Genomic DNA, 137971 nt, shown 5'->3' on the forward strand with positions numbered 1-137971 from the left:
AGTGGTGAGCTCACGCAGAAATTCTGACCCCCTGAAAATGGCACAGCCACTGCACCCAAGAACGCAGACGCTCCCCGGCCAGTCAGCCAGCCAAGGACTCGGCAACCCCTTTTCTTGATATTTAACCCAAACAGTTCCCAGCAGGGTGTGTGGACTCACGCTATTAGGAACATTGAACAGTGCTCGCTTCGGCAGCACATAAACTAAAAATAGGAACATTGAACAGCAGCTGCAACGTAGCGGCAACCCACGTGTTCATCAGCCAAGGCTCCCGCAGCAAAGGTTTGCCTGTGTCTGTCATGTGTTCACTCAAGAACAAGGGTTCTTACATGCTGCGACACACTATTGAGAATTATCGACAAGATGAGTGCGTGTCATCTGGCTGTGTGCTTACCAGATGAGCCAAAACACCCTTCCCTCTCTCCCTTTCTGCCTCTCAAATTTAAAAAAGCCAGTATTGCCAACTTTACATGCACGGAAGGCACTCAAATATGGGAAGCAGAACTGGGGTGGACAGGGAGGGGCAGAGGGGAAGAGGCCTGTGACTTGAGTAGCATGTTTACTGTAACCATACTGCGGTTTACCAGTATCGGGAGACAGTGGTGGTGCTTGCACGTGTCAAGTTTCACACCACTCAAGTACACACTTCAAAGTTGTTAAGGCACAAATCTTACAGGCTGAATATCTGACCTCAGTAAGAAGTTCAAAATGCTACATCACCGTGTTTGCACATTTACATCAGTGTGAAGTGTGTATACCCAGGCTATACAGAAACTATATCAGACCAAATTATACTCCACTCACGCACATCCAGGATATCCTACACTTGATCCCATGTTGGGAACAACATGGCACAGAAATAGATCCAGTGTTATGAAGCTGGAATCATGGTCTTGGGGTAGGCCATGGGCCACCATCCCACATTCAGGCGACTCAAGTTCTGGGAGACAGCAATGATGGCTGAAGAGAAGGGGGCCCCCATCACCCAAGGGAGACCTGGGCCGATTTCCTCATTCCCACCCCCAGACCCACAAGAGCCACTGTACGTATCTGGGCAGTGAGCCAGCACAGCTGGGGAGTAAGCCAGCAGGTGCAAAGCGCCGTGCTCACTGAGAACTTTGTGAAAGCATCCATGGTCAGAGAATGCAGGAAATCTATGCCAATTATGCAGTCAAGCCAGAGTTAGGACCAGACATCGAGAGATCAAGGAACTTAGCCGCAACAGAAACGGTCCAGTAAGAGATGGGCCATGGATGCGAACAGTATACTTTGAAGGCTGAACTACAAATCGTCACCAGACCCCTGCAAAGACGCTCAGCATCACCAAACAGGGAGATGCACAGAAAATTACAGCGTTGCGTCACCTCACCCCAGTTAGGCTGGAACTCGAGCAGGGTGCGTGGATGAGAAATGGACCGCTATAATTTCATGATCATAATGGACAATGCGGGAAAGCTGTCCGCTTTATTTATACAGAAACAGTCAAACCCTGGCTCAGACTTCTTACCTCATGGTCAAGTGGGTGTTTCTAAGGATAATTCTGCAATTTGTTTTACCTAAAACCAATGGAAGTTCCTGCTACAATTCTTGTTCTACAACTTAATCTTGTATCACAAAGAAAAGGAGACCCTGAAGGTCGAGGAAGGAATGAAACCCTAAATACAGGTCCCTTGATTAGCATAAGGTCAATGGGGACAGCCAAGACAGTACGAATAACAGAAGGCCCTTTTGCAAGACATTATTATTGACATTAACCTCCAAGCTCACATTGAGTAAAAGGCCAGCTCTACAGTAGCAAACAATGCCCGAGTGGATTAGGATTCTTCCTTAGGGTGGTCCGGTGTCCAGGCAAAGGAAGGTGGAGCTGCATTCCTGTGGCTGTAGGAAGTTCCTGCCTGCAATGGAACAATACTCTTCACACCTTCATGTCCCCCACATCCACTGCACGGACCAACATCCCACACATCCTCACACGTGGCATGAGGAAGCCAACACCAGCTCAAAGTAGTCCGAGCCACTCCAGGAACACCCTCAGGACGTTTCGCCTCCCATCATGGACCCTGGGAGGAAAGCAGGGGACCGTCTGTCCCCGGTGCTGGTGTGGCCAGGCAGCAAGGAGGGGTGCGACACCTCCCTCGTACCCTCAACCCACCTCTCACCCACCTGCCCCATCCACCCAGAGACCCGTATGGACCTGTAATCCCCTCACCTACGCAACAGACATGTTCACAAAGAGCAGACCAACAGACATGTAAAATAAAGTAACACTCCCTCCTTTCATGTTAGAGTCACCACCAATCAGGTCAAATTTTAATAAAGGAGAAATGCCAGGGTCTTGTTCAACAATTATAAACTAAAGGTAAAAACATAAAAGCTCTAGCAAAATTTTAACTGTGCCTTTTAGTGAAACTCACAAGTAACTTTAAAGAGCGCACTTCATGAGCGTCATGTCATCTAGCTGCCAGCCGTACCCCCGAATGTGCCCATCTCAGACGCCAACCAGGATCGGACTTGGTCAGCACTTGAATGGGACAGCGCCTGGCAATACTGGGTGCCATAGCCTTTTGCAACTTGCCAGCACCACAGCACGGTCAGTTAGGCCTCTGCCTGTGGTGCTGGCATCCTATACCTGTGCCAATTTGAATCCTGGCTGCTTCAGCTCAGCTCGCCGCTGAAGCGCCCAGGGAAGCAGAGAGGAAGGCCAAGTCCTTGGTCGCTGCACCCACTGGGAGACCCAGAAGCTCCTGGCTTCACCCCGGCCTGACCCTGGCGTCACAGCCATTTGGGGGATGAGCCAGCACGTGGAGGATCTCTAACAAAGATAAATGTTTAGAAAATTTAACTGGCTTTTACAGGAAAACCTTACGGATTTATTGTTTCCAGGGCATGGGAAAACAGTATTCAGTACGGATTACTGAAGTACATTTCACCAGGTAACCAAATTACAGAACACCTCCAACCCCACAGTCCACTGGCTTCCACTCCCAATGGCACTTGGACCCGTTCTGTATGCACAGTGACCTCCGCGCAGCTCTCAATGCCGCTGTGAAACGCCAAGTCCTGCTAAGGGGAAAGTCCACAGGGCACCTGCACAGCCCATGACTGGACTCATGTAGGCCACCAGCTCAGTGTCTAGCAGGGTCCACTCTCTCCCCGTCTACACCGAGAGGAAGTCCCCGACACCCCAGCAGACAACCGGGCATGGGCCCCAAAGCTTCCAGCAGCAGGAATAGAGGCCTCCCGTGCTGCTGCCGAGCACACACCCACAGCCCCCACGGCCATGGCACCGGCCAGGGCTCATGTCCAGGTGCCCACGCGCACTTTGACCTCAGTCTCCACCCCAGCCCCTGGGTGATGTGCTTGGCGCAATTCACAGAGGGCATCTCATAGCCCCTCTGCCTCCCTGCCCCACCCCAGTCCTATGAGCTGCAGCTGCCCCAGAGACGGCCGCAGCTGGGACAGGCAGAAGAAAACCATTCAGACAAGACTAGGGACACCTGAGGCCGCTTTCAACTGCAGAGAAGTGCGGCGTGCAAAGCGAACCTTCACCATGTTTAACAGTACAGTTCAGTGGCAAAAGCAAGCCACATCGTGTGGGCACAAGCCCCATCCACTTCTGTCCAGAACGGACTCATCACTCCACACGCCAAATGTGATACCCCTGCCACAGCTCCTCAGTCCACCACACCACCTCCCACCTCCGTGCCCCTCGGCTCACCATGCCACCTCACAGCTCTGTACCCCTAGGTCCACCACACCCACCTCCAACTCAGTGCATCCAGCTACTCCAGGTGCCTCGTGAACCGACTCCAACAGGGCCTGCTCTTCGTGTCTGGCTCGCTTGGCTCACATCTGCAGGGGCTCCCCCAGCTGTAGCCCATGCCAGCACTTTGACTCTCCCCAAGCTCGAGGGATTCACCCTTGTTTGAACAGCCCAAACCCGAGGATGTGCACTGGTCCCAGGTGTGGCCCCTGTGGCTGCCGCCGCCTCCTTCCCCAGGGGACAATGACAGGGTGCTTCCCAAACACCTCTGAGGCTCGGCCACAGACCGGCCTGACTCTGCTGGCGCCGGCACAGTTAACCTCCCCACCTGCCCAGGCCCACTCTAACAGCTTCCGTGGCCCAGCGGAACAAACGCTTAACACCTGTTAACCTGAATTCAGCTCGGGCTCCAACTCCTGGTCGGCCAAAGACTATCTCGGACTTGAGTACTGGCTCACACTAACAAGCCTACCTCCACTTTCACCCCTACCTTTGGTAACTTCTCACTCAACACCCACTTCTGTCTTTTCCCTGGTCACAAGGACCTCAACCAGAACCCTCAACCAGAACCCACGGGCTCTGAAGAAGGGTCCTGCCACTTCAGGCTGTCCAATCTTTGTTTTCCTCCAATAATCAAGGCCCCAATTAAGTTTCAGAACAAAACAAAAAGTAGTAGCTTTGGTCCCTTCCAGAAAAACGCCATTCTCCAGCCGTACTTGAGCCCCCAACAGGAACCTGACTCAACCTCCTCGCGAACTGCCTTGACCAAAGCAAGTGGCTAAGGCGACCCTCCCTCTTACCCTCCTTCCTACTGGACTGCGCCAAGAGATGGGACGCGGTGTCTGCTCTGCCGCTGGGCTGGGCACAGTAGTAGAGCCCCAGTACGCCACACTGGGCCTGCTCTTTTATTAGCCATAGAACTCTCTGCCGTCCCATTGGCTGGCCCGGCCCTGACACCGCCCCTCGGCCACGATGGAAAGTGCTGGAGGCTGGCTTTCCACTCTCAGGTGCGAGCCATCTTCCTCCAACGCGGAGCTGAGTATTTCTATGATGTTACCAATATACTGCATGTAGGGCGAGAGGAAGCGAATAGGACGCACTAGCAGACACTGTTCTCGGGCCTCCGCAGAGGGCTGCCTGGTACTCGCCTCCTAAGCCTCCTAAGGCTGCTCTGCAACCCTGCGCCACTTGCACAGCGGCTGTTGAAAATCGGAGCCCCCCCATGAGGAAATCCATGGCATGTTCTGGAATAAAGCAATCCGGGTGTCAACAGCCAGCATTACAAGCAGCAGCCATCCACCAATATGCTCCTTACTGAATCGCAGGTAACCCTCCCACACCTGAGCGCTCATCTCCACCATCAGCATCAGCTGTCATAATTACACGCCTGCTGTTTGCTCTCAGGGTAACAGCCTGACCGCCCGGGGTCCTTTGTGCAAGGCCTGCTTGGCTCTCCACTGCCCTTCAACATAGTGAGTGTTGCCAGTCCCCAGTCTCAGAGAGATGGAAGGCTCTAAGGCTGCTTGCCAGCCCCAGTGGGAACCCTTTCTGGAACCCTGGATTCCCACAGGGGTTCGAGGCGTCTACGCGCCATCTCTGAGCTCCGTCTTTCCCAACAACATTGAGCTGACACTTACGCATCTGGTCTCTCCGCGACCTTGTTCCGCTCCCTGCAGACCTCAGCTGCAAGTGTTAGAACCAGGGCAGGTGCTCGGCACAGCGTGTGAGGTGCTCATGTCCCATAGTAGAGTCCTTGCCCCGGCTCCACTTTCAGCACACATCCTTCCTGACAGACACCCTACCTAGCAAGCAGTAGCCTGGAGCCCAGGAGGAGAGCTGGGCTGGGCTCCAGGCCCCAGGCTCCAGCCCAGCCCGGCCCTAACTGTTGCTGGCACTTGGGAAGTGAACCAGCAGATGGAAGGTCCATCTTCCCACCCTGCTTGAGCAATCTTTGTGTTTCTCCATGCCTCTCTCTGTTAACAACTGATGCTTCTGAAGTTGCGACTCTGACCTGATGTGCCACTGCGACTGTGCAGGCCACAGCCCCGTGGCTCAGTAGCCTGTGTCCTGCTGCTACTCCTGTCTTGCCCTCATGGTGGCCCCCGGATCTGCCGGAGAAGTGCAAAGTGGCTAAGAACGTGAGCTGGACACTCAGTCCTGGTCAGGCCTGGCTAGGAAGCCGGAAGACAGGGCTTGCTCACCCATACCTCCCTGGTCTGCCCTTCTGAGATACCGTTAGGTCATGGAGACCCCCCGTCGCACCCCAAGACCCGAGAGGAGGAGGCTGTGTTAGATTTCTGCCCTTAGCCTGTTAACCCTGGGCCATGCGTTCCACACAGGCACCCTTGAGAGGCGGCCAAGCTCAGGGGCAGACCACAGCAAGGACTTGGCTTAGAGTACTGAGGAAGAGGCTGAGCTCCTGGGACCCCAGTGAGATGGCGTGAGGACGTAGCCACAGAAGCGGAGCACATTGCTTGGCCTGAGTAACGCGGGCTGCCTTCACCTTTAGGTGTCCACTGACTTCTGCTCTGCAGGGTTCTATCAGAGGATGTCCACGTCCGGAATTGAGGCTGGCATCAGGCACGGACACCCATGGTTCTTAATCACCACGCATTGAGTGTGAAGCCCCAAGAATGGATGCTGTGGGTGAACATGAAAATGCAGGACCTAAGACATGCCCAGCTAGGTTCTTGCACCAACTGGTCTGCGTGAGCCACAGACACTGAGCCACAGTGTCTAAGGCAGGGGTTGCAACAAGTGACAGGTTGTGTCAAGCTGAGACAGAGCAACCACTGGTATGCTGAACACTGGCTGGGAACAGGCCCAGTTGTGAAGCTAAGGGGACACCCTAGCTGGTTGGAGGTTACCACTAAGGGGCGCACATGCTGGAATGGGGTTGCATTCTGATCAGGATATAGTTGTAGTCTCCCTTGGCACAAGAGTGGACTGGGACTAGAGGCACCAGGCCGGGCCAGGCTCCAACAACTTCTGGTGCTCTGGAGGACCAGGATAGATGTGGGACGGACTAGGCTAGGTCTCAACCCCAACTGAGCCATGTATGAGCTGTATGTGGGTATGACGAGCCATGGCTGGGCTGAAACATCCAACAGCAAGAACCAGAATGGGTTGAAGGCCAGTCAGGAAAAGCTACTGTTCCTGCTAGGACAGGAGGTGAACTGAGTAGGGCTAGCTCATGGACACCCTGGCATGCATGAAATCTGGCACTCGGACGGGTTCTGATGGAGGAGCTGGGCAACTCCTCTGGCAGGACACAGACCCTGCAGGTAAGCGCAAGAAGCATGGAAGGAAACAGCCCAGAACAGGCCATGGAAAGTTTCCCACTGGCATACATTTGGCATGGGTCGGGGTGGACCAGGCTGAACCAGTTCAGGTCACCCACTGGCAAATCAGACCACCGGAAGAGAGTGTGGGTCCAGCCAGGTTCAGTCGTGACAAAAGCAGTACACAATACAGAGTGCCAAGGTAAGGTTGCCTGTGCCAGATGTGACTGCAGCGCCTGACCAGCACACCTAAGAACCAGGAAGGGAGGGGCAGAGCCGGCAGGGGAATAAGGGGCGGGTCCCTTTCTGGACAGCTACTCCCACTGGAGAGCGTGAGCTGGGATGGGGACAGACCAGATTAGGGAGGGCTACAGCACCTGTGAGCCACAACGGACCGATGCGCACCAAACCTCTTCCGGGTCTCCCACGTGGGTGCAGGGTCCCAATCTTTGGGTCGTCCTCCACTGCTTTCCCAGGCCACAGGCAGGGAGCTGGATGGGAAGTGGAGCTGCCAGGATTAGAACCGGAGCCCATATGGGATCCCGGGGCTTTCAAAGCGAGGACTTTAGCCGCTAGGCCACGCCGCCGGGCCCAATAAATAAATCTTTAAAAAAAATCTTTAAAAATATATAAAAAATTTAAAAAAAGAAGCTCAATGTCCAGAAAGGCAGTAATGTTGTCAGTTGACACATTCTTGTTTAAGATTTATTTGTTTTTATTATAAAGGCAGATGGACAGAGAGGAGAAGAGCCTCTTCCAGGTCTCCCACGCGGGTGCAGGGTCCCAAGGCTTTGGGCCGTCCTCCACTGCTTTCCCAGGCCACAAGCAGGGAGCTGGAAGGGAAGTGGAGCTGCCGAGATTAGAACCAGCATCCAAATATGACCCTGGCGCGTTCAACGCGAGGACCTTCGCTGTAAGGCCAAGGTGCTGGGCCCCGAGCTGGTGTGTTGGGCCACGTGGTCACTCCACTCCCAGAGGTCAATGACGGACAGCCTCAAACAGTCAAGAGATCGTTGAATTGCTCATCACCCTAAAGCTACGTGAGTGAGAACCTCAGTATCAAAACTCCAACCATCTTCTCATGGCTCATTGCTAAGAAGCTGTGTGAGCTTGCAGGCCAAAAGCCTGTGTGGCCTTCAGCGGCCTGTGTGACCTTCAGTGGCCTGTGTGACCTTCAGCACTGCTGGCCCCTTTGCCTTTGAATCAAGGCCCGCCCTATTCTGGTTATCTCACAGGTGGCTGCAGGTAATTAAGTGGGTGCCTCCCTTAGTGGCTGGAGGCGTGGCTGTCCGGCCGAGATAGGCAGGGAGTGTGTGCTATTTGCCCTCACCCTGCAGGCACTTGGGAATTGCCCTTTTTCTTTTTTTCTTTTTTAAGATTTATTTATTTTTATTGCAAAGGTGGATATCCAAAGAGGAGAGACAGAGAGGAAGATCTTCCATCCCTCGGAAGATTCACCTCTGCAAGCGGCTGCAGCGGTTGGTGCTGAGCCAATCCGGGTCTCCCACGCCAGTGCAGGCTCCCAACACTTTGAGCCATCCTTGACTGCTTTCCCAGGCCAGGCAGGGAGCTGGGGGGGAACAGGCACCATTGGGATCCCGGTGCATTCAAGGCAAGCCCCTTAACCGCTACAATATCGCGCCAGGCCAGTGTGAACTGCCCCTTTTCAAGTTCTTGTGGCCTGCCCGTACAAAAACTCTATGAATGTGCTGTGGGCCGCACTCCAGTAAGGAGTGCTGATTCCTTGCAGATGGTTGGCCGGCCGGCCAGGTGCCTGCTCTCAACCAAGAACCCAGGCTCAGATGTGCTGAGCTTGAATAAGCCATCCTTGTGCACTTGGATCGACCTCAGACTCCTGGTGATTTCTGGGGATCTGAAAATCTGGGCACAACATGAGCTAGCACTCACATCACTGGGAATGGCTCTGTCAGCGTGCCAGTCAGAGCCCTTGTGGGAAGAGATTCAAATTGTTCACCACATACATGGTTTAGAGGCCAACTCATCACTTCTACTGAAACCTCACTCATTTTTCTCAGCTCGTTTGAATCTATCATCCCTCTGGGCCCGGCGTGATAGCGTAGTGGTTAAAGTCCTCACCTTGCATGCACCGGGATCCCATATGGGCGCTGGTTCTAATCCCGGTGGCCCCACTTCCCATCCAGCTCCCTGCTTGTGGCCTGGGAAAGCAGTGGAGGACGACCCAAAGCCTCGGAACCCTGCACCCGCGTGGGAGACCCACAAGAGCTCCTGGCTCCCGGCTTCGGATCGGCTGAGCTCAAGTCATTGGGCCGCTAGGGGAGTGAATCATCAGACAGAAGATCTTCCTCACTGTCTGTCTCCTCCTCCTCTCTGTATATTCACCTTTCCAATAAAAACAAATAAATCTTTAAAAAAATCCTTTGTTGTAGTAATTGACACTACCTAACAGTTGTTGCTAGCTTCTTTAAAAAAAATCTATCTGCTCGCAATGAAAGACTCTCAACTGAACTTGAACTGTGGTACTGCAACAAGGTGGAGGAATCCACCATGGGGGAGGGCTGGGGGGAGACCCAGTGCCTATGCAACTGTGTCTCATAATGCAATGTAATCAACAAAAAATTAATTAATTAATTAATTAAAATCTATCATCCCTTAAAAGTTTCTCGGCATCGCTTACCCTACCTGCACGACTAGACAACAGCCCGAATAAGTTCAGAGCCAAGATGAGCCTCCTCTAGGTGTTGGTCGGGACTGGATTGATGGAAATACCCAAGAGGGGCTTCTGGGTGAGGAAAGCTCTGCTTCTGCTTCCAACGTGGAGGGGGCAGCTCAGGATCGGGGGGCTCTGGCCTCTGTGCAAGCTGATCATGCTGGGTGCAGAACAATCACAGGGCCCACCAGGAAGCCCGGGAAAAATTCAATCTGAGCTTGAACTCAGAAGAGCCATCTCCCAATCTCCATGGGCATGACTCCAGCAACCTGACAACCTTCTAGCCATCCAAATTAGGTCAGTCCCGCCCTTAATCCAAGGGCTGTTTGCAACCAGTAAAGACATCAGAGTTTAAACATCCACCCTAGTGTGAGAGCATAATGCTACTTCATCCATAACATAGCCTAGCCATTGTTGGAAACGCTTGGTTACAGGGCATGAGACGTGGCTATTGGAATGTAGAGGGTGCTGGTGCTGTCTGTTGTCCCTGGCACCAACCCCAAGCTCACATCCTGGAGGCCCAAGGCCAGAACCAAGCAGTCAGCAGGAATGTGTTCCATTGTAGTAGTCCTCTGCTTCATGGGCCTGCCCTGTCACCCTGGTTTCTGCCTTCACCATCACTCAGAGGCGTGGCCCTGTGTTCTTGGGTCCAACTCACTCCTTTGGATATGGGGCCCCAGCATATCGGATGAGGGGTACACCTCCCCCAGCACAACGGCATCTTCAACAATTACAAGTTACACCATCCGTGAACCTGTCTGCAAATAGGCCACTGTGGAAGGGCTATGACTATTTTTTAAAGATCTATTTTTATTTTTATCACAAAGTCAAATATACAGAGAGGAGGCGAGACAGAGAGGAAGATCTCCCGTCTGTCCGATGGTTCACTCCCCGGGTGAGCGCAACAGCAGGTGCTGCGCAGATCCGAAGCCAGGAGGCAGGAACTTCTTCCAGGTCTCCCACGCGGGTGCAGGGTGCCAAGACTTTGGGCCGTCCTCGACTGCTTTTCAGGCCACAAGCAGGGAGCTGGAGGGGAAGTGCAGCTGCCGGGATCAGAACCAGTGCCCATATGGGATCCCGGCACGTGCAAGGTGAGGACTTGAGCCGCTAGGCCACCGTGCCGGGCCCTGGGCTGACTTTAACATACACCTTTTCAGGGGGCCACAGGTCAACCCATAAGCAGATCCTTTCTTACAGAGATCAGAAAATAAATTCACCTTGCTCATACACTCCCTCTGAAATCATAGACGTAAACAGCCGATGGCGTGGCAGAGTGGGAATGAGAGAGGCACATGGCTGTGTCTCCCAGGCCGGGGGTCCAGCACAAAGCGCAGGCTCGCTTCCCAGCAGCTGTGTGCGCAGTCCACTGTCCAGGCTGTGCGCATGCGGCATAGCCCTCCTCCAGCCAGGGATGGAACCGAGAGGGAGGGTCAACTGGCCAGCTCCTGGGAAACAGACTCTCCCGGGAGTCGCTGGCTCAGAAATGCCCACAGCCTTGTCGGAGAGCAGCCCTGTAATCCCAACGGTTCTCACCCACGTCCTTCCCCCGTGCTTCCCTCAGGGCCATGTCTAGCCTCCCAGCCCCACATAAACATATCACACACTGCGAGTGTGCCGGCCGCTCCACTCCCGATTCAGCTCCCTGCCTGCGGCCTGGGAGGCAGCAGAGGACGGCTCAGGTTCTACCACCACATGGGAGACCAGATGGAGTTCCCACTGGCAACAACTGGACACAAGACTCACTAACCCATCTGTGCCCAGACAAGGACTTCATGTTAGCAATGTCCCCCCTCAACACTGGCCTTTGTGCAATCAAATTATAACGGATACCTGCAACCATCATTATTTCCCCTGCCAATGGGACCTGGTATTTGCCAAACCAGATGGACCCCTTGCGCCTATGGAAAAGTACTGGATGGTAGCAGCAATGAACTTTGTATTTTAACCATATTACTTCCAGAATTGATATTGAGAAGAGCGACATTCCCTAGCGCCCCCTAACCTACTCCTGAGAGTCCAGTGGGAACCAGTGACTGCCATCACCCTGGGCACCCTAATGGGTCCGAGGCTCATAGGGCAGGTACGGACATCTCCCCTTGGCCCAACAATACCAGAGGCTGCAGAGTAGACCTCAGTCTTCTCTAGCTCCCACGAGGCCAACTTGGCACTGTTCTTGGAGAGGAGTTTTTTATGCTGATACTTGAGCAACAGTTAAGGGTTCTATGGCCAAGATTAGAGATAGTTTCTACTCACCCTTGGTCCCTACATTTATAAACTTGTTCAGTTTATTCAATAGCGCTTCAGGACTGTGTCCCTATTGGCTGAAGTAGTTGAAGACTTGGCTGCCCATCACTGCCCGCCCAATGCCTGGGTTCATGTCACCCTTCCATAAATTGCCCAAACGGCCCAGCACCCCATAAGCCCTTTAAGCCCATCTCCTGGGCTTGGCCAGCTAGTCAGTGACGGGTAAGATTCTAAGCCAGGCACAGCCACTATGGATCCCTGCCCCATTTAACAAAGAATGGGAGAGACGTGGGGCTCAAGGGCCGAAAGGTCACTAAGTCAACAAGATGGCAACACACTCAAGGTCACTGGGTTACCCGTGGTCAGCAAGATGGCAGCCAAGGACAGAGCCGTGGGTGTGAAACAGGGCAGGGGTCAGGCCTTTTCAAAGAAGGACTGACTGGCCAGGGCCATGTCCCTCACCTGGCCATAGTCTATGGGGGTGGCTTCCACTCTGGGAAACACAGCATGTTAAAGCACGCATGCTCCTAGTAATTGGCTCCTAGTTCTTTCCCCCTGGAATTGCTGGCCATTTGTTACCCTATATAAGAAACTGAATTTCCCAAATAAACTGGAGCTGCTTACAGAACCCCGTCCCTGTTTTTCTCAGGCGCCAGGAGACTGTGGAAGGAGTCATTTTATTGTAAAGGCAGATTTACAAAAGGAGAGCTCTTAGGGCTGCTGGTTCACAGTTTCCGTTTCCTGAGCGGGCTGTTGTGGACAGAGGTCGACCCGTCCTGAGCTGGAGGGGCTGGGGTTGGGGCGGGCAGAGTGCCCCCCAGCTGCCACAGCAGGCAGACTCAGGAAGCCCTGCTGGCCGTCCGGTGCTCTCCTAGGAGCGAAAAAGGGCCGCAGTGGGCTGTCGGTGGGGATCTTGGTGAACATGAAGATGCAGACTCCGTCTGTGGTGTTGTAGAAGGAGACGCTCCCCAAATCCACGTTCAGGAAGATGCTCAAACGCTGTATCCACGGCTGGGCCTGGAGCAAGGTCGGGGGCTCGGTGCTGGCGGTGAAGCCGTCACAGTCTCTGCGGCTCACAGTCCAGAAGCCGCACTCTGCGCTCAGCCTCACGGGCCCTTTCCGATTCACGGAGTCGCTGCAGATGCCCACGTCCCACTCCTGGCAGCTCCCCACGTCCACCTCCCAGTAATGGCAGCCGGAGGTGAAGCGTGGGGAGCCCAGCACGCACATGGAGATGTCGAACCTCTCGGCACTCTCCCTCCGTGTCTGAGGGGAAGACACACAGCCCACGCTCCTCAGGTCCTCAGCAATGAACAGGTACTCATTGGCTGTGTCCACGTCCAAGGTCACGTCCACTGTGGAAAGAAAGGAGCAGGTCAGCAGGTGCCTCCTGGACTCCCGTCTCCTCCAGTCCACCTGTCTTCTGTCCCACTCCTAACTGGTCACATTGCACCCAGAGAATGAGTGAGTGTCTCTGCTCAAGACCCTCTCATTCATGGCGGGACTTGTTTTTGCTTTCAGGTGTTGGATTGATAAAGATTTGCCTTTAAGCGTAAAAATTGGAAGGGAAATGCTGCGACTACTTTCAGAAACCGTTTTACCCGGCATCACCAGCAGCCCGGGGGGTTCACGTCAGAAACCCGGATTCTCGGGACACCCCAGGACTGCAACCCCCAAATCTGCCTCCAGGGACGTTCAGCTGGAGAACCACATCACAGACCCCATGGCCCAGCTAACCTGAGTGTCAGCGCCCAGGAAAGGGACAGCAGCCCTGTGCCGTGGTCAGCGTGTCTGACTTCAGCAGTCCTCGTGTGTCCAGGACACTGTTTCCACGTGGACCCACAGTCACAGCGGCCAACGGATCCCACAGGGGATGCCGAGCTCTGGGGCTTGGCCTCGATGGGTCTTCCTGAACCTCCCGTGGGCTTCTCCCAGGTCTCAGGAGCTGAGATGCCCCTTGTCTGTCCAGGAAGCACGAGAACTTCCGGTACCGGGACTGGGCCCCTGGCCGTCTCACTGGCAAAGCTGCTTTTCCGGAGCTGGCTGTGTGTGGGTGGACAGTGGATCCTTACCTTGGAATTTCCGCACGTTGGGGTTCATCTGCAAAACTTCCTCCAGGAGGGGCTCTAGCTTCTCCAAAGCTTCTACCAGGACCCCCATCTGGCGAACCCGCTTGATGTCCTTCGGCCTGGAGACCTTACGGCAGACTGGACACAGGACCCTCCCACCAGGCTTCCTCTTCAGGGTGCCCACACAGCTCCTGCAGCACACATAGCTGCACTTGAGGGTCACCGGGTCCTGCAGGTAGTTATAACAGGCGCGGCAGCTCGCTGCTGTTCGTAAGCGATCGGCCATGGCGGCGATCTAGGGCAAGAGGCACGTTAGTGGACAACCAGAAGGGTCGGGCACTGTGCCCCCTCACAGGGCAGACACAGGCCTTGTGCTTGCAAAGCATAAACTATGCACAAAAACCCACGACACAGGGCCCCCACGTTCTCATGTTTCTTAAAGCTCATGCAGCGTGAGCTCCTCACAGAAGGCTCTCCAGGGTGGTTCCCACGCAGTGGCCCATGTCCAACCCCCTAGCCCTGGAGCCCGGGCTGTTGGTGAGGCAGAAGCCGCTTGGGGCGCCCCACTCCAACCCCAAGCTCCCTGCCTGCCTTCCGACCCGGGCCCTGAGCTTCCATGCAGCGTCTGGGAGCGGGCCCTCGGGAGGAAAACCAGCTATTGAGATCCCTGGCAGCTCCAAGGCAACACCAGGTGCAGATGCCTGGATGTTGGGGTCTTTGGGGAGTGCACCCAGGAATGCAAGATCCGCCCGCCTCTGTCTCCGCATCTGCCTTGAGTTCCAGCTTGAGAAAGAAACATAAATGTTCCCGGGTGACACTTACCTCCTCCCAGTTCGGTCTCTGCCTCCAGCTGCTTCCCAGGAGAGCTCAGTTCTGTGAGGAGCTTGGGTTAAGCAAGCTGCTTTTAAGGACGAGCCTGGCCCCTCCCAACATCTACGCCCAGGGGCCCCTCCCTATGTCTACACCCAGGGTGCCCCCCCTATGTCTACTACGCTCAGGGCCCCCCCTACGTCTACGCCCAGGGGCTCCCCCTATGTCTACGCCCAGGGGCTCCCCCTACAACAACGCCCAGGCGCCCCTCCCTAGTCCAGTCACACATGATGGGCTTCTGTATAGATCCAGCATTTTGCAGTTGGCCTGAGACTTTTTTCTTTTTAGATTTGTTCATTTTTATTGGGAAAGTGGATCAGATTTACAGAGAGAAAGAGATACAAAAGATCTTCCATCTGTTGGTTTTCTTCCCATGTGGCACCAACGGCCTGAGCTGAGGCACTCTGAAGCCAGGAGCCAGGTGCCGCCTCTGGATCTCTCCCACACGGGTGCAGGGTCCCAAGGCTTTGGGCCATCCTCTACTGCTTTCCCAGGCCACAAGCAGGGAGCCTGGATGGAATTTGGAGCAGCCAGGGCTTGAACCGGTGTCCATGTGGCTTGCCAGCACTGCAGGTAGAGGATTCGGCTACCGTGCCAAGAGGCTGGGCACTATTTGGGCCGTGCCCAGGACTTCCCCTGCCTGGCTGTGGTTCAGCATGGAAAATCTTATCAAGCATTCGGTCACCTTCCACCTGGCACCCTTAGGATTCGTTGCCTTCCCTACTGCCAAGGAGGCCACGGGAAAATGGAGTGCCTTTGGAGACCAAGAACTCTGAGGTCACCCACCCCCAATTGGATCTACCACATGGGATGGAAGAAGCCCAAATCCTGCCTAGCAGGATCCAAGGTCATAGGAACAACAACCAGGACCCCTGAGCGGTCCGCAGAAACAGAAGAACAGTAAACTTCCTTCGGGACTAGGGAGAGGAGCTTTCTCTGGTCCTTGCCTGCTTCCAACTTTGGGTCCCCACCCCCTCTCGTAACAACCATCAGGAGCGCTCCAGAAACCCCTCAAAACAAACAAACAAACAAAACTAGAATAGATAGACAGAGAACAACAAGGAAAGCTTAGAACCAGACAGGAAACGGTCAGCGGGGATGCACTTATACCTCACTGGGTGGGACAGAAAGATTAGTTACTCCTCACTGGGGGATGGAAGATTTCTCTGCACACCCCTCCTGAACATGCTCACCTAAACTGTTGACATATATCCTGTTAGAATTATAGAGTTAGACCACCCGAAAAACAACCAGGTTCAGCGAAATCATGCTTCAATGCTATAAACTGCTAAAGACTAAAATTAAAATAGGCATGAGATAGCTGAATAGCAATCTAAGCCATTTTAAGGTGTATAGAACACGGTTGAATGTAAACCAAAATTGAAATGTCTATGAAGAAGTCACAGGCTGTGGTTGAGAACCTGCATTTTCCTATTAACATATTGGTTAATCAATACCATGTCAATTAATGCCACAATGTTGTAAATGGTTGGAAATATTATGTTGGGGCTTTTAATTGATTGGGATGATACTCTGCCGGCTCTACCTTTAGACCAGAGATGGTCTCACCAAGAGACCATTGAACTTACCAGGACAATAAGACGCTGGACTTTACGCTTGGTAAATGCCTCCAATGAAAGAATGTCAACTGAATTTGAACTATGGAAAGGCAACAAGGTGGAGCAATCCACCGTGGGGGGAGGGAGGGGGAGGGGTGGGGGGAATCCCAGTGCATAAAAAATGTATCACATAATGCAATGTAATTAATTTACAAAAATGAAATGCAATAAAAATATGTTAAAAAAAATAAAAACAGGAGAAAAAAAAGGATTCGTTGCCTGCGACCCGGGTGCACACCCCATTCTCCCACCCAGGCTGGTGGGATACTGTGAGAGCCGATGGAGCCAGTCACCATGGGTTGGGGGGCTGACCCCACAGAGAATTCTGACATTAAATAACAGCAGTGTCTAGAGCATCATGATATTGGCCTAAGGTACAATGTGGAATGATTTGGACGCCATCTAATCAAACCGATCACACCATTCAAACCTGATAAGGTTAGCTTTGACTTTGATGTCCTTAGGCTAGCCTTGTAACTCACTTGGCATTCTCCCACTTTGTGTTTTTTTCTTTTTTTTTTGAAGAGGATTCCGGGGCCTCGAGTGAGGAGCCCCCCACCCCGTGTGAGGGATCCCACGCTGCGTGTGTAGAGCCCTGCCATGCACTTGAGGAACCCAGCGCCTCGTGTGAGGAACCACTCCACGCGTGTGAGAAGCTCTGTCCTGTGTGTATACAACCCCCATGCGACTGAGGACCCTGCCACGCGAGTGAGGAGCTCACTGCCTGTGGGAGCCCTGCCACGCGTGTGAGGAGCCCTGTGCCCTGTGTGAGGAACTCCACCACGCGTGCAAAGAACCTCGCGGTACGTGAGAAAGGCCGTCACGCGTGTGAGGAGCTCTGTCCGGTGTGTAAGAACCCAGCGGCGCCGTGAGGAACCCCGCCACGCCGCGGTTCAGGACCCGCTGCGCTGAGCTCGGCTCTGGCTGGTGTCACCAAGAGGAGAGTGCGGAGCAGCACATGGAAGATCCGTCTCCTTCCCTCTCTGTAAATCTTTCTTTCTGATAAAAAAAAAATAAAATCTTTAAAAATTTTTTTAATAATTCTAAAAAATCTTTACAGAGATATCATGTTTCCAACTCTCTCTGTGTGGGTGGTGAGGTCTGTGTCACAAACATCCGTGTGTACCGGGACCTGCTGTGGGTGGCCCAGGGCGGGGTGCGTGGTCCTCTCCCAGGAAAGGTGCTCCTGCCAGTGCCAGCTGCTGTCCTGTCCGCGCGTGCGCTGCACAGCCAATGTTTCCACGCGTCAAACTTCATAGCTTAGTGCTCAGGAGCTCTGGGGTGCAGGAAATATGGTCCTGCCAAATGTAGAAGCGATGAGATTTTGGACACATGGCGTTAAATAGAAAATCTGACTATAGTTACTCAGTAAATCTCACCTAGTCTTTCTACTTTTCTTTTTTATTTTGTAGAATTTAGTGGAAAGGGAGAGTGACAGAGAGAAAAGCAGAGAGAGACTTGGCATCCGCTGGTTCACTCCCCAAATGGCTGCAACATCTGGGACTGTGTCAGGCCAAATCCAGGAACTCCATCTGGTCGCCCATGTGGCTCAAGTACCTGAGCCGTCCTCTGCTGCCTCCCAGGCCACAGGCAGGAAGCTGAATGGGGAGTGGAGCAGCCGGCACACCAGCCGTGCTCCCGTAGCAGACACTGGCCATGGAGGAGGAGGCTCAACGTGCTGTGGCGCAACATCGATTGTATCTTTTCACTTCAAAGTTGTGCCAAGGGCCTGGCGTGGTAGCATAGCAGCTAATTCCTCGCCTTGCAAGTGCTGGGATCCCATGGGAGACTTGGTTCCTGTCCAGATACAGGCAGTCCGCTTCCCATCCAGCTCCCCACTTGTGTCCTGAAAAGCAGTCCAAGATGACCCAAAGCCTTGGAGCCCTACACACCTGTGTAAGAGATCGGAAGAGGCTCCTGGCTCCTTGCTTTGGATCGGCGCAGTTCTGGCTGGTGCGATCATTTGGGGAGTGAATCAAAAGCTGGAAGATCTTCCTCTGTCTCTCCTCTGATATGTATATGTCACTTTCCAATGAAAATAAATCTTAAAAAACAAAAAGATGTGCCCTGCTTCTTGTTCCTATTCTACAGTGATGTAGATTTGGGTCATTCCTGAGTCTGGACTTCCGCCGAATCTCCCTCTCTCTGCTCTCTGGCTCCTTCCTGTAACACCTGCTGTGCGTGTCGGTGGGGCTGGGAGGCTAGACATGGCCCTGAGGGAAGCACGGGGGAAGGACGTGGGTGAGAACCGTTGGGATTACAGGGCTGCTCTCCGACAAGGCTGTGGGCATTTCTGAGCCAGCGACTCCCGGGAGAGTCTGTTTCCCAGGAGCTGGCCAGTTGACCCTCCCTCTCGGTTCCATCCCTGGCTGGAGGAGGGCTATGCCGCATGCGCACAGCCTGGACAGTGGACTGCGCACACAGCTGCTGGGAAGCGAGCCTGCGCTTTGTGCTGGACCCCCGGCCTGGGAGACACAGCCATGTGCCTCTCTCATTCCCACTCTGCCACGCCATCGGCTGTTTACGTCTATGATTTCAGAGGGAGTGTATGAGCAAGGTGAATTTATTTTCTGATCTCTGTAAGAAAGGATCTGCTTATGGGTTGACCTGTGGCCCCCTGAAAAGGTGTATGTTAAAGTCATAGCCCAGGGCCCGGCACGGTGGCCTAGCGGCTCAAGTCCTCACCTTGCACGTCCCGGGATCCCATATGGGCACTGGTTCTGATCCCGGCAGCTCCACTTCCCCTCCAGCTCCCTGCCTGTGGCCTGAAAAGCAGTCGAGGACAGCCCAAAGTCTTGGCACCCTGCACCCGCGTGGGAGACCTGGAAGAGGTTCCTGCCTCCTGGCTTCGGATCTGCGCAGCACCTGCTGTTGCGCTCACCCGGGGAGTGAACCATCGGACGGACGGGAGATCTTCCTCTCTGTCTCGCCTCCTCTCTGTATATTTGACTTTGTGATAAAAATAAAAATAGATCTTTAAAAAATAGTCATAGCCCTTCCACAGTGGCCTATTTGCAGACAGGTTCACGGATGGTGTAACTTGTAATTGTTGAAGATGCCGTTGTGCTGGGGGAGGTGTACCCCTCATCCGATGTGCTGGGGCCCCATATCCAAAGGAGTGAGTTGGACCCAAGAACACAGGGCCACGCCTCTGAGTGATGGTGAAGGCAGAAACCAGGGTGACAGGGCAGGCCCATGAAGCAGAGGACTACTACAATGGAACACATTCCTGCTGACTGCTTGGTTCTGGCCTTGGGCCTCCAGGATGTGAGCTTGGGGTTGGTGCCAGGGACAACAGACAGCACCAGCACCCTCTACATTCCGATAGCCACGTCTCATGCCCTGTAACCAAGCGTTTCCAACAATGGCTAGGCTATGTTATGGATGAAGTAGCATTATGCTCTCACACTAGGGTGGATGTTTAAACGCTGATGTCTTTACTGGTTGCAAATAGCCCTTGGATTAAGGGCGGACACTGACCTAATTTTGATGGCCAGAAGGTTGTTAGGTCGCTGGAGTCACGCCCATGGAGACTGGGAGATGGCTCTTCTGAGTTCAAGCTCAGATTGAATTTTTCCCGGGCTTCCTGGTGGGCCCTGTGATTGTTCTGCACCCAGCATGACCAGCTTGCACAGAGGCCAGAGCCCCCGATCCTGAGCTGCCCCCTCCACGTTGGAAGCAGAAGCAGAGCTTTCCTCTCCCGAGAAGCCCCTCTTGGGTATTTCCATCAATCCAGTCCCGACCAACACCTAGAGGAGGCTCATCTTGGCTCTGAACTTATTCGGGCTGTTGTCTAGTCGTGCAGGTAGGGTAAGCGATGCCGAGAAACTTTTAAGGGATGATAGATTTTAATTAATTAATTAATTAATTTTTTGTTGATTACATTGCATTATGAGACACAGTTGCATAGGCACTGGGTCTCCCCCCAGCCCTCCCCCATGGTGGATTCCTCCACCTTGTTGCAGTACCACAGTTCAAGTTCAGTTGAGAGTCTTTCATTGCGAGCAGATAGATTTTTTTTAAAGAAGCTAGCAACAACTGTTAGGTAGTGTCAATTACTACAACAAAGGATTTTTTTAAAGATTTATTTGTTTTTATTGGAAAGGTGAATATACAGAGAGGAGGAGGAGACAGAGAGGAAGATCTTCTGTCTGATGATTCACTCCCCTAGTGGCCCAATGACTTGAGCTCAGCCGATCCGAAGCCAGGAGCCAGGAGGTCTTCCAGGTCTCCCATGCGGGTAAAGGGTTCCGAGGCTTTGGGTCGTCCTCCACTGCTTTCCCAGGCCACAAGCAGGGAGCTGGATGGGAAGTGGGGCCACCGGGATTAGAACCAGCGCCCATATGGGATCCCAGTGCATGCAAGGTGAGGACTTTAACCACTACGCTATCACGCCGGGCCCAGAGGGATGATAGATTCAAACGAGCTGAGAAAAATGAGTGAGGTTTTAGTAGAAGTGATGAGTTGGCCTCTAAACCATGTGTCTGATGAATAGTTTGTATCTCTTCCCACAAGGGCTCTAACTGGCACGCTGACAGAGCCATTCCCATTGATCTGAGTGCTAGCTCATGTTGTGCCCAGATTTTCAGATCCCCAGAAACCACCAGGAGTCTGAGGTCGATCCAAGTGCACAAGGTTGGCTTATTCAAGCTCAGCACATCTGAGCCTGGGTTCTTGGTTGACAGCAGGCAGCTGCCTGAGCCACCTGCCAGCCGGGCCCAACACCCCTTACCGGGAGTGTAGCCCCAAGAGCACATTCATAGGGTCTTTAGAGGGACAGTCCAGAATAGCTTGGAAACGGGCAATTTCCAAGTGCCTGCAGGGTGAGCGCAAATAGCACACACTCCCTGCCTATCTCAGCCGGACAGCCACGCCTCCAGCCACTAAGGGAGGCACCCACTTAATTACCTGCAGCCACCTGTGAGATAACCAGAATAGGGCGGGCCTTGATTCAAAGGCAAAGGGGCCAGCCGTGCTGAAGGTCACACAGGCCACTGAAGGTCACACAGGCTGCTGAAGGCCACACGGGCTTTTGGCCTGCAAGCTCACACAGCTTCTTAGCAATGAGCCATGAGAAGATGGTTGGAGTTTTGATACTGAGGTTCTCACTCACGTAGCTTTAGGGTGATGAGCAATTCAACGATCTCTTGACTGTTTGAGGCTGTCCGTCATTGACCTCTGGGAGTGGAGTGACCACGTGGCCCAACACACCAGCTCGGGGCCCAGCACCTTGGCCTTACAGCGAAGGTCCTCGCGTTGAACGCGCCAGGGTCATATTTGGATGCTGGTTCTAGTCCCGGCAGCTCCACTTCCCATCCAGCTCCCTGCTTGTGGCCTGGGAAAGCAGTGGAGGACGGCCCAAGGCCTTGGGACCCTGCACCTGCGTGGGAGACCTGGAAGAGGTTCCTAGCTTCTGACTTTGGATCTGCGCAGCACCGGCTGGTGCGGTCACCTGGGAAGTGAATCATCGGATGGAAGATCTTCCTCTCTGTCTCTCCTCCTCTGTGTATCTGACTTTGTAATAAAAAATAAATAAATCTTTTAAAAAGTGTCAACTGACAACAGCACTGCCTTTCTGGATGTTGAACCTCTTCCAGGTCTCCCACGCGGGTGCAGGGTCCCAAGGCCTTGGGCCGTCCTCCACTGCTTTCCCAGGCCACAAGCAGGGAGCTGGATGGGAAGTGGAGCTGCCGGGACTAGAACCGGCTCCGGGCCTTTCTGGATGCTGAGTTTCAGCCAGCAAAGGTCTGCTGCCAGCCCCCAGGCGCTGACCAGCTCCGGGCTGAGCCCCACTCTCCCACAATTAAGGAGTGTTCCTGGATACCGGTGTCAGCAATAATTGTTTTAATTTTTATTGGGAAGACAAACTTACAGAGAGAAGGAGAGATGAAGATCTTTCATTTGCTGCTTTGCTTCCCAATGGTTACAGAAGCTGGAGCAGATCTGTGGGAAGCCAGTAGTCAGAGGTTTCTTCCAGGCCTCTCACGTGGACACAGGGTTTTGAGTCTTCAGGCTTTGCCAGGCCGCAGGCAGGGAGCTGGGTAGGAAGTGGAGCAGCCCGGACACAAACCGATGCCCCATGGGATGCCTGTGGTTGCAAGGGGAAGACAGCTGACTGAGCTGGCACACCAGGCCTGGAAACATGTTTGTCCCTGCCAGTAGAGCCTGTATTTTCATGTTCACCCACAGCATCCATTCTTGGGGCTTCACACTCAATGCGTGGTGATTAAGAACCATGGGTGTCCGTGCCTGATGCCAGCCTCAAGTCCGGACGTGGACATCCTTCGATAGAACCCTGCAGAGCAGAAGTCAGTGGACACCTAAAGGTGAAGGCAGCCCGCGTTACTCAGGCCAAGCACTGTGCTCCGCTTCTGTGGCTACGTCCTCACGCCATCTCACTGGGGTCCCAGGAGCTCAGCCTCTTCCTCAGTACTCTAAGCCAAGTCCTTGCTGTGGTCTGCCCCTGAGCTTGGCCGCCTCTCAAGGGTGCCTGTGTGGAACGCATGGCCCAGGGTTAACAGGCTAAGGGCAGAAATCTAACACAGCCTCCTCCTCTCGGGTCTTGGGGTGTGACGGGATGGAAGGAGGCTGCTCGGGGGGTCTCCATGACCTAACGGTATCTCAGAAGGGCAGACCAGGGAGGTATGGGTGAGCAAGCCCTGTCTTCCGGCTTCCTAGCCAGGCCTGACCAGGACTGAGTGTCCAGCTCACGTTCTTAGCCACTTTGCACTTCTCCGGCAGATCCGGGGGCCACCATGAGGGCAAGGCAGGAAAAGCAGCAGGCCACAGATGCGGAGAGCTGCCAGCCAGCCCTTGAACACAGACGCATCTGTCAGCTCTCCTGAGGGCACAGGCTCCCCCTCCACCTCTGGAGCCATCGGAGAAATGTTCTCTCTTGAACGGAACAACCCAAGTTGCCACAGTTTGTTTCATGTGGGCTTGAACGCCTGCTCCATGGCAGCGTGGATTCAGGAAGCCCCTTCCCACTGGGCCCACAGAAATGGGGCAGGGGTGAGTGTTGCCACGACGTGGGTGTCCTTTTTTTGCCGTGAAGAGCTGCTGCCCGCGCTGCACTGTGGCTGGCCTCTAGGGGACGTCATGTTTCCATACTGCTTGAGTTTCCGTCACACCTGCGACACATCCTAGTGTAAACCACGCTGCCTCGGCTCAGTGTGCGAGGACCTCCCCGCCAAGGGTTCTCTCCTCCCCTCTGGCTGCTCTCTGCTGCCGTTGGCCGTGTCTTTCCACCCTGCCCGTGTCATCGATGGGGGCATTCGGTCCTCCTGAGCCAGTCTCTCCAACAGTTAGCCAATGCAAAGGTACGGTTGGCATTTGCCACCTCACTGTCCCCCCAGTGCCCATTGCCTCATGCATCTGTCCTGGGTCCTCTCTTGTAAGCGTCTAGACCAGCACTGGAAGCGATTGTAACAACACCAGGGGCTTTTATTCCCTCTGATCACTGTTGGTTTCAAATAAAATGGAGATGACTAATATCACTTGTGTTTTCGCATTAATTCAAAATACCAACATGCTAGCAATGCATTGTTGGGTGCTGCTCATTAGCCGATGATGCAAATTTATTTAGGGAAAGCCAAGGATAAAGATCTACGTATCAATTTATAATGTTTGGAATCGGCATTTGGGCTGGCCCCCATGTTGCTTCTCGCTCACACCCTAGTCCAGCTGCCCTGGGAGACAGCTGAGGTGACCCACGAGGGCCAGCTCCTGCCACCCACAGGGGAGACCCAGACACAACACCTACATCCTTGTTTCGGCCCTCCCCCAGTCCTGGCTGTTGTAGGCGTTTGACGAGTGTGAACTAACTGATGGGAGTGCTCCAATAATGAAATAAAAAATTAAAATGTAAGAAATAAACATCGCCCAAATGCTAAAGAGAGCAGTCAGGAATTCAACCCAGTCCCCCGCTCCTGGGGGACACCAACACAGTTACCAGAGCCATTAGCACAGCCTCCCGAGCTCTGTGATGGCAGAACATTCCAGTCCAGAGCTGGACTCTCCAGGACGGGCTGTGGCACCTTAACGGAAGTCTAAGCTGCTAGGCCAAACGCTATAGCAATAAATTCCTGTCTAGTTTAATTATACTGACATATCCTCAAACATGTGGACACACAAGGGTGCTTCAGAAATCTCATGGACTATCAGCTCAGAAGGCAAATTCATTTTGGTAAAAATTATAAAATCATGTGTAATTCACTCTGAGCCTTGCATTTTAAACCCCCAATCAGCTCAGGCTTGAATTCCGTTTGCCATGGACATTCAGAAGCACCGCCACATGGGGAGACCAGAAGAGAGGAGCGCACGTCCTCCAACATGACCACCGTCACCGCAAGCGTGTCACACCCACCTCGCCACCATCTTGGTGTGCGGCAGGCCGTTGGCAATGGCCACACATGGCAGGTGTCAGGCCTTGCCAGCTACAGTGCTGGCTGAGGGAACTTGGCTCCGCGATCACAGCAACCACAGACGATGCCAACCTATGTATGTGGCTGCGTTCTAGAAAATGTCAGATCCAGACACAGCGAGGGGACAGAGTGGAGCTGGGGAGCTGTAGGTTCCAGCTCTGGGCAAGTGGGGGAATGGCACAGGAGACGGGGACTTCAACAGCTCATGGAAATTTCCAAATGAAAGGCAAGCTCGTGGGGCTGGTGCCTGACGTATGGGCATCCCATGTGGGCATCCCATGTGGGCACAGCTCATGTCCCGGCTGCTCCACTTCCCAGCCAGCTCCGTTTGTAGCTTGGGAAAGCAGTGGACGATGGCCCAGAGCCTTGGGACCCTGCACCCACGTGGCAGACTCCCAGATTCAGATCATCTCAGCGCTGGGCTATTCCTGGGGAGGGAATCAGCCACGGAAGATCCTACTGTCTCCTCTATTTTTATTGGAGATACACATTTAAATAAACCTCTAGAGACATAGGAGAGGATTTTGCCTTTTGCCACAGCACTTGCAGACCTTCCAAGGCCCTGGATCTGTTGGGGATCGACACACTCCATGGGATGTTCCCACAAATTTGTGAGCAGAGTAGACTACATAGAATGTATCAGTTAGGGGCACATGTAGTTCAGGGGTTCATTGTGTGCAGGTGGAAACGGAGGAACGAGGGAGTGGCAATTCCTTCCATGGGATTCTTACAGCCTTTTTGACCACACTAAACAAAAACTTCCGGGAAAACAAATCATGTTCTTAATCCCATTGTTAGGCTGAAAAGCCCTTAAATAAAACTGTTACACACCACGTATTCTCCGCTGCGTCTCAACATTTTATTGCTTCACATAGTCCTTGAACACCATTGTGGGAAAATACAGGAATTTCACCAAGTGGGCTATTGACTCATCCAAGTCTCAATACAAGTAAAGATGGGACACCACACCCTAACATCCCGCATCCCAGTCCTGGCCAACATCCCTTCACACTCGCCCTCAGGTTACCCAGGGCATGACCAGGAGGGCTGCCCAGCAGGCTCAGCAGCCCCACCCGAGGCCCTGAACGTCCTGGGCAGTTGGGAAGCCATCAGATGCCAACTTTGATTCTGCTTTGCAGAACCAGGCTCCCAGAAATTGCAACCAAGACCCCCGGCGAGGCCTTTTCTCTTGGCCCAGGACTGAGAGGTGAACTTGAGGTTGGGGTTCTTTCGTTTCACAGCCTGCAGCATATCCTGTGTTCCTGCGCTCACATTAGTCATGCCAAGCCTGAGGAAACAGAGGAGAACCGTGTCACTTCCTCTGTCATGGAGGGCCACGCCAGAGAATTTTGGAAAGAATTAAAAGAAATTTTTTGGATGCGGAGAGCTTTAAATGCATACGTCTTTACAATAGGCACTGCTTATCAACTTTCTGGAGATCCCACACAAGCGTGGATTTGAAGAAGTTGAGCCCCACAATGTTCTTTAGCTCCATTCTGAAGGGAACTTCTTAAACTAGTCCGTTTCAACTGCTGGATTAGCAACCTCCCCCCCTTACCACGGGGCATCCTTCAGGGACGGACAATCTGCTCTGGCCTTGAAACCGGAAGTTAGTGGTCTCTTTGCTAAGCCTTAGAGCAGGACGCACGAGTGTCCACGTGCAGCGACTGCGAAGCTGGCAGCAGCAGGCAATGCTGTTGCTGTGCACTCAGAATTCGCAAACATCTGGGATCACTGCCTCGTGACAGGTGCCACCAACATGTGGCTTTTGTAGAATCCAGCACTCAGGGTCCAGGTCTCCCACGGAAATACATTTAGACTCGGGAGAACACAGCACACCTGTCTGGAGCCATGTGTGTTCATGTGCTCAACTCAAGGACAGAGACTGCTGGTCACCCTGCTGAGTTTCCCCTCTGTATGTGAACATCCTGGTGGAACACTGCCATGAAATACCAGGCTAGGAACCGGTGCAGTGGCATAGCATCTAAAGCTACTGCCTGCAGTACTTGCATCCCACATGGGCACTGGAGAGCAGTGGAGGGTGTGCTGAGCCTTGGGAACCCGCACCATGTGCAAGACCCAGAAGAAGCCCCTGGTTTCAGACTGGCCCAGCTCCAGTTGCTGCGGACATTTAGGGAGCGACTGGGCGGATAGATGATCTTTCTCTCTGTACTTCTATTGCAAATAAGTCAATCTTTAGATTTTGTATTTTTTATTCTAACCGCAAATGTGTTCCTTTCTCGTTAGTGTTAATGAGCATGTAGCTGTTGGGACACCAAATCAAGAAAGGAGGAACTGCATTCTAGATTTTTCCAGTCCTTTCTTGGACATGTATACAGCCTACAGATGAAACCTCTGGTGGGCAGCTTCTGAGATGTCTTCCAGCAGCCAGTGTTGTGGTGCCACTCCCTGCAGTGCTGGATTCATGCCCACGTGGGTGCCGGTCTGAGCCCCACTGCTCTGCTTCTGATCTAGCCCCTTACCAACACGCTTGGGAAGTGGTGGAAGATGGTCCAAGTACTTGGGCTCTGCACCCGCGTGGGGGCCTGGATGGAGTCCCCGGCTTCCGGCTTCAGTCCGGCCCAGACCTGTCTGCTGGCCAGCCATTTAGGGAATGAGCCGGCAGATGGAAGAACTTCCTGCCTCTGCCGTTCTCTGACTCCCCTTTCCAATCGAGAAGTCTCCAAAAACTCACAGGGCCGCGAATGATCCTCCCGCTGGGGCAGCCCTGCCCTTGCTAAAGCCCCTCCCTTGCATGTTGGTGGCACCTGTAGTTTGCATCAAACCAATGGGCAACATGATGACATGTCACTGCCTTGATGAGTGTATGTAAAATTGCTCTCAGGTGGCAAGAGCCTAGGGCCCCTTCAGTGCCTCCTGAGTCGTCTCTACACAGAGATACTCAATCCAACAGCCCAAGGGAGGCCATGCTCACCACGACCTTCAGAGAGCCAGAAGCCACTGAGCTGCTGCTGCACTCCCGCCTCCCACACTGCGAGACCCCGGTTTGCACAGCTGTGCCGCACAGCACCTGTTGACTCACCCAGCAAGGAAGGGCGTCGTTTTGCAGCTTAAGAAAATGTAAGGGCCAGAGAATTGGAATCCATGACCCAGTCAGAGCATACAGCAAAACGTAACAGCTTTTCTTGCTTAGATCAAGGCTGACAAGCAGCAGCAACTGTCACCTTTTGCTCACCATGAACTAGACACTGTGCCCCCCGGAGGGGAGCAGCCTCTGCGCAGCAATGCCAGAGTCACGGGGCTTGGAGGAATCGGAAGCCGACCACAGCGCATGTTCCCACCTCACACGCCCTCACCCATGTCAGCACAGTGCTGTCCCCAGCCACACGGACAGTGACATCCAGCTTACCCGAGGGTCTCAAGAACACAATTTGGTGGGCCCAACATCAAGACCACGAGAAGCTGTGTAATTCCTGCCTCACCCAACTTGTTGCCAAGCAGGTTGAGTTTTTTCAATTTTTTGTTAGTGACCAGCATAGAGGCCAAAAACTCGCAGCAGGCACCTGTTATCTTACACTCTTCCAACCTGTAACAAGGAAACACAACGGCTAAGACAGGATCCAGCCCTGGTGTAGAAACGACACGCAGAGAGGGAGGGTGTGAGCTAGACAGTGGCCAGAGGACATGGCACATGGCAGAGCCGTGGCTCCCACGCCAGATCGCTCCACTCACGGCTGTCCTTTCTGGCCAGTGTCGTACACTCACGCCCTCTTCAGGCTCCGCGAGCTGCACGCAGCAGAGTGGTCGAGCGGGTACCCACCCGAGGTTCTCCAGGTTGCAGCTGGGTAACTCCAGCGCCTGGCACAGCAGCACCACGCCCTCGTTGCCTAGGTTGTTGCTCCCAAGCTCCAGGCTCCGCAGGTTTGGGTTTCGGAGGATGGCTGTGCTGATGTTACAACACACATCGCTGTTGAAGAAGCAACCGGACAGCCTGCAGAGGGGAAGTGTGTGTGTGAGCTTTATACCATGAAGGGCTGGGAGCTTGGTATGCCATGAGGCAGGAACCCACGAATGGTACCAGGCATCTGTATCAGTAGGTCACAGGTTACGCTGGACAAGCTCCTAACTCAGATTAACATATGAATGACCCCACAGCTTCCATCACCCAAATGTTATCAACAAGGAAACAAGAGGCAAAACACCTCGGGCATTTTTCATTGAAAGGTATAGATGACTGGGTATAAGCCAAAGTTCTTATAACTGCCCGTGGTCTGTTACAGCGTTTCCTGCTACGGCCCTCACTGCCCAGCTGCTGTTCACCGACCAATACAGGTGTTCACACATCAACGCTCTGTGCTGGGCTCGCTCTCAGTCCTTAACGTCCAACCCTAGTGGCCTGGGCCATCCAACCCTTACTCTCCTCTGAGTTTTTGCTCAAGGGTCCCCTCGTCAATGCAGCTCACATTCCCCAATCCGGCTCAGAAACAGCCGCTGTCCTAGGTTTGCACGACATCTTTGACGTCTGGTGGAGCAAGCAACATTTTCTGTGAGGACCATGTAACAAGCATCTTCGGGTCCGTGGGGCCTGGGGCATCTGTTCACACCTTTGTCCGAGTAAGTCAAGGGCACCTGTAGGCGCAGTCAACACTGACTGTGTTTCAAACACCGTATCTACAAAGACAAGCCAACGACTGCACTTGGCCCTGGCTGGTACAGCTTGCTGAGCCCCAGCCTAACTCATCATCACCCCTCTAGGTCCTATGTAGCATCCAGCTTCCACAGTGTCACAGCAACAGCCATCCATTGAAGTCCTAACTACATCCAAGATACATTTGCAATACAAAGACACCACAATGCTATTGGAATCTTCCCATCCTCTGCGACAAATGTCAGAGGCTCACGAACCACAGCTGCTGTTTTATCAAAATTGGATGGGCTGACTAGGCCGGTGTCTCGCATTTCTGAGCCAGGGAAATCCTTGGTGTGTTTTCAAAAGAGGACCTCAAAGTAACTCCAGGACTAAACAAGACCACGATGCTGTTCGGAGAGGGGACGCTTCCTGGCAGCTGGGAATTCAAGCAAGCTTGTTGTACGGCACTGGGGAGAGGCTCTGTGCCTTGGCGTGCAGGAACGCCCGGAGGCCACGGCCTTGTGACCAGGGCAAGTCTCCCGGGGCATCACAGCACGTGCCCATGAAGGGTCTGCAGGCACTCGTAACACGCGGGAAACCGCAGATTTCAGTTCTGTCCCTGAGACCGGTGCATTTGAACGGCGAGTTGTCACCTGTGTGAAGCGCCCCTCGTCTCCCGTGCGGGTCCAGCTTGGCCATCTCCCCGCTGCAACAGAGCGCTGCCAAACACAACCTGCGTACTGCCACCCACCCTGCGAGACCTTCCCTCCTGTACCACCAAGTGAGCCTGGTCAGGGCTGAATTCGAGGCGCCCTTCTCCTGCAGGCTGGGCCTGGACCAGGACCAGGCACCCCTCCTGCTGCTACCAGGATTGACATCGGACTTCGTGCCCTCCGCCCTTCCGGTCTTCCCAACACAGCTTGCTCCGTTTATACCCAGCCTGACCCGCTGACACCCACGAGCCCCGTCTGTTGCCCGTGCCCCAGGCGGGAGGGAAGTGGACGTCCGTGGAAGGCCCAGGTGGACTTACTCCAGCTCCTGTATCGTGCAGATCGGAAACACTAGAGGCATCAACAAGATCAACACACCACTGTTCTGCAGGAAGTTCACGCTCAGGTCTAGGTGTTTCAGAGTTTTGTTGAGCAACATGACGGTCGCCAGGGGATTGCAGCACGCTTCCGTCAGACAGCAGAAGAGCAACCTGCGTGGGGACACCACCCGGCCAGTCAGCAGCAGGGGCCCGGGCCAAGGCCGCTTCCCCGGGCCACCCATCCAGGACGCACAGAGGCCTCCACGCCTCCTGCAGCCACAGCCCCGCCTCTCCCCACACCCCTCCCTCACAGGCAACAAGTGGTCAAAGCGCCCATGACAGTGCGGAGTGAAACATAACGTGTGTGTCCGTGACCATGGTGGGAGAAGAACCAAGTTCCCACGGTCACTCATTCTGTAAACGTGGCCTTTTTGTTTTTTGAAGCTACAGCATGTCTACTTTGATTTAATCCTAAGATTCCTTTCAGGGTAAAAATTCTACTGTCTTAGAAGTTACTTTGCTGCTTTCAAGAACAAAGGGGAACCACCATCAGTTCCCGTAGTGAGGTGGTGGCCACGAGTGCATGTGGGAACTCGTGAAGAATTTTAAAACAGCAAAGACAGTTTGCTGGGCCCCTCTGGTGTGAGGCTGCAAGCCCGCCCTGTGCCACCCAAGTGGCCATTTCTATCGTCTGAATCTATTGCTTGAAAGCTTAACTCACTTCTCTTTCATCTCCAGCTCCTCTTTTCCACATCCATCTATATGGAAATCACCCCAGCGGGTTCCATTGCCACACGCGAGTTAGGCCAGAGCAGGGACCGGCCAAGGGCGGCTAGCAGACACACCCAGATCCCTGGCCTGTATAAACTGCCAACGATACGTTCCACCTTCAGGATGACTGAAGAATATCCAAAGACTGTGACTTGTAGAAGTGACAAAGTGCAAGTTTTACCACACACGGCACTCTATGTCCATGGATTCAACCAACCATGCAACAGGAACGCTAGCATAAAAACCTACGCAGACCCCTTCCTTGTCCAGCAGGACTGCCTCACTGCCCTCACTTTGTAAGAGTAACCCAGAGATCAGGACGCATGTAGGCCACACAGAAACACTAGACCACCACTGGAAATCAGAGAGCAGGGCCTCTGGGGTGCTGGCACCCCAACCTTCAGATATGACTATACTCACACAGCTGCCTTCCTCACGGCCACACGTGGTCACCGGCGACATCTGCAGCCATTTTCTTACTCCATCAGCAGAGTGGAGGTGTTACTGCAGAGAACACGGCGTGTAGCCAGCCACACCTGCCGTGCCTGCTGGCCAGCCCTCCAGCGCAGAACAGCCGCTGCTGGGCCGCCACGTGAGCACGGCTTGTCCTTCCCACGCCGTCTGTTCTACCTCACTGGCCGCAAGCACCTCTTATGTGGTAGCTTCACCCACCTGCCCCTGGACAGTCTGCCTTTGCAGGACTCCAGGTCCTACAAACATCACCACTGTCACTGTGGACATGGATTTTCTCCCCTGGCCTACATATACGCAAGGCAGGATCCTGTCATTCGGTGGCCAGACATGATCAGGAGTTCTATGTCTTATTTTAAATTATAGTAACAGTCTTAGAACATTATAAAGTTATTCAACAACCTGTTGAATACAGTAGCTAGCATTTACAACAATGCATCATGTTGACTACTTCATGTATATTTGTGATCTCTATTATTTCATCAGGGTATTAGAGTACCTGGGTGGTTTACAGTATTCTTAAAACGATGTGCCAATCACACAAAATAACGCAACTCTAGATTGCTGGCAGGGAGGGAGGTGGCCACGGTCACTTCATGCACTTCTTGCTTAATTCATCAACATGTGTTTGACACACTGTCAACAGGTTCGCTCACTTGGGACCTTAGTGATATGAGCTAGTATCCTTTGTAGAGGAGCTTATGTTTGATTTTTTGAAGTTACATAAAAAGGCAAAAAAAAAAAAAGCTAAAGAAATTCCCTATTTTTATAAAAAGCTATTTCAGATCCACAGCTATGAACTGATAGGACAATAATATTTTTCTACCTATCAGATTTAGCCAAAAATCTGAATCTTTTACAGATATTTTTCTGGGCTTATTGCAGTTTCTTTCACTGATGTCAGATCTGGAGATTCCTTGCCTATTTCAACATGGAGAAAAATCTGTCACTTTGCTATGTCTGAATTACTGGATACACAGGTGTGAATTATAAAGTCTGCATGCTATAGAATCAAGATGGCAGAATAGGTTAAGGACACGTTTAAAAAAGAGAAATAGTAGACAGTGTGAAGCAGAGAGGGCACATTCCAAGAAACAGGAGAGGACAGAATACCAGCAAAGGGGCACCTGGAGACTGACAGACACAGGAAAGCAGCGGACACAGCGGTGTGGTGCTGCAGTGACTAATACCCCAGCAGCGTTCAGTGAGTGGCGATCCGAATTGAACCTGCAGATGGAACTCCACCAGCAACCAGGTGGGAAGGGACATTCGCTGGGAGCTCAGGAGGTGAACCCAGAAAAAGACCTGCTCATCCTGCTGGTCTGTTTGATTTGACCAGGAGCAGAGACAGAGCAGCAGGTCCCAGACAGGCAGTGTGGGAACAGGGTAGATTTCACAATCCAGTCCACCGCGTAGAGCCAAATCAGGCACCATTTTGTTTAAGGAGGCAAAGGCAAGGGAAAGGACTGAGCATATGCTGAGCTGGGAGTGAACTCATTTCTGGCTCAGTAGACTGCAACAACATGGCATCCTACAGGTTCCACCCAAGATAGGTCCGGGTAGCCCTCAGATTGATGGCCAGCAGATCAAGAACGCTAGCAGTGGCACATCAAGTGCCATTTTGTACAGTGTGGTGAAGGCTTTAAGACTGCAGGGACAACAGTGAGCTGTGCATTGCACTGGTCCCACAGGGAAATACTAACTATGGCACCATATGGGTCAAAATAGGCCCATGTGGCACTCAGACCTAATGGCCAACAGGTTCTGGCAAGTCCAGCACCACCAACACCCTAGCTATATAGGACATCTGGTTTCTCCCTAATCCTGGGACTTGCTCCAACCCTAAGTGGGAGAAAGGTTATACAGACAACAGTGCAGCCTCAGCATGACTTCATAGGAGGTGGAGAGTGATGAGCCAGGAGCTGGGGCTACAGAGACCATGGTGGGAATCTGACATAAGAACCCAGACCTGGAACTCGCTGGAGGGAGCGGCACAAGTGACTGTAAAGAAAGAACCGTGTACCAACTGCGATAAGTAAAATCGAACTGTAGACCCGAGAGCGACAGAGCTTGGAAACCCACCCCAAGGAGAAGACTCTGCTAACCAGAAGTATCAACAACGAGAAGCAGGTAAAGCAGGCGTCCAAGGAGTTTCAGGAACATGTCACACTGGAGATGAATCACATGAAAGCTGACATATCAGAAATGAAGAATACAGTGGAGCAAATTAAAAGTACAGTGGAGAGTCTCCAAAATAGAATAAAAGAAGCAGAAGAAAGAATCTCAAAATTCAAAGATATTTTCCTCACCAGGGGGAAACAAACAAAAGCTGGAAGCAGAGCTGGGTCAAGCTCAAAAAAGCATTCAAGAATGGAAAGACACTGTTAAGAGGCCAAATGTAAGAGTTATGGGAGTCCCAGAAAAGAGAAACTTAGATTAAAGGTGTATTCCATGAAATAAGGGAAAATATCCCTAATCTAGAGAAAGAATTGGGAAACAACATCCAGGAGGGGCACAGAACTCCCAACAGGCTTGACCAAAAGCGATCTTCACCACGACACATGACCATCAAGCTCTCTTCAATTGAACATAAGGAAAAGATCCTGAAATGTGCACGTGAAAAAAAATCAATTGATATATAAAGGCATGCCAATCAGACTCACAGGAGATCTCTCACAGGAGACTCTACAGGCCAGAAGAGAATGGAGTGACACATTCCAGATTTTAAAAGCTAAAAATTGTCGGCCCAGCATAACGTACCCAGCAAAGTTTTGTCTTTGAAAATGAAATAAAATTCTTCCAGGGTAAAGAAAAGTGAAAAGAATATGTCTCTTCCAAACCTGCCATACAAATGATAAAGATGTCCTCTTGACAGAGAAAAGGAATAGGGCCCACTAAAACCAAAGGCAAATATGAAGAACAACCCAATAAAATACAGACGACTAAATCAATGAACAACCCATTGCTAAAAGGACAGTATGAAATTACTGCCCATTCATATTAACCCTGGATGGAAATGGCTTAAACTCAAATGTCATAGATTAGTAGACTGGACTAAAAAACAAAACCCATCTGTGTGATGCCTACAGGAGACACATTTCACCAACAAAGATCAACGGAAACTATCTCATGGATTTTGATTTTTTGTTAGTTCCATCTTTCCACACTTTCTTCTCATTAAATTCTTCACTGACTCATAGATCACACAGAAGCATCATTTTCTTCAGGAAGGTGCTTGATTTCCTTTTTAATTTCTTCAGCGACACATTAATCTTTTAGTAGCATGCTGTTTAACTTTATGGTGTTGTTAATTTTTTCCTTCCTGTTGTTGATTTTGTATTGTGGCTTTTCATTTAAGGGATGTACAGTAACTGTAACGGAGGCTATCCTATCCAGATGTGAGGATACAATGCAGGCTGCCTCTCTACTTCCAGACAAAGATGGACTCCCTGTGAAACTGCTTACTGTATCTGGACAGTAGGATGCTGGACTCTGCCATTGTCCATGCCCGCAATGATGGACATATGACTGTGTGTGAAGATCTATACTATAGTAGTGATACAGGGGAACCCAGTGAGAGGGGAGAGAATTGGGGAGGGGATAAGGGAAATTCCAGGGCCTATGCAACTGTATCATAAAATGATACTATAAAAGTATAATTTTAAAAGTTTACATGCCAAAACTTCTAGGATGATAGTAAGTGTGCCAAAATCAATCCATGGTGATGCTCACCTAACTGCATTCCAGAGAGCTACGAAACACACACTTATAATGGGCGAGTTTCATGGGGCATGCCCGGGTCTTACACCTGGGGGGACATCAGCTGGATGTGCGCACGACAGGAGACGTGCCGATCTGCAGTTCTAACACTTCACCACCGGCACTGTTCTATCACCTGCTTTGCTAACAGGAATTCAGCCCATACTGCCAGTCTCTTAAGAGATCCCCATAGGGTCAGAACATCCTAGAACTTGAGATTCTGTCTACCATTATGTAACACAGTATTGCGATATCCTCGTGGTGTTTAGCCGCTTGCTCTGCCTTGCTGACCACTCTTTCTGTCCAGGCCTTCCTTGTTGCCCTAATTTTGCTGTCTTTGTGTTTTTCACTCCCTGACCTGGGCAAACACCTGCTTTCCTAGAAACTTCCCTAGAGTAGTTTCTCTTTCACAAGACGAGCAACTAGTGAGGCTAGGCACAGGAAGACTAAAAGCATGAAGTTCCCTTCTGTCGTCGAGCCTGTTGCTGTAGCCTAGGAGGCCTACAGCTACTCCAACTCCCTCATGGACACCACTCCAACTCCCTCTCCAAAGCGGTGACCCCACACTCTACGCTCTGCAAAGCAGGCTGACCACCCCTCCGTCCAGGCTTGCTGCCGTGTTGCTGTGTGTTCGTTAGCAATGTTTGACCCTCACCCTATCTGCCCAATCCCAAACACTTCGTGGTTCTTTCAGCCAGCAGGCTGTCTGCTTGGCCAAGCCACTTACACCAGTGACTCGAGGGAACAACCTGGTTGGCGCAAGACATCGCACAGTGTTTTCATGCCGTCATCCTTCAGCGGGTTGTTGGACAGGGTCAGCTTTTTCAGGTTCCTGCTGTTGACCAGGAGCGAGGCAACTTCACCACACACGTTGGCCTTGACATCGCATCTCATGAGGCTGTGAGCAGAACAGGGACGGATGAAGCGGGGCCTCGGGACTGCGCTACGCCAGCTCCACGAGGCGAGAGCGCCACCAGTGCTGGGCTTCCTACACCGAAACCACGAAGCAGCCAGATCCCTCCGCTTCTAGCTTGGCCCTAAGCCAGGGCCCCAAACCCATTCCCCAGGGAGTGGACAGTCCCCAACCCTTCCATCTTCACTTCAGCATGACGTGTCAGAGCTGCCAGTCACGTGCCAAGCAGCTCACCGGACCCTGGCACACACGTGTACCAGCCTCACCGAGACATTCAACCGTCGCCGGCACAGTAGCTCCTGCTCTCCCACACGGAGTCCCTGAGGCTCTGCCTGTGCTGGCTTCCATCCATCCTGCTGCCCAACCCCCTTACGTTCCTCATTGTCCCCACCCCCCCCCGGGCCATACTCCCCCTCTCCTCTCCGCACCCTGCCGCCTTCAAGTCTTCATCCTCACCTCTGCTCAACGGTCCTGCCATTTCAAATTCATTCCCATAAGGGGAACTCTGTCAAGGGTGACTCAACTACCACGCGGTGCATTCTGGTAGGTGCCTTAGGAAACGGCCAACTCAGACAATGGGATGTAATTCTACCGGGCGCCGGTAAGTCAGACTGCACCTGCTCCTGGCAGCTCACCAGCAGTGCAAACGAGATCAAAGAAAGCTACGTAATGGAAAGCTGTTCTCTGCACTGTCATGGAATCTCTGGTTAGAGAAATTCTTTCTAGTAAGGTGGCATTTGAGCAAAATCCCACAAGACATTGTGAATTTGAATGCCTATTTATCTGTAAATTTGTTTTTAAAAAAGATTTACTCTTTTTTTAATTGGGAAGGCAGGTTTACAAAGAGGGAGAGAAGAAAATACCTTCCATCCTCTAGTTCACTTTCCAAGCGGCCGCAACAGCCAGAGCTGAGCCAATCTGAAGCCAGGAGCTTCTTCTGGGTCTCCCACGTGGGTGCAGGCTCCCAAGGCTTTGGGCCGTCCTCCACTGCTTTCTTGGGCCACAGGCAGGGAGCTGGATGGGAAGTGGGGCCGCAGAAGGAACTTGCCCTCATGTGGGATCCCAGAGATTGCAAGACAAGGATTTAGCCACTAGGCTACCCCACTGGGTCCTATTTATCTGTAAATTTCATGAAATCTATTCAATTAACAAAAGTTATTGTTAAAATGTAGGGACTGATGTGATAGTTTAACTAGCTAATCCTCTGTTGCTAGCACCAGCATCCCATCTGGGCAGCAGTTCAAGTCCCAGCTGCTCCACTTCCCATCCAGTTCCCTGCTGATGACCCAAGAAAGCAGTGGAGGACGGCCCAAGGTCTTGAGATCCTACAGCCACATGGGAGACCCAGAAGAGGCTCCTGGTTTCAGATCGGCTCAAGTCCAACTGCTGTGTTCATTTGGGGAGTGAACCAGTGGAGGAAGATCCGTCTCTCCTCTCCAGAAATCTCATATGCATTCCAATAAGAATAAATCTTTAAAAAAAAAAAAAAAAGAACCCCTGGAGTGTGTGGCTCCATTTTTTTCAAAAATTTTTAAACATTTCTTTGCAGTGTCCTCACCCAGTGCCCTCGGTACCCTAGCTCCCCTGTGAGCATGCGTGGCTTCAGACAGCGCCCTAAATGTCTCTGTGCACACTAAGCTGCCCCTGGCTGCTTTCTGCATTTTTTAATCACACACCAACGGTGTTTCTTCAGGTTGGACCAAGGGAGCTTGGACTTGCAGCTTACAGAAGGATCCAGCCATTTAAGCAATAGGAGTCATGAGCGTGAGAAGCCAGGACAGAAGGGCCAACACAGAGGCGGATGGCAGCGTCACCCCAAACATACCCACAGTCCTCCCCAGGCGTCCAGCCCAGCCCGACTCACCGCAGGTGCCGCACGGTGCACGTGGGACTCGCCAGCGCCTCCCGCAGAACGGCATATATCCGGGAAGTCAGCCGCATCCCGTTGAGGCTCAGAAACGTCAGGTTCCTGAGACCGACAATGACCTTGAGCAAGTCGTCCAAATCAGAACCCACCGTGACATGGGACAACCTGCAGCAGGCCAAGCTTCCCGTCAGGGTCTCTCACAGGTGCAAGCAGGAAGACTGGATTTGGTCAGCTTACTGCATTCTAAAACACTCTGCACTTCCCTTAGCAGCCTGTGAACGCGCAAGTCATATGAAAGTATTTCTGTTCAAAATCCCTCACACCCTACTCCATGAAAACCCGTCCTTGACTCTGGCTTCCGACGCCCCCCATCCTGCCACAGACACCTCGGAACTATTTCCCTAGCTGCCTCCGTCCCTCCCTCCACAAGCACACCAGGCCTTCCCATAGGCCGCTATCTCAGGAGAGCCTGTGCCCAGCCACAAAGTGACCTCATCTCTTCACCAGATCCAGAAGGAAGTCCAATCTTACCTATTCCTGGAGCACACCCCCCATCACTTTGATCACTGGGACTCGTCAGCATGCATACTGATCGCCCGCACCAGCAGAGCGAGGAGACCGCCGCGGTCTCTGGCGGGAAGAGGGCAGCAGCCTACCTGACGGTCTGCAGCCGACAGTGGCGGTGCATCAGGGCCTTACACAGGATCCGCCCAGAGGTAGTGTCGAACTCACTGTTACTGATCTCCAGGTCCCGAAAGTTCTCGTTGGTGTGGAGCAAAGAGCAGATATCTCTCCAGTAGGCAAGGCTCTTCACCTGGCTGCGCAAACAAGGAATCTGGCAGTAGCATCTGTCCAACGCCCAGTTACACCTGCTCAGAGCCCCCGCCAGCGTATTCACACCTCAGGCCAGGCAGTCACACCTGCTTAGAGCCCCCGCCAGTGTGCTCACACCCAAGGCCAGGTAGTTACACCTGCTCAGAGCCACCGCCAGTCTGCTCACACCCAAGGCCAGGCAGTTACACCTGCTCAGAGCCCCCGCCAGTCTGCTCACACCCAAGGCCAGGTAGTTACACCTGCTCAGAGCCCCCGCCAGTGTGCTCACACCCAAGGCCAGGTAGTTACACCTGCTCAGAGCCCCCGCCAGTGTGTTCACACCTAAGGCCAGGCAGGAAAAACTGAAGTGTAACTAACCACAAAGATCAACACCCAGACCGTGAAAACAGGGGATCCCTCCGAGATCACCAGGACATGACGGATGGGAGGCAGTGCCTTGGAACGTGAACAAGAAACGAAGACACAGAACAGTTCCTGGGGCCCGGCACGGTGGCCTAGCGGCTAAAGTCCTCGCCTTGAACACGCCGAGATCCCATATTGTCGCCGGTTCTAATCCCGGCAGCTCCACTTCCCATCCAGCTCCCTGCTTGTGGCCTGGGAAAGCAGTCGAGGACAGCCCAAAGCCTTGGGACCCTGCACCCACGTGGGAGACCCGGAAGGAGGTTCCTGGTTCCCGGCTTTGGATTGGCACAGCACCGGCCATTGTGGCTCACTTGGGGAGTGAATCATCGGACGGAAGATCTTCCTCTCTCTCTCTCTCCTCCTCTCTGTATATCTGACTTTGTAATAAAAATAAATCTTTTTAAAAAATAAAAATAAATAAATAAATCTTTAAAAAAAAGAAAGAAAGAACGGTTCCTGCTGTGGGGGTGCTACCGTAAGCACCTGGAAAGGACACCGTCAGGGTTACTGCCGTTGATCCACACAACAGAAAGTCGGTTCTCAGCCAGGGGCAACTTAGTCACAAGTGATCACGGGGGAGCTAGTGTGCCAGGGACACTGTCAAAACCCTCCCGCACCCAAGACAGCCCCCGTTCCCAATGTCCACAACGCCGAGGCAGACCCGGGAAACCCGGGATCCCACGCAAGCATTGAGACTGCCCAGCCACCGGGTCCACAGGAGCCCAGCGGGATGTCCGACAGCCCCTCCTGGGAACCTAAGCAAGGTAGGGTGTTTTTGCTGAGACTCACCACGTGGAGAGCCTCAAGTGGGGGTCCTGAGGTTTGAAGAGATCCAGAAGGCTCAGCTTGAGCTTGTGCAGGGCCTGGCTGCGCTGGAGGCAGTAGGCTGACACCATGAGGTCCCTGCTGGACTGCATGTAGGCGTTGACTGTTGGGAAGAAGTCCATGAGCTGCCTCACAAACGCCTCCTCCTGGTTCTCAAAGAGGCAGTAAAACAGCGGCATGTGGAAATCAATGGCTTGGCCCTGGCTCCCCCAGACCTGCAGGCACTGCACAAAGTGGTGCCGCAGGGGCGCGTCCAGCAGCCGGCAGCCCACGCACGCCTCAAGGATCCGTCTCCTCTTCTCGTTGAGCAGCCCGAAGATCCACGCGACCACCGGGCTGAAGTCCGAGTACACCTCTCTCTTGTCTTCCGGCTTGTTCCTGAGCCGGGGGAGCTGGTGGTGGACCAGGACCATCATGTACGCCATGGCCGCACAGAACTCCTGCATCTTGGGGTGGATGAAGGTGTAGTGACCCGGCAGGCTGTTGCTGGGCAGGAGAAGCCTGAAGGTCTCCAGAGTGGACACGTCCTCCTGGCTCAGACCCACGCTCCGGAGGTCCTCGTCTTGGAAGTTCAGGGTGTTGTGAAGCAGCCCTTCCACGGCCAGTGCGCAGAGACGCTCCAGAAGTGCCAGGCGGCGTGGGCGGTCAGCGCGGCTCACATTTGAACTCAATACGGCGGCCAGGAAGCGGGTAAACACGTCGGCACGCGTCTGGTAGGAAGAGCTGAGGTCGTCCGCCCGGTCGATGTGGCTGCCCAGGGCGATGCAGAGGATCCAGCAGAGCACAGGGGCCCGGCACAGGCTCCTCAGTACCTCATTGTCATTCACGAGTTTGCAGGCTGTGCTCGCCCTCTGCTGGTCCTTGTAGAACAAGGTGAAGTACCGCTCCCTCTTGTCATCGCCAAACTGCATGGTCAGGAAGCAATCGGAATCCTTCATCAGGGCCCTCATGGTGCCTCTGCCACTGCACCTCAAGGTGATCAGGAACCAGCAGCCTGGTAACAGCGTCCGCTGCAGCAAACTGGCCAGCAGGACGGACATGGACACCTGCTCTCTGATGTCGCTGCACAAGGCGGATTCCTCCACATCCAAGGGCCAATTTATGTTGTCCAAGTCCTCCAGGATAAAAACGAGCCTGTTGGGTTCCGACAGGATGTCAGCGATGGGCGCTGTGCCCCCGGGCCAGTCTTTAGAGATGAGATCCACCAGGCTGCAGTGGGGGGTCTGGTTGACCTCTTGGGATGTGAGGTAGACCACATGGGAGATGTCCTGCCAAAGTTCTTCGCTGACCCACGAGGCCAGCACGGCCCTCACCACCATGGTCTTCCCGACCGCGTTGTCTCCCAACATGAAGGTGTTCAGATTCTCTTCATAATAGCCATCTTCAAGAGTGAAAGTTCTACCCAGGATGTACAAATGCTGGAATGCCACTTCCTCGGCAAAATTATCATGCGATGACCCGAAGTAATCTTTCTCCCACTGGCACAGGACTTTTGTCTCTATGAGGGCTTTGTTGATCTCTTTGTGACCTAAGCCAATGAAGAGAGGAGAGACACAGAAGGCAAGTAAGTAAAACTTCAAAATGTAAACACAGCCTCGCTCAACATTTCCACTGAGGCTGCTCATCGTAAGCACATAGGAACAAGGACAGAGCTGGGCTGGTATTGTGGCCTAATGGGCTAAGCCACCGTCGGCAGACCGGATCAGGCACTAGTTTGTGTCCTGACTGATCTGTTTCCAAACCAGGTCCCCGCTGATGGCCTGGAAAAGCAGTGGAGGATGGTTCAAGTGTTGTGGCCCTGCCACCCACGTGGGAGACCTGGACGAAGCTCTGGGCTTTGGCGCGGGTCCCAGCCGGGCAACCATCTGGAGAGCGAATCAGTAGGTAAATCAACTCTCTGTGTAACTCTGACTTTCAAATAGATCTTCAAAAATCCTTTAAAAAAAACAAACAAGGAGAGTGTATCTCACCGCCTTACATAAAAAAGGGTTCAAATCACCCATCCATCCATCCAACAGGCTCTGAAGTTATCCTGTTCAGATTTGCTCATCCCAACACCAAGAAGGGTTTTTCCTTTGGTGACTTCATAGCACTTATTTCAAACTAGATTCAAACATCAGTTACAGGAGGGACACAGAGCTTGTATCTGCTGCTTCACTCCTCAGATAACTGATGCCCAGCTCCGGACCAGGCCAAAGCCAAGCATGTCTTCAGGTTTCTCACGTGGAGGGCAGGCGCCTGGGCACTTGGGCCATCTTCTGTTGCTTTCTTCAGACCATGGGCAGGGAGCTGCATCTGAAGTGGGACGGCCAAGACACCAACCAGTGCCCATATGGGTTGCTGGCATCACTGATGGTCCATGACACCACAGCACCCTCCTCACTGGTAACATGTCATACAGCCATCAGTTGTAACACTACATCCTGTGTGTATATATGTGTTACATATATAATATATATGTATATATGTTGTATAAATCATGTATATGTAACACACACATATTAGTTTGGGGTAACGCTCGGGTTCAGGGACTGTTCCTGATACACATTAACTTAAACAATATGTTCAACTTAATATTTTTGAAGTAATGCTTTAATAGGATCTGGGTCTGCTAAAAAGCTAAATAAAAAGTAACAGGAAATAGGGAAGTACTGTGAACAATCCAACAAAAGGTTGTCAACAACGGAGTACATTTCCCAGCACGCCTGTGTGTTCCGCCGCAGTACATTTCCCAGCACGCCTGTGTTCCACCGCAGCCTGTGAGGGACACACTTTCCCTCCTGCTTTCTCACTTCCGCGTGGCATGTCTTCATTCCTGGCCACTTGGCGAGTTACCTAGGGTCAGTGTGGTCAGTGCAGGTCAGTGAGCTGACTCAGCTTTTTTTTTTAATTGTAGTGGGGTTTACATCTGAGATTATGTAAGGCTTCACTCCCACTGCAATGTGAAAACATGACAGGAAAACACGTGGATAAAACACTTGTGTCTGTCACAGAACTGCAGGTAGAAAAGTTTAGCTGCAGAACTGGGTGTGGAGGGTGGGCTTCCCTGGATGAGCAGGCCCTCGGGGCCACGGGCAACAGAGGGAGGCTGCTTGCTCAGGAGAGCAAGTCGGAACACAGCCCCTGGACAGGTGCTCCAGGGACGGGAGGCAGGTGGAAGGTGGCCTTTGAAGAAGGGCCTGATTCAGACTGGTCAGATGCCACGCCACACTGCTCCCAGCGCTGCAGCCCCGGCCGAGCCCACCGCCGTAGCCTCACAAGCCCGACAGAGGGAAGCACGACTTGTAGGGAGAAGCATCAAGGATTTCTCTACCTTTGTAGATCCAACACCTGGCACACAGGAACCATGATGCTTCAAGAAGTACACAGCCAAGATTCATAATTGAGGAAACCACCCAGACTCCCATATCGCCCCTACCTCAGAGAAGGGTTTAGGAATAATTACATCTTACATGGGAACTCTAGAGCTAAGATATACAGTATTAGAAATAAATAATCCACAGCACAGGGCAAAAGAAAGGATCAGGATGTGCCAGCGTGGTGGGCACACTCTTCAACAGGAACAAGGACCAACCAGGAGACTGACCGGACCCATGCAACAGGGACAGAAAGTACAAAGTACAAAACTACAGGAGCCCAGGGGGAAAGGCCAGCCTAACAGCTAGCAGAGAAAGGCCAAGCAAGCCACCAGGACGCGTGACTGGGAGAAGACACAGGTGCTGGGAGGTGACCCCACGCCTCCTGCCCGTCACCGGGAGAGGAGCCTCGAGTGCTGGGAGGTGACCCCACGCCTCTTGCCCGTCACAGGCGCCGTGGAGGCTGTGGAGCAGGACGATAGTTTATGCTACTGTTGGGAAAGCAATCTGCTTCAGCCAGTGTGGAAAACAGTGCAAAGGTTTGTTAAAAACAAAAAATTAGAATCAACACTATCGTAAGATTCCACAACCAAGGATCCGTATTGACCCAAAATGCATTCTACGATCACCTGAAGAGATGGCCTTGCTCCCCAAAGTTCATTATTGGCAGCAGCCAAGGTGTGAACCAATGTCCATGAATAAACAGCACAGAAAGTGTGGCATTACACACACACGTCAACAGATGGATTCACAGCCCAACCCAGCCCAGCCTCGGACAGGAGACCCTGGGGGCCCACACTGTGGCATATCAAACTAAGCCCCCACCTGCAGTATTCCGTACAGGCTCTGGTTCTAATCCCGGCTGCTCCACTTCCCTTCCAGCCCCCTGCTTATGACCTGGGAAAGCACCAGAGGATGGCCTAAGGCCTTGGGACTCTACCCACATGGGAGACCTGGAAGAGCTCTCGCCTTCAGAGCAGCCTAGCCCCAGCCATTGTAGCCATTTCGGGAGTGAACCAGTTGATTAAGATCTATATAATTCTGCCTTTCCAATAATAAATAAATCTTTTTTAAAAAAATAGAAAGGCAGGGCCCGGAGCCACGGCCTAGTGGCTGAAGTCCTTGCCTTGAATGCACTGGGATCCCATATGGGCGCCGGTTTTAATCCCGGCAGCTCCACTTCCCATCCAGCTCCCTGCTTGTGGCCTGGGAAAACAGTCGAGGACGGCCCAAAGCTTGGGACCCTGAGCCCATGTGGGAGACCTGGAGGAAAGTTCCTGGCTCCTGGCTTCTGATCGGCTCAGCTCCAGCTGTTGTGCTCACTTGGGGAGTGAATCATCGGACGGAAGATCTTCCTCTCTGTCTCTCCTCCTCTCTGTATATCTGACTTTCCAATAAAAAATAAATTAAAAAGAATGTATTGTTGCATTCTTAGAATTCTGTGCACATTAAATGCAATGCACTACTTTGAATCTATATTCTTTGTATTAACATAAAAAGGCCTCGGACTGTCTCCGCACTGCAGCCAGCCTGTGGCCTCGTGTACCGGGCAGCTGGGGGAGGCACATTGGAAGCTGTTGCCTAGTGTCAGCTAGTGAGACAAGCACCATGCCCCCCGCATCACATAGGGAGGGCCAAGACAGACACCACGCACCCCGTGCCATTCAGGGAACCGAACACCATGTTTCCCATGCCTTGCAGGGAGAGCCAAGATAGACACCATGTCCCCCACTTCACTCAGGGAGCCGAGGTGGACACCACGCCCCCACTCCACACAGGGAGCCGAGATGGACACCACGCCCCCCGTGCCTTGCAGGGAGAGCCAAGTCCTCTACCAGGAATCTTTTTAACCAGAAGCTTCTTATGCAGGACAGACCCATTTAGCCCATTACAGTTGTTCTAATGAACTGGTTGACATAAATGTTTTGGAAAGCTGTGTATGGGAGCAGGGTGTGACCTCTTGGGAGGGAGCCCCAGCATGGGAACGGAAGGATGTCTTCCGCCTTATTTTTAATCATTTTCACATTCAGTGATTAAGAACAGGTTCACCAATGGGAATCCTGCTCTTACATTTGCCTGTCTTGTGCCTAAGAATCCCCACAGGTCCCCGCGGGGCGACTGGACGTGGAGGCATTTCAGATCACGGCCTCCAGTTACATGTTTGTCCTGCTGAACTCTAAATGAATCCTCAGAGAGCCAAAGTCGAAGCAGTGCTCAGCTTTTAAACCAGGCCCACAGCTCGGCAGCACCCCGTCCCTGGCCACACGGTTGCTCCCTGCCAGGGTTAGAACCGCCACCACGCCACCGGTTACAAACCGTCATCTTTGACAAGGAAATGGCTCTGCTCAATTACAGAGCACCAGAGGCAAACTTGCCCCATCTCTGATGTTTGTCACCCCAGGACGCTGGGCTGCACTGAGCTCGCGTGGCTGTGACCAAATCAACAGCCACGGGATCATGATCTGGGGCTCTGAGCGGAGAACCTAGGCTCTCAGCAGGGGACGGTGCAGGCCGAGCTGCCTTAATCCAAGATGTGAAACCTGAACTGCTCCAGAAGACGAGACTGAGAGTACCTTGTGATGTCCCAGGTAGACAATTCTACACTTGACCTCGTGTGACAGGTCACATTCACACACAGCCGTAACCTACACTTGGCTTCCAGTTGGAGCACACAATCACACCTGCTTCAGAGCCCCGGGCTGGAGACTCAACACAGGGACAAAAACGCCTGGACACGGCCCACTCTGCAGAGCACCCGGCTGGCACGAGCCCCGCACTGTGGGACCTGGCTCAGCATTCCCCTGGGATCTCGGGGGATGGCTCTTTTCCACCAAGGCACGTAGCATGAAAGTCGAAAGCAGGAGTAGGACCACAAAGTCCCGAGCAGGCCACGGCCCACTCCTCGGGCCTTTCAGCTCTGGACACTGGCCCGCTGTGGATAGTCCTATGACTGTATGACAATCACGCACTGAGCAACGCGTGTCAACCATCAAACCGAAAATAAATAAGCTTCCTGGAAACCTCCTCTGCACCCCCCGCCCCGTCAAGGGCTCCCACTCACGTTTTTTTCTCCTCGTGATCTTATCGCAGAGATCTTGGCGTGAGACCTTCGCAAACAAGTTGAAGGCCAAGTTCCACGTGTACTGAACCTCGTAAGCGGCCATCAGTGCTTCGACCACATCCTCCCGTCCGGCCTGCTGGAGGTCGGACAGCGGAGCCTGTGGGAGCTCCAGCCACATGGGCTCCTGCTGCAGGCACTGCTTAAACTTCTTGAACTCCTGCTCGTTGAGTTCTCTGAGAAAACACAGCAGGTCCAATTCTAGGTCAGGCACCGTCATCTTGCTTCTCTGGTGAGGTCAGATGTCAGAGTACGGCTCTTCGGGTGCAAGGCACATGGACCTGGAAAAGGCATTACCAGGTCAGAGACTCAAACTGCACGGCCGCAGCAAGGCGCTCGAAGCTGGCAGCACAGCGAGTCTACCACCCCCGCTCACATCCCTTGCCATGACCGCCCTCCTCGCAGTGTCTAGAGATCTGGCTTACTCCTTTCCCTGGACCAACACCTGTTCACTCTCTCAAGACCCATGAGGTCCCTCAGCGCCACTCGCGTTGCACTGTCCATGGTGCTGAATAAAACCCTGATAAACAGATTGTTTCAGCCCTTTCGATCCTGTTGGGCTTCTGTACCTCACACCAGACTTCAACATCTGTTAGCAACAGATATGTCCCAGCCCTGCACCCAAAAAAGAAAGCGTCAAGACACACCTTGCTCCCCAGCCAAGAGCTCCCTTGTGGCTGCGTGCTGCCACGCAGACATGCTAGGTCACTCTTCACCCTCTCCTTCACGAATTTGCGTGTCGTCCTTGCGCAGCGGCCATGCTAATCTCTGTACCTTCCCAGTTTTAGTGTATGTGCTGCCGAAGCGAGCACACCCCCTTCTTCTAAGCAATGAGGGGGTTTGTAACCTCCGGACAGACTCCAGCCCCAACATGTGTACCTGTCACAGAACTACTGTCAAGTGCATGTGACCACCAATGCATTCCGTCATTCCCCAAGAACTGCCTAGGACCCAGGGAGCTCCTACAGCTGTGCTTTTAATACCAGCCTGTCCTGTTATTTCCTGTGGTCATCACAGAGCCAGCCCTTGTGCCTGAACGTTTCCTTCTGGAGGAACCTTGATGCCCTGAACAGACATGGCCAAGGCGATAGCAACTGTTCTTCAGCCAAGATGGAGAGAGAAGAGCTGACAAGACAGGGTGGGAAGAGGGCAGCCAGCGACCTGACCGACTCATGATAACGCTTTGGTGTGTAAAGAACAGGTAGCAGGACATGAGTGTGGATGAAGGCAGGGAAGGGCTTCAAGTTGAACTTTCCCGTCTCCAACCACAAAATACACCCACCTGGCCGAGGACTTTGTGCATAAAGAAACCTTTAGTGGGGCCAGCATGTTGACTCAACTGGCTAATCCTCCCCCTTCGAGTGCTGGGATCCCATAGGGACACTGATTCAAGTCCCAGCTGCTCTATTTCCCATCCTGCTCCCCGTTTGTGGCCTGGAAAAGCAGTCGAGGACGGCCCAAACCCTTGGGACCCTGCACCCACATGGCGAACTCTGAAGAAGCTTGTGCTGAGCCTGCTGGCAAGCCTGGCCCCAGTTGGCTCCTGGGATTGCAGGCTGGGGGAGGGTCCTGCCATGCCCAGAGCTGGCCAGGAAGGCTCATGGGTCCTGGATGGACTGTACCAGCCACACCTGTGTTCTGGCACCTGCCTTCTATCTTGGAGTCTAGAGTCTGACACAGCCCACCACCAGGGGCCATGCGCACAGTCCCACCACCATTCAGGGGTAGGACACAGCCCACCACCAGGGGCCATGCGCACAGTCCCACCACCATTCAGGGGTAGGACACAGCCCACCACCAGGGGCCATGCGCACAGTCCCACCACCATTCAGGGGTTGGACACAATCATCAATTGGAAAGTTAGCCTGCTACGATCAACTGCATTTCTAGTCCTGTTTGCGGTCATCAACAGGACCAATCCAAATGACCTCTGAGGCCTTGGGTGGCCTGCAGGCTAGACACTGCCCCCTGCCTGCCTGAAGAGATGGTGGGGGCTTCATGAGTGACCTGGATTTTTTATTTTGCTGTAATAAATCAAGGCTTTCAGAATGTGTGAGCACTCCATTAATGTTAAATTTAACCATGAGAACAGCAAAATCATATACTCAAGAAGTAGGAGCCATGAAGGACTCCTCTAACTGGCAGCCAAACAAGAGGGGGCTTTGTCATCCCTAAGATGCAGGGGGGTGTAAAGCCACCTCACCACTTGAATCAGACTTCTCACAGATGAAGGCTCTTCAAGCCTGGAATGACAAGACATCACCGGCTGGCCTTGTGGCATAGTGTGTGAAGCTGTTGCCTGCAATGCCAGCTTCCCACGTGAGCTGCCTGCCGCCCATGTGGGATACTGATGAAGTTCCTGGCTCCTGGCTTTGCTCTGGCCCAGCCCTGGCCACTGCTGCCACTTGGGAGAGTGAATCAGCAAATGGAAGATATCTGACTTTTTTTAAAAGATCTGATTTTATTTTCATTTTTATTGCAAAGTCAGGTATATGCAGAGAGGAGGAGAGAGAGAGAGAGGAAGATTTTCTGTCTGATAATTTACTCCAAGTGAGCGCAATGGCCAGTGCTGTGCCGATCTGGAGCCAGAAGGTAGGAGGCAGGAACCTCCTCCAGGTCTCCCACACAGGTGCAGGATCCCAAGGCTTTGGGCCGTCCTCAACTGCCTTCCCAGGTCACAAGCAGGGAGCTGGATGGCAAGTGGAGCTGCTGGGATTAGAACTGGTGCCCATATGAGATCCGGGCGCACTCAAGGTGAGGACTTTAGCCGCTAGGCCACAGCGCTGGGCCCTCTCTGACTTTCAAATAAGTAAATCTAAAATAAAAACTTAGGTGCAAAACACTTTATACCCATGGATATTTTAAGATTTCTTATTAATTAAAAGGCAGAGTTAGAAAAGATCTTGTATCCACTGGTTCACTCTCCAAATAGCTACAATGGTGGCAGCTGTGCCAGTTCAAAGCCAGGAGGCAGGATCTCTTCCAAGTCTCTCAAGTGGCTGCAGGAGTCCAAGCCATCCCCTCTGCTTTCCCAGGCCTAAGTAGGGAGCTGGATGGGAAGTGAAGCAGCCAGAACTCAAGCTGGCACCGTAAGAGGGGGCTTAGCTTCCTATGCCATGGTGCCAGTCCCCGCTACACAGGTTTAACAGTAGGTCCACATTTAAGTCCATGCTGAAACAGGAAAGTGACTCAGAAAATGCCATTTCCCACCATCACACACAGAATCCAGGACATGGAAGCATTCAGCGTGCGCCCAGGGCCAGCTCGGCCATAGTGGCCAGGTCGCCACTTAGGAATCCGCCTCCCGTCCTCAGAAGGCCTGCGTTCACACTCGGCTCCCAGCTCTCCACCCCAGCTTCTTGCCATCACAGACCCTGGGCGGGGTGCAATAGTGACAGCTCAGGTGCTTGGCTCCCTGATACCCACAGGAGACCCGGGCTGAATTCCGAGCTCCTGGTTTTGGCCCGACCTGGCCCGGTGCCCACTGTGCCCGGCATCTGAGGAGCCAACCACAGGGTGCAGGGAGTGCTCCCTCCCTCCCTCCCTCCCTCCGACTCAAATTTTGAAAAATGAGTCTGTTGAGAGTAAATATGGCGAAATATGGTGTCCTGAAGACACATGGAGAAAACAGTAAGAAAGAGGCTTTAAAAAGAATCCCTGCCACTTGCATTCATAACAGAAGTACCAGTGGAGATCAGAACATACAAAGACAAGTTATGAATGGTTAAGGCGGCAGGAACAGAGCCGTTAATTCACACCGAGCTCAAGAGACAAACTCAGGGTATCGACTCACAACACTGACACGTGACTGGATTACTGAGGTGAACCATCGCTTGGCTTCACTCCTCCTTCAGCGGGAACGCGTGAGGCAGAAATCAGCTCAAGGCTCGCAGAACGCCCTTCCAATCGCCCCGCAAATGCAAACAGCAGAAAGAGCTGCAGCTGACGGGAAGGGCTTGATTGGCTACCCCTGTTACCTCACTGGGACGGGTTTTAAACCTACTTTAAAACCAAAAATTAAAACCACACTTCAGAGAAACTGAGGCGCTCCCACCACAGTGTTTTGGGGAGAAGCAGGACTTCCATGTCTGTCCACGTAATTCAATTTGCTGGAAAAGAATCCGTGTGCTCATCGCTCGGATCCGTTTTCCAACAAACCCGAGTCAGTTTTGCGCAACCGACTGCAAAGCCTGCCAGGCTCTCCAGTGTGCCCCCCTTCCGACCTCTCCATCTCCTCTCCTGAGCTTCCTGGAGACTGACTGGGGGTCTTCACAGCCCAGACGCCCCGAAGTCCGACATGACACGTGGGCAGCGTGCTGTAGGCACAAGCCAATGAGACGTGCTGGGCACCCCGAGTGACAGAGCAGTGGGTCTGAGTGGCGGATACCAGGCTGCTGGCATCATGGCTCAAAGATGCTGCCCTGCGGCAGCTGCCCTGGAAGGTCACTTGGAAGTTTTGACATCCCAGGGCTCAGAAGTACACCCACCAAAGCTACCCACCAGGGCCTAGACACCAGTGACCTGCCACAATTGCCCGGCTGTCACCGGTTGGGGCAGCCAGAGTCCAGCAGAAGCCCCCAAGGGCGTGTCTGGGCCTTTCCAACAGCAGGAAGGCCCTTTAAATATCCCACCAACAAAGTGCAGGAGATGAGGTTGTCATGTTAGGATCAACAGCATGAAAAAAAAAAAAAGGAAAGAAAGAAAAGGCAGGAAAATTGGAGAAAAGGGTGCGGCTGCACTCGAAGGCCACGTGAAACGCATAGGTGTGAGGGTACGTGGGTTGCAAGGCCAAGACGGAACCCGCCCAAGCGTTCAAGTGACCACGGAGACACGCGGTTGAGCAGCGCCCAGCTATGGAACGGGGACGCTGCCATTGGAGGCCAAGTGAGGGAGGCAGGGCATGGGATAGAAGACCAAGAAGTGGCAGACGTGGACAGGGGTCACCTCAAGCAAAAGGGGAGCCGCGGGCAGCAGGGTTGGAGGGAAGGACGGACAGCAGGCAGCCAAGCCGGCGGGAGCGGCCAGGGCTCAAGGATGACAAACCAGCCCGAAGGCTTCTCAACATATTTGGCACACACACACAAAAATCTCAGAAGATCCATTTTTTAAAAACCTTTTTGAAGCCCAATGGGATGACGACAGTCTACAACAATGGTACATTTCAATGTGAGATTCCCAAAGAAGCCCTATTTGCCATGAAAATGTTAATGAGGTGGGTATCACCCTCGCAGGAGCCAAGACTAGGTCCACATATCCTACATCAAGTAGGAATAAATCGCGAAGCCCAAAGAGGGTAACTCACCGTGCTGGACACCGGCTCTCCCTGCGCAGGTCCAGGAAAGCCGAGCCGGGAAGCGCACTCCACACCAACGAGCCACTTCTCCGTCTCCTCTTATGGGCTCAGGTGGGTGCTCCGTGGGAGGAAGGCGAGGCTACACCTGTTTCTGTCTGCCTGGCCTCGCAGGAGCTGCGGATTAGAAGCCGGCCCAGGCCCAGCTGAGAGCCAACGGGCTGGATGGGGCCGTCCCAGCGGGCAGGAACTCTGCCCATCCGGGGCAGCTTGGCAGCCGGCTTAGGTGTGCACAGCGCCAAGCAAGCCTAGGGAACCCCACGGGACACGTGCGTTGACCACAGCCGGCATGCCCTTCAGGTGGTAGAAGCTGTGGCAGCAAGTCCCAGAGCCTTCACTGGGTGGTGACCCAAGTGGAAACCCCTGGGGACTATCGAGGCTCGCAGCTGATCTGCCCCCCCACACAGGCGTGTTCCTGAGGGACTGGTGCCGTGGCATGGCAAGCTGAGCCTCTGCCTGAAAAGTATGGGTGCCGGTTCGATTCCTGGCTGTTCCACTTCCAATCCCGCTCCCTGCTTGTGGCCTGGGAAAATGGTAAAAGATGGCCTAAAGCTCTGGCATCTTTCACCCACATGGGAGACCCAGAAGAGGCTCTGGGCTCCTGGTTTCAGATCGGCACAGTTCCAGCCATTGCTGCTTCTTGGGGAGTGAATCAATGAACAAAAGATCTTCCTCTCTGTCTCTCCTCTGTATATCTGACTTTCCAATTAAAAATAATAATAGTAATAAATCTTTTTTAAGATTTTGTTTATAATGATATACTTTCAGTTCACTTCTTAATCATGGACTTAAGACTCCTTTAGATAAAGAATTCAACAACTAGGGGCCAGTGTGGTGGTGTAGCCGGTTAATCCTCCATCTGCAATACTGGTATCCAATAAGAGCACCAGTTTGAATTCTGGCTACTCCGCTTCTCATCCAGCTCCCTGCTGTGGCCTAGGAAAGCAGTAGAGGATGGCCCAGAACCTTGGGACCCTGCACCCATGTAGGAAACCTGGAAGAAGACACATTAATGGCAACTATTTTTGCAGCAAGCCTGCACAGGCAATGATAGGGACATTCGCAATAACCCGAGGCTGATGGGATTCAGCAACACTACTTATGAATAGGGCATTTGTGAACAACAGGTCCCCGTGTGACCAGCAGTTGTGCAAGAGTGTGCAAGAGTGTGGGTATTCAAGCTAGCAAACCCCGAGAACCCGGCCAGCCACCTGCCACTGGGCCGCAGCGAGCCACACACTCAAACCCTGTGAGCAGTGAAGAGCAGTGGGCTGGCGAAAAGTCAGAGTGAAGTCACAGAATTCTACTGTGCAAGTAAGCAGAAGGGCGCGTTGTCGGGGCTGGGCAGGCGAGGACTATGCCAGCCCGCATCGTGTGTGCTCCTCGCTCGGCGTTGGACCGGAGCTCGGCATGGCAGCATGACAGCTGCCTCTCCAACATCCCACTGCGTTTTCCCGGAGACACGCAATGTGCTCACAGCCAACTTCATAACAATGAAGTTCGTTAGACTCCTGCAAAGAGGAGGTGCCGCCTGGCTGAGGGGATAGTCCCTAAGGGAGCTGTCTCCAGGGAGCGTTGGGGATGACTGTGACAATTGGAAGGCAGCTGGGGCTGAGCGAAAGCCATGCACGCTACCAAAACATGGACATCAGTCCTGGAAAACAGCAGGGTTCTCCACACTCCTGCGCTTGGGGCAGCCAGTGCTTCGTGCTCGCCCGGTGGCTGCAGAGACGCCACAGCACACACCCCGGCGCCCTTCGGGGGTGCGGGAGGCCGGGAGGCACCAGCACTGCGCCATGTAAGGAGAGCCCCCAAACCAGCCGCTTTGGAAGGCTGGGGTGAGCCTCCCCAGTCCGAGCCCCTGGGGCTCCTGAAGCAGAACCTCACGCCCAAAGACTCCCCATCCTGTAGGGTGCCAGGAGCAAGGGCCCAGACGAGCACCCAAGGGTGGGAAGATGGAAAGTTCTGGTTCACACATCCCTGGGGGGTGGGCAATGAGTCAAAAGTCCCCTGGGCCAATGGGAAGGGAGGAACTTGCTGGCCAATGAGAAGGCACCAAAGTGCTTTTGCTCTGGGCTCAGCTGCCTCGCCTTAAGGACCAGGCCAGGGAAGGCTGGGGTGAGCCGGGTTCAGAGGGTTCAGAGGGGAGCGGGTGGGAGCAGCCGGGAGGGCTTGTCACTTGGTCTCTCTTCTTTCCTGTGCTCCTGCAGGTCTTCCTTGTGCCTCTCTTTATCCTGCTTCTTTCTGAGCCGGGATCAGTATGTTCTTACCCTGGGTTGTGTACTCTTCCACAGCCCATCAGCCGCTGGCTTGCAACGGTGGCGCTTTGCTTCCTTGTGTCGGGGAACTTGACTGCCGGGTGGTCCAACGTGTGTGCTCACTGCCCCGGCCCCAGACTGCCCGCTTGGTTGCCTGGCTCTTCCTGACGCTAGAGATGGCAGAATAGATAAACCACACGTGTTGATAAATTCCCCCTGGGGTAGATCTCAGGACCAGAAGCGGGGCGTTTCAGAGACACAGCACAAGGAAGGACTCACCAGGGGAGAGAGCTTGGGGCACGGGGGGGGGGGGGGGTGATGCTTTTATGGGAGCCCAGAGAGCCCATGCCTAATTATTTCTAGAACAGCCAGTTTTCTATTACCCTTTCGAAAGTCATTCATTTTTTATTGGAAAGGCAGAATTGCAGAGAGGAAGGTCTTCCATCTGCTGGTTCACTCCCCAAATGGCTGCAACAGCCAGAGCTGATTTAATCCGAAGTCAGGAACTTTTTCTGTGTCTCCCATGCGGATGCAGGATCCCAAGGCTTTGGGCCGTCCTCGACTGCTTTCCCAGGCCACAGGCAGGGAGCTGGATGGGAAGTGGAGCTGCCGGGACTTGAACCGGCGCCCACAGGGGATGCCAGTACTTGCAGGTAGAAGATTAGCCAGTTTATCTATCACTCCGGCCCATCTGTTCTTGAATGTGTGGATTTCAAATGTTTTTCAATGAAAGAAATTGGCCTCATCATTGCATTTGTCCATGAAGGTTTTTCAGAGTCCTTTGTCCCTCACTCGAAGTGGCTGACCAGTTCTTTCTCCCCGTTCCAAAGCCCACAGTGACTCTGACCTTGGCCGTTCCCAGCCCTCCCCTTCCCTCCCCATGTGCTGTTGCTTTGCGTCTCGCCGGAAGCTCCAGTGGCCAGTGTTTCCACTCTGACCCTTGCAGCAGTGCGGAACGGCGTCGTATCCCTGTTTAAATCCTCCTCGTGCCTGCGGCAGTGATGGGAATCACCTGTCTTGGTCACTCGCCACCTGTTTCTTTGACGAAGGCGTTCGGGCCTTTCGCCTCCGCTTTCCCTCTGGTTGTTTCGAGTTGAGTTGTAAGAGCCCTGTGTGTATTTTGGAGACAAATCATCAGATATGTAATTTCAATAACATTTTCCCCATCTACATTTTGTATTCAGTGTCCTTCTCGGATGTTTGTCATTTCTTTCTGATGAGAACATTCCGAATCCAGTCTTCCAGCTTTTTGAATTACACGACATGTGAGTGTTAACTATACTCACCCTCTGTCAGAGACACCAGAGCGTCCTCCTCCCTGGCCATGAGTTGGCACTTACTAACCGTGCCCTCCCCGTGTCCTCCCCTCTCCTGCTGCCCAGCTGGTGACCCCACCATTCTGTTCTCTGTTGCTATGAGCTCAGCTTTCAAGCATACATATTTGAAATGTAGAATCGCAGAGAGGGAGAGACAGATCTTACATCCACTGGCTCACTCCCCAAGGGGCTGCAATGGCCAGGGCTGAGCCAGCCCAAAGCTAGGAGCCTGGAGCTCTATCTAGGCCTCCCCGCGGGCGGGCTGGCACCTGAGCTGTCTTCCGGCGTGTTCCCAGGCACACTGGCAGGGCGCTGGATTGGAGGTGGAGCTCTATATGGGACGCTGATGTCCCAGAGTGCAACCTAGCCTCCTGTACCATGACACTGGTTCTAAACTCTGTTGTTGTTTTTTTTTCTGCATTTGGAGGTCGCGTGCTGTCTCTGTCACCTCCTGGGAGAGCCGGTGATTCCTCTGCCCTACGTGTTGGTTGCATTGGCTTCTACCTTGCAGATGCACCATGTGGAGACAGGCTCAGCGCCTCACGCCTCCTGGGTTCCCCCCCTGGCAACCCCCTGGCCCACTCTCCTGTCCATCACCATGCATTTGCCTTCTAGCTGGACCCATTAACTACCATGACTGGAGCCCCTGGCTGCACAGCGGGCTTATACGCTGTACTTTGCAGTTGGTGCAGACAACACTGGTGTCCCCTCACTCCAGCAAGGGGCCCCACGCGGCTCCTGATGGCGTGGAATAGCTGGAAACTGCCCTGCGTTTGCTACAGGTAGCCTCTCTCCAGATCAGCACCTCCGGGGCAAGATGGCGGCCTCTTTCTTCACGGACTTTGGCCTTCTGTGGTACCTGGAAGAACTCAAGCGGAAGGAGTTCGTGCAGTTCAAGGAGCACCTCAAGCAGGAGACGTTGCAGCTAGGGCTGGAGCCGATCCCCTGGGCCAAGGTGAAGAAGGCCTCGCGGGCAGACCTCGCAGACCTGATGATGAAGAGCTACGAGCGGCGGGTCTGGGAGGTCACGTTCGCCGTGTTTCACAGGCTGGGCAGGAAGGACCTGTGCGACAGGGCCAGGAGCGAGAGCACAGGTGTGTGGACTTCTTTTAAATTAAAGCATTTTTATATTGATGCAGCTGCTTCTGACAAGGCTCCTGTCATCACTTGGGTGGCCTCTGTGTCACCATGGGGACGGTGGGGGCGTGGTCTCTGTGTCACCATGGGGACGGTGGGGGCGTGGCCTCTGTGTCACCATGGGGATGGTGGGGGCGTAGCCTCTGTGTCACCATGGGGACGGTGGGGGCGTGGTCTCGGTGTCACCATGGGGATGGTGGGGGCGTGGTCTCTGTCACCATGGGGATGGTGGGGGCGTGGCCTCTGTGTCACCATGGGGATGGTGGGGGTGTAGCCTCTGTGTCACCATGGGGACGGTGGGGGTGTGGTCTCTGTGTCACCATGGAGACGGGGAGGGAGACTGCTTCCAGCAGACCAGATGAGCACGGCAGTGACGTGCTGGTGTGTGTCCTAACCCGGACCGGACCACTGGGTCATTGGTCACGTCATCCTCCACTGAAAGCTTATATCCAAGTGGGAAACTCCGTAAGGTGGGGCTGTAAGCAGAGACCGTGGGCCTGGCCCAGCAGCAGCAGCAGCAGCCGACACCTGCTGTGGGTTGTACAGGACCAGAGGCTAGCTGATGCCATTGTGTGCATGAATGACTTCAAACAACCTTCCTAAGGTATCTGACTCATTCTGAATGCATGCATTTTTAAAATATTCAGTTTTATTGATGAGGCAGATTTACAGAGAGAAAGATCTTCCATCCACTGATTCAGTTCCCAAATGGCTCTATCAGCTGAAGCTGAGCCAGTCTGAAGCCACGAGTCAGGGACTTCCTCTGGGTCTCCTACACGGGGTGCAGGGTCCCAAGGCTTTGGGCCGTCCTCTGCTGCTTTCCCAGGCCACAGGCAGGGAGCTGGATGGGAAGTGGAATAGCTGGGGCGTGAACCGGCGCCCATGTGGGATGCCTGCACTTGGAAGTAGAGGATTAGCCAGTTGAGCCGTCATGCCAGGCCCATTTTGCCACATTCTCTGCAGATGTCCTAGGCACACACGTGTGTGCTGTTTTCCGCTAAAGGTAGAGACGAGTGTCAGAGTGAGTGACTCTTGAGAATGACAGTATCGTGGGAGCAGAAAGACCGGATTGTGTGCCCTGCACAGGACACCTGCACTTGCTACTGCGGAATGGGACACTGGGCAGGTGGCCTTTCCCAGCCCACGTGGCTGCAGACAGTGGGCGGCAGGACACACTGTAGGTGTTGGGGCCTGGTGCTCAGAGCTCTTCCCACGAAAACCCATTGGCTGTTGTAATCTGAGCTTCATCGCTATTCCTTACATTCTTACACATTTGTTTTTATTTATTCAGTTTGCACATTTGTCTGTAGTAGGGCTTGTCAAACTCTCCACGGAGTACCTGTAATTCAGATTCCAGATTCTCCCCTCCGCCCCAGCTGCAGCAGACGCGTATAAAGGGACGGTGTGAGTGGGTCCTGGTGACTACTTGCAGATGCAGGCAGTGGGCAGCAGGGTGCAGCCCCTGGGAAGGGTAAACTCAGGCCGGAGATCTGTCTGCAAGTGTGAGTGCCTCGCTTTAATCTGGGTGCTTGCTCGTCTCTCGTCCTCGCCGGCCAGGGCACGCAACGCTGTATCAAGACCACATCAGGAAGAAGTTTTCTGAGTGGGAGCCCCTTGCTGCAGCCCGTGAAGTCTGCAACCTGATGCCCAGCCAGGCGGAATGGGAGTTCATGTCTCCCCTTTTTGCTCCTGGGGACGCAGGAGAGCAGGCACACACGGTGGTCTTCCAGGGGTCACCGGGCATGGGTAAGACAGCACTGATGTGGAAGCTGCTGCTGGCCTGGGCTGAGGGCAGCCTCTACCAAGATCGCTTCACCTACATCTTCTACCTGTGCTGTCACAAGCTGAAGCCGCTGGCGCCCATGAGCCTGGCTGAGCTGCTGGCCCGCGACTGGCCCGATGCCGCAGCCTCCGCGGCGGAGATCCTGGCCCTGCCAGAGAGACTCCTGTTCATGGTGGACAGCTTGGAGGAGCTGGGCTGTGACCTGCTCGAGCCCGAGTCGCCTCTGTGCAGCAGCTGGGCGGAGATACAGCCGATCCATGTGCTGCTGAACAGTCTGCTGGGGAAGACGCTGCTGCCCGAGGCCTCGCTGCTCATCGCCACCACCCCTGAGTGTGCCGAGAGACTTGCTACCAGGCTGCAAAACCCCAAAATCATAACCCTGAGGGGATTCAGTGAAAACCACCGCAAGCTGTATTTCTGCAACTGGTTCCAAAGCAACAGTAGAGCCATGGAGGCTTTCCGGTGCGTGAGAGAAAACCAATACATCTTCTCCATGTGCCAAAACCCGCAGCTGTGCTGGCTCACCTGTGCGTCCATGAAAGAAGAGATGGACCGTGGCAAAGACCCAGCCCTGAGCTGCAGGTGCGTAACCTCCCTGTTTGTCTCCTTCATTTTGAACTCATTCACACCCAAGGGGGCCAGAGGGCCACCACAGCAGAGCCGGGGTCAGTTGAAGGGCCTGTGTTCTCTGGCTGCCGAGGGTGTGTGGACCAACATGTCCACGTTCAGTCGGGAGGCCCTCCGCAGAAACGGGATCATGGACAGTGACGTGGCCACCCTGCTGGACGCCAGGGTCCTGCGGCGCAGGGCGGCCGAGGATTCTTATGCGTTGCTGCACGTGGTGGTGCAGGAGTTCTGTGCGGTGCTGTTCCACCTGCTGCAGCGTGGGGACCACCCGCACCCCGCAGTGCAGGATGTGGAGACGCTGCTGCTGAGGTTCCTGAGCAAAAGCAAGTCGCCCTGGATCTTCCTGGGGTGTTTCGTCTTTGGCCTGTTGAATGAGAGGGAGCAGGAAAGGCTGGACGCGTTGTTTGGCTGCCACCGGTCCCAGGAGAGAAAGCAGCAGCTGCTCGGGCTCCTGCAGAGCCTGGATGAGCAGCAGGTGAACTTCGCCCTGCTCTTTTCCTGCCTCGCCGAGATCCAGGACGAAGCCTTCGTGCAGCAGACCATGGAGTCCTTCCAAGAGGTCGAAGTGGCCGTTGTCCACCCCTTCCAGCTGGCTGCTTCCGCCTACTGCCTAGGACACTGCTCCGGCCTGAGGAAGCTCTGCCTTTCTATCCAGAATGTGTTTCCAGAAGAAGATGGAGGCGGACAGAGGTGAGTCCCTCCTGAGCCCCTCGTGGCCGCTGTGCCTGAAGCCCCAGGTACACAAATGGATGTAGTGATGCGATACCGGAGACCTTTTGGGGTCGTGGCTACAGTCGACTTTGCCATCCAAAAGGCACCAATTCAAGTCCCAAGCTGACTCTTTCTAGATTTTGTAAGAAGCATGTATTTAGTTATTTGAAAAGCAGAGTGATGGCAGGAGAGGAAAAGAGAGAATTTTTCAACTGTTGATTCACTTTTCAGATAGCCTCAACAACTGGGGCTGGACCAGGCCACAGCCAGGCCCGGGGACTCCATCTGAGTCTCCCTTGTGGGTGGCAGGGCCGTTTGCTAGGATAGATGAGGCAGCCCAGCAGGAAAGTAGAGTAAACTGGCCCAGGCTGCACGGTCAGGGTACTGGGCAGGCTGCTTGCGCTGGCCGGTACAGCTCCTGCGTCTGACTTAGCTCTCCTGTCCTGACCCATCTTTTACCCACCTTGGCACAAATGGCCCCTCTCCTGGGGAGGGGAGCCTGTCCTGCTTAGAAGCACACGCTGGGTACCCGAAACACCTCTCCAACCAAGCTCACCCGAGGTGTTGCCCACTGTCCCGGTGGGCAGGCTTCGTGCAAGGTGACCCTGGCTGATTCACCGCCCCCCCGACTCCAGCAGGGGCTGAGGTGGACGTGCCCTGTTCAGGAAGCCAGGTGGCCTGGCTCGTCACTCAGCCAGAGATACCTTCCCTTTTCACCACATGCAGGTCACAGCCAAACCTCGTCCTCTGGCGTCAGATCTGCACCGTGCTCACCACCAACCGGCACCTCTATGCATTCCAAGTGAAGGACAGCAGCCTCCCCATGTCTGTCGTGGTGGCCCTCTGTCATCAGTTGAAGCAGCCCAAGTGTCGTCTCCAAAAGCTCCAGTGAGTGGCAAGGCAGCCCTGACCTGAGCCGCCTCTGGCTTGCGGCCCAGACTGGCCACACGAACATGAGGTGACCATCCAGGCAGAGCCCAGTGTGCCCTGCTGGGTACAGGAGGCAAAGTCAAGGGGGTGTGGCCTCAACCCATGACTCCTCTGGTTCCGAGCATCACAGCTTCCCTGGCAGGAGGCAAGGGAGCAATGGTGGGCAAAACCGCTGGGTTAAGAACCGCTGGGCCACCTGATGATGTTGTGAAATTCAAGTTTGAGCTCATGACCCAGCGCCCGTGGAAAGTGGTGAGACAGACCGACAGGTTCTCAGCCTGTGCTCACCTGGAGCTGGCATTGTTTTATTTTGGTTTGGTTTTGCAGGATGAATAATGTGTCCCTTCACTGTGAGATGTGGGCTTTCTTCGAGGTGCTAATTCACAACCCACACTTGACGTGCCTGGACCTCAGCTGCACCGGCCTCTCCCAGCACAGCGTGAAGTTGCTCAGCAAGGCCTTGAAGCACCCAGCGTGCAACGTGCGGGAGCTCCTGTAAGTGTCACGCTGCCCCCCGTGGGGCTCCGACCTCAGGCCAGCAAGGACTGGGCAGTGTTTAGTATGTCCACTCAGTCTGCTTTCCCAGTGGTCACAGGCGTACCGCGCCTGCTGGGAAGCTGAGACGAGCGTACAAACGTTAGTTCTGCAGTCGAGACGAGTACTGTGGAGGGATGATTCAGCGTAGCGTGTAAACCAAAAAGTCCACATCAAGTGAGCACTGGACGGAGCTGCCTGCTCCGTTTGTAGAGAGATGGGTGTGAAACAGTCCCATCAGTTACCTGAATCACCTGAAAAATGAAAACATCCACCAAGTTTTATAACAAAGCATGGTTGTCTTGGAATGTCCCATGAGGATGCGTGATCTGCAGCACGGGAAAACACGTAGCTAAAGCACACGGGGGCATTGGGAGACTGTCCAGCTGATGGGTGGGTCACACGGGGGCGTTGGGAGAGTGTCCAGCTGATGGGTGGGTCACACGGGGGCGTTGGGAGAGTGTCCAGCTGATGGGTGGGTCACACGGGGGCGTTGGGAGAGTGTCCAGCTGATGGGTGGGTCACACGGGGGCATTGGGAGAGTGTCCAGCTGATGGGTGGGTCACACAGCGCTCCTAGGGGCAAGACGGAGACCGCTCGGGTTCAGACAGAGGCTGCCTTCGCTGGGGTGGGGGTGGGCGGTGACAGGTGGGGAGCCCAGGAGGAGAGGATCTGCCCACCTGGGTGTCACCTGGCCTGAATGCTGGCCACACAGGTGTGTTGATTTCATGACGGTATCCACAATGATGCCTTTCCCCGTGTGTGACATATTTGCATCAGGCATTTTTCTTAAATCAAGTAGGAATTCCCTCCCATGTGTGTTCTCCACCGCACCCCGTTGCAGCAGCAAATTCAGGCACTTCTTAGGGCACCTGACTCTGAGCTCCAGTCAACTGAACTACAGGGTCGGATCTCGAGCTCTGGTCCACAGCCACAAGAGCTGTGCTTTCGAGATATTCATGATTGTCTGATGCGAGAACACCCTGTGCCTGGTGAGAAGCCCCTTGTCCTTCTGGTCTGTGGGACTTTCCTCTCCTGGGAGGCTCAGCTAAATTGGATTACACTATCATGGGAAGTGTGCCGGTTGGCTCCCTCTTGCTCAGCAGCATAGCTCCAAGGTTCATCAGAACGCTACCCTGTGTCAACGGTTCATTGCTTTTTAAAGCCACATGACGTCCTATCATATCCCTGGACGTTATTCTCTTCATCCGTCCATTGGTGAACATTTGGATTGCTTCTGATTGTTGGCTATCCCAGGTAGGGCTTTGTGAATTTTCAGGTTTCGGTTCTTTGGGGGCTTGTACCTGGAACTGCAGAAGGTGGGTGATTCCCTCTGGAGAAGGCGCCAGATCGCCTGCCACAGCGGCAGGGTGGTCTTACTTTCTCTGACAGCCTGTGTTTTAGACTCTGAGCTGTTCCCCGCGTGCAGGGAGACACGTCCCTACTGGAGGTTGTGCCAAGAACAGATACAGCTGAGCCCGGGCGTGTCTCGGGCGGCTCACACGAGAGCCTCGGCAGGGGCTTGGGGGTGCAAGCTGGAGTTAGGATCCACAGGACTTGCACAGAGCCCTCACGGCTGTGGGAGGGTTAGGAGAAGTGCAGCCGGACACCGGGTGACATCTCTCCCTCCCCGCAGGCTGGTGACCTGTGGCCTCAGCCCCGAGGACCGTGAGGTCCTGGCCTGGGTCCTCACCTGCAGCAGGAAGTTCAAGCGCCTAAACTTGGCTGGCAACTCCTTGGGTCAGGGGCTGCAGGCTCTGAGCCAGGGCTTGTGCCCCCCAGCCTGCACACTGGAGTTCTTGGTGTAAGTGGGCATTGGAGGACAAAGCAACACCACGACATGCCTTATGAAGCTGCAGTCACTGACATAGAGCATCCACAGACTCTGCAGAGAAGTATGAATATGGAATGAGCTTCAGACACGCAGCCAGGGCAGGAGCAGCCAGGGGCAGAGCCTCCCTTGCAACACAGGCACTTCATCGTATAATAGTCAGGCTTCAGTAGAAAGTGAGCATCAGAATCACACACACACACACACACACACACACACACAATGGTGCCTGAAAATGTTTGTAAAAATTTTTAATTGGAAATAAGTTTATTTTGGTGCAAAAGAATTTGGAATCCATTTGTAAGTTGTTCATGACACACATTTTCCAAGAAGCTTTTAAAGACCAGTCATTTACAGAGGTGTGTACACACACATAATTATCAAATAAAGCTTGCGAAGTCTAAAAAAAAAAAAACTGTAGAGATCACTGAATTGCAGTAAACATTTAGATCCAAGTAACACCATAAGAACCTTGTACGTGAGAAGTAGGACGCCTCCGGGGTGAGTGGGAGCTTACCAACACTGCCCTAAAAGTAAATTCACAAAATCCAAATCCACGCAACGTGGTATTAACTAATAAGTATTCATTTACTTAATTCCTGGCTAGTAAAAGGCATGGCAACTTAGCACAATGAGCAAATTCCAATTCTCAACAATTGCCAAGATCAGGTGAAATAAAGCGTTGTTTTTAAACAAAATATTTAAGTTATGGGAAATTTTAGAGTAAGTGTTAAAGCATGATTTTTTCATCGTAGTTTAAGACTATATTTACTAAGGAATGCAATAGGGGCTTTTATTCCAAATTGAGTTTCACTTTGTGATTATAAACACTGCCAAGTGTTTAGACATTTTTTTTAAACCATACACTCATCAATACACTTGACCAATCTTAGAGGTATCGAAAATCTATCAGCTGTGTTTTTGTCTCCTGCATTGCTTTGTCAGTGCTTTCTTGTTCTCTCCATTGTCTCTCTCTCTCCCTCTTTCTCTCTCTCTCTCCCCCTCCTCTCTCTCCCCCTCTTTCTGTCTCCCCCCGTCTCTCTCTCTCTCTCTCTCTTCCTCTCTCCACCCTCCCCCCTCCCTTCCCCCCCCCTCTCCCTCTCTCTCTCTCTCTGTGTCACCTGAATAAGACATAAAGGGAGAGGTTTTCAGATGAGCCACAGGTTCACGACCTCCCTTGGTGATGTTGGAGGTTAAGGTCATGGACCCATTACCTGTACTGGGAGCTGGCGTGAAGGGCCAAGGTTCCGAGCCCTGCAGCCGCCATGATGCTGATGCCCAAGAAGAACTGGAATGCCATCTACGAACTCCTCTTCAAGGAGGGAGTGATGGTGGCCAAGAAGGATGTCCACATGCCCAAGCAGCCGGAGCTGGCGTTCAAGAACGTGCCCAGCTGCACGCCATGAAGGCTATGTGGTCCCCCAAGTCCCGAGGCTACGTGAAGGACCAGTTCGCCTGGAGACACTGCTGCTGGTACCTCACCAACGAGGGCATCCGGTACCTCCGTGATTACCTGCACCTGCCGCCCGAGATCGTGCCCGCCACCCCGTGCCGCAGCCACCCTGGACCAGCAGGCCTCGACCCAAAGGCCTGGAGGGGGAGCGACCTGCAAGGCTCGGCAAGGAGAGGCCAACAGAGACGCTTACAGATGGAGTCCTGCGCCCCCTGGTGCTGACAAAGCCGACCTAGGGCTGGGTCAGCAACTGAATTCCAGTGTAGAGGTGGATTTGGTCGTGGACGTGGACTGCCACCTCAGTGAAGTTGGAGGAGGAGATTATTTTGTGTTAAATAAATGTGTATATGCAAAAAAAAAAATCAAGGTGCTGTTGTCCCCTGCGCCCCCTCTCATCTCACCATGCTCTGTCCTGCAGACTGGCCAGCTGCCACTTGGGCGAGCCCTGCTGGGAGGTCCTCTCAGAAGCGCTCCAGTGCAGCCGCAAGCTGACCTACCTGGACCTCAGTGCCAACGTGCTGCAGGACGAGGGGCTGCGGGCGCTCAGTGCCGCGCTGGGCCGCCCAAGCTGCCCTTTACAGTCGCTGTGGTAGGTTCCTGTTGCATGCCAAGCTGCCGCCCCGGGGTGTGCGCTTTTCAGGGAGGCTCTCAGGGTGGGGAAAGGGTGGGGAAGCCCGTCGGGGCTGTGCCGAGGGTGTGAGCACGCCATGGCACTTGACCGAGGTCCTGCGGAGATGTCTCTGTGGGCAGGTGGACAGCCACAGATGTAACTGAGATTGGCCGTTCTCCGTGGCAAGTGCAGAAACTCCTGCGAGATGGTGGGCAGGCTGGGGGATGGTCTCGGGGCTCAATGGTGTCTGGCAGTGGGAAGGCCGGGATGGCTTGGCCGGATCACGGCCTCCTTCCCCGGGAATCCCCAGCGGCTAGTGGGATGGCGGAGAAAGATTTTGCTCAACTCACTGGGAAATGTCAGAGTTTGGAACTTGGTGCCCTAGCTGGGTATTTGTGGGCTGGGCTTCTCTTGTTTGCTTGAGCGGCAGACGCGCAGCAGACAGTCCCCGTCTGCTGGGTCACTCCCTCGTGCCTGTGACGCCCAGGGCTGGACAAGACCTTTCCAAGAAGCCAAAGGCCCAGTGCATGTCTCTCACCTGGGATGCAGTGCCCACTGCTCCACTTCCCACCCAACACCCTGCTGAGCACTGGGAAAGCAGCAGAGATGGCCCCTGGACCCACATGGGAGATGCGGATGGAGCTCCAGGCTCCTGGCTTCAGTCTGGACAGCCCTGGCCATGGCACCAGTGGATAGAAAATTTCTCTCTGTAACTGTACCTTTCCAATAAACATAAATAAAAAGGTTTAAGATCTTCCATCCACCAGTTCACTCCCCAAGTGGCCACAACGGTTGGAGCTGAGCCAATCCAAAGCCAGGAACTTCCTTCAGGTCTCCCACGCAGGTGCAGGGTCCCAAGGCTTTGGGCCGTCCTCCACTGCTTTCCCAGGGCACAAGCACGGAGCTGGAAGGGAAGTGGAGCTGCTGGGGTTAGAATCTGTACCCATGATATGGGATCCCAGTGTGTTCAAGGTGAGGACTTTAGCCGCTAGGCTACTGTGCCAGGCCCCCCAAATAAATCTTTATTTTAAACAAATGATATTGAACATGTATAAGTTATTAATGTGGTTAATATTGAGAACATAATAGAAGCACAGACAGTGCACAATGTCCAGTTCACAATGGCCGGAGTTGAACAGATTCTAAGCCAGGAGCCAGGAACTTCTTCTGGCTCTCCTACATGGGTGCAGGGTCCCAAGGCCTTGGGCCGTCCTTGCCTGCTTTCCCAGGCCACAGGCAGGAAACTGGATGGGAAGCGGAGCTGCCAGGACACAAGTCACCAGTCTCCATATGGGATCCCCTTACACACAACAGAAGGATTGGCCAGTAAGCCATAACTGGTCTTATTTGCATACCCAATGGATGTTTGTGGCTTTGGCACTGCTGAGGTTGTGTAGTGAGTGTTTGGAGGTTATCCGTGTGTAAGGGGGGGGTCAGCAGGGACGAATGGAGACAGTAACTGGACACTTGTCTTGCAGGCTCTTCTACTGCGGCATCACGGCTGCCGGCTGTGAGGCCCTGGCCTCCATCCTCCCCGGCTGCCAGGGCCTGAAGAACCTGCAGGTGGGGGGCAACAGCCTAGGGGACGCCAGCATGAAGCCGCTGTGCGAAGCTTTGGCACACCCCAGCTGCCGCCTGGAGATCCTTGGGTGGGTCCCACACGGCTCCCCGAGACTTGAGGGCTGAGCATGTGGCTCTGCCTGAGGCCCACTGCCTCGGAGGGCGGGCGGTCTCAGCACACAGACCGGACGTCTGAGGCTCGGGGCCTTCTGGAGGACCTGCCTGCCCGGGGCACCCCTGTGCCGGGAGATGCTGGAGTGTTCATGTCCAGCCTGCTTCTGCTCGCCCACTCCGCATCACCCACTCCGCAGCATGGCCCGCCCGCCCCAGGGACCTCATTCTAATTGCATTGCTGGGTAAAGAGCCCGTCTCTAACTACAGCCCCCTCCTCAAGTGCCGGGAGGCTGCCATGTGAGATCTGAGGGCATGCAAGGCAGCCCTTGGCACTGTCCCGGCAGCTGAAGGGCAGGCTCAGGACCCACGTGACCTCACTCCCACCCCGTCATCCAAAGCTAGGCGCAGGCCGTACTGGGTCCAAGTGGGGAGATACACCCAGTGTCAAGGGTGCAGGGTGCTGTCCATGGTGGCTGGCCAGGGAGCCCTAGCTGGCTGCCTGGCCCCTCTGTCTCCCCTCCCCCATCCCCAGGGGCTGAACCACTTCTCCCGGGTTTCTGTGTGGCAGGTTGCAACTGTGTGGGCTCACCAGCGCCTGCTGCTTGGCCCTCTCGTCAGCTCTCACCAGCAGCAAGACCCTGCGCAGTCTGGACCTGAGCGGGAATGCCTTGGACCTCAGCGGGCTGGCTGTGCTGGCGTCTGCCCTGAGACAGCCCACGTGTGCCCTGGAGGTGCTGGGGTGAGCTGCTGTCCCTCTTCGCCGCCCCCAGGACTCACCCTTGGGCTAAGAAGGGGCAGGGTAGAACCCCAGTGCGTGTCAAATGTATGCCCTGGGTGCTCCGTGGGGGCTGTTGCAGCTGTCCCCAGGAAGCCTGCAAAGCTGTCGTGTGCTAGGCATGAGCGGAAACGCGCACACACAGGCAGGGCTGGTTTGCAGGCTCAGGGGTCAGACACACGCAGAGTCCTAGGCATAGGGTAGTGGGGCTGCCCCCATGGATGGCACCACGGGCATCTCCTGGCAAGAATGATGGGGAATAACCTGAACAGAGCCTCTGTGTCCGGGCAGGCTGAAAGGCATGGAACTTGGTGAGGACGCTCGTGCCCTGCTGATGGAGGACAGAGAGTCCCGGCTGACGATCGTGGACTGTTGATGAAGACGGGCACAAGCTTGCCAGCGCAGATGCCATTGGAGCGTCGGACCAGGGAGCCCCAGGAGGACAGAGCAGGGCCCCTGGCAGACCCTGCTCTGCCCCGGAAGTCGTGAACTCCCTGCACGCTGGTGTGCTGGGATGTGGGGGCCTCGTCAATGAGTTTATACATAATAGCTGTGGTTTTAAATTTGCTCTGTGGCTATGGACAATCCACGGAAAAGCTCCCTGTAGGTTTTCTATCCCATCTCATGAAGATATTTTAGCCACTCAATAAAGTATTGTTTTTTTAAAAGATTCATTTATTTTTATTAGAAAGGCAGATATACAGAGAGGAGGAGAGACAGAGAGGAAGATCTTCTGTCCGATGGTTCACTCCCCAAGTGAGCACAACAGCAGGTGCTGCGCCAATCTGAAGCCAGGAACCAGGAACCTCTTCCGGGTCTCTCACACGGGTGCAGGGTTCCAAAGCCTAGGGCTGTCCTCAACTGCTTTCCCAGGCCACAAGCAGGGAGCTGGATGGTAAATGGAGCTGCTGGGATTAGAACCGGCGCCCATATGGGTTCCCGGCGCGTTCAAGGCGAGGACTTGAGCCGCTAGGCCACGCCGCCGGGCCCACTTTTTATAATCTTACATAGTTGATTAGGGTACAAAGGATCGAGGGCTACAGGAAAGTGGGTAAGACCATTGTTTCCACACTAACATCTTTTTTCTCCCCCTGTATCTGGGGTCAGGGGAGAAACAAAGGGAGAAGCCCCACCCAGCCTCCCACCATCCCAGGCCCCCGACATGGGGCACGCTCCGAGGGTCCTGCTCAAGCAGTTTTAATAGTTCAAAAGTTCTGAATTGCCGCCAATCTCGCCACTCCAAGCACAATGAAATCTCTTCAGAATCCACTGTTTGACATAATCTCTTCATGGTTGGGGTTCTGAGAGCAGCAGTTCAGTTGGAGGGATCTCCAAAGAAACTTTGTCTGAGGTGATCCCAGACCTGATTCTTGTGTGAATTTGCCAGTACAGGGTCCGGCACAGTCTGTCGCCCCAATCAGCTTATGCACATGCTGGTGGTTGCAATTGCTGGGTCAGTTCTGTTTCCAGCCCTGTCTTCCACGCGAACCAATGATTGTTGCAGTCCAGCCCAATCCTGCCCACTTCATACTCGGCCCTCACGCAAACCAGTGGGAGCTGCAGCCTAGCTGGGATGACTCCCCATCACCCCCACCAGGCCTGCCCCCTCCCTGGTTCCCATGCTTGCCAATATGTACCGCAGGCTTGTTCAGTCTGTCCCACATCCCATTCAGCTCTCGTACGTGTCAATGGGCATTGAAGCCTAGTTCAACCCAACCAACCTACTATCCAGCCCACATACATGCTAGTGGGTGCTGTTCTGTCTAGCTACCCCTGCCCCAGTCCTGGTTTTTGTGCTCTCCAGTGGGAGTGGTAACCAAGAGGGAGGTGCCCACTATCTCCCTACTAGGCCATGCCCACTCCCGGATTATGCACTCTCCAGGTGGTTCTGGAGGATAACTTGACAGATTCAGCCTCCAGTGCCAGCCTCTGCCATCTGATGATATGGCAAAGCCCAACCAACCCTCACCCACTCTAACTTTTGCTTGTACCAGTTGGAACGGTCAGCCCAACCTGACCCTTCTCTGATCTAGCTCACATGAGGCCCATGGGTGTTGTAGCCCTGCCTGGTCTGGTCTGCCCCATCCCAACTCCTGCTCTCCAGTGGGAGTGGTTGTCCAGCAGGGGAGCCCACATTCCCCTGCTGGCTTTGACCCCTATCTCCCAGGTTCTCACGTGTGCTGTTTGGGTGCTGCGGCCACACCTGGTACGACTCACCTCACCTTGGCATTCCATAACGTGCACTGGTTCACCAAATCTGGCCTGACCCACACTCTATGCTGGCGCTTGGATTCACCAGCAGGTGATGTAAACTGGTTCAGCCTGGTCTGCCCCCGACCTATGCCAAATGTATGCCGGTGGGTATCTTTCTCTGGCCTGGTCTGGGTTGCTCCCTATCGTGATTCTTGCACTCACCTGCAGGGACTGTGTCCTGCCAGAGGAGTTTTCCAAGCTCCTCCATCAGAACCTCTCCCTGTGCCAGGTCTTGCGCATACTGGTGGTTCCACGGGCCAGCCCTCCTTGCTGGCCTTCAATCCATTCCAGTTCTTGCTGTTGGATGTTTCAGCCCAGCCAAGGCTCGTCCATACCCAGACACTGCTCACACATGGCTCAGTAGGGGCAGAGACCCAGCCTAGTCTGTCCTACGTCTATCCAGGTTCTCCAGAGCACCAGATGGTGCTGGCATCTAGCCCGGCTAGGTGTACCCAGCCCTAGTCCACACTTGTGCCAAGGGAGATTGCAGCCATATCCAGAACAGAACACAGTCCCAGTCCGGCCCCCACACCCTCCCGTGGGAACCCCAACCCAGCAAGTGTGTACTCTCATTGCTCCCCAACGGAGGTGTGAAAGCTACGGAAATGGGGGAGGGGGGCTCCTGTTACACAACTCCTAGTAGGCACAGGATTGAGGGAACATACGCTAGCCAGGGCCAGCTGTGGGTCATTACCACAGTGGGCAGGGGTCTCTGACAAAGGTGTTGCTGCTGGACGCTAGAGCAGCCACCACGTCCCGACCTGGTGCCATGGCAGGCCAGCTCTCAGCTCAGCGCCCTTGCTGGGAGGCAGGTGGCACCCTGGACCTTGGGCAGGGTCCTGCAAGCCACAGGCTGTACACTCAGGGCTCACATCCACACGGCACTCTCCCAGGGTCACTCGGACTCCTGCGAGCGGCAAGCTGATGCTGAGGACAGCAAGTCCCCGTGCACGGGGCCCCGGGGAGACTGGGTGATGCGAAATGTGTTGTTCTGTCTCTCTTGCGTGCTCTTTCTTTCCCTTTTATATGAATGATTAAATCCTTAAAGCACAAAACTGAGCCCATCCTGAGCTCCCATTCGGTTAATTGGCTTGACTGAGTGATTCCACGTGGTCTGTGTGTCCCACCACATTCTACCCTACACACAGTTACAACTCAGCTACACACAGTTACAACTCACCTACACACAGTTACAACTCATCTACTCACAGTTACAACTCACCTACTCACAGTTACAACTCACCTACTCACAGTTACAACTCACCTACACACAGTTACAACTCATCTACTCAGTTACAACTCACCTACTCACAGTTACAACTCACCTACTCACAGTTACAACTCACCTACACACAGTTACAACTCATCTACTCAGTTACAACTCACCTACTCACAGTTACAACTCACCTACTCAGTTACAACTCACCTACTCACAGTTACAACTCACCTACTCACAGTTACAACTCACCTACACACAGTTACAACTCATCTACTCACAGTTACAACTCACCTACTCACAGTTACAACTCACCTACTCACAGTTACAACTCACCTACACACAGTTACAACTCATCTACACACAGTTACAACTCAGCTACTCACAGTTACAACTCACCTACACACAGTTACAACTCATCTACTCACAGTTACAACTCATCTACTCACAGTTACAACTCACCTACTCACAGCATAAGACAAAGGGTTTTTTTGTTTTTTTGCTTTGTTCTGTTGTTTTTTAAACACTGAGCACAACTTGCAGTTGGGAACGGTAAGTCCCAGTGGGGATGGTACGGGCAGGCAGCCTAGGCCCACAGTGATGGCCTTGAAGCTGGTGGCGAGGCTGTGCCTGGCCACCACTCCCAGCACAGGTGGGAGCAGGCCCCTCATGAGCAGCCAAACCTGTGTGCTCACAGGTGCAGCCGTGGTAGCCACTGAGGAGGCGCCTCCTTCCCAGAGCCCTCAAAGGCGTTACTGAGCAAGCGCTGGCGGGTGTTGCTGTGCTCGCCTGACTCCCAGCCGTGGGCCCACGCGTGCCGTGCGACCATGGAGGAGGCCCAAGGCGGTGAGTGCTCTTTGTGCTTGGTCCCTATGCCCGTGGCTCTGCCTTCTCTGGGGGCCCCCAGCTGCAGGCCTCCCACTTCTCTGCCTTCATGCTAGTCGGAGCTCAGAACCCTAAGAACCCAGGCTTGCTGACCAATTCTGCTCCCAGAACATAATTAGCTGGGGTAGTCCGGTAAGCCCCTCACCCTTTTGAGTCTAAAGTAGACCAGTTACAGTATGCCCACGTTTAGGTGGGAGTTGGAGGAGGTAGGGGGTTGTTACTGTATCCATTGTGTCTACGAAACACAGCTATGATTTGTGGCTATTGGACTGTCTGGAGGTCCTGGGGTGGTGCGGAGCCGGAGTCCCAGGTGGGTGCCATGGTCTCCCTGGAGGGCAGCAGGCCATGAGCCGTCTCTGGCTGGCTCCCGTGGACTCCAAGACCTCAGGCACCTGTGCAGAGGCTTTAGCAGCCTAGGAGAACAGATGAGAGAGCTGTGGGGAGCCAGCCCGTCTCCGAGGACCCGCACCTGGTCACCTGTCTGTGCCATGTGGCTTCCCTGGTATGTTACGAATGGTGCAGGGCTTCATAACCCTGGTGTGTAACAAGTTAGCTTTCATCCTTCGTTTGAAAGGCAGAGAGCAAGATGGAGACACAGTTGGTTCCCATATGCTGGTTAGCTCCCCAGAGCCAGGAGCCAGGAACTCAATCCAGCTCTCCCGGCCGTCACCTGCCGGTCCTCATGGTGCATATCGGCAGGAAGCTGGAATGGAGCACAGAACAAGAGCGCCAGTCTAGGCATCCCTGGGGCCGGCACTGGTTCGAGTCCCGGCTGCTCCACTCCCAATTCAGCTTCCTGTTCACGCACTGGGAAAGCGGCAGAGAATGGCCCAAGCAGTGGAGCCCCTGAGCCCACGTGGGAGAGCCAGAGAAAGCTTCCAGCTTCAAGCCAGCCCGGCCATGGCCCTTGCAGCCATTTGGGGAGTGAACCAGCCAGTGGAAGATTTTTTTCTTCCGTCTCTCCCTGTCTGTAACTCTGCCTTTCAAACTAAAGCTGCAAGAGTGACATCCGAACCACATCGAATCCCTGCTGCCCCAGGACGGCACCGTAAGAGGTTAGGAGTGAATGTCTTCCACCTGTGTGGTCCGTGTTTCCCTAAATACGTGCAGGGATGTGCAGGCAAGCCTCGTCTTGAGTAACACCAGCGCTCTACCAGGAACGTGTCCCTGGGTGGTGTGGGCCCTTACACCAGCACTCTACCAGGAACGTGTCCCTGGGTGGTGTGGGCCCTTACACCAGCACTCCGCCAGGAACGTGTCCCTGGGTGGTGTGGGCCCTTACACCAGCACTCTATCAGGAACGTGTCCCTGGGTGGTGTGGGCCCTTACACCAGCGCTCTGCCAGGAACGTGTCCCTGGGTGGTGTGGGCCCTTACACCAGCACTCTACCAGGAACGTGTCCCTGGGTGGTGTGGGCCCTTACACCAGCGCTCTGCCAGGAACGTGTCCCTGGGTGGTGTGGGCCCTTCTGTGAGCAGATAAGGCAAGACTCCCAACTGTGGGCAGTGAAATGCATTTCTTTCTAGTAGCTCCTCCTAATGGCTTTTCAAGGGGGCGTTTGTTGGAAGCACTGGGTACATGGAGCAGGCCCTCTCCTGGTTGCCACGTGTCCCCTTCCCTTGGCTGTTTTCTGCTCATCCCCCAGGGGTCCTCTGCCTGCCTGGGTGGGAGTGGAGCACCCATGTGCTTTGCCTGCCGGGCGTGCACACCCACGCAGTACCGGTCGGCCCCTCGGTGTCTGCACTTCATAAGGCCATGCCCAGGGATTCCGGGCCTTGAGAGATGGGTGGACAGGGTGGGCTTCCGGCGGCGGAGCTGAGCTGCTCCCTGGGATGCTGCTTCCGTTAGCAGGCGGCCCGAGGTCCAGGCCTTGTATTGTTCTGATCCTTTGTATTGACCTGTACCCTGGCAGGCAGGGACATGGGTAAGGAGGCTGCTGTGTTTCAGCTTAAGGCCTGGGCAAAGCTGCGGCCATCAAAGAGGTAGGTAGTTGGGCAGTGAGCTGGCATTCCCACGTCTCCCTCAATAGAATAAAGCATCTTTATGGATGGGGCTTAATTGCCCTGGCAGATGGCGCCTGTCTGCACCCTCTAACATGGGATGCCTCTTTCCTGTGCTGTGAGAAGGTGGCATGTGGTCAGTGCTATGGGTGACACAGCTTGTGCCACTTAGTACATCACGGTGATTCTCACTGCCAATCAGAGCAGCCACGTTGGTCTCGGGTTCGTTTAAAAGCCACCCACAGGTGCCGGCTCAGGCCCTTTGCTTTTTTTTCCAGATTTACTTATTTTATTACAAAGTCAGATACAGAGAGGAGGAGAAACAGAGGAAGATCTTCTATCCGATGATTCACTCCCCACGTGAGCAACAGCAGGTGCTGCGCCGATCCGAAGCCAGGAGCTCTTCCTGGTCTCCCACGCGGATGCAGGGTCCCAAGGCTTTGGGCCGTCCTCGACTGCTTTCCCAGGCCACAGGCAGGGAGCTGGATGGGAAGCGGAGCTGCTGGGATATGAACCGGTGCCCACAGGGATCTCGGCTCTGGCCCTCTACCCAGGACTTTTCAGAGTATTAATGAACTTCTGTACTCAGGAAAACCTCAGCAGGACTCAGAGGCTGCTGACCTTAAAGTGAACCCGAGTTCACTTTAAAACAGACCTTCTATGTTAATGCACAGATGTTCCTCAGAAGTTGTCTAAGTTCTACCCTTCTATAGTTTCATGTTTTCTGACTGGCTGCTCGTGCCAAGGTGGAATGTTCATGTCCCCTCTTCACGCAGCCCAGTCCATGATTTCCTGTGATAACTTTCCTACTCCATTTGGTGCCCATCCCCCCACGCACGTTAACTGTAACATCTCCTTCCCGCCCCATCAGATGGCTTCACTACCAAGGACAGCACGCATGCGGGGAGCAGGCACTGACACGCTCACCTGCTCTGAGTCCTCACAGTGAGCAATCTGCTGAGGGGAGCACGGGGCTCGTTGGCGGCGTCTTGTCCTGCTCTGCCAGTCCAAGGCCAGAAGCTTCTTCGGAATCCCCCACACAGCTATGGGGGACCGAGGGCTTGGGTCATCTTCTGCCCTTCGCAGGTCAGGAGTGGACCAGCTTGGACTTCAACGGGTGCCCATGTGGAATGCCAGTGCTACAGGTGGCAGCTTAACGAGGCCAACGTGGCCAGCCCTATTTTTGAGGCCCTTTTAAACTTGCCTTACCCAGAGGGTCTCCTACCAGGGAACACGCATGCTCAATCTTACCTGCAGGCAGCAGAAAACGGGCGCATTCGGGGTGATGTGGCCCCAGGTAAAACTAGTCGTGGTCATCTGGGAGTGAAGCAGTGGCTGCAAGCTCTCTCCTTCAGGACCTCAGCCTTTCAAATAAAAACACCAACAACCAAGATAACCCTTTGCCTAGCTGGAGTTGCCTGTCCTTCCAGAATGTTCATCTAGATAGAAGTCCTTCATCTTCCTACCACAGCGTCACTGTCGATGCTCGTTCCCGTGTGATGAGGGGACCAGCTGATCTAAGACGCCGCGTGAATGTTGGTAACGGCCAGAGCTGTACCTGCCTGTGTCCTTGAGACCAGCACATCAGCTGAAGGCTCTGAGTGTTTCAGGCCCTCTGAATGTGCTCTGTGCTGCTTGGGGCATGGACAGAACATCCCAGACCTCCTAGCAACAGGCAGGTGGGAGGGCAGGCTGTATTGTGTCTACGGAGACTTGTTTCTGGGTCGAAGGAGGTGAGGTACTTGCATGTCAGAAGTCTGTCACCAACTTCAGTCTTGTCCCTCTTCTCACAGATCCAATATCTTCCGAATCCTCCAAAAGTCTGCTCCTGGACCAGACCCCACGCCTTCCGCCCTGGGTCTCCACAGAAAAGGACAACCTCATCTCCTTTTCCAACTATGGATTGCAGCTGTGCCTCAAGGAGCTGGACAAAGCAGAATTCCAGAAATTCAAGCAGCTGCTGCAGAAGCACGGCAAGTCGACGCTGGATGCCCTACCTTGGGCGCAGGTGGACGAGGCCAGCACAGACGGCCTGGCCGCCCTACTGCATGAGTACTGCGACCGCGAGCGTGCCTGGACCATCTGCGTCGACATCTTCCAGGAGATGGAGCTGGTGGTGCTCTCTGAGAAAGCCAGGGAGGAGATGAAAAGTAAGACTTGAGCGAGTCTGGGGCTTGGAGGTGGGGACGTGGGGGAGCATCTGTCTAGCTGGACCCATCCCCACATCCAGGGTCTGGCATGCTCTTCCCTGACTGGAAGCAGGTGCTGCCTCAGTGCGCAGCTGCTCAGCTCGGACTCAGCGCAGCCAAGTCGAGAGATGGGTCCGGTATGCTCCTGCCAGGACCACTCGAGAGAGCTGGGCCAGCCTCTCCTTGTCCCAAGCCTCGGGTGCCATACCTCTGAACAGGTGCCGTAGTGCTACCCGAGCCGTTGCCAAACTTCTGTGAGCTAACTGTCTCCAGAACACACTGTCATGGCTGGGCAGTGGGTGTCTCTCCCTGTCCACTCCAGACGAGGGACTGGAATTCCAGGGGCTGCTGTGGAAACTGGTCTAACTTAGGGTCCTTGTCACAGTCATGGCGTGGGCTGGATGTAGAGCATGGGGCAACGGGGGCAAGAGGATTAAAGTCTTTATCAAGACAATTCTCCTTCGGTCAGACTGAAAAGTTTGCACAGTTCCTTGACTGGGCAGCCAGGCTGGCCTGGAAGATGACTCTCCGTGCATGCCATCTGGGCACAGCTGGGTGCCCATCGGCCACCTGGGCACAGCTGGGGCTGGCCTTTACAGGGCCCCAAGCAGAGGAGGTGTTGGTCTGCAGACGGGAGGGGGAGCAGATGAGCAGGGGTGCTGCTGTTCCCTGGGTGAGGCCTCACGCTGAAGTTCAAGCACCTGCAGAGTCTCCAATTGGGCAAAGCGCTCTGGTGAACCAGAGCCAGTCCATGAATTACCAAGTAGCAAAGTGTGGCATGAACGTTGACCCCAGGGGGTACATGATAGTTTTCACCATGGTAGGAGATGACACGGGCTAGCTCTTCAATGAATGATGTCAAAATGCAAGTCGTTCCTTTTGCATGTTGCCAAAAGGGAAAGGATAGTGTCACTTGGTAGGAGAAATGAACTTCAGACTAGGGGACAAAAATGAGGAAACCTATTGCCTTGAGGTCACTGGTTTGACAGAGGCACATGCCGACAGTGGGGGCCACAGCATGAGGCCCGGGCCCGGGGAGGCCACGGGGAATGAGGAGCGACAGGGTGGCCTGGAGGGCAGAAGCTCGGCGTGGTGGCAGTTCATCCAACAGCAATCCTAAAGGGCTGGGACTGAAGCTGGGGTCTCGGCTGCATGGCTGATGTGCCGGGTGAGGGAGCTGCCAGCAGGCATGGGGAGTCTGATGAGGTCGCTGCAGTGCCATAGGAGGCAAAGGTGGCGTAGGTGGCGTGGGCTGCAGTGTGGCAGCTGTCAGGACAGGGCGCGGGACTGGGAGGGATCTCGGACACGGGCAAAGCCAATTTTAAGTGGTAACTGCAGGGATGGAGTGTCGGGTCAAAGTTGTCAGGCATGAGGAGCTGGGGCTGGGCATCCCGTCTTACCCCCAGGAGACGCCGGAAGTGAGGTCTCCCCAGCAAGTGGCCTGGGGCAGTGGTGTCCGGGCTGGCCCTCCAACGTGGACAACTCACGGGCATCGGGTTAACAGTTGGCCTGGGTCAGACACAGGTGATGTCAAGCTGTGAACCTCCTGGAGTGTGGTGTCCTCTCCATTGGCTGCTCTGGACAGAGGCCCTGAAGCCACCTGGGCTCCCCAAGGACGTGCAGGGGCAGAGCTGTTGTCGCCCTGCCTCCGACCATTGTTCTGACTGTGTGTTGCAGGACAGTTACCGGATAAGATGCTGGAAGAAGCTACCCCAATCAAGACTGACCAAGGACCAAGCAATGAAGAGCCAGGTTTGTAGGGGACAGGAGTGGCAGAAAGCCAGACATGGCTAAAGCTGTGTGGTAAATAGCTGCCCGTGGCAACTGGACTCGACTTCTGATGAGGGTGGCTATCCTGGAGGGCCCTGGGCTGTTGGGAACTGACCAGATGGGTCCTGGGCACCTGGCAACTCTTACTGCAAGAGCTCTGTGGTCCCAACCTTGGTTGCAATCGGGAGGCTCCTGTCAAATGTAGATAACTTTATGACCTCCTGAAAACTCCTCTCGAAGGCTTTCTGGAAAAGATGAGATGCAGTCCTCTTTGCCAATATTGGAGCACTGACTCACCTCTCAAGTCAGGGTGCATCCGGACTGGCGAGCCTGTGACACCCTGCTTTGGGCAGACCCCCTTGGGAGGGACAAAGCAGCACCTCGCCCATCACACCCTGCTCACCGTGTACTGCACAGCAAGGCTTGAGGCTTCAGAAGCCTGTTGATCCTTACAGAATTGTAGCTTGCTGTTTTCTAAGTTACCCAAAGGGCTGAGCAACGCTGTGAGATGGACTCACTTGGAGAGTAATCTTGGCAGTAGAACTAAAGCAAAACTGGGGCTGTGCTCCTCCAGCACCTGCCCACTGGAGCAGGCCCACCTCCTCTTGGGACGTGATGGGTCAGGTGCTTTGGTTTCAATGCTCAGCAAAGTCCTAGATAGAACGTGTCTGGAGGATTTTGCCTAGTCGCTAACAGGAGCTCCAATCTACTTGCTTGGGTACACGGAGGCCAGCTGAGCTCATGTGGAAAGCTGAAGGCTCGGCCACCAAGCAGTGCCGTGTCATCCATAAGGCTTGACATAAACCATGAGCAAACAGGTGTTAGCGTCTTGGTCATAGCGTCAGACGGCCCAGCCCACTTTTGTGTCCCCTAAGTGGCACTGTGAAGCCCAGGCCTGCAACAGCCATGCTGTGCCAATACTCTGGCTTTTGGATTTTCATCAGATCTGCTTGAAGCAGGAAAGGTTTTCATTTGTGTGAAGATGAATTTGTCTCTTTGCACGCTTGCTTCTTGGTGTTTTTGAGAAAATCGTTGAGTATTGGGGGTGGGGGTTACATCAGTATTTTAGGGGTTTTATAGTCGGATCTTCTCGCCATTCAAGCTTTGGGTCTGTTTTAAGTTCGTTGTGTCTGGGATGCCGGGGTGATGAGGGCATCCAGTCTGACGCTTTCTGTATGAATAACTGCCTGTTCCACCAGCAAGTGATGGCATCTGTTCCCCTTCAAACTGCCCAGACACCTGTAGTACCAGTTGACTGTGGAGCGTGGGTTTCCCTTTAGGCTCTGGAAGCTCTCGTGTGTGTGTCTGTCTGTCTGTCTGCTACCAGCTGGCTGAAGATCTTGGGTAGATTGTGGATTTACCTTTAGACTCCGGAAGTTGTTTCTCTGGGGGTGGTGGCAGTGTGTATCCTTGAACCAGGGCCACCCTGACATTTCTGCTGTTGGCTCAGTGGAAAGTCTGAAATCAGAATGAGTTTCCAACTTGGCTACTCTGTACCCTCTGGATTTCCACATCACTTTGGGGATCAGCCTCAAGATTTTTGCTGCACAGTTGGTACTTTGACATGGATCACGCTTAACTATGTAGACTCGAGTCAAACGCTGCCACATGAAGGACGTAAGTTGGGATGGTTGTTCACATCATTAAGATCCTTACCTCCATCTAATTGTGCTTTTCAAATCTTAACACCTCGAATCTATTCCTAAAATATTTTCTCATGCTAAAATAAAGGAAACATTTTTATTGCCAGTCTACAGAAACCTGTAATTTTTGAGTATACCTAGTGCCCATGGTTCTAGCACATTCTACTCACCCAGCCATGCCATGTTGCTAGCTGGCCATAAGGTGAAATTTGGAGTAGCAAGTGGTGGTGGTTTGAGGGTGTCTGTGTTGGATTTCATTATCTCCCTTCTTTTGCAGAAAGCTCTCAGACTGCGGGACACGATGGTGGTGCAGAAGGGACCCAGGAACAAGGTAGAGAAATGGCTTGTTTGTAGAGCTGCCCTGAGAGGAAGGTGGGCAGAGGGAGCGAGGGCAGGCTCGCAGGCCTGGGTGTCTTCCCCTGTCCACCCTCACCCAGCTGTTGCGTCCGTTCCTTGGCTCAGGCTCTCGGGATCAGCGGGTCAGATGCCACGGGTGCCCACACCCCAAGAAAAATCCCAAAGACAACTGTGGTGGGCGAGCTGGCACGCCCCGCACATGCCCGGTGCAGTCGAGGGCAGCCCTGTGCTCTACATGGCTCCACGCAGCCGTGGCTTCATTCCTGCTGTCAACTGACACAAAGGGAGTACCCACCGTTGAGGCGCGTGGTGGGACTATCATGGGGACCCCCCCTGCTGCCTTCGTTGGGTTTGTATTTTACTGCACAACTACTAACCAAGGCAGAAAGGGAGTGAGGGTGGATCCGAGGCTCCTGGACTGCGGAGAGGGAGTGGAGTGGCCGAGAGCAGCTTCCAGGAGGAGTGGTTGCTTGAGTCTTTGTTGTTGGTTTAGATGTGACCCACTCTTCTGAGTATCTACTTCAGGGAGGTTTGGTGTATTCCAAGTTGTCCAGCTGCCACTAACTCCAAGGCTCTCTGTCCTCCCCCAAGGAAAGCCCGTACTCTGGACACCACTCATCCTGTGTTGTCAATTCTGGCTCTTTCCTGTGTGTGGGTCATATGACGTAACAGGCCACGTGATGCTCTTCGCTTAGCACGGTGATTTTGAGGGTCGTATCGTAGCATCAGCTCTCTTTAGGTCTCTTGGTGGGAGCCCTCGTGTGTGATACTCTGTAGTACATGCATCCGACATCTTCATTTCTTAAGTTTTTTGTTGGATGGTTCGGCAAATGCAGACATGCGTTCAGGAGGCCAGGTGTTATAAACATCCATGAGCCAAGCTCGGCAAGCAAGGAGGTCCACGCTTGGACTGTTGGGACAGATGGGGGTGCGTCATGTCTCAAGTGACGGCAGTCGAGTAAGGGGAACCAGCAGAGCTTGAAGCTTTTGCAAAGTCCTCTTTGAAGAAGGGAATGGACTGGCTCGGGGTTCACTCAGCTGACACTTAGGGAGTACCCACCATTTGAGGTCACGTGGTGGGACTATCATGGGGACCCCTCTCTGCTGCCTTTGTTGGGTTTGTAGTTGAGAACTGCACACAGTGTTAGCACGCTGTCCTCACACGTCCCCAGAGGGCAGGTTTATGGTCTCGTATGTTGGCTAAGCATCCTGGCGTTCTGATGTGCTGCCTCTCTCCTGTGCAGGTTCCGACAGCGAGGTGGACATGGCAAACTACAGGACGCACGTGGCCAGCCAATTTGCCATGAAGTCTGACTCTGGAGGCCACCCTGAAAGCACCACTTCTGCCACCTGGCCCGAGATGCAGCTGCTGGCGGATGTCTTCAACCCAGACAAGGCAGAGGCCCGGCCGCACACAGTCGTCTTGCACGGGAAGCCTGGCATCGGGAAGTCGGCCTTGGCTCACCGGCTCATGCTGAGCTGGGCAGAGGGGCAGATCTACCAGGGCCTGTTCTCCTATGCCTTCTTCCTCGACGCTGATGACACATCCTGGAGCGAGGAGAGCAGCTTCGGGGAGCTGATTGCCAGAGAGTGGCCGACCCCAGAGGCGCCAGTGTCTGAGATCTTGTCCCGCCCTGAGAAGCTCCTGTTCATCCTGGACGGCTTTGAGCTGAGCCCTGGCCTCGGGCCGAACGAGGAAAAGCAGTGCAGAAACTGGACGGAGAGGCAGCCCGGGATGGTCTTGGTGCACAGCCTGCTCCGGCAAGTCCTGCTCCCGGGATGCTTCCTGGTGGTCACCATACGGAACGCAGACCTAGCCAAGCTGCAGCCGCTGGCCACGGCGCCACTCTACCTGGCCATGAGCGGCCTCTCGGTGCAGAGGCGGATCCAGCTGCTCCAGGAGCACGTCCCCAACGAGCAGGGCAAGATGCAGGTCCTGCACTCCGTGATGGACAACCACCAGCTCTTCGACCAGTGCCAGGTCTCCACCGTGTGCCTGCTGGTCTGCAGGGCACTGGAGCTGCAGGAGGCGACCGGCAACAGTGCAGGGGCACCTGGGTGCCAGACCCTTACGGCCTTGTACGCAGCCTTCGTGTTCCACCAGCTGGCCCCGGAAGGCGTCCTGCAGCACTGCCTGGGCCGCCCGGAGCGGGCCATGCTGCTAGGCCTGTGCCGCCTGGCCGCCGAGAGCGTGTGGGCAAAGAGGTCGGTGTTCCATGCAGAGGAGCTGCGGGCTCTGGGGCTGAGCGATGAGGAGCTCTCGGCACCTCCCCTCATGAGCGTCCTCCTCCCGGCCAACCGCAACCATGCGGAGGAGCGCTATGCCTTCCTGCACCTCAGCCTCCGGGACTTCTTTGCCGCCCTGTACTACGTGCTGGAGGCGCTGGCGCCTCGGAAGTCTTCCTGCTCCCTGCTCCCTGCAATCCCCTGGCACTGGAAGGAGCTCCGGCAGACCGTCGTCCCCACCCACTTGGGAGGCATGAAGCGCTTCCTGTTCGGCCTCATGAGCCAGGAGGTGCTGAGGGCCCTGGAGGTTCTGCTGGGGTGTGCGGTCCCCCAAGGGACGGCAAGACAAGAACTGACAAGCTGGATCTCCCTCCTGGGGCTGCAGGCCGGCACCCTGGCCCCCGAGAGCGCCATGGAGTCCTTCTACTGTCTGTTTGAGACCCAAGATAAAGAATTTGTGCTCCTGGCCTTGGACAGTTTCCAGGACCTGTGGCTGCGGGTCAGCCAGAAGATGGACCTGATCGTGTCGTCCTTCTGTCTGCAGTGCTGCCGCCACCTGCGGAAAATCCGGGTGGATGTCAGAGACCTCTTCCTGAAGGAGGAGATCCCCACGTGGCCCCGGATTCCCCAGTGGTGAGTTCGCCGGGTCCCTCGATGCACGGCTTGCCTGTCCAGGGTCCGCCGATGGCGTCTTCTGTGATAGCATGAATGTTCCAAGAGGTTTTGCCCGATGTGGGGAAGTTAGCTCTGCCCTGCGTAAGCGGGCAGATCGCCTCCCGATGCTGAGACGGACAGCGCTCATGTCCGATCTGTGACATGGAAGGGTGTCTTATTTTTCCCAACACAGGATGCAATGCAAGACCATCGTTGATGAGTGGTGGGAGAATTTCTGCTCTGTGCTGGCTACCCACCCTCAGCTGCAGCAGCTGGACCTGGGCCACAGTATCCTGAACGAATGGGCCATGAAGATGCTCTGTGCCAAGCTGAGGCACCCAACCTGTAAAATACAACGTCTGATGTAAGGCAGCCTGGCCCCAGCCCCTACCCCCCAGCCCCAGCTAGGTCCCAGCTCTCCTCTACACCTGCCGAGCGGCTGCCCCTCTGAGACTCCTCCAGTGTGTTCCGAGTGCGTGGGGAGGGCTGGGAACCAAGTTGGAGGGGGGCTTTGCGGACCCCTTTGTGGTCTCACGCAGTTCCCGCTCAGAACCATACCCAGCCACCGCTTCCAGCCACTGCGCATTGACGCACGTGACTGGGGCCTCACTGTGCGTTCACAGCACTGCAGGACGAGAGGACCCTGGTGCCCCTAACCAACCTGCTGGAGGACCCCTCAAACACCCACACCCTCTAGGAAACATCAACAGGTGCTTCGCAAGTTAGAAGCATGTATCTATTGGCGCATGCGTGCCTCTTGTTCAAATAGTGCCATGTCGTAAAAGGCGCCTGGACGCTGTTTCTTCTCTGGCATGGCACACTTGGGGTCCTGTGTTTCATGACAACTGGCCATCCAGCTCCTCGTTGAGCGTGTCCTCTCCAAGATGACGCCCCACAGGAGCAGAGCCAGAACACCAGCACCCCATGTCGAGCACCGACTGGAGTCCCAGCTGCTCTTTCCAATCCAGCCTGTGTGCCTGGAGAGAGGAAATAGTTGAACTGCTTGGGTCTCTGCTCACCACACAGGGAGAGATCTTAGTAAAATTCAGGCTCCTGGCTTTTTGGCACAGCCCTAGTCACTTGGGAGGCAGCTGGCAGGTAGAAGATGTCTCCGTCTTTCAAATCTTGGACTCCTATGTGCTCAAGTATTTGCTTCCAAATGAACTGAACAAGGAAGCAATTTCTAATCGTTTCCTTTTGGAAGGGACATGGCTGACTTGGGCCTTCCTCTGCTCCCACAGATTGAAGGGCGCCCAGGTATCGGCTGGTCTCCATCACCTCTGGGCGACTCTGGTCACAAACCATAACCTAAAGCACCTCGACCTGGGAGGCACACACCTGCAGGAGCAAGATGTGAAGATGGCCTGCGAGGCGCTGAAGCACCCAAACAGCGTCCTGGAGTCGCTAAGGTGGGCTGCTGACCACTGGGCGACAGTCACGGCCACGGCAGCTAGAGACACCACTGGCGTGCAAGGCAGCGTGGCCGTTCCAGGTGGAGAGATCGGGAAAGGACGCACCGGGGGGTGCTGGCTGGTGGTCACTGCCAGCACCAGGATAATGCTGGGAGGATGGCAGACGGGAGAGCCCGAGAGGCTGCCTGTCCATGCCCAGATGGAAGCAGTTGCTGTGTGGGTGTGCCAGGCCACCTCTTAGTCTCCCTCACCTGCTCCACAGGCTGGACTTCTGCGGGCTGAACCAGTCCTGCTACCTGATGATCTCCCAGGTCCTTCACAAGTCCACCAGCCTGAAAATTTTGGGCATGGCCGGAAACAAGGTGACTGACTGGGGCCTGAAAGTGCTGTGTGACGCCCTGCGGCCCTCCTGGTGCGCACTGCGAAGACTAACGTGAGTGTTGTGGGCTGGGATGCCATGGGTGTGGCGGGGAGGGGAATCCGTGGCCACTCAGCCTTGGGTGAGGACCAGGTCAGCGACCGTGGAAGAAAAGACAATAGAGAATGAGGCTGCGCTCCTAAATGCTCAACTGATGTGACAGGCAGAGCAGGATGTGGCCAGATGCCAGCTGTTCCAGAGCCCTCTGAGCACCGGGCGGCCCAGTGGCTTCACAGCTGGACTCCACAGCTGGAGAGCGCCACCTGGCGGTGCTGGAATGGGGTGGTATCGGGCACGATGCAGACCAGAGCATGCGTTTTCTTGGTACCCAAAATCTCAAAGGTGAATCCCATCCCAGCATCAACCAAGCCCAGTCAGGGTAGAGGCACCTGCTGCCCACCCAGGGTAGGGGCAAGTCCCGGCATTACTGCAGCATGAGTGCTTCCGTGTGGAGACAGGAGGAGGCAGCAAAGCTGTACCTGCAGCACCAGGGGGTTCAAAAGGGTGTTGCTTTCTTACTGGCCATGTCGTGGAGGAAAAGGGTAACAGTATACTCCCACAGCTCTGTGGTGCGCCAGCCCACTGCTGAGTGCTCGAATTCCATTGACTCGGTTCTCACATACAACCTGAGAGGTGATTTGCAGTCCGTTTACAGACAAGTGCAGAGGAATGGGCCATCTAAGATCACCCTGGACTCAAAGACCCACCCCAAGTGGAGTTGTCTTGGTACCCAAGAGCTGAGCCCTCACCTGGGACTTCTTAGGTCCTAGAAGTCCTCTGTCCTCACAGCTTTGGAAGGGTGCAGCAGCAGCCACTCGCCCATGTCCCAAGCAAAAGTTACAGCCCAAACAGGGCCAAGGTCGGGGGGCAGGGAGGGAAGGGGCGGAAGGATCGCCCTGGGAGCCGGCAGCTTTGAGGCCAATTTCCCAGCTTTGTGTGAGAACATGAGCAGATGCCCAGGGTGTGAAGGTACAAGTCACATTGCGCATACAGGTGATTCCCTGCTCCCCTTGGGCTCATAGTGCTTAAAGAGAAGGGGGTACCCTTACTAGACCAGGAATCCCAGCCCTCCAGCAGGGACACCCCAGCTGACTAGACAGACACAGGGCTTTTCTGAGTCCATGAGTGCAGGGCTGGGGTCACGCTCCGTGCATCTGCCCAGCTCTCCGGCTCCATCTGAAGTCCGGTAGCCAGGATGCAGTACAGCACACAGGCTCTGTGTGGCATTACGTCACCCTCTTGAGGGAAGGAAGGACGCTCCGTGTTGTCACAGGAGTGTCGCCTATGTAGCAGGTTCGGTCAATGGGATTCATTTCAGAGTTCATTTTCAACTGTGATAGTGCTTAGAGCATGAACTGTATATTGTAATGCATGCAGCTTAGGATCAAATTTGAATAATGAACAAATCCATGCCTTAAAGATTTATCATGTTGAGACATTGTGGGGCCCCCATTACAGGACACACAGAGTACTGGCTACCGTAACCTTGAGGGGCAGGCGGGACGTGGGGAGAGTTTGAACAATGGGCACAACATCCTAGGTCCCAACAGGACCTCGTACCATGATGCCTGGCCCATTTCCGTCACGGCTAGAACAGACCTCGTATTTGGGACATGTGGAGCTCAAGGGGGCGTGACACGTTTCCCAGGCCATGTCTCTTCCTGGCCAAGGAAGAGGAGGGAGGTTAGACTGCACCTCACTGCACCCTGAGTCTCTCCTTGCAGGCTGGAGGACTGTGGCCTCATGGCCACCAGCTGCCATATCCTGGCCTTGGCCCTCACCAACAACCGGAGCTTGACACACCTGTGCCTGTCACGAAACCCCCTGGACCCTGAGGGCCTGAGTCCACTGTGCCGTGCCATCCCAGATTCAAGTCTGCAGAGGCTGGTGTAAGTTGGGCTGGCCTCCTTGAAGGCCTTCTTAGCTTGCTTACATTGGTTAAAAATTTACTTCTATTTGAAAGGTGGGTTTCCAGAGAGGAGAGACGGATCTTCCATCTGCTTGTTCATTCCTGAACATTCACAGTAACCAGAGCTGAGCCGATCTGAAGCCAGGAACCAGGAGCTTCTTCCGGGACTCCCGTGTGGGTGCAGGGTACCAAGGCTTTGGGCCATCCTCGACTGCTTTCCCAGGCCACAAGCAGGGAGCTGGAGGGGAAGTAGAGCAGCCGGGACATGAGCCAGCGCCCATATAGGCTGCTGGCGCTTGCAGGCTTAGGACTAATAAGTTGAGCCATTGTGCCAGCCTCAAAGCTTCTTAGCTTTCTTACGTGTCACATGATACAGCTCCAAGGCACAAGGCCATGGTGCTCCATGTTGGTGCTCCTACCTCACTGGCAGTCTACAAGGGGGATCGTCGGTGGGTGCTCCAGCCCCTTTTGGAGACCATGCGTTTGTATTTTCTCATTCGATGACATTGTGTCTGGATGACGTTCCACACAATGTGAATGCTGTGTTGGTGGTCACCGTAGTGTGTCATTTAGGGATCAGCAGCAAGAATAAAACTTGCATGCTCAGAACACTGTCGTAACGACGGGTGCAGACCTGTGGGTGCGCAGCATCAGGACCCTGGGCCTCGGCTCTTCGATGCAGTCTGTCCCAGGGAAGATGAGCTGAGCCTCGGCTCGCCTGCAGAGTGAACCTGCAGTTCTCACAGCTGCTGGCTCAGCTGGCCGTGCCCCTTGGACCACGGATGGGCAGGGATGGGCTCCTGGGAACCTCTGACCATGTTTCCATCAACGGCCCTGTGTTTTACCTCACTCTCTGTTGAATGATGCTGTGTTGAATTGCATTGGAAACCATTTCAAATCATGGAAGCACCCTGCTTCCCACATTTCCCCAGTACGTGATGGGGAGCTACTGAGTATGTAGCAGGCTAATAACCTCCCCACCACCACCAAGGAAAGGACCACGTGCCTGGAATCGGCAGGCATGTGATGAAAGGGTCCTACAAGTGGGACTGGGGATTCAAGATGAGGGCCTCTTGGGTGGGTCACATGGTCTCTGTAACTGCAGGGATCCTCAGAAACGAAGGTAGGAAGATCAGGGGTCTGGGTGGTGCCGGCTCTGAAGCCGCGGTAACAGGGCAGGAACTAAGCAAGGTGGATGCCTCCCAGCTGGGAGACACCAGGAAGAAGCCTGCAGCAGCTCGGCTAACCCCTTGCCTTGAGACCTGAAGTGGGCTGCGGACTTTTAGAGTTAGATGCGAAGACTCTTATGAGCAGAGCAGTGTGAAGTTCTGTCACACAGCAGTCGTGGGAGACTCGCGTTGGAAGGGAAGACCAAGAACATTGAGCAGCCAGTGTACCCCAGTGCCCATCACGGCACCAGGATGGTGTACAGCCCCGACCAGTCTCAAGTGTGCGTGGACAAAGGGGACGAGGCTCCCACGTCTGCAACCAATGACGTGACCTTTGCCCTCCCCTCGCGTGCTTCCCACAGGCTGAACCATTGTGGCCTGGATATTGCTGGCTGTGGCTACCTTGTGTTCGCGCTCAGGGACAACAAGCAGCTGACGCACCTGAGCCTCAGCCAGAACCCCTTGGGAGACAGTGGAATTAAGCTGTTGTATGAGGCCATGCGCGAGCTGTCTTGCCACCTGCAGGACCTGGAGTAAGTTGCCCGTTGACCATGGGGCTGGTGAGCTGGGGTGGGGTGTCACCTCCCAGAGGGTCAAGAGGGATGAACAGGGAAACCAAACCCAAAAACTAACTAGGTCCCCGGGGTCAGCTGCCACTCACTTTCGCAGCGGACACTCCAAGCTCTATTCTGAATAAGAGCTCCAGGGAAAAAAATAGTTTTGGGCACCCCCACCCCTCTAATCCCTCAAACTGGTTGATGCCTAGGCAATCTTCAGCCATAGCCAGGGAAGGGGTGTGTGTCTGTCTGGCCTCCGAGTTTCTTGGCCCTTGGTTGTACTGTTTTTGGTCCACAGGAACGGGCCTCTATCCCCCTCCGGACAATGGAACAGATCGGAACAGGCCAGACCCCGCAGCCTAGCAAAAATGCATTGCTATTAGCAGTTAGGCAAATGCCCTCCTGAGGTGGTTCTTCCTTGAGCCATAAACGGTGTGGTATAGCACACTGTCTGCTGTTCTTAGCAGCAAACGGCCCGGGCTGGGCGTGTTCTGAATACCAGACTCGCAGGCCCACCAGTTCCTACTGCAAGCAGGGATCCAGAGCCTGCTGTGGTCTCCTGTCCATCTTGATGCGCAGGGTACAGTAAAGGCAGAATGGGATTCCTTAGCTGTTGCATCGCAGCCAAAAGCCGCGTAGACACTGAGTTTGTGTGCAGTGTGGGAGTCATGAGTACCTTACAGATCCTTGTATGTGCAGTAGTCTTTTCAATAACAAAGACGAAATTGACCAAAAGTAGAATCGTGCTAAAATCTCTCCCTGCCCAGTAATGACCAAGAGGAACTGAACACAGGCCGTGTGCATGACAGAAACTGGTCTTTCCTGGAGAGAATCACTTACAGCATTAAACCAAAGTGCAGGGAGGTTGGGCCTCGTCATTTATCCACTGTGGCAGCTAGGACTCGGTTGTTCCCATGTGACCTTAGGCTGTGCGCCCTCCCAGCTTTGGCCCCCACCCTCCTCCATGACCTACATGCCTCCCGAGAAGGCCTGTCACCCCCTAGGCCTAAGCTGCTGCTGACGGCTGAGTACCTCCCAGCCAAGGCGCCACAGTTGCTCTGTGTTTGGGAATATTCACTCCTGTGTCCCCAGATGCCCAGGCCATGGGCTCCAAGTTTCAATAGGGAATGTTTTTCATACACAGAGCCCTTGATAGAATGTCTTTGGTGTGCCTGCATTTAACCTGCCATAAAGTCAGATGGAGAATTTTCTACCTGTGGCATTGTACTGTCAACCCAGAAACGCAAGTTTTGGATTTTTACCATGTGGATGCTCGAGCCGTGTGGGACTCTGAGGCTGTGCATCAGGGTCTCTTCTGCCCCCACATGTTGACCTCCCCCTTTGGGGTGCTCTATTGCCGTATCGGTAACTGCTATCACCACTTTCTTCCCTAGGACTTGCCTATTTCTCCCACCTCTCCATGGAGCATGGCGACTCCAACCCCGCCTCCCCATCTCTGGGTGGGAGGGCAAGTCTCCAGTTTTTCTGACACTCCAAGTTCTACTCAATGCTTCCCAATCTCCCAGCTGCCGTCTCTCAAGTTGGGTTGTTTTTTGTTAATGTGAAAGGTAGATGTTTTCTCTACTGGTCAATTCCCATTACCCACAACAGCCAGATTGACTCAAGCTTGAGCCAGGAGCCCAGGGATGCCCTCCTGCCCTCCGTGAGTTGCCAGGGGTTCAAGGATTTGGGACTTCAGCTGTCTTCGAAGGTGTACTCCGGATCGGAGCCAAGCAGCCATTGTTGAACCTGCTACTGTACAACACTGCTCCCAGCCTCCAGGCTCGGAGCCGGCACGCTGTCTGGGCTGTTCAGGGTCGATAGAAGGGCGTTTACAAGCAAAGGGAAGGGCTCTTTGAGCTCTGGTCATCTCACTGCTGTCCTGCCTCTCACTGCTGTCCTGCCGCTCACTGACGCGGGCATGCACTCGCATTTCCTCACAGGGTGGCAGGCTGCCAGCTCACCGCGGCTTGCTGCGAGAGCCTGTCCCACATGATCATGAGGAGCAAACACCTGAAGAGCCTGGATCTCGGCAGCAACGCCCTGGGGGACAGTGGGGTGGCAGCGCTGTGCGAGGGGCTGAAGCAACGGAGCAGCGCCCTGCAGAGACTCGGGTGAGTTCCTGGGGCTCGGGCGGGACGCGGTGGGGTCACCCAAAGATGGCTGACCACCTGATGGCTCACGACGGTCAAGTTGATCAGCCAACACCCAGGGCAGGATCACGGGTGCCGGTGGCGTACATCCCGGCTCAGCTCCTGGGCATGAGAGGAACCATGTGGAAGTGCCTGAGGGGCAGGCAGACGGGCAGACGGACTTGAAAGAGCCCCAGGTCACCCCAGTGTGCCAGGCCTGACGCTACACGGGCAGTGCTGGACGCAGGTGGGTTGGACCTTGGTGTTGAGACACAAGGACTGGCGAAGGATGGGACATAGGATGAAAAGACAAGTTTGCTTTGATCTAAAACTAAGAACTCACGCTTAAAACGGATCTTGAAAACGGATAGCATGTAAAAGACTGTACGTGAACAAATATTTGCTTGAGAATTGGCGCTCCATTGCGTGTTCTTCCAGTTTTTGAAGTGACCTCCTAGCTGTGGTTCTGAAAACCCCAGCGAGCACCCGAATCCCCCAGGGTGCGCCCCCACCCCGCAGCGGAGTGGAGTTTAGCCACGCAAAGCGGTCGAGCACGGGTGCCAGCCCCGCAGGAACCTCGGAGAAACATTACCTGCACGGAGCAAGTCGAACCTGCAGAACACGTGCGCTGGCTTCACTGGCATGAAGCATCCGGAACAGGTGAATCCAGAGAGCCCGCGTGCCCCCAGGGACGGGGAGAGGCGTGAGCCAATTCCTCGGCCAGGATGCTGACACTGGAGCCAGCTGAGGGGTGGCAGGACTCGCGAGGCACCCAGAATGTTTGCTACTCTTGTGGACTCCACACGTATCCCACTTGTAACTGCCGAGAGCCCAGGTTAGAGCGTCTTCCTGCACTGCGCCTGGGGCTCGAGCCAAGCCTCATCTCCTTCCCCGAGGCATCCTGTTCTCCTACTCCTTCTCTTGCCTTGTCTCTGAGATCATGTTCTGTCTCATCAAGTACTTTCTGGAAGTCTCCCCATCGCCTTCACCTGCTCCACCTTTCCAGCACTTTCCCTCAGGTAGCCGAAAGCTGTTGGCGCTGCAAAGGGCAGCTGGATGGCATGTACGCCCATCTGCCTATATGCCATCAAGTGCCTGTTACAGACTTTCTTGTATTACAAGAATTTCAGGGGTGTAGCAGGTTGGGCTACCATCTGCAACCCTGGCATCCCACATGGGTACCGGTTCCAGTCATGACTGTTCCGTCTTTGATCAAGCTCCCCACTAATGTTCCTGGGAAAGCCACGGACGATGGTCCAAGTGCCGGGGCCTCTGCGCTCATGTGGAAGACCCAGATGAAGTTGTAGCTTCAAACTTTTCCAGCCCTGGCCACTGTGGCCATTTGGGGAGTGAACCAGTTGCTGAAAAATCAAATTTCTTTCCCTCTTCTCTGCTTCTGTAATGTTTAAAAAACAAAGCGGCCAAGCCCAATGCCCAGCACTCATCCCCAGTGTCGTTTCTGCAGCTTGGAGGCCTGCGAGCTGACTTCGGACTGCTGCAAGACCCTGGTGCTGGCCCTGTCGCACAACCAGCAGCTGATGAGCCTCAATCTGGCGCAGAACCACTTCTGCCCCCAGGGAGTGAAGAAACTCTGCTCGGCCTTCACCTGCCCCACGTCCAAGCTGCGGGTCATCGGGTGAGTGCCTGGAGCTCCTCTTGGGCAGGCCGGCCGGCAGCACCGCTGCTGATGGTGTCGGTCTCCATCCAACACATGCCAACCTTGGTCCTGGCACCAAGCTGCATGTGGGGAAATGAGAATAAGCGAGGTGCCCAATACAATGGAGCCAGCTTTGGGGCAGGTGGGCGTGGGAGACAGTAACATACAAGCATCGATGCTCAAAAACCAAACTGCTGTGTGACTTGGCGACGGGTATCGAGGACCCCAGAGGCAGGGCATGGCCTCTGACAGGACTGGGTGGTGAGGAACAGGGGCGCAAGTGTCAGACCTGGACTTCCCTTGGGGGCCTCCTGTGACTGTCCCCCAAGGTGTGAAATGGGAAGCTCGTTCAGCTACCTGACCCCCCATGTCTTAGTGGGGGACCCCTGGCACGCTGCCTTAGAAACTTGAGAAGCCAGCAGCCTCTTCAGGCCTCAGTCCATTTCCCACCTACACAGGTAAACAGCAGATGTCAACTCAAACATGGGGGTCCCTGCCACCTACATGGGACAGTTGGGTTGCACTTCTAGCTCCTGGCCCAGCCCCTGCTGAGGCCACTGAGGGAGTGAACCAGCAGGTGGAACAGAGTCCTATCTCCCGTCTCCACAGCTTTCCCTGCCCCCACCCATATGAAGTGGGGCAGCTGAATGTTAAAGCACTAGCTAGACAGTGGCCTGTGTGCGCAAGAGGGGCCGGGGCTTGGGAGTTGGTGCAGGCACAGAAGGTTAGCACTGGGGCAGCATGCCACACCTGAGCTGTCCGTCCGATGACCTTGGTCAACGGGTCTTGGGAGTCAATGACAGAAGGCATGTAAAAGCAAACCAGCCTGTCAAACAATTACAAATGCGCGTTTCCCTGGCTTCCATTAGAGTCTAAACTTGATGGGCGCAGGGAGTCACCCTCCATCTCTGTTCCTCACTTCCTGTAATCGGGGCTTCACACGGGGCTGAGTGGCAGGTGCCGCTTCGGATGGTGTGAGGGAGGTGCCTGAGGGAACCTGCGCTGCTCCCAGTCGGGGAAGGGGCCCATACTCCTGTGTGCCAAAGGTTTGCAGGTAATTGCTGGGTCACCCGGAACCCTTGGAGAAGGGCTTCCCAGGAGACAAAGGCAGAACCTGCCTCAGGAGCCCCTTTCACTTTCCCCCCAGGCTGTGCAAGGAGCAATACCCTGAGGAGACGCGAAAGCTGCTGGAGGGGGTCCAGCTTGCCAAGCCCCACGTAGTCATAGATGGGGACTGGTACTCCCATGACGAGGAAGACCAGCACTGGTGGAGAAGCTGAAGCCCTTAGCATGCATGTGCACACACTCCCGCCCCCAGCCCGCCCCTTCCTCCCCAGCACCCTGAAACGGTCTCCTCCCGGCGAGTCATGCTGGAAGTGGAAATGGAGCCAAGGCCTGTGCCATGCTCAGTGGCGGAAGCAGAACTTGGGAGCCGCCATTGAAGGCCACAGGCTTCAAGTCACACAGCCTTGTCTACATCCTGCCCCAGGGTGTCTGGAGGAAATTGGAATAAACACTTGGAGCATCTGGAAAGGTACCAAGTGGTTTTGTCCAGGGTGTAGTTCCAGAGCAGAGGCTTGGCATGTGGGTCTCCCCCAAATTCGGGTAACACGAGTGTTGCCAACTTTGAAGTACCAGTTTCCCGGGGGGAGAGAGGCACGGTGGGGGCAGTACAGGGTGAACACAAAGCTGGATTCCAAAAGGAAAAGATGGCCCAGCACAGCATGAGCACAGCAGGTGGACGGCTGGTCAGTGGCCCAGCACAGCCTGAGCACAGCAGGTGGACGGCTGGTCAGTGGCCCAGCACAGCCTGAGCACAGCAGGTGGACAGCTCAGTGGCCCAGCAGTCTGAGCACAGCAGGCAGATAGCTGATCTCTGTAGGTGGTGTTGGGGTAGCCTGGGTTACACAGACTGGCACTCGAGGAGTGCTCATTGGCGTTTAGCTCCTTCCCAGCTGGCTACACGTCCGATGGAAGGCGGCATACGTGCAGAGGCTAACCTTGCTGAGGCTTCGGAGTAGTAACTGGTCGGCTGCTCCAAGAGTGGGAATGTCACCTGTTCTCATATCATGGGTCCTTTCTTCTGTGCCATTAGCCCACGATGCTTGACAACAGGTCTGACAGACTTGTGTGCCTAACTTGGTCCTCAGCCCTGTTGGCAGGGTAACTTGGCTGAGCTCCAAAGCAGTTACTCAGGTGGGGCCCAGCTCCCACTGCCCCTCGGGTAGGGAAACCGAGGCAGAGGTAGCATGAGCACACCCAGCAGTCAGCAGGAGCTGCGCAAACCCAGGTTCCATGTCTGCCCGAGCCAGTCATACATTGCCTACAAATCAAATGGCTGGCTCGGCGAGCCTGGGCACTGCCCAGCTCCGTCCCCTACGACTGGTTGTCCTCCCTGCCCCCCGCACTGCCCTTCTGATGTGGCCAGTGGCAAACTTCCCTTGGGTTTCAGAAATGTCTGCCCTCCTGCCTCTCACATTAGCCTGGTCTCTCACAGCTTCTTTCTAGAAAACTTCCTTAGGTACATGTTGGGGGAGGGTTTCAGTTGCCTCCTGATAAAACGTAGCTGGTTTTGTCATTTTAAAGGTATAAGGCAGGGTCAGCATTGGAATGCAGTGGGTTAAGCCGCTGCCTGTAGCACCAATGTTCCCTATGGGAGCCAGATCTAGTCCCAGCTGCTCCACTTCTGAGTCAGCTCCCTGATAAACGCAGCCAAGGATTGACCAAGGGCCTGGGTTCCTGCCGCCCACATGGGCAGGAGTCCTGCGTGGAGTTTGAACTCCTGGCTTCGGCATGGCTTAGCACTGGCTGCAGCAACCATGTGGGAAGTGAACCAGAGGCTGAAGGGTTGATCACTGCAGGTCCAGCGGTGAGCACTAGCACTAGACACAGTGGCAGCTCTGCCCCCACCCCGCAGGAGCAGGGGAGGGGTCCCGAGAGGAGAGCCCAGCATCTTGGCCAGCTCTACTCGGCTCACCTGTCTGAAGGCAGGCCTCTGGGCCTCTTGGAGGTTCCCAGGGCGGGGAGGGAGAGCCTGGGCCTGGCTTCTCCCACAGGCCCGGCGTGCCTCCTGGGCCGCGCTGCGAGCTCCCAGCGGCTACAGGCTTGTGACCCGAGGCCACAGATGGCAGACAGCGGCTCCTGAGCAGCTCTAGGTAACGGAGGTACACCCAACCCCTCACTAGACTGACTATTCCGTAGTCTCCAGCCCCAGGTACCAGGTCCGAAATGCTGGCACAGGATGGGTGAGGGTCCTCGTTCCTCCAGGATGGGGAGGGGAAACCGAGTACACAAACGAGCTACAACTGTTCATACTGTAGAAAAGCAAGCGAGGGGCCAGCGCCATGGTGTAGCATGCTGATCCTCCACCTGCAGTGCCAGCATCCCATGTGGGTGCTGGTTCAAGTCCCGGCTGCTCCACTTTCGTCCAGCTCCCTGCTTGTGGCCTGGGAAAGCAGTGGAGGACGGCCCAAAGCCATCACTCACAGGAAGCTCCTGGATCCCACCTTTGCAGCAGCCCCGCTCTGGCCATGGCAGTGAGCCAGCAGGTGGGAGATCTCTCAGGTCACGTGAGAACACAGGCTCCCGGGGAGTGGAGCATGGCAGGAAGTGATGCTGAGAGCCAGTGTCAGGTGGAGTGGGGAGCTGGGGCAGCAGGCAGGTGATAGTACGGCGTGGGAGCTGGATGAGGGGTGAGCAGCACCGGCGGTGGCTGACCGGTTCAGGCCCCAGCAGCTCCCCCTCCATCCAGCTCCCTGTTCGTGGCCTGGGAAGGCAGTGGGGTCAAGGCCCAGGTGTCTGGGCCCTGCACCCACACGGGAAACCTGGCTGGTAACCTTGGCTCCTGGTTTCTGCTGTTGTGTGCTTCTGGGGAGTGAGCCAACAGAAGGAAGACAGTCTCTCTCTCTCAAATGAAACATATTTTCCAAACAGGTATAACTGTGACAGCCGGGCAGCTGTGGTTCCCTCCCTCCCAGGGAGGCCCTCAGCCCAGGGCCTCTGCCCACCCGCCTGCTCCTCCACACTGGAGCTGCAGTGCACCCGCAGGAGCAGGGCATGTGGGCCAGCCCTGCGTTCCTCAACTTCTCTGAAAACTGTTCCCTAGGAGTAACCTGGGAAGGCCCCTCAAGGAAGCCCCCAGGCGGTCTTCCCTGGCAGCCCCCCCAGGTGTTACATTTAAGGGAGGAGGTGTGGAAAGAAAATCTGGGGCACTTCATGCAAAAACATGTGGACTTTCCAGATAACTCGCTGAACTGCCTATGGTATGGGGCTCGGGGTGGTCGCTGGCTGGACCAGGAGTGACCCTCGCTCAAGGACAGCCTGGTGACCTGCAGGGTGGCCGGGCTAGGGAGATACAGCAGCCAACAGGTGTGAGCAACCCAGATGCCCATCAGCATACCCTAGCAGGTGACAGAGGAGATACCACCTACCCAGTGCCAGGCACAGCCCTGAGCGCCACCCCTGCCACCGTGCCAGCCGAGACCACTTGCAGGTGAACAAACCTTGCCCAGCTGGGCTAAGGAGAAAGCCTCCGAGAATATTTCTTTCTAAAGAATTATCTTTATTAGAAAGGCAGATTCAGAGAAGAAGAGTCAGGAAGACTTTCCATTTTGTGGTTCGCTCAATAGCCAGAGCTGAGCTGATCCAAAGCCAGGAGCCAGGAGCTTCTCCCTGATTTCCCACACGGGTGCAGGGTCCCCAGGCTCTGGGCCATTCTCTGCTTTCCCAGGCAGGGAGCTGGATGGGAAGTGGAGCAGCAGGGACACACGCCTGCACTCAAATGGGATCCGGCACGGCAGCAGAGGCTCAGCCTAGCACACCGTGACGCCGTCTGCCTTCCCCGAGGAGGTCTGAGGGAGGACCTTGCCCAGCAGACGGGAACGCTTCCCCAGGCAAAGTCCCCTTCAGTATGGAGAGCATTGGTTGTCACAAAGGGAGGGTGGGTGCTACCGGAAAAACCAGGGGTGCTTCGCAGCGCCCAGGATGGCCCACAGCCAGGGCCTGAGGGCAGGGAGGACAGCTTGCTGGCCGGAGGCACACAGCCTGTGAGGCATCCCCACCCTCCCCCCAACCTCAGAGGGCGCCCAAGATCCACGCAGGACATAAGGGGTCTCCGGGCATTAAGCCAAGTTTCGCTAATTCTTTGTTTACCTGTGCCCCCAGAGAGCCAAAATTTCCAAATAAAAGCAACCAGAGTTCCAATGATTCCAGCCAAGCTGTGGCCACTTGGAAATCCATCCGCTGACACACTCCCAAGGCTCCGGCCCTGCACGCCAAGGCCCAGCTCCTGAGCCCTGCCTGAGGCTCCAACCGGAGGCCTAACCTCCTGGGGCCGCTGGGTTCTCGGTCATCACAGGGTCCACCCTGAGACGCCGTGGTTCCCAGGACAGAGAAGGCCTCAGACGCCTCCCTCGGTTGCACCTGGCAGCCATCTGGCACCCACTGCAGCATGACCAGTCACTATGAGGGGCAGCACCCAGGGCTGCTGGCTCCAGGCTCCGTGCCCCTTCCTGGCCAGCCCAGCAGAACCCCGACCTGTGGGCTCTCCCAGACTGAAGAACACGCAGGCAGGGACGAATGAACAGTGCCATTTATTGTCCCCGCCAGGCCCGACCCCTGTCCCCAAGCGTCCACTACCGCACATCCGCTGAGTCGGAGGAACCACTGGGGCCGGAACACCTGCAGAGAGTAGCCGCAAAGAACATTCTGGAGGCAGGGGTGGGGCACTCTCGCTGCAGCAGGCCGCTCCTCGCCACCTCTGCCCAGTCCACCGGGATTCATCCAGGTCCCGGGCAGCAGGGTCTGCAGAGCGCCAGGTGCGGTCTCGGTGGACAGGCGTCCTTGCCTAACTTGGGGAGGCGAGGCGGAGCGACGAGGACACCGTGTCCTGGGCCTTGTGCCCGTCCGCACCCCCCTGGCCTCTGGGTCTTGCTCCCTGCCAAGCCCGAGGGGCCCTACCCGCCACCCCGGGCTCTCCAGCCCTACCGGCCCTCCCCACCACGGCACTCGCCGCACCGCCCGCCGGGCCCCTCGGCCGCCGCCTCCTCCCCGCCGGCGCGGTAGTAGCTCTGCCCGCAGTCGCTGCAGACCGAGGGCGCGCCCACGGCGTGGACCCTCTTGTGTCTGCGCAGCGCGGCACCCTGCACGAAGCCCTCGCCGCATTCCACACAGATGTGCGCCGGCTCTTCGCCACCCACCGCCCCGAGCCCGTCGCCATGCTGCGCCCGCTGGTGGGCCAGCAGCCCGGCTCCGTGCCCGAAGCCCTTCCCGCACTCCACGCACACGTAGGGCTTGGGGGCTGGAGCGCGGCGTGACCGCGGCCCGGCCGCCTTGGCCCCCACGCTGGCCACCGCTGCAGCCGCGGCTGCGCCCTCGCCCGGCGCGCCCACCACGAGGACACCCTCGCCGTCGCCCACCGGGATGGCGATCTCGCCGTCCGCTGCCGCGGCCTCGTCGGGCGCCTTGGCCCGGCGCACGCTGGCCGCCAGGACCTTGGCTGCCACGCCAGGCCCGGAGAGCTCCGGGTGCAGGCGCAGGTGGCGCGCGAGGCTCTTGGGCTGGCTGAAGCCGCGGCCACAGCGCGGGCACACGAAGGGCTTGAGGCCGCTGTGCGAACGCCGGTGCTTGGCCAGGCTCTTGCTCTGCGTGAAGCTGCGGCCGCAGTCGGGGCACGCGTAGGGCTTCTCGCCCGTGTGGATGCGCTGGTGCTGCATGAGGTTGGAGCTCCAGCTGAAGCGCTTGCCGCACTCGGAGCACGCGTAGGGCTTCTCGCCCGTGTGGATGCGCCGGTGCTGCACCAGGTGCGAGCTCTGCGAGAAGGTCTTGCCGCAGTCGCTGCAGGCGTTGGGCCGCTCGCCCGTGTGAGTGCGCTGGTGCCGCGTCAGCTTGGACCAGTGGCTGAAGCTCTTGCCGCACTCGTTGCAGATGTAGGGGGCGGGCGGCCGCGGCCGGGGCGGGGGTCCCGCAGGCGGCGCGGACTGGGGCGGGGACAGCTTGGCGGGCGGCCAGCTGGGCACATCATCGTCATCCATGATGAGGATGTCCACTGGAAGGCAAGGCAGGGGTAGGGGACGTGAGCGAGGCAGGGCTCCAGGGGCCTCCAGGCAGCCCGGCAGCCCCTTCCTCCCTCACTGGTGCAAGCCCCCTCAGCCCACCTCTTGGCCTGCTGCCTGCCACCCTTGCCGGGCCCCAGGAGGTAGTCGCCTCGAGGTAGTCGCCTCCTGGCACTTGCCTGCGGCACCCCCCTGCTCACCACCCTCCCCTCCGCTGGCCTTTCTCTGACCCCACACAAAGACCTCCCCAAAGGCCAGCACAGCCATCGCGGCAGGCTCGGCCAATCAGCCAGGATCAGGGACATGGAAACAGCCTTGAGCACTGTGGGGACCCAGGAGGCTGGCAAGTGGGCGTGGGAGCCACAGCCTGGGCTTCGCCCCCACAGGAGAAACCCCAGGAGGCGGAGCTGAGCACTGGGCACTGCCTCAGCAGGTGCAGCTCTCCTGCCGCACACGGAGCTGAGAGTAGCAGCCCAGACACCAGCCCCGAGGGGAACCACGGCCAACTCCGGCCCGCTGCGAGCATCCACTGAGGCCGCAGGCTTCCCGACCCAGCGGGTAAATCAAGCCCCACTCTCTGGTCCCATGTTCCCACTGCCCACTTTCTGGACAGCCCCCAGGGCTATCACCTGGCCCCTGCTGCCCCTGGGGTCACCAAGGACTCCATTCTTCCTCGGAGACAGTTCCTGCCCGCTGCAGCACCTGACCTGGCGGGTCCCAGCCGCTCTACCTGCACCCTTGCTGATTTGGCCCAAACACCTGCCTTTGCAGCTATGCTGCTGGCGTTCAGGGCACACCTGGAGGCACCTGCCTCCCCAGCCAGGAGGCCCTGGGAGCCAGGGCTGCTGTGCTTACATGGGGACCTGGGGGGACCCACAGGCCAGCCAAGGAGGCTCTGGCTGTGGGTGGCTTGTTTCTGACTATCCTGCAACAGAGGCCCCAGGCCCCAGCAGGAAGACCGGAGGAGGCCGGCAGGCAGGCAGGCAGGCAGGTACTGTACAGGCACCAGGCAGAATCTTCAGAGCCCCGGGGTGAGGCTGCTGGGCAGTGCCGCATCCCCTGCCCTGAGATGCCCACACAGAGGGCTGTGGGTAAGGTGGCACTGTGGCATGGACTCACCCACGTACAGGCTGGCAGCAGCCCTGGAGGGCAGGGAAAGGCTGCACCCCCCAAGGTTCCCTGCACAGTGGGACCAGCTCTGTGGTGTTAGCACAGCAGGGCACAAGCTGTCAGGTGTGACAGTGGAGTCAGATCAGAGCAGAGGGGCTGGAGGCCCCCGTGTGCTGTCACTGAGCCATGTCACCTCAACACAGGGGCCTCCCGTGGTCCACAACTGCATCTCGTACAGCCCAAACACCGCTTTATCATCAAGTGAAAAGGAAGAGCCCCCGTAAAGCCCCACCTTCAGCCCACCCCGACATGCGAGCACATGCCTCCAGCCTGCCCAGGGCTCATCCCCCTGGGCCTCGGCTCAGCCACGGCCCCCAGCCCCGCCGCTGGCACTTCCTGCCGGGACCATCCGGGATGTCTGGAGCAAACCAGACGAGGTCCAGCTGGTGGACACAAGCCCATGCCCACAGACAGTGCAGGACTGGGTCAGGGAAGGGCAAGGGACAAGAGGGCAGCAGACCCCTCACCTGGGTTCTCGTGGCTAGCCATCTGCTGGTCCTCAGAGTCCAGCGGCCCCGGAGACCAGGCCTCTTCCCGCAGCTCCATGTCTGGGTCCCTGCTAGAGGCAGATGAAGACAGAGCTGACAGGACGCGGGGGGGGGGGGGGGGGCAGCGCTCGGCAGGGCAGCTGGCAGGCAGGCCTCGTGCCGACAGGGGGAGGGTAAACCTTGGGTGTCGGGGACTCCTGCCCAAGCTCCATCTCCAAGTCCCAGTGTCCTCCCTGGCTTGTGTGCAGGGTGGGGCTGCTGAATGGCTCACAGTGCCCACCAGGCCCGTCAGTGCTCCACATGCCACGTCCACCCTGAGCCTCTGTCCCATCCCTCCTCCACCTCCCCAACCTGCGGGACCTGGGTGCCTCCCACAGCTGGCCAACTGGCCTGGTGTGTGGGAACACTGGGCAAGCCGGAGCAGACACGCGGCGTGGGCACTCTGCAAGGGTCTGGGGCAATTAGGGCAGCCAACTCATCTACCCAAAATGCGACACACGGTTCCCATTTCAGGGATGGCAGGTCCCGAGTCGCGTTGGAGGCCACAGCCAAGGGCCTCTTCCAGGCTGGCTGTGAGGTGAGGCCTCCCCATACACAGCCCAGCCAGCAGTGGTCCCCGGCACGGTGCTGGGGGTGACCCCACGGCCACCAGCAGCTGTGTGTGGTCATGCCTGCCGCAATCACGTCCTGCCCTGCCATCTGCCTCCTCGCTCCGCACACACCAGAGTTCACCAAGCTCGCCACTCGCCGGCTGGGTGGCGTCTCGCTGCTCCTGCCCTCTGGCTCGGGTCGGAGATCCTGCTCCCCGCACCAATGCAGAGCCTCATCTCTGTGCAAGGGTGTGCCCAGGCCCTGGTGCCCCTCTCCCAGCAGGGCCCGCCCCGCGTCACCTCCTCGGACAACTGTTCCTAAAACCCTGGCTCTGTCACCACTGTGGGGAACCCGCCCCACCGACTGTCCTCTCCCTCCACCCCCAGGCACAGGGCCTCCCCAGGGACAGGGGCTGCTCCCAAGGCTGGAGACACCAAGGCAAACGAGCCCCGGGGGAGGGCAAGGATGGAAAACCCACTGCGACATCAGAAGTGCTTCAAGCAACAGGCAGCACTGGGGACAGCGTGGGCCTCTGCCTGAGCCCCAGCATCCTCTGAGACAGTGGCCACAGGGCCTGGACCCTCAGACCCAGAGCTGCAGGGCTGGGACACGAGACCACCATGGTCAGAACGGGAAGGACTAGAACCAAGGCCCACTGACCACCGATGCGGAAGCGCCAGCGGGGCCCAGGCCTGCAAGGCCCTGCCCCTGTGTGAGCCCACTGGTCCCTTTTTCTTTTTTTTTTTTAAGATTTATTTATTTGGAAAGGCAGATATACAGAGAGGAAGAGAGACAGAGAGGAAGATCTTCTATCCGATGGTTCACTCCCCAAGTGGCCCCAATGGCTGCAGCTGAGCCAATCCAAAGCCAGGAGCTTCTTCCAGGTCTCCCACGCACGTGCAGGGTCCCAAGGCTTTGGGCCATCCTTGACTGCTTTCCCAGGCCACAGGAAGGGAGACGGATGGGAAGCGGGGCTGCCGGGATTAGAACCAGCGCCCATATGGGATCCTGGTGCATGCAAGGTGAGGACTGTGACCACTATGCTATGCACCAGGCCCCCCTTTCTATCCCGACCCCCTGATGTTTCAGCAACAGGAAGGCTGAAGGCGGCTGTGCTGGCCGCAGTGAGGTCTACCCATCAGTCACTGGGCATCGCAGGGGAGGCAGAGCCTACCACGCACACACGCTCCCCCAGACACGGGGAGCCCTCGCCCTGCCGCACCTGCACGTAGCCAAGAGCAGGCACTGCCCTCGTCAAGCACTGGCCCCCACCTCCGACCCTCATCAGATCCAGCTGTCCTGCCGGCCTCCAGGTCCTCCCGTGCGGGGCCACCGCTGCAGCACACTTGCCGCCCTCCAGCCTGCCTCCCGTGCCTTGGCTCTCAGGACGACAGAGCCACCAGATGACAGGTGGCAAGCCCGCAGGGCTTCGCGTGCAGCATAGGCCTGCAGCTTCATGCAGCCGGCTGGATGGCACAGCTGGGCTGGCTGACAGTGGCCCGGAGGGAGGGGCCCCAGAGCACCAGGCACGTGGCCCAGACACTCCTGATGGCCAGCAGTGACACCCACACTCTCCCAACACTCAGGCAACCCTGTGAGCGCATGGAACACCACCACGTGTTGGTATGTGCGTACTTTTATTAAAAAGCAAACATGCTTTCAGAAATTGTGCCAAAGTTGGTTACAACCATAAACACTAAAGACACAACATTAGAACGCAAGGAGCCGCCTGGGCTGCCGGGAGGGAGAAGCGACCTGGGGCCGCCTCCTCACCGCAGCAAACTGTAACCCTGCCAGCCTCCCCCCACCTCCCCATGCCACTCCCTGCCATCCATCAGGCCGGGCCTCCCCCTGCCACCCCCAGGGCCAGGCCTCCCCATGCCACTCCCTGCCACCCCCCAGGCCAGGCCACCCCTGCCACCCCCCACCTTCCCCTAACTCCCCTACTTCCTCCCAGGCTGGGCTTCCTCCCACTATCCCCCAGGCCAGACCTCCCCACCAATCCCACTGCCTCCCCCCACCGCGGCCTGGCCAACCCAACCCTTCCAGCCAAGTCTCCACTTGACCCTCCTTGGCCCAGTTTCCTGTGAGCACAGAGCCTGGCCAGAGTGGGCACACAGGGTGATGACCAGAGCTGGTCCCAACCCTGACGGCCCTCCTGCCAGCCTGCAGGTGCAGCTGTGGCTCCTGCGGGGGCCGAGGGCCGGACGCCGGCCAGTAGCCTCTTGAGGCCAGTCCATTGCTCCCGGGGTAAGAATGACTGTTTGAAGGGCCACACTTGGGCATGCACGCTGGAAGGCCTGGCTGAGTCAGGCTCCTCTGTCCTGACCCAGCTCCCTGTGCGGTGGCAGCAGCAGGGGACAGCTCAGACGTGTGGGAGACTCCGGCCGAGTCCCAGGATCCCAGCCTCGGCCTGGCCAGCCCCCGCTGCTGCAGACACCTGGAGGAGTGGACAGTGGACAGATCTACCTCTGCCTCTCAGAGTGAGAACACCAGGTAGAGGGCCGGCAGCCTGCGACAGAACCCCGCGGCCCCAGTGCGCCTCTCCCCCACGACCCCCGGCCTCCCACACCTCTCCCCCACGACCCCCGGCCTCCCGCGCCTCTCCCCCAGGATCCCCGGCCTCCTGCGCCTCTCCCCCACGATCCCCCCGGCCTCCCGCGCCTCTCCCCCACACCCCACGGCCCAAGCGCACCCCTCCCCCACGAACCCCCGGCCTCCTGCGCCTCTCCCCCACACCCCACAGCCCCAGTGCACCTCTCCCCCACGAACCGCCCCCCCCCCCCGCCCTGGTGCGCCTCTCCCCCACGACCCGCCCCCCCCCCCCCACCCCGGCGCACCTCGCCCCCACAAAGCCCAGCCACTGCAGTGGGGCCCATGGCAGGAAAATTGGCTGGGAACTGAGAGCCAGGCCCAGATGGGAAGCCCCAGTTGGAGGGGCAAGGCTGTGGGCTGCCCCGCGATTCCTACCATTTCCTCTTGAGACGCCCGGTTTGGGAGGGCCTGTGGCACAAGGGGCTGGGGCTAGGAAAGTACCGTGGCCCAGGAAGGGTCCACCCCCCACCCTGCTGGCCCAGGGAAAAGGTCAAATGAAGAGCACTGACAGGTGGACAGAGGCCACGGGGCAGCAGGGCTGGGGCCGCCACAGAGGTGTGCCTGGCTGCAGCCTCCCCCCGCCCACCTCGGCCTGGCTCGAGCAATCCAGCTAGCGCTCGGCGCTGAGAGTGCTATTAACCTCGAGACAAATTATTGTTATTATTGTTGTTATTAGGCCCACCCACCCCTCTGGATGCCTGCCCGCCAATTACCACTGCCTTTCTAGTGCTGCCAGCCTTGGCGCCCAGCCGGAGGAGACCTGCGTGCGCCCCACCTCCCCACACTCAACACACCGACTCTCACTCCTCAGCCTCACGTCCCTCCCCTTCCTGGAGGGCCCCACCTCACTGTCCACTCCAGCGGTTTCCTCCTACAGCCCTCACCTCCATCCTGATTCTCTCAAGTCTCCTTCCCTCACCAAAGACCAACTGGTCTTTATAGTCACCCAAGGGGCAGAGCTGTGGTGTAGCAAGTTCAGCCACTGCCTGTGGTGCTGCCTTCCATATGGTTCATGTCCCAGCTGCCCCACTTCCCATCAGCTCCCAGCTAATGGCCTGCAAAGCACCAGAGGGTGGCTCAAATGCCTGGGCCCCTGCACCCGTGTGGGAGACCCAGGAGAAGCTCCTGGCTTAGGCTTGGCTCAATTTTACCATGTGGCTGGTCATCTGGACAGTGAACCATGAGATGGAAGATCTCTCTCTTTCTCTTTCAAATAAATAACCGAGTTAAAAAAAAAAAAAAGGCACCCACCCCAGACCCAGTCACACAGTGTGGGCAGATCCTGGGCGGTATTCCTGCAGAGCAGACACAGCCGACAAGACTCTGCCAACACTCACCTCCAAGGACACAAGCCAGGCTAAGGAGCGATGGCGCAGCACCATGGGGTCCCACTGCGCCTAACAGGTCCTGGGAAAAAGGACGTAGAGGGACAGGCGCCCATGACGCCACCAGGCCTGTGCCGAGGGGACAGGCACCCACAGCGCCACCAGGCCTGTGCCGAGGGGACAGGCACCCACGACGCCACCAGGCCTGTGCCGAGGGGACAGGCACCCACGACGCCACCAGGCCTGTGCCGAGGGGACAGGCACCCACAGCGCCACCAGGCCTGTGCCGAGGGGACAGGCACCCACAGCGCCACCAGGCCTGTGCCGAGGGGACAGGCACCCACGACGCCACCAGGCCTGTGCCGAGCGGACCTGCACCCACAGCGCCACCAGGTGTGTGCCCAAGAGGACATGCAAACCTGTGCGGCATACACTCAGAGGCAACACGCCTGAGCAGCCGTGGAGCAAAACAAACCAGCAGATCCATTGCACGGCAGTGCCTGGGCCATAACAGGGAAAGGTCTGACGCCAGCTCGTGGGCCAGACCCCAAGCTCCGTGCTTCGTGAAACCCACAATGTACCCAGTATATGAAGCCACTGGCAGAGTGGACTCGGGGCTCCCCAGAAAGCAGAAGGACCGCTACGGACAGAAGGGGTTGAGGACAGTGTCCCACAGTCAATGGGGCCAAGATGAGCAAGTTCAAATCACAGGCAGGTGCCCTGCACCCCACAGGGCTCAAGTTCAGCACCCCGGCCTCCCGCTGCACCTGCTGCTGCTGCCTGCAGCCGGGAGCAGATCCCTCCATGGCCCTGCAGCCCAGCTGGCCTGCAGGCTCCGCCCACTCCACTGGCCAGCCAGGCCAACCTGCTCCTCCTGCCCCACTCCCCGACCATGGCTCACCTGCCCCTCTGGCCATCTCTGGTCGCCCCAACACCCCAGGGCACACACTCAGGAGTCAGGACCCAGACACCACCCACGCTCAGCTCAAACCCCCAGACGTCCCACAAGACACGCTTCCTCCACCTCCCAAGGGCGGCCCCTCCGGGGGGCTCACCCCTCCAGGCTGCGACCCTGTACCTCGGCTGAGTCAGGTAAAGTCTACACCGTAGACCTGGGGACCTCAGGGACACCTGCTCTTCCTGTCTACACTGCAGGCCTGGGGACCCCAGGGACACCTGCTCTTCCTGTCTACACTGCAGGCTTACAGACCCCCAGGGACACCTGCTCTTCCTGTCTACACTGCAGGCTTACAGACCCCCAGGGACACCTGCTCTTCCTGTCTACACGGCAGGCCTGGGGACCCCCAGGGACACCTGCTCTTCCTGTCTACACTGCAGGCTTACAGACCCCCAGGGACACCTGCTCTTCCTGTCTACACGGCAGGCTTACAGACCCCCAGGGACACCTGCTCTTCCTGTCTACACTGCAGGCTTACGGACCCCCAGGGACACCTGCTCTTCCTGTCTACACGGCAGGCTTACAGACCCCCAGGGACACCTGCTCTTCCTGTCTACACGGCAGGCCTGGGGACCCCAGGGACACTCTGTTGGGGACATGGCAGCCCCACGAACATCTCCTTGTCTCTGCCCTGCTGTGCTCAGCTCCTCAGGGTCCGCGATGTCAGGTGACGAGGCCTGGCCTGGAGCACAACCACAGGACTCCCTGCTCCCCGCCTCCCCCTCCAGCAGCAGCTCCCCAGCTCACACGGCTCACATCAGGGCTGGCTCCAGTCTCGGTGACCCAGGCAGAGCCGGGCCATGTCACAGTCCCTGCACCCCAAGCACTGCACCACACAGCCGCTGCAGTAACAGGAGCCTCCCTCCTGCCAGCGCCGCAGCCCCAGCTCCCAGCAGGCGCCTGCAGCACTGGGGGACAGCCATCAGCACCCCAGGTGGAGGTGCCAGAAACAAAGCCACTCTTCCAGTCAGGGACAGAAAGATGTCCAAAGGATTAGGGCCCCTGGTGGCCAGCTGCCGGGGGCAGGGAGGGCAACTGTGTGTACCTTCCACATCCCGTCACGCCCAGGGCGCCACTGGCCGGACTGGCCAGGCCTCAGCAGCACCTATGAAGCTTTCCTGGGATTTCCTGCTCACCGGACTCTAATGAACCTGCTGTCCCTGTCACAGGGCTGTAGCAGCGGCTACGCTCTCACCCTGACCCCCACGACCCCCCCACCCCGCTGGTCCTGCACCCTGAGCTAGGCGCTCCTCCTGCCAAGCCCTCGCCTTACAGGTCATCGTGGAAGTGCGAAGCAGAAGGCAAGAGTCAAAGCCAGTCCACTGCTGTGAAGGACGCCTGCCTGACTCTACAGCACCTCTTGCAGGTTCCCACAGGATGTGCACCCCTGGCACTGCCCAGCACAAACCCTGCATGGCAGCCCTGGGAATCTCTGACCCAGCCTCCACTGCCAGGGCCGGGGTCACGCTCCCTGCACCGCTGCAGCAGAAGAAGCCAGTGCTGTGGGAGCCCACAGGGAGATGGCAGGAACAAGGAAAGTGCCAACAGGGCAGAGGGGGCAGCCCCCGGCTGTGAGCTAGCTGCCTCCCAAGGAGCCTCGGCGATGCCCCGTGCTTGCCTCAGCTCGCAGCCCCCGAGTCCTACTGCCCCATGCTGGAGGCGTCCAGGAGGGCAGGGCTGTGGACCAGGCTCCCAGCTGGCCTCGCGCCATGTGCCTTACCCAGCAGGAACTAGACACTGACACCCAAGATGCCTTTCTCACAGCTCCCATCTGCCCCATGGGGGGAGGCATGGCAGTGGACACACACACAAGCCATGCAACTGCTGGGCACATCGTCGGACCCCTGGTCACGAGGTGACCGCTTCGGCCCTAGAGCACGTAGGACAGCGAGCGCCCAGCCAGGTCCAGAGGGCGTAGGGCACAGGGCGGTGAGTGTCCAGCCCAGGGCCCAGAAGGCCCAGAGGGCCCAGAGGGCGCAGGGCAGCGAGCACCCAGGCCAGGGTATGGGAGGGCATAGGGGAGAGTGTCCTGCTACTGCTGCCAGGCCCAACTCCACTGTCCCTGTAGGCCCCACGTGCTCCCCTGGGGCCTGGAGCCCCCAGGGCCATGCCCGTGGACCTCCCTGTCCTCTGTTCGGAGTCTTGGCTGGGCCCCCAGCAGGCGCAGCATGGGCTTCACTGGACCACTGTCCATCTCAGGAGCCTGAGGAGGAAACCCAGCCTGGGAAAGGGGAAGTTCACGTCCAAGGCCACGCGCCAGCTCAGCCAGCCAGGGCCTAGCACACGGCCACCCACAGGATGCGTCACGGGGGTCTCCCTGAGGGTCTCCCCAGGAGGGTCAACACCATCACTACCACCCTAAACTGCCCCAGGCAAAACCGAGCCACAGAGCCAGAGTGGCCAGGCACAGTGCCCACCCCATGACAAGCACACAGGACACCCAGCCCAAGCACTCACTACGCGCAACAGGTGTGTTCGCTACAGGCGGCCAAAGCGGCTTAGGGCCTTCCTCAGGTGCTAAGCCAGGATCAGAGCAACTGGGTGACCCCGCCAGGCAGATCCCACCCTAACTGGGTGCTCAGGCTGCCATGCTGGGCCGGATCCCACCCTAGCTAGGTGCTCAGGCTGCCACGCTGGGCCGGATCCCACCCTAACTGGGTGCTCAGGCTGCCACGCTGGGCTGGACCCCATCCTAACTGGGTGCTTAGGCTGCCACGCTGGGTCCTGGCACCAGCACCCCCACCCAGGTCACTCTCTTCCTGAAGCCCTGAGCAGCCTCCTTGGGGGTTAGGCTGGGCGGGGTCAGCGTGGCCCCTGGACACTGCTCTGACGTGTCAGTCACCCTGAGTGCCCACCATCCAGCCCTTGCACCCTTGCTCATCTGTCCTGTGCAGAACCCAGCACGGGGTCCCTCGTCCGTGCTGACCCCCAAGTCCCAGCCGCTGGTCCGCACAGCTCGAGGACGGCCACGCGGAGGCTGACGCTGCCCCGCCCGGTCAGCGCTGAATGAATGGGCCCTCCCTCCCCGCCGTGTCAAAGGCAGGGTGCACACGCCCGGGGCAAGCCAGGGGACCTGCCGACTCGCCAAGAACAGAAAACGGGAAGGGACGGCAGGAGATCCGGGCGCCCAGGCCGTCCAGCCGACCCTCCCCCACTGACCAGCTGACCCTCCCCCGCCGAGCAGGCGCCACCACTTCCGGCCACGACCCGCGCCGGAGGACCACGCCGCTCCGCCCCGAGAGGAAAGGCCGCCGGGGAAGGGGAAGGGAAAGGGGAAAGGGAGCGACCGGGAGCCACCACACCGCCACGCGCGCTCCCGCCGCGCACACGCACGCGCGCCCCGCCCCTCCCGGCGCGCTCCCGCAACCCGGCCGGCGGGCGCGCACGCGCACTCCCGACCCCGCGTGGCTCCGGCTGCGCGCCCCCCCGACGGCGCACGCGCACTCGCCGCCCCGCGTGCCCGCCCCCCCGCGCGCGCCGCGCACGCGCACTCGCCGCCCCGCCGCGCGCGCCCGCGCCGTCCCGCCCGCCCCACCCCCTCCCCGCGCGCCCGCCGCTCCCCGCGCGCGCCCCCGCGCCCGCCGCGCCCGCGCCCGCCCTCACCTCCTCGGCCCCGGGGCCGCCGCGCCGCGCTCCTCCTCCCGTCTGCTTCCCCGCGGATGGCGGCGGCGGCGGCGGCGGCGGCAGCGGTGGCAGCGGCGACTCAGACCCTGGGGTCAGGGGGACGGGCGCCCAGGCCGGAAGTGACCTCCCCGGCCGCTTCCGCCCGCGCGGCGCTCCGTCCCCTCCCCGCGCTGCCCTCCCTCCGGGCCACCCCCGGTCGTCTCCGCTCCAGGACGGCGGGCCTCGCTGGGCCGCCCTGCCCGCGGGCTCCGGCGCCCCCCGGGGCCGACACGGGTCCTCCGGCCGCGCCCCGTCCGCCCGGCGGCCCCGGCCCGTTAGGCGGAGACTTCCGGGTGTCGGGGCGGCGCCCCCCGCTCCGCCGCCGTGGGCTGCCCGCGCGTGCGCCGTCCGCGGCCCGGGAGGGACGCTCGCGCCTGGCCGGGGCCTCCCGGCGTCTCGGTCGCCGTAACCCGTTGTCTGCCGAGGCCGTGCGGGGCGTCACCGCAAGCAGGACCCTGGGGAGGACCCCACAGGCTGACCCCGCGAGCAGAACCGGGGGCGGACCCCCACAGGCTGACCCCGTGAGCTGAACCCTGGAGAGGCCCCCCACAGGCTGACCCCGCGAGCTGGACCCTGGGGAGGCCCCCCACAGGCTGACCCCGTGAGCTGAACCCTGGAGAGGCCCCCCACAGGCTGACCCCGCGAGCTGGACCCTGGGGAGGCCCCCCACAGGCTGACCCCACGAGCAGGACCCTGGGGAGGCCCCCCACAGGCTGACCCCACGAGCAGGACCCTGGGGAGGCCCCTCACAGGCTGACCCCACGAGCAGGACCCTGGGGAGGCCCCCCACAGGCTGACCCCACGAGCAGGACCCTGGGGAGGCCCCCCACAGGCTGACGCCACGAGCAGAACCGGGAGTGGACCCCGTGAGCTGGGCCCTGGGGTGGCCCAGCGAGCCGGACCCCGGACTGGCCAGCGTGGCCTCCAGGGGCTGACCCTGGGGTGACCCAGCGTGGTCCCGTGGGCCTGTGGCCCTCACACAGGCACACCACTTCCCTCGGGCCCCTGCCTCGCCCTGTGCCCTTTGCCCACCATGCTCACCCCAGAAACAGACCTCTAGGCTTTGGCGGAGGAGGCCAGTGGGGTGGCGTGACAACTTCTCCCCAGGGACTCGGGGAGAGCTTTAGTAGCCTGGCAGGACCTGGCTGGCTGCGAGCTTTCCGGCTGTGGCGTGGGCAGAGTGGGTCTGGGGGAGGCGGGGAGCACCTGCCTGCCACAGCAGTCATGGAGGAGGGGGTCCCAAAGAGGAAGCCGCAGGGCCGGTGTCGTCGAGGCGCTGTGGCAGTAAGTCCGGAGCCTCGGGAGAGCGACAGGTGCACTCCAGCGTGCCTGAGCAGCAGCACTCATTTAGTCCACTTGGAAAAGCTTTTCATTTGGCAGGCAGAGTTAGAGAGGAAGGACACATCTTGTACCTGCTGGTTCACCCCGCAGGTGCCTTGGGAAACGAAGCAGCTAAGAGTCCATTGGGGGAACAAACATGCTAAAATCCTTGTACTCTTAGCTGGTTTCTTCATGTTCTTCCTCTCCTTATCTTGACCTTGAGGTAGGGGAGAGAGGAGCCAATCAGGAAAGCTAAAGGAAACAAACGACAAGCCCTGCCCTCAGCAGCTGTGCGTGGGCAGACAGGTCACACAGTGCGTGCTGCCCCCGAAGCACCAGCCTGCCCACGCCCCCCCGCCCCCTTCCGTTCCTCAGCCTGCCCACATGGCGCCTCCCTCCCCGCCCTTCTGTTCCGCTGTCCGCTCTAGCTCAGTACTGAACCTTGGCTGCGGTGAGCTGTGCAAGCCTCATTCAGGTCCTGGACTGAGGTCCTGAGGCTGCTGGGCTATGGGTGGTCAGGAGATTCCCAGTGGCCACCTTGTGCAGAGCCGTGCCACCACGCCTGCGACGTGATCCAGAGCAGAGCATGTGTGCAGGTGCCAGGGAGCGGGCGCAAGCCCCAGCTCTGCGGGTGCACGTGTCCCCAGAAGTTACCCTCCAACCGGGAGGCACTCCCAGGGCCTGTTACCAGGACACACAGCCGAGTGGTCAGAGGCTGGGGAGGCAGGAGTGGGGAGTCGGTGCTCCTGGGTTTGGGCGAGCTGCAGGTCTGACTGTCGCTGCTGGTGACGGCACAGCAGCCAAGGGCTTGTCCTGGATGCTGGTGGGTCACAGAGCTGGAGATAAAATTTTTGTGTGCACTGACTTGCCACCACCAGTAAAAATGCTGCGATCTCGCTTTAGTCCCTTGGCCAGGGAAGCTCTACCTTGTCCCCAGGAGACTGACCCCAGAAGCAGGGGACTGCCCCAAGTCCCCCGGGCAGATGGCACCCCTGCCCCCTGGGATCTGCAGGAGTGGGAGCTGCCAATCAAACACAGGGGTCTTAGCCACTGTGCTAAATGCCTGCTCCCTTGGGGATGTTTTGTAAAATTAGCGGCATTCCACTGGATGGAGTCCTTTGTTACGGCGTGCCGCCCCTGGCTTACACAGGGCTGTCGGGGAGACGGTAAAAGCCCCCAGGTTCCAGCAAGGATTCGCAGAGGGAGCTGGTCTGACCGTGCCCTTCCCTGGGACCCTCCTCCGGAACCAAGGAAGGAGAAGCCACTCGGCTTAAGGCCGCCTGCAGGCCTGCTTCCCGCTGAGCAGGGCCTGGCCTGCCAGAGGAGCAAATGAAGGTGTGTACGCAGCTGGGGAGGGGAGTGTCAGGCCCCCGCCCGGCCCGAGGCCACCCGGCCTGGAGCAGTGCCCACATTCCTCCAGGGAACCCATCAGCTTTCTGTCCCTCGGGGCTACAAGAAGCCCCTGCGGCACTGTGTGTGGGGCTGGACAAGGGGTGTGGCCGGGTACAGGGACCCTCACAGCAGGAGTGGCAGGACCAGCAGCAGCGCGGAGTCCACAGCTGTTGGGGGCAGTTGCTGGGATTCGGCCCCCCGCAGGCAGTCACCTGCAGCTACCTCTAGGGGTTTCACGCAGGCTCGATGCCCACCGAGTGCCTTCCTCCCCAGCGGTGGTTGGTGTGTTGTCCTAACTCACAGTGTGACCCTCGGGCATCCCCTGTGAGCCAGGCTAACACAGAAATCCCAGCTAAATGGGAATGATACAATATCCCAAAATGTGTTCCGAAAGTGCATCATTTCACATATAAATCCACTGGACATGCTATGCTTTTTAAAAACAAAAGATTAATTTATTTGAAAGGCAGAGGTTTAAGCAGAGAGAGCTCAATCTTCCATCTGCTGGTTCGCCCCCAAATGGCCACAGATTGCCCCCAAAAAGCCAGGAGCCAGGAGCTTCCTCTAGGTCTCCAATGTGTGACACTTAGGTGCAGGGGCCCAGGTGCTGGGGCCGTCCTCAGCTGCTTTCCCAGGCGCACGAGCAGGGAGCTGGGTTGCAAGTGCAGTAGGCAGGACTAGAACCAGTACCCATATGGGGGTGCTGGCACTGCAGATGGCAGGCCACACTGGCGGGCTGCTGTGCCCAGCAGCCCCAGTGGAGGACACTGCGATGCCTCCCGTGGCACCCGTATCTTCCCTGACTTACCCAGCTGGGCACTGCGCCAAGCTCCTCACTGCTACAGGACCTCCCTGGAGTCAGTTCACACACGAGGCAGCTGAGAGGGACACGGGGACAGAGCTCTGTGCGACATTCTTCCAAAAGGATGTGTGAATATGTAGGTATGCGTTTCTTTTTCTTTTTTTTTTTTGGTAAAGATTTACTTACTTTTATTACAAAGTCAGATATGCAGAGAGGAGGAGAGACAGAGAGGAAGATCGTTCAGGGATTCCCTCCTCAAGTGGCCCGAAGCCAGGAACCAGGATTAGAACCGGCACCCATATGGGATCCCGTTCAAGGCGAGGACTTTAGCCGCTAGGCTGTGCCACCAGCCCTAGTTTCTTCTTTAAGAATGAAATGTCTGGGCACCAGTTTGTGTTCTAGCTGCTCCACTTCCCATCCAGCTCCCTGCTTGTGGCCTGGGAAAGCAGTCAAGGACGGCCCAAAGCCTTGGGACCCTGCACCTGTGTGGGAAACCCGGAAGAAGCTCCTGGTTCCTGGCTTCAGATCAGCTCATCTTGGGCCCTTGTGGCTATCTGGGGAGTGACTCAGCAGATGGAAGATCCTTCTGTATCTCCTTTCTGTAAATGTACATTTCCAATTAAATAACAATAATAAATTTTTTAAAAAGAATGAAATGTGTATCTTATTAAAATTATTTCCTCACTACACTTACTAAAGGATAAAAATCCCCAAGTGAAACTGTGCTGGAAGTGACAGGTTGCCCTTTCTGTCCCTGAAGCCGGGATGCCCAGGGGGACGGAGCTCAGCAGAACCAAGGCAAACCCCAAGAACTCCCTGATGCTCGGCTTCCTTCAGTCTGCCAACCCAGGGCTCCTGCTCTGCTGTGAGACCCAGACAGGCGACATGTGACAGCCCACGCTGCCAACAGCCCCTGCCTCCTCACCAGCGGGGGCCGCGCCCACTGCCAGTCTCCCTGCCTCCCGGACGGTGACCACGGAGGAACCAAACGGTATGTGACCCGTCTCTTGACTGTTTCTAATAAAATGGGTCCTCACTCCCGCTCAGCCCTGCATAGAACCACGCAGCTCTCAGGCCCCCTGACGCCCAGGACCAGGCTGCCCTGAGAAATCAATTCCAGGATTGCAGCAAGTGGCACACCTGACTACGGGGACCCGCAGCCTCGGACTGCAGTCCCGCAGCCTGCTCACGTGCGCTTAATTGGCAAAGCGTCCCTTACCCCCTTGGGGCCGGTGCAGTGACTCAGCTGGCCACTCCCTCCATCTGCAAGCAACAGCATCCCTTATGGGTACCAGTTAGTATCCCAGCTATCCTACTTTCCATCCAGCTCCTTGCTTATGGCCTGGGAAAGCAATTGAGGACGGTCCAGGGCCTTGGGACCCTGCACCATGTGGGAGACGCAGAAGCTCCTGGCTCCAGGCTTTGGATCAGCTCAGTTCTGGCCATAGTGGACATTTGGGGAGTGAACCAGTGGATGGAAGATTGTTCTCTGTAAATCTGCTTTTCCCATAAAGCTAAATACAACTTAAACAAAAAAAAAGAGGAAACAAGCTGCATCTCCACGGAAATCTCAGGGTCAGGGCCTGTGGGAACACAGCCATGCTTTCCCAAGGGCGCCGAGAGCGGATGGGCTCCAGGGTTCACCTTCAGGAAACCAGGCTCATCCTGGCGGAGCTGTGCACACGACAGGAATTTCTTTCCCTGGCTCCCCTGTGCATTTCATAGGCAGAGGGTGTTCCTGGCGTATGGGAAACCCCCACCTGTGCCGGGCAGGACCCCATTGCCCTGTCTCCACTTCTATTGTACCCAAGGCCTACAGGACGCTGGCTCTGGCCCTCAGTCCCTCGCTGCATGGCATCACCACCACCAGGGAAAGTGCGCGTGCTCCTCCAGCCTTTCACCCCAGCTGTAAACCTGCCGCTTTGATCTCTGTCACCCCGCAGGGTGAGATAATACACAGGCAGTGTGATCCCATCATTAAGCAATTCATTTATTAATTTAATTATCCATTCTCAAACACTTCCCTGGGGGCAGGGGATCCAAAGAATGAGTCAGGCTCAGAGCCCTCCCACTGCCCTGCTCCCTCACCCCGGCCAAGGAACCTGCCCTGCGTTCATCCTGCTCACCTCCACACCTAGCCTGTCCATGTTCCTGGCTCACCAGTAAACACGACCCAGGCTTCCCGCCCTGCGCTCAGCCCACTCTTTCTAGAACCGGCCCCTCCACCCCCTGCGTTCACTCACTCACCTATCACGTTTATCCGATAAACATGACCCAGACATCCCACCAGGCGCCGGGCCTGGAGACCCAGAGATGAGCCGAACCCCATCCCTGCCCTGGAGGACTCACCTCTTCAAAGCACCACACAAAGAGAAAACGCTAATTATTATTTGGAGTGGTAATTAGAGCAGGGTTAGAAAGAGGCCGGGAGCCTTCGGAGGGCCTGGGCTAAGGCTGCTGCCAGAGGAGTGCCCAGCCTGGGGCCTGGGAAGCAGGCTAAGAAACACCTTCCCTCGGCCCTGCATGGCCTAGCGGCTAAAGGCCTCGCCCTGTGGGAGACCTGGAAGAAGTTCCTGGCTCCTGGCTTCGGACCGGCACAGCATCGGCCGTTGCGCTCACTTGGGGAGTGAATCATGGGACGGAAGATCTTCCTCTCTGTCTCTCCTCCTCTCTGTATATCTGACTTTCCAATAAAAAAAAAAAAGAAAGAAACACCTTCCCTCCACGCTGCCTCTGCCACAGGCAGGCCCAGCTGAGAGCTGTGCGGGACGGGAAGCACCTGGGCCTTCTTACGGAACTGCTCACCGCGGACACGGTGCGGGCATCACAGAAAATCAGAGCCTGCGATGTGGGGCAGCCCTGGGGGACGGGGTGAGGTGCTTGGACTGAGCGGGCAGGGCGGCCTGGGCTAGGTTTCCCCAGGAAGTGACACTGGGAAGGGTCACCAAGAGCTGTCCGTTGTGACCAGGTCAAGATGGGACACTGCTGCCTGAGCTGTGGCCTGTGGGGAGCGGCTGACCCCACGTGCATGTTAGGTGGTCACAAGATGGCGGCTGGCCGGGGGCCAGGAGGCGGGATTTGTCTCGCCAGCAGGTAAACAGCATAGGCTAGTTCCCCCCGCTGTGATTGCTGGCCTATCAGATAGCGCCAAGTGACCCACGGGGAGAAGTGATTGGTGGAGAATGATATAAAAGTAGCACTGAGGGCCCGGTGGCATGGCCTAGCAGCTAAAGTCCTCGCCTTGAAAGCCCCGGGATCCCATATGGGCGCAGGTTCTAATCCCGACTGCTCCACTTCCCATCCAGCTCCCTGCTTGTGGCCTGGGAAAGCAGTCGAGGATGGCCCAATGCATTAGGACCCTGCACCCGCGTGGGAGACCCGGAAGAGGTTCCTGGTTCCTGGCTTCGGATCGGTGCGCACCGGCCCGTTGCGGCTCACTTGGGGAGTGAATCATCAGACAGAAGATCTTCCTCTCTGTCTCTCCTCCTCTCTGTATATCCGGCTTTCCAATAATAATAATAAAATCTTCAAAAAAAAAAAAAGTAGCCGGTAAAATAGCACTCCTAGGAATATATCCAGAACACTTGTTTTATGAGAAAGCAACATGCACTCCTATGCTCATAGCAGCACAATCAGTAATTGCAAAAACATGGAAGCAGCCAAAATGCCCATCAACAGAGGATTGGATAAGAAAGCTATGGTTCATCTACTCCATGGAATACTACTCAGCTATTAAAAAAAACCAAATGCAGTTCTTTGTGGCCAAATGGGCCAAACTGGAAACCATAATGCTAAGGGAAATAAGCCAATCCCAAAAGGTTAAATACCACATGTTTGCCTTAATTTAAGATGATACGATGTTATGTATAACATGTTATGTTATGTATGTTATATGTTGTGTATAAACTAAAATTGAAATGTCAATGAGGTGGTCACAGAAGGTGGTTAAGAACTCGCATTTATTTTTAACATATTGGTTACTCATTAGTATGTCAATTAATTCCATAATGATGTAAATTTTTGCTGATGGTATGTTGGAGCTTTTAATTGATCAGGATGATACTCTGCTGGCTCTGTCTTCAGACCAGAGAGGGTATACCTAAGAAGCCGTTGAACTTGACTGGACAACAAGATGCTGGACTCTATGTTTGGTATACGCTTGCAATGGGGGAATCTCAACTGAACTTGAACTATGGTTATGCAACAAGGTGGAGGAATCCACCATGGTGGGAGGGTTTGGGGAGGGGTGGGGAGAACCCAAGTACCTATGAAACTGTGTCACATAATACAATGTAATTAATGAATTAAAAATAATAAATAAATTAAAAAAAAAAAGTAGCCGGTAAAAGCTGGACTCAGACGGACGAAGACCGGGGACAGGGCACGACCGGAACAGATGGACAGAAGACTGGGGGGCGACGCAGAGACTACAGGGGGCGACGAGGAGACTGGGGAATGAAGCAGAGTACAGGAAGAAATGTGGGAAGAAGGGTGTGGGAAACGGGAGGAAGGGTGGCGGAAGAAGCGGGTAGGAAAGCTTAGACACACGGGGACAGGAGCAGCGGAGAGAAGGTTTTAAACGCAGCCGCTTTTGGCAGTTTTTCCCGGACCTCCAAGAGTATGACTCGGCGTTTTTAGTGTCGCCGCTGCTGGGCGGCCAGTGGCCTCTCACCAGCGTCCACAGTGCATTTGCACTAGGTCCTGTCTTGTGGTGGCACACGCGTCTGTGCCCAGGGCCCACTGTAAGCAAAAATAACTCAGGAGTGTGAAGATGGGTGCAGGCCGACCTGAGAGTCAGCCCGAAGCCTAAAGCCCTAGCTCCGCCAGCCCCGGGCCTCTGTGCCCACACAGGGCGGCCTCCCGGGAAGCTGGCCCTGGGCAGGAACGGGCTCCTGCCACTTGCGTTTCTTTTTGTTTTTCTTTCTTTCTTTTTTTTTTTTTTTTAAGATTTACTTATTTTTATTACAAAGTCAGATATACAGAGAGGAGAGACAGAGAGGAAGATCTTCTGTCCGATGATTCACTCCCCAGGTGAGCTCAACCTGGAACCTGGAACCTCTTCTGGGTCTCCCACGCGGGCCGTCCTCTGCTGCTTTCCCAGGCCACAAGCAGGGAGCTGGATGGGAAGTGGAGCTGCCGGGATTAGAACCGGCGCCCATGTGGGATCCCGGGGCTTTCAAGGCGAGGACTTTAGCCGCTGGGCCACACCGCCTTGTGTTTCTAAGAGGATCTGTCATTTCGTTTCCCTCAGCCCCTCAGCCATGCCAGGAAGGGGCTGGGTTCCTCTGCCTCCCCTCCCTCTCAGCCTAAGTGTGATCGGTTCCCTCCGCCAGGACCAGAGCAGAGAGGCAGTTTCTTTGTGCTTGCTGTGTCCGCGCTGGCGGGGACTACTCTCACAGAAGCCTGGCAAATCTGCCCTCAACTCTCCTCAGCCAGGACAGCGCCACACTCCCGGGCCTCAACCACACACTGGCAGGGAGACGCCAAGAGCAGTGGCACCGGGGCCGCGAGGGCTTCCTGCTCTGCGCCCTGCCTCTGAGTGCTGCGCCAGCTCCATGTCAGAGGAAGCAGCTGAGGCTGGGGCTCCGGCTCGGGTGCTGCTCGGTTCTAAGCCTTGCCCCCACTCTCTCACGGCATACATGGATGGAACAAGTCACCCAGGACGCATCACCCTGAGGGGCGGGGAGCCTGCCTGCTGCAGACTTCAGGAAGGAGTGTTCCCATTTGCATGGGGCTGGGCACGCCTGGGTCACTTGGCCGCAGGTGAAGACCTCTTAGTCTGAGCAGGCAGCGTTCTGTGCGCTTTGCATGCGTGACTCGTGCCACCTGGTGGGAGCATGAGGCTGACCACTGAGGAAGCAGGCAGGATGACGGGGCGCGAGCGTGCGTTCCGTCCCCCGTTGGATGCAGTGAGGCTGAGGGACAGGCCAGCGTTTGCATTTCTGACCAGTTGCCAGGGAGGCTCTGCAGGTGACTGAGAAGTCTGTGTGCCGCAGGGGTGGCACTGTGCCGGGGCACGGGCCTGTTGCCAACAGCATGCACTAGGCCGGGCTGAAGGCTTGCTCGCATCCAACCCCAGGCTCCTGGCCACCGAGGGGCGTGGCTGGGACGGCTTGCATCTGCTTGCTGGACTTTGTACCCAGCTCCTGCGGGGCACCCTCCTGTAACACGCACCGTGACGCCACACAAGCTGGAGGAACTGTGGACCTATGGAGGCCGTGGAGGCCAGGGCCAGGGTTTGTACTGGAGGCTGCCAAGCCAAACAACAACGTGGCTCTCTCTCACCCTGGCCGAGAGCATGAAATGTACGCGATCAGTCACACACTGTAATACTATCCAGTTTTCAAAGGAAGGAAGTTCTCACACGTGCTATGCCACAGTGAACCAGGAGGATGTTAAGTGAATGACAAACGCCACGGGATTTCACTCACAGAGGACGCTCAGAGGAGTCCAAGTCAGAGCGCTGCGGCCGGGAGCAGGGCGGAGACATGCTGGATGGCTTCAGAGCTTCGACCTGTGGAGTGGACAGAGGTGACGGCTGCCCAACAACACGAAACGACTTAAGATCAACAAATGGCCATAGTGATAAGTCTGGCCGTATGTATCCAGCTGTGATAAAGGCAGACAGTCCCTCAGGTTAAGACGTGCAGGCAAGGTGTAAGGGCAGGAAGCGCCAGACAAGAAGTAAGACAAGTTCCAGAGAGCTGGGGACACTGGAGGACAGCACTGGACAAATTCTGCTTTTCACTCTTACCGGTTTTTAATAGTTTTTAGATCTATTTATTGGAAAGGCAGAGGCTTTTTTAAGATTTGTTTTTATTTGAAAGGCAGTTATATAGAAAGGAGAGATCTTTTATCTGCTGGCTCACTCCCTGAATGGTCACAATGGCTGGAGCTGAGTGAACCCAAAGCCAGGAGCCAGGAGCTCCTGCTGGTTTCCTCACACGGTGCAGGGACCTGAGCACTTGGGCCAGCCTCCGATGCCTTCCCAGGCCACTGCAAGCAGAGCAGCTGGGACTCAAACAGGTGCTCCTATGGGCTGCCAGCACCAGAGGTGTAGGCTTAGGCTGCTACGCCACCACCAAGGCTCTGCTTCGTGCTCCTTGGATTATTCTGAGAGGCAGTGGGACAGAGTCATGACGGCAGGAGATTTCCCACCTCGTTCACTCCCCACACGCTCTCCGTGGTCAGGGTTGGAGCATCTCAGAGCCAGGAGTACCTGGCCTTTCCCGCTTCCCAGGCTATCAGCAGGGAGCCAGGGGGAAGTGGAGCAGCCGGGATCTGAACCAGCATCCAAGTGAGCTCGGGCACTGCGGTGCTGGCTGAGCTTGGAGGGCAGAGCCAACAGGACTCGCTGGGACTTTAGAATCAAGGGCCACCCTTTCATATTAGACCTGAATATGTGGGTGTTTCCTAAGACTTGTTTTCAAAACGGTGGAGTAGTGAGATGAAATGTTTGCCTCCTGGGAGGGGGAGGGAATGATCAAGTCTCTACTGACCACCTTGGGCGGCAGAGGACGGCCCGAGGCCTCAGGCCTCTGCACCTGCGTGAGACCTGGCCAGGGCTCCTGCCTTCGGCCTGGCCCACCATGGCTGCTGTGGCCACTTGCGAAGTGAAGAAGCGGGTAGATTGTGTGTGTCTCCCTCCAATTCTGGTTTCAAATAAATAAGAATGTAGATAGGGCGCCGTGGGAGGAGGGAAGAGGCCCGTGTGGGGCTGGAACAGGCAAGGCAAGAGAAGGGGGCAGGCTAGGTTGGCGTCCAGCTGCAGGACATGCACCCCTCTAGGGCCACTGGCTGCTGCCAGGCGGCCGTGCCCTGGGCCGGCCTCGGGGGTGAAGCCTCCTCTCCACCTGCCGGCAGGACCCGCCCTGCCCACGGCGTCTCGGGGACTGGCTCATCCTGCCCAGGCCTGGAGTGACCGGGGCGCGCAGAAGGCGCTCCCTCACGGCACACCCTGCCTGGGCATCTCGCCTCAGTCCCCGCGTCCGGGTCTCGGCGCCAACCCTGGCCTCGCTGCTGCCGAGTGGCTGTGGAGAAGGCAGGGTTCAAGGACATGCATCCCACACTGGTCGCGTTCCTCCGTCTCTCCTCGGACTGCCGGGTCTCTCCTCTGGACAGGCGACGGCGCCCAGCTTCCTCCGGTCTCCATGACAACGCAGCCGCGCCTCCGAGGCTCGCCTCTGGGCAGCGCCGAGTGCTTTCTGGGAAATGTAGTCCAAAGGCCCTCCGTCTTAGGAGAGGAGGCGAGGACCAATAGGTCTCAGGCTGCGCATCCGTGGATCATGGGAAGTGTAGTTCCGGCCAGGCGGAAACGCCGAGTAGAGGCACGGCGAAAGCCAATGGAAAGACGGCTTTAGCCGCCATCCCTCCTGGGAAGTGTAGTTCCAGGAGAGGCCGGGCCTAGGGACTGAGGATGGCTGGACGGCCTCGGGGGATGGGGTGGGGGAGGGGAGGGACGGAGGAGTTTGGCGCAAAGCCTGCCGGGGCATGGAGTCCCGGTGAGCTGTGTGCGCATGTGCGGGGAGGTGAGGGGGCTTTGGGGGCCTCGCCTGGCAGAGTGAGGTGAGCGAGGGGCAGAGTGAGGGGCTGGGCTGGGGTGGGGGCAGCTGGATGCGGGCGAGGCGAGCTGTGGGGGGGTGGGCGTGCTGCAGGGGGCAGGGGGTGGCGGGTCCCGGGGGCGCGCGCGGGAGGGAGACGACGGGGAAGGGCGGAGGAAATGGGGGCGGCCCCTCGGGGGCTGGGGTGTGAGGTGAAGTCCTTCGGGGGGCCGCACCCCACCGAGAAGTGCGCGTCCCCGGACGGGCCGTGGCCCTCGGGCAGGTGCGGGGCCCCGCGTCGTGCCCCGCTGCGAGGGGGACGCGGCCGAGGGCGCCGAGAAGCCGGTTGGCGCTTGCCTCGCCTGTCAGGGTGCGTGTACCCCGTGTCCCCGGGTGCAGCAGGTCCTTCAGCCCCTGCCGGGTGCCTGGGCCAGGCCGTGGGAAGGCGGCCCCGGGCTGGTGGCTGAAGCCCTGGCCGTGGCTTGGCCTGGGCTTTCGCCCGCACGCACCCGGGGGACGGGTGGCACCCGCACCTTGCGCGGGGCCGCAGCACTCCTGGGTCCCCTGTGCGCTGGTTAGTTGTCCAGTGGCTAGTGAGTGGCCTTCCACCGGGGGGCCCGTCCCCCGGGAGGCATGAGCTAGGACTGGACACTTTTCTGGTGGTGCACACAGGCCAGGTGCCGCTCCGCTCCCGGTGTCCCCGATGCCGACAGGGAAGCTCGCCAGGGGACAGGTGTGTCCCCAGCCCCTGCCCGAGGGAAAAGCGCCATGGCTGCCACACTCCTGGGTGCCAGATGGGGAAGTTCAGCTCCGGGGTGGGTGGCACCCAGCTGGCAGGTGGCAGACCTCCACATGCCACGTGGCCTGGGAGTGGGGTCCCTTGTGGTCACCCCGAGATGGCGTGTTGACTCTGCTGGCCACCTCTGGCCTGCTCCTGTGGGCCCGAGGACCGTCCCTCACAGCTTTGACGCTCTGCTCCAGCACCCTGCCAGCCCAGCGGGAGGTGTGTTAGAGGGAGCCTGGTCGGGCCGAGCTGCTGTCGGGGAGAACCCCTAACACAGGAAGAGGGGGCTTGCTGGTTTCTCACATACCGGCCAGGACGGGCCCCTGCAGTCTCCCACCATCCCAGGGTCGGGGTCCAGCAGCCTTTCTAAGAGCCACACACAGTAGGACCTCTGGCCTTGTGGGCAGCTCGGCCGGCTGCCAGGCCCCAGTCCCGGCCAGGCTGCGCTGCCGCTGTGTGTAAGCCAGTGGGCGTGGCCAGGTGCCCATCAAACTTTATTGTTCAGGACAATGGGTTGCTGGCTGTGCTTGGCCCTGGCTCTGGCCCTGGTCCCCTTGGAAGCTGGGCTTTTACCCATGGGTGGCCTGCCTATTACAGGTGCCGCAGCAGGAACCAGATAGGAAGTTTCACAGTGTTGATTAGTGGGTCTGAGAGCAGAAGTATTAACTGTGTGTTCAACTGAGTAACACTTCAAAAATGAAAAACAGCCAAGTTCCCCTCCCCCTGCAAAGAAAAGTACTAAAGTGGGAAGCCCAGCGCTGTCCTGGGGTCCTGGGTGGGCATCTGCCCACAGCCTGTGGTGAGCTCCGGGGGGCCCAAGTGGGAGGGCCAGATATCCCAGCATCACCAGTGACCACGGAGGCACCAGGAGTGAACTGGAGGGGGAGCTGGGAGCCCCAGACCATCCAGGAACTGGGGGCTTCTGGGCAGTGGGCGCTGTCCAGGCCAGGGCTTCTCAGCCCCTGCACCAGGGGTGTGACCTCATGGGCTGAGTCAGGGAGCGTTGCCGGCTTGCTCCCTCCCGCCACCCGCCCCGCAGCCACCAGGGTCCCGGAGCCTCATTCCCAGGGCCAGGGAGTGGGACACATGGGGACTGGGGAACTCCATCTGTGAACACCCCCATGTGGCTGGGGGCCGGCAGCCATTAGTCCACTCAGTAGGTTGCGGCTGTGTGTGTTCTGTGTCCCCCCAAGTTCGGACTGTGGGAGCTGACCCCAAAGATGTTGGAGTTTGGAGGTAGGGGCTTTGGGAGCCCTCACAAGTGGGATCGCAAGAGGAGAGACAGTGTGAGTCTTCTGCCTGTATGACAGGTGAGGACCGTGGCAGGGATGCTCGCCTGGGTCCTCAGAGCCCCAGCCGTCAGATCCATGCGGAGCCCCATTGGGCTGCACGCCCCTCAGATCTGTGGCAGAGCCCCACGTGGGCCACATACCCCTCAGATCATGCAGAGTCCCACGTGGGCTGCACACCCCTCAGATCCGTGGCAAAGCCCTGCGTGGGCCGCATGCCCCTCAGATCCATGCGGAGCCCCACCTGGGCTGCACGCCCCTGATTCATACTTGGTCCATGCTCTGCTGTCTCGGCTGCCACCGCCGTGTTCAGTCAGAACGGGGGGCATCTGTCCGCCTGGCATCATGGCAGCGATGATGCCCACAGGGGGACCTCGTCATTTGGACTTGGCTGTACAGTGGGCTGCACTGAAAGCCCTTTGTGCAGTTTCATGAGTCACCCCCTGGGTGACGCTGGGGGAAGTCGGAGAGGCAGGTACTGGCGTGCCTGTGGCCGGCCCCCAGGGAGGCCTGTCTGTTCAGTGCCACAGGTCTTCCTGGGCACCGGTTCTACAGTGGGCAACAGGTAGGGGGCTGGGGTGGAACCCTCGGGTCACGGAGATGCCCAGGCCTGGCCAGCAGGTAGGAGTCTGGGGTGGCCCCTGGGGTCCCTGAAACGCTCAGGCCTGACCAGCAGAAGGGGGGCTGGGTGGCCCCTGGAGTTGCCGAGATGCCCAGGCCCACTCACCTCCCCATGCCTCCCTCCCACAGGCTCTACCGTGTCTGCCCCACGAAGTGCCATGGAGGTCCCTGTGTTGCCGCAGCCTGTGAAGCAGGAGGGCACCGCCCCCGAGGGCCTGGCCTCGGGCCTGACCCTGGACTCGCCCTGGCACCGCTTCCGCCACTTCCACCTGGGCGACGCGGCGGGGCCCCGGGAGGCGCTGGGGCTGCTGCGGGCGCTGTGCCGCGACTGGCTGCGGCCCGAGCTGCACTCCAAGGAGCAGATGCTGGAGCTGCTGGTGCTCGAGCAGTTCCTGAGCGCGCTGCCCGCTGACACGCAGGCCTGGGTGTGCAGTCGGCGGCCGCGCAGTGGGGAGGAGGCCGTGGCCCTGCTGGAGGAGCTCTGGGTGAGGTGCCCGGCGGGCAGGCGGGTGGGTGGCCCAGAAAGTCTGCGCACTGGTCAGCCCTTCGCCTTGGACTCCTAGAGTGCAGGACTTGCCCAGCCTGCCAGGGTGACAAGGCCCCAGTGGCACTGGGAGGTGTTTGGGAACCCAAGCAGGTGGGCCAGGCTGACCTCGGCCTCCAGGCCGGCAGGAGTCCCTGTTGACACAGCCTGTCTTAAGCCAGGGCTCCCAGGCACCCTGCCAGAGCCGAAGCCTGGCACTGTCCCTGTTCCCGGCAGCTGACGGTCCCAGGTGCCAGCCCTGGACCCCATGGTCACCTCTGAGGGTAAGGTGCTGAAGCTCCGAGGCTGTAGACGGCTTCCTGAGGCCCCGGAGCTGCAGGTGGAGCGGCCTTGTGGTGACCCCAGCTGCTTCCCGCCCTAGCGGTGCCCCGGCTGGGCGCTCATGGCTGCGAGATGACACCGTGAGGAGGGACAGTGGCTGGCTCGGTGTGGCGGGTCATGCTGCGCTCCCGTGCAGATGAGTCCTGCTGGGACCAGCCAGCGTGGGAGGCACCTGCTGGCCGTCAGGCGGAGGAGGCTGATGGGAGGTCCGGGAGAAGCTGGCAGGCTGGGGCCCAGGGCACACTAGGGCAGCACAGGGCACTGTCTCAGGCCAGGAGTCAAGTTGGCCGGAGCCAGAGAGGGTCGTAAATGCCTGGCCGGCCAGTGGGCACCCTGGAAGCAGCCTGGGCGCTCCGGGAATGGGGGTATTCACTGCGGCCTGTGCCCTGTGCCCGGCACACGGCGTGAGAGCGGAATGTTCCACCTGGGCACCTGCGAGCTGCCTCCCTCAGCGCCCGTGAGCCCGTGTCCTCTCCTAGCATGACAGGCTGGGCAGCGAGGACAGCGGGGGAAGGAGGCCAGAGATGGCGTGAGGGCACATCCTCCCTGCACCTCTGGCTCCCCAGGCCAGGCTCTGGCTCAGCCACTGCCCACCGTGGGCCCTGAGAAAGCCCCCTTGGACACTTTGTCTCTGGCATGAAGAGCAGCACAGGTATGCGTTGCCTCCTGACGAGCCAGCCGGCGGGAGCCTGGCTTACAACCAGCCCTTGCCTTGCTGCTTGGCCTGGCTTGGCCGGAGGGTGGCTGGAGTGACCCCGTGCTCCTGTGACCTGCCCCTCTCTCTCCCCAGGGCCAAGTGCCAGGACGGGAGGGGCAGGGAGGGTGTTGGAGGCGCTGGTCCCCACTAGGCTTTCTCAAGGATGTGGCATCCTGTTGTAGGGACCCGCCGCCCCCCCAGAGCGGCCGTCCGGGGCGGGGGCACCGCAGGAAGTGACCGAAGGCTCCGGGCTCAGCGTCGGAAAGGACAGCAGTGGCATGGTCCCCTTAGGTGAGCAGCCGGCCACCTGGCCACCTTCCCCTGCCGTGGGCTGGCCCCGGCACTCCGCCTGGAGCTGGTGTGAGTGGTATGGGCTCCCTCCAGGGCACAGGCACCTCATCAAAGACGACGGGTGGACGGCAGGCAGGTCCTGGGGCCAGCGGCCTGGGTGTGAGGGCTGGAGGCTGGGCAGGCCAGGGGACGCGGCCCTTGGCACCGGGAGAGGTGAGGGGGTGGAAAATGGAGAGCGCAGGATTTTTGGTGCAAGAAGGGTTTGGAAATGCATGCAGATTTTCGTATGCATTTCCCAAGAGTCTTTAAAGACCCTTGTGTGCGTGGATTTCAGAATCGTTTTGTCACAGTGGACCTTTGAGCTCCCTCGCACGTGGCCTGCTCACCCCGCAGCTGCTCCATGGGGTGCAGCCGCCTCCTGCACTGGTCCCGCATCCGCCTGCCGGCCCACTCTGGGCTCTCTGCGTCTCCTGCTGTGTTTCCCATCCATTCACTCCCCGCCTCGTCCTCCCACCATCCCCACCTCCGTGTTCACCTCCCGCGCAGCCCCACGCGTGCCTCCGCCCGCGGCCGATCCAGCCCCGGGCGATGGCGGGGGAGGGGTGCCCGGCTGTCCACCTGCGCAGCCACTGTTGAGGAGCCCACCGGGCGACCCCGTGCCGGCTGGCCCTCTGACCCCCTGCCTTTTCCAGCAGGAGACGCGGAGCCTGCCGTGCAGGTGCCGGCCACAGCCGGGGACGCCCAGGCCGCGCGGCCCTACAAGCAGGAACCTAGCAGTCCCCCGCTGGCGCCCAGCCTGCCGGCCTTCCTCGTGGCCCCGGGCACCGCCGCCTGCCCCGAGTGCGGCAAGACGTCCCTGAAGCCGGCCCACCTGCTGCGCCACCGGCAGAGCCACTCGGGCGAGAAGCCGCACGCCTGCCCCGAGTGCGGCAAGGCCTTCCGGCGCAAGGAGCACCTGCGGCGCCACCGGGGCACGCACCCCGGCGCCCTGGGGCCGGCCCTGCGCCCGCTGCCGGCCCGCGAAAAGCCGCACGCGTGCTGCGAGTGCGGCAAGACCTTCTACTGGCGCGAGCACCTGGTGCGCCACCGCAAGACGCACTCGGGCGCGCGGCCCTACGCCTGCTGGGAGTGCGGCAAGGGCTTCGGGCGCCGCGAGCACGTGCTCCGGCACCAGCGCATCCACGGGCGCGCGGCGGCCAGCGCGCAGACGGGGGCGGCGCCGGGCCCGGACAGCGGGGGCCCCTTCCCGCCGTGGCCCCTGGGCTAAGGGTCGCTGCTGCCGCGCCCGCCCTTGGTGCTGCGCCACACGCGCCTCCCCGGCACCCTCTCCGTCCCAGCCTTTCTCAGCCCCCGGTGGAGCGTTCCGCTTCCCTTTGTCCCGTCCTGGCTCTCACTGTCCAGTTCTGTGTCCCCTCCGCCCTGCCCGGTCCCCTCCTCCCATTTCCCAGCCCCTCTGTCCCTGCCCCAGCAGTTCAGACTGAGCCAGAGCCCCGTGTGCCGCGTGGGGCCCGTGCAGAGAAGGTGCTGGGCAGGAGGCGGGCTCTGAAGGAGGCGCTGCCCACCCCTGGTCTGCAGCAGGTGGGATTTGTGCGTTGGGGGAGGAGCCCACACGGTGCTGGCTCGGGGAACCAGAAGGCACAAGATGGACAGAGATGCCCACCCCTGGGGGGAAACGTGCAGAGCACAGCTCCCCGGCATTGGAGAGGAATAAAGTTGCTGGCCCGGTGTGTGGATGCCTGGTGCCTCGCTCTGTCCCACCTTGCTGTCCCCTAGGCCTGCGGGCCAGCGATCTGGGGCTTCCGGCTCAGTTGGCCTCCGCAGTCATGGCGGGGAAGCCGCATGCTGCAAGGTGAGTAGGCGGGCTCACAGGAGGGCCCCAGCCAAGCCTGCTGGGCACCCCAGCCGTGTGTCTTCCTGCGCTCCAGTGTCCATTGTGTGTGACCCCTTTGACTGACTGGGTGAGCTGCTGTTTGCTAAGGGCTGAGTGCAGGGGGTGACCCAGGAGCGGGTACTGCCCCCTCTTCCCCAGGGAAGGGGCCTCTGGCAGCGTAGGCTCTCGCCCCCTTTCCATCACAAAGCCCTCACCTCCTTGAATGGGAAGTCCTGTGTTTGTTCTTGAGTCTGAAACATTGAAGGGTTTACAGGGTGAATTTTACAGTGAGTGGGTGCAATCACGTGGGAGAAATGATTGACAGAGCCTGGGGGCAGAGCTGATCAGGTGGGGGCGGGGAGTAAGTGCCGGAGTTGGAGAGAGAGTGGCAGGTTGTGTGAGGTCTCCATCAGCTGGGAGAACAAATCCTGGGCCTGGGCCCAGTGTTCACTGACGCCCTCGACCGAGAGGGGCAGCAGGCAGGCATCTTGGTGTGAAATGTCTGAGCCGCACGTGCAGCCACGTCCATCTGCAATTCTCCGGAACGCCGGGTGGGGCAAGCAGGGAGGAAGCCAGACAGCTAAAACATAAAGCAGTAAAACGGTCGGCCACCAGCACATCGGGGTCGGCTGTGCACCGCTGCCCCTTTGCAAGTCCCCAGTGGGGCGACAGAGCCCCGCAGTTCTCAGCTGAGAGCAAGTCCTCGTGGGGATGAGCCAGTGGTGGGCAGTGGAGGGGGACGTGGCAGGGAGCCAGCTCCAGCCCTCCGGCTGTGCCCAGGGTGGGAGTTGGGTCTCAGGGCCAGCCCGGAAAGGCACACCTGCGTCCTGTGGAGGGCCGGCCAAGGGAGCCTGTTGGCCTTCAGCACAATGCACAGAGCTCACCTCGGCTACAGGACAGAAAGACCCATCCCCACGTGGGGGTGGACAGCGTCCCGGCTGCCCACGACGGTCTGCAGGAGCTGGGCAGCCACCCATGTGGGCACGAACAAATAGAAGCATCGCCACATCCTGTTTTAAATAAAAACACCAGCAGGAGTAGCAGGAGAGACTGAAGGAAAAGGCACAAGAGCATCACTGTGGCCCAAAAGGACAACTGGCCACAGGTGCCGAACCCCACTCCGGAGCTTACTGCCGCCTCGTGGTGACGGGGCACCACGACAACTTGCCAGGATTCGGGTCTTTTCGGAGACAACCGCAGAGGGAGAAAGAGCTGCTACCAGAACTCTGGAAGCACCCATACACTGCCAGTGGCTCCTCACACTCCTCGCACTGGCGCGTTGCAAGCAGGACAGCTCTGGGGTACAGCCTTAGGCCGGTGCTGAGCCAGGCAGGAGTCAGCGCCCTGGGCTACTGTAACCAGCACCCAGCAGCACGGGGCTCTGAGGCGGCCAGCCTCACTGTACAGTGCCTGGTGAGGAGCAGGACCTGGGGGGCCTCAGCCCCTGCACCTGAGATGCCACAGCCACGCCACGGCCACAGAGCCCAGAGCAGGGACAGGGCCACAGAAGAGGAGTCAGGCGCGGCAGGACCTGCATGTCTAAAGCTGCAACTTTTTGCTGTAAAAAGCACTCAGCAGTGTGGCGGCTGTGGGGGGGTGCCCCTGCCAGGCCGGACCCAATGCTGGGGACTCGGGCCAAAGCCACTGCTGCCAAGCGGTGACCGAGTCCTAGGCTTTGGGCGGCCAGCACACCAAGTGTGCCAGGCTCTGCCTGCTGGCAGCCCGGCGGCGAGCTCTGGGGTTTTTTGGTTATGTAATTGCTGCCTAGGGACACCCATGGATAAGGTCAGTGTGAGTGTAGGTAAGGATGAATCCTGGGTAATTCCCAGCAACAGGGTGACAGAACTTTCTGGCAAGCGTGTGGACTGAGACCTGGTGGTTTGGAGGGGAGTGTCCATAAGATCTATTTGGCCCTGACTGATTGACCAGCCCACATGGGAATCCTGAGACGGGCTGTTAGCGTAGAGATCACCGACTGCCACACACACGTAAGCTCTGGACGGGGCATGTCTGGCAGGGCTAGGTACCAGTACCTGACTGAGTGGTAGAACACTGGTCACGTTTGGCAGGGTCAAGACACTAACCAGCATGTGAGAGAACCAGCTCCAGGGGTAGATTCTGTGGGGGAAGTGTGGGCCCAACCCTGTGGGAATACAAGTCCTGCAGGTTAGCTCGCGAGCTGGGGTGGCGATGGGCTGAGCTAGGAGTGACCATGGCACCTGCCTTCACTTAAAGGTAAAGGAACCGACAACAGTCTGGGCAGGTCAAGGCAGTGCTCAAATGTGCATCCTAAAACAGGATGTGGGCTGGGCCAAGCTGCAACTGGAAGAGGGTGCAGACTGGGCAGGGCCGAGCAAGCCTCAACTCACAAGGAAGAACAGAAATCAGGATGGAGCACAGGTCATGCCGAACTAGGCTCTTACGCTGACTGGTCTTCATGAGGCAGGAATACTAGGCCACAGCATCCAAGGCAAAGGCTGAGACGGGCGAGGGGCTGGGCCAACTGGGTCGGAGCACCCACTGGCATGTGCGTAATCTAGGGCTGGGAACAGACTCGGTTGGGGAGCTGTGAGAGTACACACTTGCTGAGTTGGGGTTCCCATGGGAGGGTGCGGGGGCCAGAGTGGGGCTACACTCTGGCTGTGATAGCCTGGTGCTGTGGTCGGGGTGCTGGCACGCATCCTTCTGAGGTGATCTCGGTTATAACACAAGCTGTTGAGTCATACCAAGAAGCTCGGGCCCAGCGCAATAACGTAGTGGTTAAAGTCCTCGCCTTGAATGCACCAGGATCCTATATGGGCGCCGGTTCTAATCCTGGCGGCCCCGCTTCCCATCCAGCTCCCTGCCTGTGGCCTGGGAAAGCAGTCGAGGACGGCCCAAGGCCTTGGGACCCTGCACCCACATGGGAGACCAGAAGAAGCTCCTGGCTCCTGGCTTCGGATTGGCTCAGCTGCAGTCATTGCGGCCGCCTGAGGAGTGAACCAGCAGACGGATAATCTTACTCTCGTCTCTCCTCCTCTCTATAGATCTGCCTTCCCAAGAAAAATAAATAAATCTTAATAAAATAAATCAGAAAATAAAAGCATACCGAGAAGCTGCTTCAGCTACAGCTCTGTCGTGTCTGGACTGCAGAAATTCTCGGTGGCAATAGGGTGGCCTCTGCCTGCCTGCCTTTTCCTTCTCCACCGCCCCCACGTCTCCTTCAGCCAGAAAAGAGGGGCATTCGATGGGGAGAAGAGAACACCCGCTGACAGGTGGTCCTGAGGGTGCGGCTCTGCGGAGGGCACACAGTCAGCAGAGGGAAGGTCGGGTGTGAGACGCCGGAGTCGGAGCCGACGGGCTGCGCCAGCGAGAGGCCCGAGGGCCACTGTCGGAGCCGGTCAGCCCACTGCGTGTTCAGTCAGGGTGATCCAGGCCTTCCTCGTGGAGCGGGTTATAAGTTCCTGAAGGACTTTGCCCACCCTTAACTAGAACACTCTATCCCATCAGCGCCCTTTGCCTCACCTGAGGCAGTCCTGGTCCAGGAAGCAACCATTGCCAAACCCGCACTCCACAGCAGCTTCAAGTAGCAAAGATTTTGGGGCAGGAGCAGGGAGATAGGAGAGGGCTGGCTTTACTTTTTTTTTTTAAATATAGATTTATTATTATTGGAAAGCCGGATATACACAGAGGAGGAGAGACAGAGAGGAAGATCCTCCATCCGATGTTTCACTCCCCAAGTGATCGCAACGGGCCGGTGCGCACCAATCTGATGCCGGGAACCAGGAACCTCCTCCGGGTCTCCCACGCGGGTGCAGGGTCCCAAGGCTTTGGGTCGTCCTCGACTGCTTTCCCAGGCCACAAGCAGGGAGCTGGATGGGAAGTGGAGCTGCCAGGACTAGAACCGGTGCCCATGTGGGATCCCGGGGCGTTCAAGGCGAGGACCTCAGCTGCTAGGCCACGCCGCCGGGCCGAGGGCTGGCTTTAAAAAGTTGGTGAAAAAAATGCATTTCATAAGATATTATTTGTGGAGTTCAATTGTTTTTGAGCCCAGCTCTGTTGCTTCTAATTTTCAGAAAAGCCCCGGACCGACCGCGGCCTCAGGCGGGCACGGGGGTCGGGCGGGCTAGCCACCGCAGGTTCCCGGAAGGAGCGAACTGGCCAGCGGCTGACATTTTTTGTTTGTTCTAAAAGAAACGGTGCACGGCAGCAGGCCAAGGCTTTTTCCACGCGCTGAAAGTCAGCGAGAAAAACAGCGCGCGGGGAAACAAAAGCGCGGCGCCTGTGCCACTCGGAGTTAGGGTTAGACAAACAGGCCAGCCGCCTCCGGGCCCACCCACCTCAGCCCCTGTTGCTTCTAATTTTCATGAATTTCCGAAATCACCTGACATTGTGGGCGGAGAGTTGAGGCACAGCCTGTCTGTGTGACCCCCTCTGTTCCTTGTGGCTGCCAGGGAGGCTGCTGCTGGTGGCCAGCTCAGAGGCAGGCTGCTCAGAGGGTTCCAGGGGACACCACTCTCCCATTGGTGGCTCCAAGCTGGAGGGCAGGGACTGTCGGTTGAACACCTACTAGGTGTCGAAGACTTCTGGTAGCTGAGCTCCCATGGTGGTAGCCCCAGGCCTCCACCTTGCCTGGTAGGACGTACATCCAGGAGGATATCTCTGCACAGTGTCATTGCTGAGCCCAAGAAGGGAGCTTCCCCTAAATCCAGGAGCCTGGGGTGCACAGATCTATTCATACACTACACAGTAGTCAGACCATGCGTGGTTTCCCCATGGTTGGAGTTATTAGTCCAATGGTCCAGTTCTGGGGGGAGGGTCCCTTAAAGAAACCTCTCCTGAGGTGACACCAGGCCTGACTCCTATGTGTGCCAGCAAGTGGGGCTCTGGCTCAGTCTGTCACCCACATCAGCCTACACACACACTGGTGGCTGCAGTTACCAATCCGTCCTGTTCCCAGCCTCATCTCACATTCAAACAAATGGATGCTGTCGCCCAGCCTGGCCCCGCCCACCACACACTAGGCCTCCATGCACACCAGCAAGAACTGCAGCCTAGTTGGGGTGACCCCCAGGGACCCCCATAGGCCTGTCTCCAGTCCTGGTTCCTGAACATGCTGGTTATGTGCAGCAGATGGGTCCAGTCTGTCTCACATCTCATCCAGCTCTCAAACGCTCCAATGGGTCTGTCAGCTTAGCTCAGCCTGACTGATCCCACTATCAGCCCACACATATGTCAGTGGGTGCTGTCGCCTTGTCCAAGCAGGCCCCCCAGTCCTGCTTCTCCTGCTCACTGGCAGGAGCTGCAGCCCAGCAGAGGCATGGCCAGGGTTGCCCTCCGAGGTCCACTCTCAGTCCTGGCTCTTGTAGTTTCCAGGCTGTAGCCCTGCCCAGCCTGATCTGCCCCAGTCCCAGCTCTCATGCTCACCATGGAAGCAGTGGCCAGGCAGGGTAGCCGCTGTATCCCCTCTACCAAGCCCACTGGCCCAGTCTTGCATGTGGGTGTTGAAGCCGTCTGGCATGGCCTGCCTGACCTCAGCATCACCCAGCAGGTACTGCAGCCCAGCCCAGACTGGCCAACCCCAGGTCCTGGTCCTAGTTCTGATGGGAACTGGATGTTGTAACCCAACCCATCCTTTCCCGCATCCTGTCCTGGCTCTCACACCTGCCAGTGGGTACTGGGAAGTGGCCCAGCCAGCCTGCCTGCAGGCCTGACCCATATGTATGCTGATGGGTACCATGACCTGGTGTGGCCTAATTTCTGGTGCTTTGGAGGTGTATCCGATGGATGGGGCAGAGACCATGAGGGGTACTGTGGGCTGGGTGACAGCTGGCGGCTTTCTGGGCCAGGGCGAAGGCAGTAGAGGCCATGGAGGTGCTGGGAAGATTCCACGGAAAGCTTGAGGAAGTGGTCAAGGTGGACCAGCCCGTAACGTTTGTCCTTAGGCCAAGCTGCTCCTACGGTAGCAGAAGGGAAACCTTCCGCAGGTCTGGAGGAAGCCCAGGAGCTGGGCTTGGGGGACCGCTGGACAGCCTCGCTGGCCACGCAAGTGGAGGTAACAGCTCGGAGGAGGGGTGCACACTGTGGGGTTCACACTGCGTGCACGCTGGTGGACTCCCATGTGGCGGCCTCCATTACGCGGTGCCCAACCCCCAGGCAGAGGCAGGAAGTGGGGCGGTCGCCATTAGCTGCGCTGAACCCCTCCGGGGAGGGGCCGGAAGTGATGGGGTGCTGTGCTCAACCTCTGGGAAGACACCGGAAGTGCCCAAGAGCAAGGTCCCGCCATGAAGCTTGAGGGGGCATGCGAGTCCCTGGAGCTGGACTCCGGTGCACGCGGGGTGAGGAGAAAGTCACTGGGCTGGGAATACGCGTTCAGAAGCGGGAATTATTCTGGAAACACCTCAGAGGAAGCCCGGCAGAGCTGCCGAGAGGCGGCGCGTGGCGTGGGGCAAAGGGAGCCCCATCCTGCAGGTGGACCAGGGCCTGCCAAGGCAGGTAGAGAGGGACCTGGGAGGCAGGGCATACCCAGACTCATGGGGGCTGAGGCGAGACCCTCTGTTCCCGAGGCGGGGTACCCTCCCCACTGGCCGAGCCCGGGAGCCCTGCAGAGCAGGGGTCACATGAACAGGACGTGAGCTCATGTTGCGCCCACGACACACTGAAAGAGATGAGTCCTGCATCTTAGAACCAGATGCGTGTGTGTTTGCAAGGGCGCTGCAGAAGGTTCGTGAAAAAATGTGGCTCATGGAAAGAGCAGAATTTTCTGCACCATAATACATGTATCTTTGGATCCTGTTTTTCACACAATTTTTTTACAGTATTCCCATAAATCCCAAATAATGCACGGTATTAGTTATGTGAAAAAAATATAATCTATTTTTACTTTTGTTTATACCTGTGGTGCACAATGTAACGTGCTAGTCTGTATACATTGTGCAGTGGCTAAATGGGCTGGTTAACGGCATAGCATCACATACGCTTTTTTGCAGTGAGGACATTGGAATCTCAGTTTTGAAGTGTGTGGGGTATTGTTACTAACTGAAGTCATCAGATTGTACCATAGAGCTCATATGTAAATATATATATATGTGTATATATAGATAGATAGATGTATTTATTTTTATTGGAAAGGCAGGTTTACAGAGAGAAGGAGAGACAGATCTTCCATTCACTAGTTTCACTCCCCAAGTGGCCACAATGGCCAGAGCTGAACCAATCAAAAGCCAGGAGCCAGGAACCTCTTCCGGGTCTCCCACGCAGGTGCAGGGGCCCAAGGCTTGGGCCGTCCTCGACTGCTTTCCCAGGCCACAGGCAGGGAGCTGGATGGGAAGTGGGGCTGCCGGGATTAGAACCGGCGCCCATATGGGATCCTGGTGCATTCAAGGCAAATGCGAAGAACATCCCTGTAAAATAACAACAGAAGACTAAATTAATGAACAACCCATTGCTAAAATGACAGGACCAAATTGCCACCCATTCATATTAACTCTGAATGTAAATGCCTTAAACTCATCAATCGAATGTCATAGATCAATCAAATGTGATAGATTAGTAGACTGGATTAAAAAACAAAACCCGTCTATTTGATGCCTACAGGAGACACATTTCACCAACAAAGATCAGCAGAAACTATCTCATGGGTTTTGATTTTTTTTGTTAGTTTCATCTCTTCAAAACACTTTTTTTATTTAATTCTTCACTGACTCGTAGATCATGCAAAGCATTATTTTCTTCAAGAAGGTTTTTGATTTTCATTTCTTCAGCGACACATTAATCATTCAGTAGCATGCTGTTTAACTTTATTGTGTTAATTTCTTTTTTTTTTCTTTTCTGTTGTTGATTTTGTATTGTGGCTTTGCATTTAAGGGATGTACAGTAACTGTAACGGAGGCTATCCTATCCAGATGTGAGGATACAATGCAGGCTGCCTCTCTACTTCCAGACAAAGATGGACTCCCTGTGAAACTGCTCACTGTATCTGGACAGTAGGATGCTGGACTCTGCCATTGTCCATGCCCGCAATGATGGACATATGACTGTGTGTGAAGATCTATACTATAGTAGTGATACAGGGGAACCCAGTGAGGGGGGAGAGAATTGGGGAGGGGATAAGGGAAATTCCAGGGCCTATGCAACTGTATCATAAAATGATAATAATGAAAAGAAGCTAAAAAAAAAAGAAGAAAAATACATTCATCCTATCTTTGGTTTTTCAGCTAGTTTTAAATGAAACCCTGTGGGCCAACACCATGGCTCAACGAGCTAATCCTCGACCCTGTGGCGCCAGCATCCCACATGGGCGCTGGTTCATGTCCTGGCTGTTCCACTTCCCATCCAGCTCCCTGCTTGTGGCCTGGGAAAGCAGTCGAGGACGGCCCAAAGCCTTGGGACCCTGCACCCACGTGGGAGACCTGGAGGAAGTTCCTGGCTCCTGGCTTTGGATCGGCTCAGCTCCAGCTGCTGTGGTCACTTGGGGAGTGAATCAGTGGACGGAAGATCATCCTCTCTGTCTCTCCTCCTCTCCGTATATCTGACTTTCCAATAAAAGTAAATAAATCTTAAAAAATTAATAATGAACAGTTTATTTAAAAAACTAAATATTTTTAAAGAAATCTTGTAAGATAAATTATGGTTACAGCTAAAGGAAGGAGCCCACGGGCTTACTGGGTGCGGAGCTGTGCTCTTGACCTCTTGAGACACTTCGGGAGTGTCACAAGTAATCACGCCGCCCTGCCCCGGGGGGTGGCCAGCACTGGGCACAGCGCCATGATGCCTGTGGCACCGCATGTTGGAGTGTGGGCCAGCTGACCCACTTCTCAGCCAGTTCCACACTCATGCACCCAGGAAAGCAGCAGAGCGTGTGAGTGCCTGGGTCCCCGGGCCCTCACGGAGCTCCTGCTCCCGACTTCCCCCCGGCCCACCCCCGCCGTCGTGGCCATGCGGGGACCAAAGCGGCAGATGGAAGAGCACACGGATGTCTCTGTCTCTCCTCTCTCTGACATTCTGACCTTCAAGGAAGTGAAATAAATGTAAAAATGACCTACAAGAAAATCAATACTATTTCCAAATCAATTTTTCCTTGGTAGGTGGGATTTCTTTGTTTAATGGTACCTTTTTCTTGGAAAGGCAGATTTTACAGAGAGAAGGAGGGATTCATCTATCTGCTAGTTCACTCCCAAGTGGCCACAAAAGCCAGAGCTGAGCTGATCCGAAGCCAGGAGCCAGGAGAGCTACTTCCTGGTCTTCCACACGGTGTATGCAGGTTCCGACCCTTTGGGCCTGCTTTCCCAGGCCGTAGGCAGGGACCTGGAAGGGAAGCGCAGCAGCTGAGACACAAACCTGTTCCCA

General features: G+C 56.6%; 5 protein-coding genes, 1 non-coding gene and 1 pseudogene across 11 annotated transcripts; 4 read left to right on the top strand and 3 right to left on the bottom strand.

The window, feature by feature from the left end:
* Window positions 1-12688: 12688 nt before the first annotated feature.
* NLRP11 (NLR family pyrin domain containing 11) lies at window positions 12689-47115 on the bottom strand. Its single transcript, XM_058673967.1, has 8 exons — window positions 46839-47115; window positions 40386-41949; window positions 39017-39178; window positions 38358-38525; window positions 30580-30750; window positions 28685-28910; window positions 14050-14341; window positions 12689-13332 (listed from the first exon to the last, which is right to left on the bottom strand). The coding sequence occupies exons 1-8, from the start codon at window positions 47113-47115 to the stop codon at window positions 12689-12691; spliced, it is 3504 nt and encodes a 1167-aa protein (XP_058529950.1).
* Window positions 47116-47603: 488 nt separating this feature from the next.
* On the bottom strand, window positions 47604-47707 carry LOC131482300 (U6 spliceosomal RNA). The gene has a single exon (XR_009246880.1). It is a non-coding gene; the product is annotated as a U6 spliceosomal RNA (small nuclear RNA).
* Window positions 47708-56636: 8929 nt separating this feature from the next.
* Window positions 56637-67852, top strand: NLRP4 (NLR family pyrin domain containing 4). The gene is made up of 8 exons (XM_004597082.3): window positions 56637-56913; window positions 58514-60056; window positions 60804-60965; window positions 61335-61502; window positions 63178-63345; window positions 65244-65414; window positions 66914-67084; window positions 67678-67852. Exons 1-8 carry the CDS (start codon window positions 56637-56639, stop codon window positions 67850-67852), a joined length of 2835 nt encoding a protein of 944 aa, XP_004597139.3.
* LOC101529327 (small ribosomal subunit protein eS10-like) lies at window positions 64627-65159 on the top strand (annotated as a pseudogene).
* A 13704-nt stretch (window positions 67853-81556) lies between the features above and the next one.
* On the top strand, window positions 81557-93795 carry NLRP5 (NLR family pyrin domain containing 5). The gene is made up of 9 exons (XM_012930294.2): window positions 81557-83056; window positions 83271-83441; window positions 84319-84486; window positions 84752-84922; window positions 86632-86796; window positions 88348-88518; window positions 90486-90656; window positions 92140-92310; window positions 93479-93795. The coding sequence occupies exons 1-9, from the start codon at window positions 81558-81560 to the stop codon at window positions 93609-93611; spliced, it is 2820 nt and encodes a 939-aa protein (XP_012785748.2). The 5' UTR covers window position 81557; the 3' UTR covers window positions 93612-93795.
* A 4110-nt stretch (window positions 93796-97905) lies between these two features.
* ZNF787 (zinc finger protein 787) lies at window positions 97906-110315 on the bottom strand. Of its 3 annotated transcripts, none has more exons than XM_058674921.1 (3): window positions 110114-110312; window positions 101021-101109; window positions 97906-99376 (listed from the first exon to the last, which is right to left on the bottom strand). In XM_058674921.1, the coding sequence occupies exons 2-3, from the start codon at window positions 101097-101099 to the stop codon at window positions 98313-98315; spliced, it is 1143 nt and encodes a 380-aa protein (XP_058530904.1). In that variant the 5' UTR covers window positions 101100-101109; window positions 110114-110312; the 3' UTR covers window positions 97906-98312. The 3 variants fall into 3 exon arrangements, with proteins under 3 accessions (XP_058530904.1, XP_058530903.1, XP_058530905.1); XM_058674920.1 differs by having other exon boundaries at window positions 101021-101112; window positions 110114-110310; XM_058674922.1 differs by lacking the exon at window positions 101021-101109 and having other exon boundaries at window positions 110114-110315.
* An 11728-nt stretch (window positions 110316-122043) lies between these two features.
* On the top strand, window positions 122044-128126 carry ZNF444 (zinc finger protein 444). 4 transcript variants are annotated; one of them, XM_058674928.1, is made up of 4 exons: window positions 122044-122129; window positions 125051-125406; window positions 126666-126774; window positions 127467-128126. In XM_058674928.1, exons 2-4 carry the CDS (start codon window positions 125080-125082, stop codon window positions 128039-128041), a joined length of 1011 nt encoding a protein of 336 aa, XP_058530911.1. In that variant the 5' UTR covers window positions 122044-122129; window positions 125051-125079; the 3' UTR covers window positions 128042-128126. The 4 variants fall into 4 exon arrangements, with proteins under 4 accessions (XP_058530911.1, XP_058530909.1, XP_058530912.1 ...); XM_058674926.1 differs by lacking the exon at window positions 122044-122129 and adding an exon at window positions 122137-122252; XM_058674929.1 differs by lacking the exon at window positions 122044-122129 and adding an exon at window positions 122137-122252 and having other exon boundaries at window positions 127470-128126.
* Window positions 128127-137971: the final 9845 nt, after the last annotated feature.

The sequence above is a fragment of the Ochotona princeps genome, chromosome 16 (genome assembly GCF_030435755.1).
Source record: "Ochotona princeps isolate mOchPri1 chromosome 16, mOchPri1.hap1, whole genome shotgun sequence".
In the NCBI taxonomy this organism is placed as follows: Eukaryota; Metazoa; Chordata; class Mammalia; order Lagomorpha; family Ochotonidae; genus Ochotona; species Ochotona princeps.

Excerpts from the sequence above, each read along its gene's own strand:
- NLRP11 (XM_058673967.1), bottom strand. The coding sequence starts at position 47,115 with ATGACGGTGCCTGACCTAGAATTGGACCTGCTGTGTTTTCTCAGAGAA. Across the intron at positions 38,526-39,016 it reads TGTCGGCTGCAGACCGTCAG|GTTGTCCCATGTCACGGTGG; the intron begins GTAGGCTGCTGC and ends GGCCTGCTGCAG. Across the intron at positions 30,751-38,357 it reads TGCACCGTGCGGCACCTGCG|GTTGCTCTTCTGCTGTCTGA; the intron begins GTGAGTCGGGCT and ends GTCCCCACGCAG.
- NLRP4 (XM_004597082.3), top strand. The coding sequence starts at position 56,637 with ATGGCGGCCTCTTTCTTCACGGACTTTGGCCTTCTGTGGTACCTGGAA. Across the intron at positions 56,914-58,513 it reads GGCCAGGAGCGAGAGCACAG|GGCACGCAACGCTGTATCAA; the intron begins GTGTGTGGACTT and ends CTCGCCGGCCAG. Across the intron at positions 60,057-60,803 it reads GAAGATGGAGGCGGACAGAG|GTCACAGCCAAACCTCGTCC; the intron begins GTGAGTCCCTCC and ends CACCACATGCAG.
- NLRP5 (XM_012930294.2), top strand. The coding sequence starts at position 81,558 with ATGCAGCTGCTGGCGGATGTCTTCAACCCAGACAAGGCAGAGGCCCGG. Across the intron at positions 86,797-88,347 it reads TCAAGTCTGCAGAGGCTGGT|GCTGAACCATTGTGGCCTGG; the intron begins GTAAGTTGGGCT and ends TGCTTCCCACAG. Across the intron at positions 92,311-93,478 it reads TCCAAGCTGCGGGTCATCGG|GCTGTGCAAGGAGCAATACC; the intron begins GTGAGTGCCTGG and ends CTTTCCCCCCAG.
- ZNF787 (XM_058674921.1), bottom strand. The coding sequence starts at position 101,099 with ATGGAGCTGCGGGAAGAGGCCTGGTCTCCGGGGCCGCTGGACTCTGAG. Across the intron at positions 99,377-101,020 it reads GGCTAGCCACGAGAACCCAG|TGGACATCCTCATCATGGAT; the intron begins GTGAGGGGTCTG and ends CTTGCCTTCCAG.
- ZNF444 (XM_058674928.1), top strand. The coding sequence starts at position 125,080 with ATGGAGGTCCCTGTGTTGCCGCAGCCTGTGAAGCAGGAGGGCACCGCC. Across the intron at positions 125,407-126,665 it reads CCCTGCTGGAGGAGCTCTGG|GGACCCGCCGCCCCCCCAGA; the intron begins GTGAGGTGCCCG and ends ATCCTGTTGTAG. Across the intron at positions 126,775-127,466 it reads CAGTGGCATGGTCCCCTTAG|CAGGAGACGCGGAGCCTGCC; the intron begins GTGAGCAGCCGG and ends TGCCTTTTCCAG.